The sequence below is a fragment of the Oncorhynchus gorbuscha genome, linkage group LG20 (assembly GCF_021184085.1).
Source record: "Oncorhynchus gorbuscha isolate QuinsamMale2020 ecotype Even-year linkage group LG20, OgorEven_v1.0, whole genome shotgun sequence".
NCBI lineage: Eukaryota > Metazoa > Chordata > Actinopteri > Salmoniformes > Salmonidae > Oncorhynchus > Oncorhynchus gorbuscha.
This window is the reverse complement of record NC_060192.1, coordinates 31,161,820-31,279,726: the sequence shown is the minus strand read 5'-3', so window position 1 is coordinate 31,279,726 and position 117,907 is coordinate 31,161,820. Positions and strand designations below refer to the sequence as shown.

General features: G+C 44.2%; 5 protein-coding genes across 8 annotated transcripts; 2 read left to right on the top strand and 3 right to left on the bottom strand.

The window, feature by feature from the left end:
- Positions 1-1,609: 1,609 nt before the first annotated feature.
- Positions 1,610-22,584, bottom strand: LOC124006650 (arf-GAP with Rho-GAP domain, ANK repeat and PH domain-containing protein 1-like). Of its 3 annotated transcripts, none has more exons than XM_046316696.1 (24): positions 22,416-22,584; positions 15,911-16,037; positions 15,770-15,813; positions 14,235-15,291; positions 13,956-14,054; positions 12,559-12,690; positions 12,345-12,405; positions 12,090-12,210; positions 11,830-11,990; positions 11,600-11,706; positions 11,174-11,373; positions 11,011-11,096; positions 9,368-9,550; positions 8,238-8,412; positions 7,896-7,964; positions 7,677-7,800; positions 7,452-7,551; positions 7,069-7,264; positions 6,904-6,949; positions 6,590-6,765; positions 6,250-6,459; positions 2,381-2,486; positions 2,138-2,285; positions 1,610-2,029 (listed from the first exon to the last, which is right to left on the bottom strand). In XM_046316696.1, the coding sequence occupies exons 2-24, from the start codon at positions 16,012-16,014 to the stop codon at positions 1,976-1,978; spliced, it is 3,759 nt and encodes a 1,252-aa protein (XP_046172652.1). In that variant the 5' UTR covers positions 16,015-16,037; positions 22,416-22,584; the 3' UTR covers positions 1,610-1,975. The 3 variants fall into 3 exon arrangements, with proteins under 3 accessions (XP_046172652.1, XP_046172654.1, XP_046172653.1); XM_046316698.1 differs by having other exon boundaries at positions 13,956-14,015; XM_046316697.1 differs by having other exon boundaries at positions 15,911-16,014.
- A 255-nt stretch (positions 22,585-22,839) lies between these two features.
- oatx (organic anion transporter X) lies at positions 22,840-28,928 on the bottom strand. The gene is made up of 10 exons (XM_046317734.1): positions 28,229-28,928; positions 27,692-27,795; positions 26,854-27,008; positions 26,193-26,361; positions 25,914-26,037; positions 25,564-25,679; positions 25,260-25,474; positions 25,014-25,122; positions 23,676-23,882; positions 22,840-23,599 (listed from the first exon to the last, which is right to left on the bottom strand). Exons 1-10 carry the CDS (start codon positions 28,646-28,648, stop codon positions 23,482-23,484), a joined length of 1,737 nt encoding a protein of 578 aa, XP_046173690.1. The 5' UTR covers positions 28,649-28,928; the 3' UTR covers positions 22,840-23,481.
- Positions 28,929-30,700: 1,772 nt separating this feature from the next.
- LOC124007319 (reticulon-3-like) lies at positions 30,701-39,864 on the bottom strand. Of its 2 annotated transcripts, XM_046317803.1 has the most exons (8): positions 39,545-39,864; positions 34,350-34,557; positions 34,065-34,203; positions 33,312-33,381; positions 32,180-32,226; positions 32,039-32,097; positions 31,878-31,958; positions 30,701-31,795 (listed from the first exon to the last, which is right to left on the bottom strand). In XM_046317803.1, the coding sequence occupies exons 1-7, from the start codon at positions 39,621-39,623 to the stop codon at positions 31,895-31,897; spliced, it is 666 nt and encodes a 221-aa protein (XP_046173759.1). In that variant the 5' UTR covers positions 39,624-39,864; the 3' UTR covers positions 30,701-31,795; positions 31,878-31,894. The 2 variants fall into 2 exon arrangements, with proteins under 2 accessions (XP_046173759.1, XP_046173760.1); XM_046317804.1 differs by lacking the exon at positions 31,878-31,958 and having other exon boundaries at positions 39,545-39,862.
- Positions 39,865-40,265: 401 nt separating this feature from the next.
- LOC124006750 (mitogen-activated protein kinase kinase kinase kinase 2-like) lies at positions 40,266-70,144 on the top strand. Its single transcript, XM_046316876.1, has 32 exons — positions 40,266-40,652; positions 42,596-42,653; positions 43,175-43,265; positions 43,889-43,953; positions 44,226-44,281; positions 45,507-45,554; positions 45,763-45,805; positions 45,942-46,014; positions 46,104-46,235; positions 46,405-46,467; positions 46,585-46,666; positions 46,821-46,931; positions 47,076-47,154; positions 49,258-49,316; positions 49,429-49,475; positions 49,574-49,612; positions 50,963-50,996; positions 51,088-51,301; positions 51,481-51,587; positions 51,688-51,729; positions 60,112-60,196; positions 60,290-60,369; positions 60,463-60,523; positions 60,606-60,726; positions 61,355-61,413; positions 61,532-61,635; positions 67,968-68,142; positions 68,284-68,352; positions 68,512-68,598; positions 68,767-68,837; positions 68,941-68,996; positions 69,113-70,144. Exons 1-32 carry the CDS (start codon positions 40,560-40,562, stop codon positions 69,198-69,200), a joined length of 2,592 nt encoding a protein of 863 aa, XP_046172832.1. The 5' UTR covers positions 40,266-40,559; the 3' UTR covers positions 69,201-70,144.
- Positions 70,145-70,304: 160 nt separating this feature from the next.
- On the top strand, positions 70,305-92,917 carry LOC124006751 (serine/threonine-protein kinase 26-like). Its single transcript, XM_046316878.1, has 11 exons — positions 70,305-70,771; positions 73,057-73,287; positions 88,088-88,144; positions 88,227-88,335; positions 89,554-89,711; positions 90,051-90,236; positions 90,333-90,481; positions 90,631-90,727; positions 90,809-90,871; positions 90,962-91,095; positions 91,265-92,917. Exons 1-11 carry the CDS (start codon positions 70,721-70,723, stop codon positions 91,278-91,280), a joined length of 1,251 nt encoding a protein of 416 aa, XP_046172834.1. The 5' UTR covers positions 70,305-70,720; the 3' UTR covers positions 91,281-92,917.
- Positions 92,918-117,907: the final 24,990 nt, after the last annotated feature.

Genomic DNA, 117,907 nt, shown 5'->3' with positions numbered 1-117,907 from the left:
GTTCATGTCTACCATAAACTGCCTCCCAAGTCGTTTTAAAGAATTATGCCCAACCGGCCTCACAACCGTATGGCGTCGTGTGGGCGAGCAGTTTGCTAATGTCAACTTAGTGAACCCCAGTGCCCCATGGTGGAGGTGGGGTAATGGTACGGGCAGGCATAAGCTACGGATAACAAACACAACGGCATTTTATCGATGGCAATTTGAAAGCAGAAATACCTTGACGAGATCCATTGTCGTGCCATTCAACCGCCACCATCACCTCATGTTTAGAATAGAATAAAACTGACATTTTTATTTGGCATCACCTTCCATTAAAATAATCACATACATTCTCACATCATACACATTTAAACCAGTCAGTCCATCATGTTGCAAACACTAACAACATTGAGGACATTAATACATTCACTCAAATGACCACTGTACTTATAGATAAGTACATATTCCGATACCTTTAATTTTATATTTAGTAGTCCAACAGCACGAGGAAGTTTGCATGTTTGAACATGTTCTTCTTGGCCATGGGCATTCTGAAGAGCCGGCCAGAGGGAAGCCTCTTGAACTGAGGGTGGGAGGGGTCGCCACCTGAGGGTGTAGAGGGGGGCGGGGTCGCCACCTGAGGGTGTAGAGGGTGGGAGGGGTCACCACCTGAGGGTGTAGAGGGTGGGAGGGGTCGCCACCTGAGGGTGTAGAGGGTGGGAGGGGTCACCACCTGAGGGTGTAGAGGGTGGGAGCGGTCGCCACCTGAGGGTGTAGAGGGTGGGAGGGGTCGCCAACGACAGCCAGTGTCTTCTGTTTGGTTGCCTTGTGGAATATAATGCTCAAGTGTGCCTGTGGTCGACCAATGACTTTGCTGACTGCGTACTATTCTGGTCAGTTTGCTTTTACTCCACATACTCAGATTACCAAACTGTCATATTGAACGTGAGGATGCTCTCCACAAAGCTGCTGTACACCCTCTCCAGAACATCCTGGCTGACCCCAAATCCCTTTAATTTCCTGATTAAGAACAGGTGTTGGCTTGCTTAAAAAAAAAATACAGTCTGCATTCTCTGTAAAACTCAGCTTGTTATCAGCATAATAATGCAGGCACCATGTCACAAGGATCTGTACACAATTCCTGGAAGCTGAAAATGTCCCAGTTCTACCATGGCCTACATACTCACCAGACATGTCACACATTGAGAATGTTTTGGATGCTCTGGTTCGACGTGTACGACAGCCTTTTTTCATTATCCAGCAACTTTGCACAACCATTGAAGAGGAGTGGGACAACATTCCACAGGGCACAATCAACAGCCTGATCAACTCTATGCAAAGGAGATGTGTTGCGCTACATGAGGCAAATGGTGGTCACTAGATACTGACTGGTTTTCTGATCCACTCCTCTACCTTTATTTTAAGGTATCTGATCAACAGATGCATGTCTGTATTCCCAGGCATGTGAAATCCATAGATCAGGGCCTAATGAATTCATTTCAATTGACTGATTTACTTTGAAATCGTTGCATGTTGCGTTTATATTTTTGGTCAGTATATTTAGGCTTGCCATAACTGAGGGGATGAATACTTATTGACTCAAGACATTTCAGCATTAAATGTTTTACACATTTTTTTTTTAAATGTCAAAGGACAACAAATCTCAATTCAATCCATTTTAAATTCTGGCTGCAACAACTAAATGTGGAAAAAGTCCAAAAGGTGTGAAAACTTTCTGAAGGCACTAACATACCATTTGAGCTTGGTTTGTTATTATTTTACCATCACCTAAATTACAATAATCCCCAAATGAATATAATCCCCAAATGAATATAGCAGAAAAAATACATTTAATCCAGTCCATGGCCTAAATGTGTAGTTCAAAGAGGTTGTGAAAACTACACTATGTAACTAGGGGCACTATGTAACCAAATATATCTTTCCCATAGAAGCTTTCTTTGACAGCCAAAGCCAAATATATACATGTGTTTTTCTATAATTTTGTTATGAGTTCTTCACTCTCCATGTCAGACTCTTGTTCTTTACCCTGTAGAATACAATACATGGTGTTAGGCATAAAAGGTTAGTCTCATACACTGTCCACTGCTTCATATGTTCCATGACCCAACAGAAGAGATGACGTTTAGTGTCTTACCAGGAAGATGAGTGTGTGGTGTATGATGAGTTCTCTGGTGAGGCGCACCATGTTTGTGTTCATGGCCAGCTCCTGGAACAGTGTTGGGACAAACACCAGCGCCAGGTTCTGAGCTGTCATACGGTTCTCTACACTGTACAGCTGAACTCTAGAAAGAGGTTGGCAACGATGAGCATTAGTCATGCAGGATCATTTTGTTGCCCTGTTAAAATCTTACAATCATTGATCATGTGTTGTTCTTACATGTAGAAGTGTCCACACAGGGCGTTGAGTGTGATTCTGTTGTCAGGGGGCAGCTTCTTCAGGAGTCTGCGGTAGGTGGCCAGTCTAAGGTTCTCTTCTGTGTGGGCTATGGTGACACAGGCAATGAATGAGAACCCCATTACTCAAAGTACAGCTTGTATTGAAAAACTTGTTAATCTAGATCAGCGCTACAATACTATTTGAGAAGATCCGGTCACACAAATTTCCTAGGTGGCAAAGATCTGGATAGATATTGTAAAATCGACATAGTAACAAACCCCTACCTCGTGACCCCAAACTGTTCACACCCCTCTTGTTAGCGGAGAGAAAATAGTTCAGTTTAGAAGCTAATTTCCTGAAATTCGACACGTTTTGCCATGTCTTATGTTGCGTGTTCATACGTCTGAGTGACTCAAACATTACCTCAAAATGTAATTTTAAAAAACTTGGCATGTAATCTGGACATGATAACTACAAGGCTTTCCGGACACGATAACTACAAGGCTTTCTGGCCACGATAACTACAATGCTTTCTGGACATGATAACTACAAGGCTTTCTGGACATGATAACTACAAGGCTTTCTGGACACGATAACTACAAGGCTTTCTGGACATGATAACTAAAAGGCTTTCTGGACACGATAACTAAAAGGCTTTCTGGACACGATAACTAAAAGGCTTTCTGGACACAATAACAACAAGGCTTAGAAAGCTAGTTCAATAACCTAAACTATGTTAGCTGACATGGGATAGTTGATCAACTGGACATTTCTGACAGGTTATGAATAGCTGTCAGTGACTGACATAAGAAGAGAAACTTCCAATGCAGTAGAACATTTTTAAATATCTCAACAGTAAGTTGAAAGCCTGACTGAGTTTCATATACGAAATATGCCCATACCACAGGAGGTTGGTTGCACCTTAATTGGGAGGACGGTATCGTGGTAATGGCTGGAGCGGAAATGAGTGGAATGGTAACAAATACATCAAACACACGGTTTCAATGGATGCCATTTCAATTGAGCCGTTCCACCCATTATTATGAGCCGTCCTCCCCTCAGCAGCCTCCACTGGTCCATAGTGACCCTAAACTGTGCCATTGGTTGTGTTCGTGAGCATCAAAGCCGAGATGTATCATGGGTAAATTGTGACCAACTGACTGATATACAAATAACATTGAGTAATTATTTGTGACGCAAGTTGATTTGTAGAACAGTCATTCTCGACTCGCCTTTAAATTCGGCTGCAATGTTGACACTGACTTCCATTCTTGCATCCTTCTCTCCTCGCCATTTTTTCAAAACCCATTTAATGATAAGGTCTCTATTTTTAGAAGAGACAAAATTCACAAATTCTACAGCACAACGGCAGAGTCATGTCTTAAGTGTAAAACTAACAATGACTCAATAATCCATGCTTTCTGGAAATGCTATAAAGTCAAAGAATTATGGGCGGAGCTAGAAAGTTGTCTGTCAGAAATATTACAATGTAAACATACATTTAATCCGTCTGTCTGCATATTTCAAGACATGTCAAATGGGGGTGTGGTGAGATACCCAACGGGCTGGACAATTCTCTTCTCATCACTCATCTTGAAAACATGTATACTAAAAACATGGAAATTAATTAATCCTCCATCATTAACAGAATGGAAAAATCTATTGATTTATTATTGAAATAGTATGGGTTAATGTACCCAGAGGAGAACAGAAGCTAGCTGTCCTCCGGCTACACCATGGTGCTAACCTACAGAGTGCTGTTGAGGCTACTGTAGACCATCATTGCAAAAGTGTGTTTTAATAAATTATTTGATGACTTGAAAATATTTAGTATAGTTGTATCTAAAAAGGATAACTTTTTAAATGTTTCACTATTTTTATTATTATGAAATTCACTGGAGGAGGACGGTCCTCCCTTTCCTCCACTGGTGGCAAACAATAATGAAGGCACTAGGGATGGGGGTGTGAACATGTGGGTCTGGGCAGGTGAGATGTAGTCATTGTTTGTGTACGTCTGTAAGTTGTTCAGATGTACAGTTGAAGTCGGAAGTTTACATACACTTAGGTTGGAGTCATTAAAACTCGTTTTTCAACCACTCCACAAATTTCGTGTTAATAAACTATAGTTTTGGCAAGTCGGTTAGGACATCAACTTTGTGCATGACACAAGTCATTTTTCCAACAATTGTTTACAGACAGATTATTTCACTTATAATTCACGGTATCACAATTCCAGTGGGTCAGAAGTTTACATACACTAAGTTGACTGCCTTTAAACAGCTTGGAAAATTCCAGAAAATGATGTCATGACTTTAGAAGCTTCTGATAGGCTAATTGACATCATTTGAGTCAATTGGAGGTGTACCTGTGTATGTATTTCAAGGCCTACCTTCAAACTCAGTGCCTCTTTGCTTGACATCATGGGGGAATCAAAAGAAATCAGCCAAGACCTCAGAAAACAAATTGTAGACCTACACAAGTCTGGTTCATCCTTGGGAGCAATTTCCACATTCATCTGTACAAACAATAGTACGCAAGTATAAACACCATGGGACCACGCAGCCATCATACCTCTCAGGAAGAAGACGTGTTCTGTCTCCTAGAGATGAACGTACTTTGGTGCGAAAAGTGCAAATCAATCCCAGAACAGCAGCAAAGGACCTTGTGAAGACGCTGGAGGAAACAGGTACAAAAGTATCTATATCCACAGTAAAATGAGTCCTACATCGACATATCCTGAAAGGCCGCTCAGCAAGAAAGAAGCCACTGCTCCAAAACCGCCATAAAAAAGACAGACTATGGTTTGCAATTGCACATGGGGACAAAGATTGTACTTTTTGGAGAAATGTCCTCTGGTCTGATGAAACAAAAATAGAACTGTTTGGCCATAATGACCATCGTTGTGTTTAGAGGAAAAAGGGGGAGGCTTGCAAGCCGAAGAACACCATCCCAACTGTGAAGCATGGGGGTGGCAGAATCATGTTGTGGGGGTGCTTTGCTGCAGGAGGGACTGGTGCACTTCACAAAATAGATGGCATCACGAGGGAGGAAAATTATGTGGATATATTGAAGCAACATCTCAAGACATCTGTCAGGAAGTTAAAGCTTGGTCACAAATGGATCTTCCAAATGGACAATTACCCCAAGCATACTTCCAAAGTTGTGGCAAAATGGCTTAAGGACAACAAAGTCAAGGTATTGGAGTGGCCATCACAAAGCCCTGCCCTCAATCCTATCTAAGATTGGTGGGCAGAACTGAAAAAGCGTGTGTGAGCATGGAGGCCTACAAACCTGACTCAGTTACACCAGCTCTGTCAGGAGGAATGGGCCAAATTTCACCCAACGTATTGTGGGAAGCTTGTTGAAGGCGACCTGAAGCGTTTGACCCAAGCTAAACAATGTAAAAGGCAATTCTACCAAATACTAATTGAGTATGTAAACTTCTGACCAACTGGGAATGTGATGAAAGAAATGAAAGCTGAAATAAATAATTCTCTCTACTATTATTCTGACATTTCACATTCTTAAAATAAAGTGGTGATCCTAACTGACCTTAAGACAGGGAATTCGTACTAGGTTTGAATGTTAGGAATTGTAAAAAGCTGAGTTTAAATGTATTTGGCTAAGGTGTATGTAAACATCTGACTTCAACTGTATATATATATATATATATATGTTTGTAAAAAATAAAAAATAAAAAATTGAAGAATATAAATATTATACAACATACAAAATATGAATGAGAAGGTCAGAGGGGAGGGAATTCTGACCTCATCCAATGGGTTTTGAGAAGAGGGCGAGAAGAGAGGACACGAGGAATCAAGGAAATACATTCTCTCTGGGGTTGTTTAAGATGCAAAGGACAGTACCTGCAGCCTTGACCCACAGTTCCCTTTGTGTCTGAGGGATGAGCACCACCTGCTGGCGGACATACTGCTTCAGGGCCCCTGCAGCGTCCAGGAGACCCTGTTCATCTTTCTCCAGAGGGGCAGTTTTAGGTGATCTGCTGAGGGCTTCTACCAGACTGCTGACCTTAGTGGCCAAGCCACAGCGCCGGTACAGCCCATCCACCTTCAGGCCTGGGAGGGAGACAGAAGAGGAGCAGAGCAGATTAACCAGTTGTGAGAATTCATGTTCCTGCCGGAAACTGGTTATCCAGATCACTACAATACTTGTTCCAGTCTCAAATGGCTTGTAGCCGACACTCACCATATTGTGTGATGTGTGAGATACACCTCTCAATGGCAGGGGGCACATTGCCAATGGCATTGGGTGGCAGCTCGTACAGTGATGGGCGCTGCTTCCTCTTTGTGGTCACTGCTCGTTTCAGTAGGCTGTGCCAGGACTGACAGCTGTGGTCTCGTTCAAACTGCATGGACATGGTTCTAGCAGGAAGAAGAGATAGATGCATTGGAGACCATCCTTTGATTGACAGATGCTGAAATACGTTTGGGAACCATTGCTATGACATCAAGTACAATGGATTGCAACTTGTTATAACAAAGTGTTCCTGTGGTGCTGACCTCTCTCCAGTGACCAGCTCTATGGTGTTCTCAGAGGAATCTATCTCTGTGGGCAGAAAAGAACACCGTCCATATTACCTTATCATGATACTTATGCTCCTCTACACAAGGCATGTAGAGAAAAATCATGTTGTGTAAACATGCAGACAATGAGGTGTGACTCACTGTATTGAGTCTCAGGGTTGAGTGTTAGCCTCTCTCTGTGGCGCTGCTGGTCAGTAGGATAGACGAGGACCTGACCTCCACGGAGCACTGCCCAGACCTCAGTGTGCTGCAGGCCTCCTCCCTCCCTCAGAGACACCCGGGACACAGCAAACACCCCGTCCAGCTCCTCCTCATCTATGGGCTCGGGCAACACCACCTGGTAGGGGGAGAACATATGGTTCGTTTTAACACACATTATTATATCTATCCGTGTTATCTGTAGGCCTACTCTCTGCTCAGGAAAGTTGACACAAAGGTCTCTATTATCATCCAGCGTATGGAACACTGTACCTACAGTCCTTAATACTCCCAGATTGATAAACACACAGCTGTTATTGTATTACCCTGAGAATATGAAGCAGGTGATTCAGTAGACCCTCTTCAGTGTCGGCATTGCACACCAACTCGTCCGTCAGAGTCACCATTTCAAACTCATGAGTCGATCTGTGGGGGAGGAGGAAATCAACAAATCCCCCTTATATATCTTATAAACCGTATTAAAACATATAAAATCTTAAAAATGGATATGAAATGTCTCCCACGATGTTCACGTCATAAGGTTGCAGTACCCGTTGGAGCTGTGGAAAATGGAGATGACCTCCCTCAGGTCCAGAACATCACAGGCTGCAGAGTCGTTCTCCTGGGAGAACAGGAAGCGGTCCTCCTCCAACTTCCCATGGAGCTCCTCCTCTCCTGCACACACAGTTTTTGCACCCTTTAAGAAGTCGCCTTTTATATCAAACGATAGGCTTTTAGGCTATTGTGATATGCCCATAGTATATGGGTACCTGCAGCAGAAGGAGGGTCAGAGGTGCCCAGCAGAGGCCCTGTGACCTGATGAACATAGGCAGGGGCATCTGTAAAAGAGAAAAACAAACATATTTGAAAGCATGATGAACAAGACAGACATTTTGAAGTACTGACTGATATCATGAAAGTGACACGTTGAGACTAAGCAAAGACAAAAAAACAACAGCAGTGCTGTGGATCTTAGGCTGCAATTACACAGTCAGACAAATTCAGATATTTTTTCACAAATTCCGACCAATCAGATCAGATATTTTGGATCTTAGAGCCTGGACCTCTGAAGTCAGTATCTGTGGATCTTAGAGGACCCCTGATATTAGTACCTGTATATTCGTTGTGTCTAAGCAGCTCCGTCTGCATGGCCTGTCCAGCCCGCTCTGCCAGGGAGATGGGCGTGGGGCACTGAGAGTCCCCTGAGTGGCACAGGACCCGGGCCCCTGAGCACAGCAATGACATGGTCTCTGGGACATTAGGGCCACACACCACCTCACACAGCCTCTGGAGGATGTCATAACAACCAATAACATATCATTCAGCACAGTCTGTCCTGTACAGACTCTGGGAGGTTTATGTGTATTTTCCTATCTTTGAGGATTGATAGGAATCAGAATAGGATGCATACATGTAATAACACAAGTTAGGAAGGCATCTGAACAAAAACCAGATGAACTACACTGTCCTCTGCTGGTTGAGAGCAGCAGTATAGTCTGAGAAAGGGGCTGAAGCTGGGGTTGGGGCTGGGATTTGGGCTGAGGCTGGGTTTGGGGCTGAAACCGGGGTTGGGGCTGGGATTTGGTCTGAGGCTGGGTTTGGGGCTGGAATTTGGGCTGAGGCTGGGTTTGGGGCTGAAACCGGGGTTGGGGCTGAGGCTGGGTTTGGGGCTGGGATTTGGGCTGAGGCTGGGTTTGGGGCTGAGACTGGGGTTGGGGCTGAGGCTGGGTTTGGGGCTGGGATTTGGGCGGGGGTTGGGGCTGGGGCTGGGGTTGGGGCTGGGATTTGGGTTGGGGCTGAGACTGGTTTGGGGCTGAGGCTGGGGCAGGGGATGAGACCTGGGGTTGGGGCTGAGGTTGGGGCTGTGGTTGGGGCAGGGGCTGAGGTTGGAGCTGAGACCTGGGGTTGGGGCTGAGGTTGGAGCTGAGACTGAGACTGGGGCTGGGACAGACCTGGGGTTGGGGCTGAGACTGGGGTTGGGGTTGGGGCTGAGACCTGGGGTTGGGGTTGGGGCTGAGACTGGGAGTGGGGCTGGGGCAGGGGCTGAGACTGGGAGTGGGGCTGAGACCTGGGGTTGGGGCTGGGACTGAGACCTGGGGTTGGGAGTGGGGTTGGGGCTGTGGTTAGGACTGGGGTTGGGGCTGTGGTTAGGACTGGGGTTGGGGCTGTGGTTAGGACTGGAGTTGGGGCTGTGGTTAGGACTGGGGTTGGGGCTGTGGTTAGGGCTGGGGCGTTGGCTGACCTGGTTGAGCAGTCGTTGGCTGGAGGCTAGAGGATGGGTGAATCTGTATCGGCCCTTGGTGTACTTGGCCCTGATGAAGTCCCCCCTCTGATCCACAGAGGAGTCTGGCAGGATCTGCTCTGCACCCGGCACATTGTGACCCCATACATCATTGGCTGCTTTGTTCCCATAATAGACAAATAGCTATGGAGGAAAGAGAACACAGTTATTAGCAGTGCCTATTTTCACATTACTTCTGTATTTGGTTATACATACAAGTATTCAGACACGTTCCCTTTTACAACATTTTGTTATGTTACAGCCTTATTCTAAAATTGATTAAATATGTTTTCCCCTCATTACACACACTCATTATACACAATACCCCATAATGACAAAGCAAAAAAATCATAATAATAAATTGTTGAAAAGTTAATAAAATTCCAAATAGATTTATATTATTTACATAAGTATTCAGACCTTTTGCTATGAGACTTGAAATTGAGGTCAGGTGCCTGTCCACCTGTGGTAAATTCAACTGATTTGACATGATTTGGAAAGGCACACACCTGTCTTTATAAGGTCATACAGTTGACAGTGCATGTCAGAGCAAAAACCAAGGCATGAAGTCGAAAAAATTGTCCGTAGAGCTCCGAGACAGGATTGTGTCGAGGCACATATCTAGGGAAAGGTACCAACAAATGTATGCAGCATTGAAGGACCCCAATAACACAGTGGCCTCAATCATTATTAAATGGAAGAAGTTTGGTACCACCAAGACTCTTCCTAGATCTGGCAGCCTGCCCAAACTGAGCAACTGGGGGAGAAGGGTCTTGGTCAGGCAAGTGACCAAGAACCCGATGGTCACTGACAGAGCTCCAGAGTTAATTTGTGGAGATAGGAGAAACCTCCAGTAGGACCATCTCTGCAGCACTCCACCAATCAGGCCTTAATGGTAGAGTGGCCAGACGAAAGCCATTCCTCAGTAAAAGGCACATGACAGCCCGCTTGGAGTTTACCAAAAGGCACCTAATTGACTCTCAGACCATGAAAAATAAGATTCTCTGGTCTGATGAAACCAAGATTGAAGTCTTTGCCCTGAATGCGTGACGTCTGGAGGAAACCTGGCACCCTCCCTACGGTGAAGCATGGTGGTGGCAGCATCATGCTGTGGGGATGTTTTTCAACGGCAGGAACTGGGACACTAGTCAGGATCAAGGGAAAGATGAACGGAGCAAAGTACAGAGAGATCCTTGGTGAAAACCTGCTCCAGAGCGCTCAGGACCTCAAACTGGGGCGAAGGTTCACCTTCCAGCAGGACAACGACCCTAAGCACACAGCCAAGACAACACAGAAGTGGCTTTGGGACAAGTCTCTGAATGCCCTTGAGTGGCCCAGCCAGAGCCCGGACTTAAACCCAATCAAACATCTCTGGAAGACGAGGCTGTAATTGCTGCCAAAGGTGCTTCAACAAAGTACTGAGTAAAAGGTCTGAATTCTTATGTAAATGTGATACTTGCAAAAATGTTAAAAAACAAACGTTTTTGCTTTGTCATTATGGGGTATTGTGTGTAGATATATAAAGAATAAGGCTGCAACATAACAAAATGTGGAAAACTCAAGGGGTCTAAATAGTTTCTGCAGCACTGTTACAGGGAAGGTACCAGAATCAAAGGTTCAGTCCACACTTTACTGTCCAACTTCAGGCTTCTCACTTTGGAGACATGGATGCCCAAAGAGCGATGCTGACCTTAGAGAAACAAAAGGGACATAGGTCATATAGAGCAGTGTGTACACATCCTGAGTATCACCACAGTCCCAGCTCACCTGCACAGGCCTCACAGACGACCACCAGCAGGTTAACTGAGGCCCACTCGGGGTTGGCACTGCCACAGTCGGCACACACTTTGTTCCATGGGCTGGCCCAGAGTCGGTGGGCCACCTCGCTGCATGACAGGGCACTGAGGATCACCTGGTTCAGACTCCCCAGCCACACCGCCAGCTCCCTCGATGAGTCTGTGGAGAAACTAGAAATACAAAGACTGTGTTTCTCAGTAGTAAAGCAAGGCGCTCACATACACGGGCCAGATACTGGGATAATCTGATAGAAGAGCAATTGTGTAATAACACAAGTTAGGAAGGGATCCTAACAAAATACAGATGAACTACACTGTCCTCTGCTGGTTGAGAGCAGCACTGTGGGCTGGGGCTGATCAGACAGAGACAGTGAGAGAGAAAGAGACGGACACTCACTTGAAGGTTTTGTACGGTGTGATGAGGCTGAAGTTATGACGGCCAGTCTGCTTCACTGACGCCACGTTCATGGACACATAGGTCAGCCCAACCCCCAACTGGAAATCCTGCACGGCACAAATAACATGAACTGAATGACACAAAATACAGTCAAGATGTCCTCCCGAACTGTCATAACAATAACTATCATATAATGATGGAGCTCAGCAGAGCCCTGTTCCCTTCCTCACCTCTTTGTTGTTGTAGATCCATAGGTTGTGTCCACAGATGGCCGCGTACACTCTGTTGCTGCGAGGGTCCTTCATGGTCAGGGCTCCATGCTGCTCCGGAGGGGCTGGGGGGTCCCATCCACGAGAGGCCAGGAGGGACGTCACCCAGCCCTCCTGCACCGCTGGGACCGGGGAGAGGGGTGGAGAGATGCTCAGGCACAGGGCAAAGCACAAATACAGTAGGAACCAGAAAGAGGAGTTCAAATCCATCAGCAGCTCACCTTTGTTGTGCGCCATGAACTCAAAGTGCTTCTTGCAGAAGTAAAGGGAGAAGCGTCCTTTGTCCTGCTTGCAGACGTTGGTGATGCTTGACACATGGAACACTAGGTCTGTGAACTTGTCCTGCGGCCCAGAAAAAGAGGGGATAGTGTAAGATACTGGCATAGCCTGGGAGAGACAATAATGATATAACAACGTTATGCCTTAGTTATAGTCAAAAGAAAGGGTCATTTAGACCATGCTAGTGGTTCACTCACTGTGCGTTTCTTCCAAAATGATACCAACGGTCCATCCAGGGTGGCCCACAGAACATTGTGCCTTCAGGAACCAAAAGTATCTCAATTTTCAAATACATAGAAATTAGGCAATGACATTTGGAAAATAATCTGAAATGTCATATCAGAGAATGTGATTTCAGTAAGATGTTGTTGAATAGCAACAGTACATATATCCCACAGTGGCCCACATTACCTGCGGCCCTTCCATACATCCAGCCAGCTGGATCGGGACACCACATTCTCCCTACGAGAGGACTCTGCTGCCTGGGTAGCACCAGCGCTCACTGCTACCTGTTTTCTCCTGCTGACACGGATGGTGGCCGCACTGTGGACAAAGAGAGAAGAAGTTATCTCAAAGAAACATGACAAATATTTAATTAACTGGCAGCTATCTTGAACAAATATGCTATACATTTAATACAGACCCACTGCTTGTACAGTGTCTCATGGGTAAATTACAAGACACCTATTGCATAACATGTCTTGCACGGAGCACTGCTACACAGGTGAAAACAATCGTATTGGGGAGGAAGTAGGAAGTATAGGCATGTGTAATACAGTGATCTGAATAGGTAAACAAAGGGGCTTGTAGAGTTCACAGGTGATTAGACAAACAAGTATATCACGCTCAAAATCAAATAGCGACCGTTTCATGTTTGATCCGGCAACACATTTTTACATTTACATTACAGTCATTTAGCAGACGCTCTTATCCAGAGAGACTTACAGTAAGTGTGAGCATTACATTCACATACTGGTCCCACTGTGGGAATCAAACACACAACCCTGCCGTTTGTTGGGGAATAATCAGAATTAGTTTGTAAGATGTTTTATATTCATCATATGTTTTGTAAGTTACTTCTCATCAGAATGTTATTGTATAATACTGTGGCGGGGTTTGCAGTCATCTGTTCTATGTCAAGACTAAGTTGCTTGGGCCGGAGAGAGGGGAGAGGTCAAGCGTGTATCTCTTGGCTCCACAATGTCTGTGTGCCAGTCAGTGTGTCTCTGTGATCTTGTCAAGATAGGATGGATTTGATATATGCCTGTTGATATGGAGGATGTGTTTATGGTTCTGGGTTTGAGAAGAGAGCATAGTTTAGGAGACAAAGCTGAACGATGTATTGTGTCTATGCTGTCTGACTATGTGTGTTCTTTGCTATTAAAGGATCTCAGCTGCAATGTGGAAGGGACTCAGAGAATTCACTGATAGACACTGAATTGTTCTGAGAGTCACAGGGTTGTGATAGAGCTCATATAATTAAAGATGGACTTTGATAACTAACTCTGACTTGTGTGTGGTTTGCTCTCATGATTAGGTAAATAGAGGAAATTTCCATGACACGTTGCAACTGCCACGCTCTGCCAAGTGAGCCACACCCGAAATGACCACTTCAATTGGTTTTAAATTCTATCACACCCTTAAAACCATGTAATAATATTGAAAACCCATTGAAATTGTATCAATATTGGTAAGTGGCTATGTTAAAATCTCAGTTGATTAGGTATCATTTTACTCTAATTGAATTCCCCATGAAGGCCATCTGTTAACTTCCTGTCTGTCTGCTGTGACGGAGTGCTGTGACGTACCGTGGGATCTTCTGTTTGAGAGGTCTGGTCTGCATAGACTCCTTTTCCACAGGTTTCCCGCTGGGGACAACACCAATACAAACATGCCCTGATGCCACACTGGAAGAGGTATAGAAGAATGACAAAGCCATTCAACATTTCTACCACCAATTTGTTTCGTGTGACCTGTAGCTTGTTACATGTAGTTACACACATTGATATACATTTTATTCCCTGCCTTTAGCCATGGCCTATACTGTTTTGTGGCCTATTCTTTTGCACCTCTTATTTGATACTCACTTGTTCATGTGGGATGGGTTCTTTATTTCTTCAGTAACGGCATCAGATTCGGATTCAGATCCAGATCCAGGGCATTTTTCCCAGTCAGCTACGTTAGTGATGTAGGGGTCAGTATCCACAGCCGGACTGATGTAGGTGTCAGTATCCGCAGCCGGACTGACGTAGGGGTCAGTATCCACAGCCGGACTGACGTAGGGGTCAGTATCCGCAGCCGGACTGACGTAGGGGTCAGTATCCGCAGCCGGACTGACGTAGGGGTCAGTATCCGCAGCCGGACTGATGTAGGGGTCAGTATCCGCAGCCGGACTGACGTAGGGGTCAGTATCCACAGCCGGACTGATGTAGGGGTCAGTATCCGCAGCCGGACTGATGTAGGGGTCAGTATCCACAGCCGGACTGACGTAGGGGTCAGTATCCGCAGCCGGACTGACGTAGGGGTCAGTATCCGCAGCCGGACTGACGTAGGGGTCAGTATCCGCAGCCGGACTGATGTAGGGGTCAGTATCCACAGCCGGACTGATGTAGGGGTCAGTATCCACAGCCGGCCTGACGTAGGGGTCAGTATCCACAGCCGGCCTGATGTAGGGGTCAGTATCCACAGCCGGACTGATGTAGGGGTCAGTATCCACAGCCGGCCTGATGTAGGGGTCAGTATCCACAGCCGGACTGATGTAGGGGTCAGTATCCACAGCCGGCCTGATGTAGGGGTCAGTATCCACAGCCGGCCTGATGTAGGGGTCAGTATCCACAGCCGGACTGACGTAGGGGTCAGTATCCACAGCCGGACTGATGTAGGGGTCAGTATCCACAGCCGGACTGACGTAGGGGTCAGTATCCACAGCCGGACTGTGTGGAGAGAAGGACAACCAGACAGATGGACAGAGTCCATTACTGTCCAGTACTGGGTAAGATGGAGTCACTCCAGAATCAGATCTGAAGAGAAGGAAGTTACACTGGCTTGGATTCTGCTCCGCTGGGCTGGTAATGGCAGGCTTATTTAGGATAACGGCAGGGTTGTCTTCCTTTTCTGCCAGCAAATCATTTGCGGGTGGAATACCTGTGAACCCAAGATAAAATGGTGAACAGTAAAATATGCTGTGTTGTTTGGTGACAAATGAAAGCAGGAAGTATTTCAGAAGTCTGTCACTGAATCACAAGCGTTTGTGTTTAGGAGTAAAAACCAGTTTTCTTGTGTTGCTATTGTGACAGTACACTGCAGCTATGTTTGGCTGTAGGGGTGCTTTACTGGAAGTTAGGACTCAAGCTCGGTATCACATAGAATGCACTTCCTTGACCTCATTGACCTTAAGTAACGCTTTAATGAATGTCACGGAATAAATCTTGTTTAGCATGATAAAATATTGTTAATTGGTGAGATGATGAAAGGTAAGCTGTTTCGCTGGCACACTGTCTTGAGCCAATCAAATATGGCCTGTCATTACACAAGTACAGTCATAGTTCTAACAAAACTCATCTGATCCCTATCTTTATTATTGTAAAATATGTAACTTATCATGATGAGCACAAGGGCCTACCTCTGCTATGAATTCCTGTGTCAGGTGTATCGTGTATCAAATCCCTTGAAGACAAGTGTAAAAACAAAGAATTAGAAAACAATCCACAAGAACGTATCAGGTGTTTGGTAAAACAAGTGGACATCACGAAGGATCACTCACCGATCAGAAGAGAGCTGGATCTGTGGGCTCCCTCCAGCCCGCTTGTAGCGAGTCCGTGGTTTAGGTACTGGCACAGGCATGTCTGGACCGAGGGGGGCAGACATCTATTTCACAGTAGGATATATTACTGTAGGTCACAAACACATGTCTGAAATTACTTTTTTTCCCCCAGATATGTAGATTTGATAGTTACTCAACTAAAAGTGAAAGTCAGACAGTAAAATACTACTTGAGTTAAAGTATATGGTATTAAATATACTTAAGTATCAAAAGTAAAAAATAATTTAAAATGACTTATATTAAGCAAAGAAGACGGCACCATTTGCCTTGTTATAAAAATGTCCGATGTCCGGATAGCCAGGGGCACATTCCAACACTCAGACATTATTTATAAAAGATGCATTGTGTTTAGTGAGTCCGCCAGATCAGAGGCAGTATGAATGATCACGTGTTCTCTTGATAAGTGAGTGACTTTGAAAATGTTCCTGTCCTGCTAAGCATTCAAAATATAATGAGTACTTTGGGTGTAAGGGGAAATGTACGGAGTAAAAAGTGCAATATTTGATTTAGAAACGTAGTGAATTAAAGTAAAAGTTGTCAAACATATAAAGAGTGAAGTACAGATACTCCAAGAAATGACTTAACTTATTTTTACTTAAGTACTTTACACCACTGATACCCCATGACAAAGTGAAAACAGGTTTAGAAAATTTTGCAAATGTATATACCTTATTTACATAAGTATTCACACTCTTTGCTATGGGACTCAAAATTAAGCTCGGGAACATCGTGTTTCCATTGATCATCCTTGAGATGTTTCTACAACTTGATTGGAGTCCACCTGTGGTAAATTAAATTGATTGGACATGATTTGGGAAGGCACACACACCTGTCTATAAGGTCCCACATTTGACACTGCATATCAGAGCAAAAACCAAGCCACGAGGTCGAAGGAATTATCCGTAGAGCTCCGAGACAGGAGTGTGTCGAGGCACAGATCTGGGGAAGGGTACTAAAAATGTTCTGCAGCATTGAAGGTCCCCAGTGGCCTTCATCATTATTAAATGGAATAAGTTTGGAACCACCAAGACTCTTCCTAGAACTGGCCGCCCGGCCAAACTGAGCAATCGGGGGAGAAGGGCCTTGGCCAGGGAGGCGACCAAGAACCCAATGGTCACTCTGACAGAGCTCCAGAGTTCGTCTGTGGGGATGGGAGAACCTTCCAGAAATATAACCATGTATGCAGCACTCCACCAATTAGGCCTTTATGGTAGAGTGGCCAGACTGAAGCCACTCCTCAGTAAAAGGCACATGACAGCCCGCTTACAGTTTGCCAAAAGACACCTAAAGACTCTCTCTTTCTGTACAGCACTTTGAGATATCAGCTGATGTACGAAGGGCTATATAAATACATTTGATTTGATTTGATTTGATTCATACCATCAGAAACAAGATTCTCTTGTCCATTTAAACTAAGATTGAAATCTTTGGCCTACGGTGAAGCAGAATCATGCTGAATCATGCTATGGGGATGTTTTTCAGAGGAAGGGACTGGGAGACTAGTCAGGATCAAGGGAAATATGAACTTAGCAAAGTACAGAGAGAACCTTGATGAATACCTGCTCCAGAGTGCTCAGGATCTCAGACTGGGGCAACGGTTCCCTTCCAACTGTACAACGACCATTAGCACACAGCCAAAACAACGCAGGAGTGGCTTCGGGTCAAGTCTCTGAATATCTCTGAACTAGTGCCAAGACTTCAACCCGATCGAACATCTTTGGAGAGACCGGAAAATAGCTGTGCAGCGACGCTCCCCATATAACCTGACAGAGCTTTAGAGGATCTGCAGAGAAGAATGGGAGAAACTCCCCAAATACAAGTGTGCCAAGCTTGTAGTGTCATACCCAAGAACACTTGAGGCTGTAATCGCTGCTAAAGGTGCTTCAACAAAGTACTGAGTAAAGGGTCCGAATACTTATGTAAATATGATATCAGTTATTTTTTGTAATCCTGTTTTTGCTTTGTCATTAAGGAGTATTGTGTGCAGATTGACAAGGGATTTAAAAATATATATATTTTAGAATAAGACTAACTTAAAAAGTGAAAAAAGTAAAGGGGTCTGAATACTTTCCGAATGCCCTGTACATGACCCTCATTAGTTTATATACACTACATGACCCTCGTTAGTTTATATACACTACATGACCCTCGTTAGTTTATATACACTACATGACCCTCGTTAGTTTATATACACTACATGACCCTCGTTAGTTTATATACACTACATGACCCTCGTTAGTTTATATACACTACATGACCCTCGTTAGTTTATATACACTACATGACCCTCGTTAGTTTATATACACTACATGACCCTCGTTAGTTTATATACACTACATGACCCTCGTTAGTTTATATACACTACATGACCCTCGTTAGTTTATATACACTACATGACCCTCGTTAGTTTATATACACTACATGACCCTCGTTAGTTTATATACACTACATGACCCTCGTTAGTTTATATACACTACATGACCCTCGTTAGTTTATATACACTACATGACCCTCGTTAGTTTATATACACTACATGACCCTCGTTAGTTTATATACACTACATGACCCTCGTGAGTTTATATACACTACATGACCCTCGTTAGTTTATATACACTACATGACCCTCGTTAGTTTATACTACATGACTACATGACCCTCGTTAGTTTATATACACTACATGACCCTCATGTTAGTTTATATACACTACATGTTTATATACACTACATGACCCTCATTAGTTTATATACACTACATGACCTCGTTAGTTTATATACACTACATGAGTTTATATACACTACATGACCCTCGTTAGTTTATATACACTACATGACCCTCGTTAGTTTATATACACTACATGACCCTCGTTAGTTTATATACACTACATGACCCTCGTTAGTTTATATACACTACATGACCCTCGTTAGTTTATATACACTACATGACCCTCGTTAGTTTATATACACTACATGACCCTCGTTAGTTTATATACACTACATGACCCTCGTTAGTTTATATACACTACATGACCCTCGTTAGTTTATATACACTACATGACCCTCGTTAGTTTATATACACTACATGACCCTCGTTAGTTTATATACACTACATGACCCTCATTAGTTTATATACACTACATGACCCTCGTTAGTTTATATATACTACATGACCCTCGTTAGTTTATATACACTACATGACCCTCGTTAGTTTATATACACTACATGACCCTCGTTCATTTATATACACTACATGACCCTCATGAGTTTATATACACTACATGACCCTCGTTAGTTTATATACACTACATGACCCTCGTTAGTTTATATACACTACATGACCCTCGTTCATTTATATACACTACATGACCCTCATTAGTTTATATACACTACATGACCCTCATTAGTTTATATACACTACATGACCCTCGTTAGTTTATATACACTACATGACCCTCGTTCGTTTATATACACTACATGACCCTCATTAGTTTATATACACTACATGACCCTCATTAGTTTATATACACTACATGACCCTCATTAGTTTATATACACTACATGACCCTCATTAGTTTATATACACTACATGACCCTCATTAGTTTATATACACTACATGACCCTCATTAGTTTATATACACTACATGACCCTCATTAGTTTATATACACTACATGACCCTCATTAGTTTATATACACTACATGACCACTCATGACCCTCATTAGTTTATATACACTACATGACCCTCGTTAGTTTATATACACTACATGACCCTCGTTAGTTTATATACACTACATGACCCTCGTTAGTTTATATACACTACATGACCCTCGTTAGTTTATATACACTACATGACCCTAGTTTATATACACTACATGACCCATCATTAGTTTATATACACTACATGACCCTCGTTAGTTTATATACATGACTACATGACCCTCGTTAGTTTATATACACTACATGACCCTCGTGACCCTCGTTAGTTTATATACACTACATGACCCTCATTAGTTCATTTATATACACTACATGACCCTCATGAGTTTATATACACTACATGACCCTCGTTAGTTTATATACACTACATGACCCTCGTTAGTTTATATACACTACATGACCCTCGTTCATTTATATACACTACATGACCCTCATTAGTTTATATACACTACATGACCCTCGTTAGTTTATATACACTACATGACCCTCGTTCATTTATATACACTACATGACCCTCATGAGTTTATATACACTACATGACCCTCATTAGTTTATATACACTACATGACCCTCGTTAGTTTATATACACTACATGACCCTCTACATGACCTTCATTAGTTTATATACACTACATGACCCTCATTAGTTTATATACACTACATGACCCTCATGAGTTTATATACACTACATGACCCTACACTACATGACCTTCATTAGTTTATATACACTACATGACCTTCATTAGTTTATATACACTACATGACCCTCATTAGTTTATATACACTACATGACCCTCATTAGTTTATATACACTACATGACCCTCATTAGTTTATATACACTACATGACCCTCGTTCGTTTATATACACTACATGACCCTCGTTCGTTTATATACACTACATGACCCTCATTAGTTTATATACACTACATCGTTTATATACACTACATGACCCTCATTAGTTTATATACACTACATGACCCTCATTAGTTTATATACACTACATGACCCTCGTTCGTTTATATACACTACATGACCCTCATTCGTTTATATACACTACATGACCAAAAGTATATGGGCACCTACTCGTCGAACATCTCATTCCAAAGTCATGGACATTAATATGGAGTTGATCCCCCTTTGCTGCTATAACAGCCTCCACTCTTCTGCTTTCCACTAGATGTTGGAACATTGCTACGTGGACTTGCTTCCATTCAGCCACAAGAGCATTAGTGAGTTCGGGCACTGATGTTGGGCGATTAGGCCTGGCTCGCAGTCAGCTTTACCATTCAACCCAAAGGTGTTTGATGGAGTTGAAGTAAGGGCTTTGTGCAGGCCAGTCAAGGTCTTCCACACAGATCTCAACAAACCATTTCTGTATTGACCTCGCTTTGTGCACAGGGGTATTGTCATGCTGAAACAGGGAAGGGCCTTCCTCAAACTGTTGCCACAAAGTTGGATGCACAGAATCGTCTAGAATGTCATTTTATGCTGTAGCTTTAAGATTTCCTTTCACTGTGACTAAGGGGCCTAGCCCGAACCATGAAAAACAGCCCCCGACCATTATTCCTTCTCCACCAAACTTTACAATTGGCACTATGCATTGGGGCAGGTAGCGTTCTCCTGGCATCCTCCTAACCCAGATTCGTCATCAGACTGCCAGATGGTGAAGCCTGATTGATCACTCCAGAGAACGCTTTCCACTGCTCCAGAGTCCAATAGCGATGAGCTTTACACCATTCCAGCAGACACTTGGCATTGCGATTGGTGATCTTAGGCTTGTGTGCTGCTGCTCGGCCATGGAAACCCATTTCACGAAGCTCCTGAGGAACAGGTATTTTGCTGACATTGCTTTCAGAGGTTGTTTGGAACTCGGTAGTGAGTATTGAGGACAGGCGATTTTACGCACTTCAGCGGTCCCGCTCTGTGCGCTTGTGTGGCCTATCACTTATAGGCTGAGTTGTTGCTCCTGGATGTTTCCACTGCTCAATAACAGGACTTACAGTTGACCAGGTCAGCTTTAGCAGGGCAGAAATTTGATGAACTGACTTGTTGGAAAGGTGGCATCCTATGATGGTACCACATTGAAAGTCACTGAGCTCTTCAGTAAGGCCATTCTACTGTTAATGTTTGTCTATGGAGATTGCATGGCTGTGTGCTCGATTGTATACACCTTTCAGCAACGGCTGTGGCTGTAATAGCCAAATCCACTCATTTGAAGGTGCATGATTCCTAAATGTTACAGCAACTATTATCACCTCCTTATTACTTTTAATAATGTCTTGGATTGACTTTTAGGCCTACCGAGACAGATTCTGGAGGTCATTTTTATTGCCTTTTTCTACTCAAAGCTTATAGGTAGGCTATAGTTGCTGTTGATTTTAACATTTCACATGGCCTACAAAAACTTTGCTTTCCAGTTTTGTAAATACATTAAAGTATTGTTATGATTATTTGATGGGGGAAAACTGTGTGAATATGAGTTAATAGTTCGTGTTGGAAATGTTGCTCTCAACTACAGTCGTTTAAAGCTTATAAGCTCTGATCAGTTACGGGTACATTCATGCTGTTCTGTTCAAAGGTGACAAACACCGTAGGCTACGGCACTTGTTTCGAGCACGTGACATAACTAGGACTGACGGCGAAGGCTAGATTTCTGTGTAACTCAACCGTGTTTAGAAAATCCTAAATTAAATGTTACATAAATGATTTGGTAGGCGTAATTAAAATCTTACCTTATCGTTACTCTTCTGTTCTTGTTAAAATGCGATGTTCCGTTCAAAAGAGATCTGTAAAGGTTATACCCTGCTGATACTGAAGAGGTTTGTGGTGGCTGTTTAGCTTTCTGTCGACGACGACCGTGTGTAGCCTATGCGGGTCAAATCTGTACAGCGCGGTCACACCTGTATTACCTGTTCAGCGGCTGAGCTAGGTCAGCTGCTGGGCAGGGCTACTAAACGACTATTAGCACATAGATAACATCAAAGTTCAATCATTGTAACTTATTCATGAGTCAATAAATATCTCAATTAACCATACTTATTTAGCATGTTCAGTGCGCACGCAAACAGACACACACGAACACATGAATTGAATATGGAATATTGTCCTTTGGGGACTACTGGCTTCTACCTTCTAAGAACTGCACAAAACAAAATGTCAAGGAAACAACTGCTAAACCACACAGGACTACTGTTTATTTTTTATTAAGCTACAATACCGTCCCTAGACAGCCAACACATTTCAAGTTCTAAATCTTGTTCTATAATGACCAATCAAAAATTGTTCCACAATGTTGCAAATGTCATAAAAACAATCACCATAAACTGCATGTTGAAGTCATAAAATGTCATGTAAAAGTGTCTAATTTATTATCCATCTACATTTTGAATAAACAATGTAGGTAACAAAAAAAAACACATACAGTGAATATACAAGTGAAGGTTTCCAAGTGTTTTGGTTACAATTGAGACAAACTGTAAAATGATATGAGATAGGCAGCAGTTGTCAACAGGATCACTGTTGATCATTTCAACCTTGTGCCAAAGAAACCATACATCAATCAGACAAACACAAATTGAACATTGATGGCTTAGCAAAGAAACACCAGTATCTCCTGCATACCACAATCAACTTTTCGGTTCTAATCTGTTTCCATTTTGGTTTCAATTAAATAATATTGTTCTCTAAACAGTTGCATGCATCTGTCTTTAATTTGCTACCCAGCGTATACAGTTTGCTAGCGTTTGCTGACAGTAAAATTATACCACCTCTTTTACATTATTCTGATCAGATTGTTTCTCACAGAGCATTTAGTCCCGTGATTTCCCCATCCCCCTCAACGGCTCCCTTCTTCATCTCCCGAAGAGCCACTGCCTCCTTTTTAGCCGGTTCCTCTGCACCCAGATTCTTTTTAGCCCTGGAAGGAATTTTCATCATATTTCAAAACATGTCAGATGTAAATGATATGCAGAGTCACAGCCTCACAACCTTACCATTTCTCCTCCACATCCTCGATGGTGTCAGGAAGAGGGATGTTGAGGGTTTCAGGGAGGAAGAAGGCGATGATGCCAGCCACCACAGCAGCACCTCCATAGATCATACTGGGCAGAGCGGGCAGCATCTCTTCCAGGATCAGCACAGCAGGCGCTGCCATGGAGCCCACCCTGGCCATGGTGGAGGTAAATCCCATTCCTGTCTGTCTGCAGGGGGAGGTGGAGGAGGTGGAGGAGAGAGGAAGAGGAGGACAGAGGGGGAGGAGGATGTGGAGAAGTAGGGAAATTGCAAATTAAACACAGATATGCATCATTTACCTAAGTTTTCACACTAATACATGTTAGAATCACATTTGGCAGCGATTACAGCTGTGAGTCTTTCTGGGTAAGTCTCTAAGAGCTGTGAGTCTTTCTGGGTAAGTCTCTAAGAGCTGTGATTCTTTCTGGGTGAGTCTCTAAGAGCTTTGCATACCTGGATTGTGCAACATTTGCCCATTTTTGTTATTTTTGAAATGATTTAAGCTCTGTCAAGTTGGTTGTTGATCATTGCTAGACAACCATTTTCAGGTCTTGCCATAGATTTTCAAGTCTATTTAAGTCAAAATTGTAACTCGACCACTCAGGAACATTCACTGTTTTCTTGGTAAGCAACTCCAGTGTAGATGTGGCCTTGTGTTTTAGGTTATTGTCCCGCTGAAAGGTGAATTCATCTCCTTGTGTCTAGTGGAAAGCAGACTGATCAATGTTTTCCTCTAGGATTTTGCCTGTACTTTTGGTGTTGCAGACAGGATGTATGTTTTGGAATATTTGTATTCTGTTCAGGCTTCCTTCTTTTCACTCTGTCATTTAGGTTAGTATTGTGGAGTAACTACAATGTTGTTGATCCATCCTCAGTCTTCTCCTATCACAGCCATTAAACTCTGTAACTGTTTTAAAGTCACCATTGGCCTCATGGTGAAATCCCTGAGCGATTTCCTTTCTCTCTGCAGAGTTAGGAAGGACGCCTGTATCTTTGTAGTGACTGGGTATATTAATACACCATCCAAAGTGTATTTAATAACTTCATCATGCTCAAAGGGATATTTCATGTCTGCCTTGAATATCCCTTAATGAAGTGGTACCTGATGACGGTGTTGTCTAATGAAGTGGTACCTGATGACGGTGTTGTCTAATGAAGTGGTACCTGATGAAGGTGTTGTCTAATGAAGTGGTACCTGATGACGGTGTTGTCTAATGAAGTGGTACCTGATGACGGTGTTGTCTAATGAAGTGGTACCTGATGACGGTGTTGTCTAATGAAGTGGTACCTGATGAAGGTGTTGTCTAATGAAGTGGTACCTGATGACGGTGGGGTAAAGCTCTCCAGTAAACAGATAAATACAGGTGAAGGATGCAGAGGTGAAGGCCTTCCCCAGACAAGCCAGAGTAGTCCTAATAGACTGCATGTCTGTGTTGGGATCAAAGGGGTTGTCATTGCCAATCCTTGTCAATAACTGTTCTCAATTAGATTATCAAAGACAAGACCAATGGCATTTAATTAGACGAGAGCACAGTAGCCAACACAAAGTTGTGTGACCATCTAACCTGTGGGGACGAAGATGTTGGTGAATATCATCAAGGCAGACATGAGGAGACATGTTCCCTGAGTGATCCTCCGACCCAGAAAGGTAAGACTCCCCAGAGCCACCAGCTTGGCGGGGAAGTCCACCAGCCCAAAGATGACCTGGATCAGGTAGATGTTCACCCCAAACTTCTGCAGGTCCATTGCTAGGCCGTAGTAGGCAAAACTGGTAGAGAACCTGTAGGGTGAGAGGTCAATCAGATCACTGGAAGTTTTTTTTAGATAAGAATAGGCACAAAGGTAACTGGAATGACAAATGAACCTTACCAAACAACCATAAGACAGAGAGATATTCTTCTCATCACTGTGGTGCGTATCAAGTCGTATGCTGTGTGGGTGGTCTTACTCGACTGGACCTCTTTGTGCATGTGACATTCCAGAACCTGTAATTACACACATGCACATGCACATGCACAAACATGCACACACATGCACACACACATAGCCACACACACACACATAGCCACATGCACACATGCACACATGCCCAAACAGACACACACAGACAGACACACAAGCAGGTCATAATCCTTCTCTGATCTCCAAGATCACCTCACCCTTCCAGGAACCTCTCAATATGCCTGTATCCTTCGTTGTACCCCAGCCAGCTCTCTCACCTCCAGGGTGATCTTCTCTACCATCTCAGGTTTGTGGTTGATCCTGGCCACACGGTGGATGTGTTTCAGGGCCTCGTCAGACCTGCGATTTAGCACTAGCCAACGGGCAGACTCAGAGTACCACCTTGGGACCAGTTAGGAAAACACAAGAGACATTGTCTCTGGAAACCTTTCAAAGACTGCCATTCACCCATCAATCAAAAGGTAAGACATCCTGAATTGTTCATTCATGATATGGATAAGTACCTGTATAGTGGTGCAGTAAAATGGTACGCTCACCAGCTATAGAGGAAGAAGAGGAAGAAGGGAGCGCAGACAGCCATCTGCAGCTTGCGCCAGTCCCTGAGGCTGTGGGCGATGCCCGCCAGGACCATCTGGCCGAAGGTGAAGAAGAAGGACGAGAGGGTGCCCACTAGAGTGCGGGACATGGTGGGAATCCACTCCACCTCTGTGGACAGAAGTCTGTTATGACTCTGTTGTCTTGCGACAGGCAGTAGGTGGAAATGGGAACTCTCCCATGTAAAATCATCTGATTCATCTGAACTGGATTTCCCCAGGGTTTTCATTCCCGGACCCACCTCTGGCAAAAGGTAATCAATTTCCCCCTTGAAAGACTTAAAAAGACGGTAACAATTTCCTTATGCTTAAAAGAGTAACAATGTCCTTATGCTGCAAGACCTGATAGTGTGCCAACTTTCACACATCACACAAAAAAAAGAGTAGAACATCTAAGTAGCAGGTAGGCTAGCGGTTAAGAGCATTGGGACAGTAACCGAAAGGTCGCTGGTTTGAATGGTGAAAAATCTGCCAATGTGCCCTTGAGCAAGTCACTTAACCATAATTACTCCTGTAAGTCGCTCGGGATAAGAGCATCTGCTACATTACTCAAATGTAAGTCTCTAGATGTATGGGCTATAGGTGGGGTTGTAGGGAGACTCACTGAGAGAGACTGTGTTGAGGATCACCCCAGATACTGCCATGCCTGTCATGAAGCGGAAGATACAGTAGGTCATGAAGGAAGGTGAGAAGGCTGTACAGGTGCCCAGCGTGGCTAGCTGAAAATAGGACCAGATCAACAAGGCCTTTCGCCCAAATCTAGAGGGGAAAACAAATAGGGGAAACCACAGCAACACTTGCTCAAAAGTCACAAGAACATAATGCATTGTTGTTGTTGGTGGTAACTAAGCACCAAAAATACAAGCCCTACCAAATCATTGAGGAGGGAATGTTCCCTACTGTGTAGTAAATTACATGGACACACAGGTGTGCACAAATGCGCGCACGCACACACACACAGGGAAAACTTTGCTTCTGTGAAATTACTAAAAGTTCTAAGTGTGTCAAAATAAATAAGATAAAAGTCTGATATGTGGCAAATGTTAATCTTGTACTTTCAACCAGCTGGGCTCTATTCTGTCCAAGCACAAAGAAGATCAGGGTTCAAGACAACATTTGTTTTTTTCTGTTAAAGAGTCAATGATGTCCTAGCAATGGATACAGTAGGCTACATCTTAATTATTAATGTCAGACATCTATTTACAGTACTGATTTAGCTCTAGGTTACCTATTCATAAAGTACACCTGTATCCATTTGTATCACATTGACCACAATCCTTCATCGGGTAAATGCAGTTCCTCTGTACAACCTCTACAACGATAACGTGATGTTATATAGGACAATATGATGATTGAATTGTTGAATTCCTTTGCCGTGATGAAAATGTTGAACACAAATGACGCTATAAGGTATTCCGTGTCTGTGACAGGACGCCGCTCACCTGTCTGACAGCCCTCCAAATATGACAGCCCCTGCCAGGACCCCACCCATATAAATAGTCTGGCTCATCTGTTTCATAGGACGGAGGGTACAGACCAGGTCCCACTGGAAAACAAGATCACAAACCTTTTCTTATAGGCAGGATTGTAATATCACATTCTTTGCCTTGGCATTCAGCAACGTCATAAGGGCCACTGTTAGTGAATTATTAGACCTATTGAATGATACTAATACTAATATACACGTTTATTCATAAATCATGGATCATGATGTGTGTCGCGGGAGAAGCACATGTACTTCTATTATTTTATATTATTACACCTACTAATTTCTGTGGTCCTTCTGTAGCTCAGTTGGTAGAGCATGGCGCTTGTAACGCCAGGGTAATGGGTTCGATCCCCGGGACCACCCATACGTAGAATGTATGCACACATGACTGTAAGTCGCTTTGGATAAAAGCGTCTGCTAAATGGCATATATTATTATTATTATATTATAACCCAGTACTTAAAAAATGCACATGGACAGCTCCACTTACCTCTGAGACAACAGTGGACAGAAATTCTGATTTGTCATAGGTCCAGCCATCCAGACATATCTCTGTCTCAAACTCTGAAAAGTTAGCCTGATGTCCAATGACGCTTACGTTGCTTTCAAGAAGATGCCACTGCGCCTCGACATACCTCGTACACTTGGACAATTTGGTCCCGCTGGCATCCATCGGGATAAAGGCGCGAAGGAGCTCTCTGTCATCCACTTCTGATTGAGAGATGTTTTGACTACTGGCAATAGAAGTCCTATTGGGTATGGTACAGTGATGTCCAGGCATACCAGCTGTGAAATTATTCAACAGATTCTGGCTTGCCATCAGTAGACCAGGGATAGATAACAAGGTAACATGGATCCATTGGAAACGTCCGAACCCGCCAACGTCATTCAAGAGGTCCGCAAAACCCATATCGGTGAGTCTGAGAGGAACAGTAGGCAAGTGTTAGTAGTCTTTAAACTGCTGTAGCAAAGTCTAACTACAAGGCTTGCAAAAGAAAAAAAAAGTTATTCGAACAGTTACTGGGAAATTATTGAGTGCCGTTATTGTCCTATAAAACAACTCCAAAGGGCCAAGTGGTTCTGATGTGGTGGCCACCGCCTTCAAATCCGCTGCTCAGCGCAGTAGTTAATTTTATACCTCTGAAGTTTCACCTGCTACTCCTGCACACGTTTTACAACACTTACGGGAGCATCACAATTCTTAACTGAGGTGTTAATGGTTGTTAGACAGCAGATCGAGGTCAGTTGTATTCCTTGAGGTTAACGTGACTGCATGAGATTCTGTGAATTTGCATGTGTCCCAAAAAGCCTATAGGTCTATAGAAACAGTGTGACATAGACGTGAATAATAACGGTAATGTTGAATAACATTATTATCCCCATATTGGAGTTCTAACCGAGACTCTCCTTCAAAACTAATGAATGTAATCGGGTTACAGAAAAGCAAAGCAAAAAAAAAAGCTACAAAAAAAAACACAAAAGCAAAGCCTTTATAATGGAATTTCACAGCAAGGGCTTGTAATGACATGCAAGGGCTCAGAGAGAAACTCATTGACATAATAATCCAGCTATGCCACTCAAAGGCGTTGTTTTAGCATGTTACGTGTTCAATTCAGCCCTAGTTCATCTCAAATGAGCCTATTGGGGATCTTGGTGTAACATTAAGATGACGGATTCCTCAGATTCAGGCATCGAGTTCATAGAGAGGTTTTAGAATATGTACACACAGGCATCATATACTGTATCTTCCTTTGAGATATCCAAGGGGGCCAACCCATGCTACAGACCCACTGCTTGTGTACATAGACGGCTATAAAGTGGCACCCAAGTGCACATAAACAAAGGACGCCCTTGAGCAAGGTACTTAACCCTAATTACTCCGGGGTCGCCGCTATAATGGCAGACCCTGGCCGTGACCTCACTCTCCAAGTGGTTCTCATGGAGAGTTGGGATATGGAAAAAAATACATTTCCAATTCACACATGTATTAGTACACACTTGCACGTGTGTGAAATAGTATAAGCACCCACCAAATTAACCTTTTTTGTTGTTGCATTAACTAGCCAATCAAATATTAACAGGGGTCCTGTGACTGTTAGAAGCTCAAAGGGCTGAGGAATCATTGACAGCATGAGAAGACACTACTCTGTGGCCTATAGCTACATCTGGATCCTTCCCTCTCTCCTATTGTCTATTGGCCAATTATGAGTTATATCTCCACCATCACTGATTGACCCCCTCATCCAGGGTCAGATTACCCATCAGGCACATGCCCAGGGCCCCCCCACTGATGGGATGTAAAGAACCTGGCATAAACTATGGCAAAATATGTAGAATGTCATGAAATTCGCTTTAAAATTGAATTATTGTTTTTAGCCACAAGGAAAAATTTGGAATTATATCCAGCAGATCTTTCATTACAACAAAAATAAGACTTGGCTGATGAGTCACTCCCTGGTTATACATGGCCTGTGTGTACCGCAAAATGGATGTCATGGTTTAAAATATTACACTCACTGTCAGTACGAAAGACACATTACATTCTGTGACATGAGCACATTCATTTGATATTAGGTGGTAATGTCTCGTCGTTGGCTTGGAGGAACGGTACAGTCCGTACTAGTTTCTTTCCCCTAGCTCCTAACATTACTACGTTAATGTACTCAACTGAAATATCTTGATACAGTATGTGCAAGCCAGATGGCACTATATCCTCCATGTTACTTAGCAGAGTAATGTAGTGCCATCGTCATACTCCTTAAACCCATCTTCTCAGGGTTGAGTCATGGAAAAATGCTTTGGGATTTTTTCAATAAGAGGCAAATAGGTATCCTACTTATACAAGCAACCTTTTATCTAATCCTATTGCATCATGTGTGATCCTTTACACCGATACGCTAATTCTGTTGGTTTTACCAGCTCACAAACTGACAAAACAGGATAAATGAGCCGTGACAGCTTGTTGCGACGGTTTCTTTCATTTTTATTTCAAGTTTGAGGACTTGCTTGCAAAATACTCAGTGCAGATAGCAAACAAGTGTCTTTAGGATGAACTGAGATGCTGAAAAGGTTGAGTGCCCCCTCCAAACAAAGACATTACGTCAAAACAATTAATTTTTCCCCCCCCCCATCAGACATCATTGCACACATGATAGAACAGCAGAGGGTCACTTTCTTTATTACCACGACTCAGAATGCTTCTCTGCCCAGTTTAAAAATCCATAACAGAAACACCTGGGGCACCAGTGGTGCAGTCTCACCTAATCTGGATCCCAGCTTTGAGTTCTTTCATAAAAAAAAAAAATCTTATGCCAATTCACAAACCACACCAACAAATTACTTTTCCCTCAAAAAACAAACCAGATTAGTGTACAAACATTTGCTAAAAACAAAAACCATTCTGTATCCTTGAAATAATTAAAAGTTCCGATTTAAACCCCCCCTGGCTCAATCAGGAATCATCTGTTAAAGCCCCAATCAGTAGTTGAAACCAAGCGCTTTCCACAGTTTCGTTAAACAGATGAGATATGGAGTTGGAGAAATGCATCCACATCGCCGTCTATGACTTTGACAGTGGTTACAAGTACAAACCATCCATGATATCAAAATGATAGTTCTACCAATGCTTTGAGGCTAACGTGTTAGTTTCCATTTACTTTGTTTACAAACATTGGAGTAAAACAAGTTTATATTTCAGGTTCTGATGGGGTACGACAACTAAGCTCACGAGGCATTTATACATTATATTCTTCAATAATTAATGGGTGCATATCATTCATTTATAAGTCACAAAATGGATGTAACAACTACATATTGAGTTATTCAGAATGTGTCCGACTCCAACAACAAATACAAGCATTGCACCCTATGCAAGTTAGTTACGGTACATTGAATAATGAGCGATGACTTGGCCACAGGTTTGACGCTGGGAATGCATTTGAAAGGGTAGGACTGAAGTTGCAGAATTAGGGAGGGAGAGCGCAGTTGTTGAATAGGGGTCATGGACAATCACTCTGCTTTGGTACGCTTCAGTGCCCCTGGAAGTTTATCTTGAAGCCTGAAAAGGGGAAATCATTCTGTACTTCACACATGTATATACACTGCGTTGAAATACAGCTACATTAGAGGTCACACTTCACCTGGGAAGACAAATCCTTTAGGAGGGTTTAACCAAGAAGAAGCTACTGATGCGGTGTGGTCCTGTATGCCATGTAGAAATTCTATTACCAAAAAAACAGAACATGGTGTTGTGATTTCACCTCATCTACATATTGATGGTTAGAAAGAGATGTGCCCTTACTTTGCAAGTGTGACTTCAACTCTGGTGCGAATCAGTTCAATGTATTTATCAATCTGGGTCTGAAAGAGAACAAATTGTTAACCAACACAGGTTCATAACAAACATTAGTAATTGTATGTAAAAACAAACTTTCATTCTTACTTTATTTTTGTCATAAACCGGAGGCGTGCTGAATAAGATGACATCAGCTGTCAATGAGAAACAGAGTGGATTCTGGTTAGGCACATTTGTATCGCTGGAGGTTTCCAGATAGCATGGGACACCTCTAACATGCTATTTCAATAAAGCTACAGTAATCATTGAATACTATGGACCTGTTAAAATAATATATTACTGTACCTCTCAAGGCTATTTAAACCATGTCTACTGTACATCATTCAGAGCCTGTCCCCTCCCATCTTTAGAGTAAATATAAGTCTGATTGCTCCCCACAATTATGTAGGCAGAAGTACTGATCTGTACAATACAAGAACATAGACCAGGGATGGGCAACTTGGATGGGGTGCCCAAAAAAAATCTGAACTCACGAGGGGCCAGTGTTGTTCGGGGGTCTGAGTACCCACATGTGGATACGCCCCCACATTGCGAGTGAAACATTTTAGGAACCCCCCCTCTTGACAGCAGAGAGAAATGTTTGAGTTAACTTTGTGCAATTCTACACATTCTCTCATGGGGTGAAGAGAAAATGTTGCCATTTTAAAGCAAGTTTCCTACAAGTCTACATATTTTGCCATAGGGCAGAGACAAACGATTGCAGTTTTTAAATATGATACCGGAGACTGACGAACAAAATCAAATGGGGGGGGCAGACAGTAATTAGACCATTATGACAAGTTTAGATAGCTGACCGCTAGAATAATTTACCAATCTAAAAAATGTTTAGCTGACAATGGGCTAATTGAGTGACTATCAGTGACTGACAAGAGAAACACCGCAGGTGCACACTCACATTTCCACCTTGTGTATTCTACTATTCTAACTTGCAACAGTAGGTTGAAACCCAGACGGAGTAAATAATAAAAACGGTAAGTTAATTTTTTGTTGATTAATCTGAGGGCAGCCAGTTGCCCATCCCTGACACAGGACGACCTACAGAGCCCCACTAGTTATTAACAAACATGACATGTAATGAGAAGTCTAGGTTCCCAGAGGATCGAAGAAGAAAAGAAGCATGTGCGCATTAATAGAACATCAAGTGTCTACGTAACCGGGTGCAGAACACTTATTTGTGAGCATTAGACAAATGAAAAACTGGACAGTGTGTGATTCTTACCCAGTATGAGGATTGTGATACCATTGAAGACAGCTCCCACATATGTCATCAGCCACATAAAACCAGCCAGCTGCAACAGAGGGACCAGAACATTTCAGAAACCTACCACACCTTATGGATAAATGTCATGACAAGAATAAGGACCACATTTTCCTTGGCCACTATCGATCAATTTAACTATGATCTTCTTATTCAAACATTGACTGTTTGATATGAGCGTCCCACAATGTTTAGCCTCTATAGTAACTTACTGTTGGAAAAACACACTAGCTGTAATCCACTCCTTCCTTCATCTGATAAACTCTTAATCCCTCATTTGAACATCTGCCAGGCATTTCTTTCTCTGCCACCACATGACAACTTTTCAGGCTTTCTTAGTCGGGCGTAACAATACTATATAAGAGACCGACTTCAGTGTTGTGAAAAAATAGTTTAAAAAACCTCTCCAAAGACAACTGACCACAGTTAAAATAGACCAACAGCTCAAAATACTACTTTTTAATTGTACAATTCTAAGCACCGTAAGTCAATTTTCCATCCAGTCAACATAAACCCTAATTTTGTCCCAAGAGCATTACCCTTCAGCCGAGTAGATGAAACTGGTGAGACTCACAAAACTACTCCCCTTGCTATACATGCCTGACAGAAGACTCTACATCAAGCACTTCTAGAATGAATCCTTTAGATCCAATTGAAGACCATAGCTTTGGAAATCTCCAAGGCGGCAGTAGCTTATAGCCTAATGAACATTACCTTCAGTGAGTCCACCAGGTCCTCCACCAGCAGCAAGTGTTTGATCTGTTTAACGGCTCGGTTCACATAGGTCAGAAACACATCCACATATTTACGGAAAGTCTCCGGCTGAACAGTTAGGTCCTGCTCCATCAGACCCCTGTGGGAGAAAACGCATCAGTCATCACCTAACAATCAAATTAGACAATGACTCCAAGGGGTCAAGTTCAATACAAGTAGACTCTGTTCTAATAATACATCCTTGTTTCCCCATTTTCCAACATATCCCAAGTTGAGCGGTCATACTTGAAGGGGTGGCCCTCTCCAGACTTCTGCACTGCCTGAATGACAGACTTGTAGATGCGGAAGGTGATTGTGACACAGAGCAGGGCAAGCAGCAGGTAGGACAACACACTGATGATGCTGAAGATAGCCAGGGACAGAAGGACCAGCAGGGACATGCCAAAGGCCACCGCAGACTTCTTGGGGTCCCGCCAGTACACCAGCTCCATCACTGGATGAGGAACGAACAGGATGGAACAGGGGAGAGAGAGTTCATTCTCAAGCCAAACCTAACGGTCAGGTGATCAGATGTCCTTTATAAATCATAATACTGAAGGAAGGTTGATGAGAAACCTGACAGCATAAAGTTCCCAATTTCCCTCATATGTTCTCAGGTATGACCATAACGCCACTGTCAACATGCAGTTCATTCTAGTTGAATGACTCGTGGCTGAGAGGATTATCCATGTTACAACACACAGATCTCAGACAGAGCCAAATCTAAAAGGCATTTTCTCAGGGTTCAAAATAATGGAATGGAAAACATGGTCAACTCCTTTTCTCCTTGAGGAACTGGAACAATTGACAGTGCGCCATTATTTGGTCACGTCATGTTAGTCTAATTCTCCATAGCACCAGGGCATCAGTCCACAATCAACAACATTCTCAAATTCACATTAAGAAAATAAACACCTTGTCCCACCATTGGTGTGTTTCCACTAGGGTTGCAAAGGGTCAGAAACTCTGGAAAAATTCATCCCTGGAATTTCTGAACTGACGCTTAAATTCATCAAACAAGTTCACGTATAACAGTGAAGCATTGTGGGATACACAAGGCAATTCTAGGTCAAGTGGCCTAATTGTTTAGTTAAACTATCCCCAATTCTATGGAATTACAACCCTCTGCATGCAGTGCATTCTTCCATCACATGTACAGCTGATTCTCAAGATCTTGCACACTAATGAGATGCTATTGAGCCCACACTACTACACTGTCTGAGCCAAGGACTACATGCTTTCTGTTAAGTTTTGATTACAATACTGGGTGGGGTGAATATATTTTATTTGACTAACATGATTTTTGTTAACTAGAATAATAGTAGCATACAGCAAAGTTTGTTTAAATCAATTCTAATTTGTTAACAATTCCTGCAAGTTAGTTTGTTACAATGTGGGTTTTAGCCCATAAGTTTCATTTGAAAACATTTCTTACAAAAGGAGTTGTTTAATCTAACTGCTTAACTATTTATCTATTCATGGAATGTCAAATTTACAAAAATGTAATCTATGTATAACAATGCAAGGTTCATTTAATTGTAAAATAAGATAATATTCAAAAATATTAGCTTTGAATGCCTGAAACCTATTCTCTTGTTGTAGTTAAAGTTATTTTGCAACTGACATGCAGGCATGACAGTTATCATGAAAAAAATAAAAATATTTTCAATAGGCACAGGGTAGCTAGCTTAAGTTTGGTACCTAGCTAGCAACAATACAACTAGCCTGAAAACAATGACCAGTAGAAACTGCAGTAATCTTCATTATTCTTAGCAATGATTTAGGAATCCTTGTGAGTAAGTATTAGCTAGGTAGACACTTGTTGTTGACCTATTGAAATTGAACTCCAGTTCATGAAGCTAACATTATAGGCAGCTAGCTTCATCTGGCTAGCGAGGCTCAACTGGATAGGGTTTACGTTGTGAAGCTAGCCACAATAAGGATTAGGCACAAGTGGAAGTTGCCATTTGCCTTCAAAATAAAAGGATGTCTTTGAGAGTGATACAGAAGGTTACAATCGGTGGACTCATGCCATATTTAGACTAATGTTAAATCAAGGTTGGAATGCGAAGCAATAAAATGGGGTATCAGTCTACTCGGTGACACCCACAGAACACAATTGTTCAGAGTTTACACAAATATTAGCGTTGTAGCTCTTATCGCGGGACTGACTGTGTGAAGTCACCTCCCCAGTAAGCCTATTGTGTGTATTGACATTCAAATTGCACTGTATAGCTTTACCTAAGGATTGGGAATCAATGAAATGGGGTATATTTTTTCCCCAACATCCTCTGAGTTAGACTCCAAAACATCCAGCCAGTATTGTTTTTCCTTGGGAATAGTGTTCAATACACAGGTTGACAATAAATGTGGCTCAATTCAGTTGTTTCAAAGTCCCGCAATAAGAGCTACAACACTAATCTTCTCTGGGTGTCATTGATCCACAATCCATAGGTAAGGCTGTACAGTGAAATAAGTATGTCCCCAATGCAATTCTAAAGTATAATACATCCAGTGTGGTTGCAATAGATTTGTCAAATTAGCAACATTGTCTTTTGCTGGTTTTACATAACATTCCAACCTCATTTAACATGACCTATTCAATTATGGCATAATTCTACTATTTGTATTCATTTGCATCACTGACAATGGCATACTTTTATTTTGAAGGCTAACTGCAAAGTCCACTATTGTGGCTGATCCTTATTGTGGCTAGCTTCACATAGATGGGTCCGAACACCATTAATCAAATAAGAACTGTCTAATAAATTAGGGTAATTTTTTTATGACACCTAGCTATAGCTACTGAAACCGATGTCATTTTGCAATGTTTTTGGGGAAGACATTGTTTGCATCCATGAGCTAGCTAGCTTTTTTATGACCAGTACTGTAGGTTCACAAGACAACTTTACCAGCATCATAGCATCAGTACTGATGACTTGTGACATATGACATACGAGTGATAATTGAATAAAAACGCAAAACATTAATGAACGCGTTAAATTGTGTGACGTGCAGTCATATTCAGGTCCTGATTTGCCAAAGTGTTATTTGATACGCAAAGACCCAAACGGCATTCCATAGTATGAGAAATCGTGGTTGAGAATGAAACGACTGAACAAAACAGCACAGCAAGTAAGTGAAATAAATAAGTTTTGACTATGTTTTACTGATAATGGGGACATGCATAAATGACAACAAAATAACTTGTTGGTCAGTGTGGTGTGTGTAACCTTTAACTAGGCCAGTCAGTTAAGAACAAATTCTAATTTACAATGGACGGCCTACCCCGGCCAAACCTGGGCCGCCCTATGGGACTCCCAGTCACAGCCAGATGTGATAGAGCCTGGATTCTGAAGCATGAGTTGATGGCTTAGCGTTTATTTCCGGACTGCAACACTGTATGACTTCTACCCCCACAGCACTCTCTCTCCATTGATTGGTAGGTTACACTATATTTACACTATCCTTCAAATACTGAGCAACACATTTACCATTTGTCTCCGTACTCCATAAGTGGTGAAACACTCAAAATGTGATAATCTTTGTTCAAATGTATACGCATGAAACATACATTATGGAACACATGCCCCACACTCAGTCATAGTTAGTTGAAATCAAAAGCTGGCCTTCTTTATTGTAAGGCACATTGTGCACATTTTGCCAAGCTGTTTTTAGCTTCTGAAGCAGCCAAATTGACTTTTACAATAGCTGGCTAGGCTAGTCAAACTGTAACATGGGAGAGACGATATGGACATGCCTGGTGCCCAGAATGATGACTAGCAAGAGTGGAGGAGAATGAATTCGGTTCAGTTCAGTCAGTCCTCTTGATGACCCCTTCACGGGTAGTTAGTTATACCTGTGCCTAGAAACTTCAGAGTGAATTTGAAACGTGTCTGCCGAAATTGGGACTGTACAGAATCATTCATTTTGTACAAGAATAATAGTTTAAGATAGACGTTAATCCCGTAGTTGTGATTTTCACCGAATGTACCACAAAAAGTGCTTTAGCCGTCATCCTGGCCTGATATTGGCAACACCATCTTAGCTACTTCCCTCTCCTTAATGCGGAGCGAAGGACACTGTGCCGCATCTGTTGCAGCGCATACTCTCCCCATTGAGCAGTGGACATCCAGATGGTTACTACCAATATTACAAGTTATCTCGTATAGGCTGCCATCTTACTAAAAAATAAAATCAAGTGGGATGGAACAAATTTGAGATTGTGACCAATACTACAAGGCATTTCTCCGTAGCCCATCAAAATAAACATCACTTACTTTTACAAGTAACTAGTGCCATGCTGCTGCCAGTAGCCAGCATTTCTAGCTGGAAGTGCTGATCAGAACTACTGACTGAACCGAATCCATTCGTCGCCACACTTCGCCGCATGACATACGCCATCCATTTGGGCACCAGGCCTGTCCATATAGCCTCTCCCCTGTAACACTGGCTAGCTTTCAATAAATTGGCTGAACGGTCAAGAGTTACCTCTACATACGATCAAGACAAGTCACATTGCATGCTGCATATTTCAGGTGCACTCGAGCTGATCAGAGGAGAGGCATAGAGGCCTCTATCTTATTTCAGTCATAAGCTCGGGTTTTACATTGCGATAAAAGCAGGACATTGGCCACCTTCATGACGAGGGGTATGTACAGGAGTTCTGATTGCGTCCAAGTCTAGGAGTTCAGTAAATTTGCCTGGAGTTATACAGTGTTGAAATGTACTAATGAGAAAAATGTGCAGGAATTGAAGGTGCCAAAAATAATGTCATAAGGTTTTACCGTATACACAGAATAAACATTACGTTTCTTGGCTCACCACTTGACGAAACCACTGAGCTGACAAGGTTGGTTTGATAAATTAAAGAATAGGGATGGAAACCATGCCTTCCTTGGTCCAATCCTTGTCAGGGTGATGAGAACCATTTTAAAAGCCTTCAAATAGGGCCATGTGCTCGCGGTCGTTGCTACCCGGGATCCTTGGTATGTCCCTAAACGGACAATACCGTAGATACATAACATTGGTCAGAGACCAACTGGGTGAACAAACGAACTATTGTGGGCTACGGAGCTACTCAAAAATACAAAAGGCTTTCTCTGGTCTTCGGCCTTTGCGAGCTACCAAATTACCCAACCAATTGATTTATGGTATGGGCAATTCGCAACACTGTTAACCAACAGAGGGACTGTAACGTTACCTATAATATAATAAACCAATAACTAGCTAACGTTAGTCAACATGAGTCCTGTTCAACATGTGATCAAATCGCCAATTCTCTGGGGCACCGTTAGCATTCACACACGCATAACCCCCCCCACGCCATCAATTGTTTGAACATGAATAGCATACGAGTGTGGTTTTGCTGAGCTCGAGCTAATTACGGTCAAAATGTTTGCATTCAAAATAAAACAATTCAAAAAATAATAATTTCCTACCGGAATAGGTGGATTCTTTTGTCGATGAAGCGTTCAGAGAGGACGAGATCTGGCCAGACTGTGTCATCGGATCTGCCATTTTTGTGATGATTTCTACCCAGACAACGAGACAATCAAAATAAACGTAAAATCGAAGTGCGTAGTTAGCTAATATGTTCTGTTCCAAATTCTTTTCAATTTTTAATAGATGACTGACGCTAAATTGACTCCTCAAGCCCGTTTGACGCCTCGAAAAATGATGTTTCGGAGCACAACGATGGACGTGCCTTCACCACGAAGGGGGTGCTTGGCTTTAAAGGTGTGGTCTCAATATGGTCTAGTCAGTATCATTACCTTATACCGCATATTTATACAGTGGCTTACTTATGCTACTCTTTTATAAATAATTGTTTAAAAAATCCTGAGTTCATTTTTCCTATATCCATAAAATAACCTTAATAATCACCCAGTCAATCAACCAATCATCTCAAGAACCCCGGGGGTCTCCCAAGTTTATTCACAGGGATTACTATCTACCCATTTACATTTACATTTAAGTCATTTAGCAGACGCTCTTATCCAGAGCGACTTACCCCTTTGTGTGTGTGTGTGTGTGTGTGTGTGTGTGTGTGTGTGTGTGTGTGTGTGTGTGTGTGTGTGTTGCGTGCGCGTGCGAGTGCGAGAGGGGATTATTATCACAAATATTTTTACTGAAATAGAAGGAAAATATAAAATATAATTTAAACAATAACAGAAATGGGGACCAATTACTATTTTTTGACAAGGCTTTGTGTCACTGAAAAACCCAGAATGTAGATTCTGTTTTCCATTCAGGGGCAACAACAATGCCTTATTATTTACAAAAATGTCATGGCACTGGTAGGCTGCCGTTCTCTGAGCATCACAAGGCTGTATAGCTGCCATTTTTATTTCAGCTTTTGCTTCTGATGGTTTGTTGCAGAGGAAGTGCAGACATCTGGATAGGAATCATATAATTAGTGGCTAGAAAGCACTAGTCGAGACATACAGTGCTGCGATGGATGCAATTGGTGTTTCCTACTCGAACCCATTGGAGGACTACGAGATGATTCACCGGATCGGTAGTGGTACATACGGAGACGTATTTAAGGTAGGCCTTTTTGAAATAAACCATGCTCTGATATGTTGCAGTCCTTTAGTGAAAATGATGTCTCCTTCAAACAGGATTTGTATCCCCCCACCCCCCCGATTTCTAAGATTGGTTTGATATGGCTTTATTGGTAAACCTGAGCAGACCCACCTGTTTGATTAAATGGTTATTCACATCCCTAGTCGGTTCCATGTTGACGGGTTGCAGTCAACGTTTTAAAAACAGAATGTGATGGTTTTATTAATCAAGAGTGATATAAATTGTTTTGTGATTTTAAATTTTTTATATATTTTTTCTGATATAATGTTGCCAGAAGTGGTATTTCACCATCCATTCTGTCATTAATTTGTGCATGGAGGCAGGCTGCATGGTCTCTCTCCATAACTGTATTGAATGTTTGGTTGACATGTGCACAGAGTTTAACATCAGAATGGCTGATGTCAGAACAAGGCTCATTGAAATGCTGAAAAACCCCTTTCTCTTGGTCTACCTGGTCATTTGTTGAAAAAGGTCCAGCACACTAAATTAGGAAATGCACTCCACTGTTAAATATTACAATATGGTTAGCTGAGATGGTGACTAGAAGGGAGCAGTTGGTAACAGGAAACTAACAATGAGTTGAGAAAGGAAGAAGTGTCATCTTTGAGAAACTCACTGTACACATGAAGCCAGTACCTTGACCGATTGCATAATATTTGGAATGGCCAGCAAATATAGTATTTTCACTGCAGCTTCACTGTCATAGCACCTGACACCCAAGACACCCTTGTAAAAGTATTGGAGAGAGTTCTGTAATGAATGTACTTTTTCTAATTGAAAAAATAAAATGAGTAGATCATTAAATTAGGGAACGATTGGTCGCCTAGGTCCTGTTTGGTAAGTGATGTTGATCAGACATTTGCAATAATAGGCGAGGTAAAAGTTCTGCTGCAATATGATACATGCCTTACATCTCCGGAAATCTTTTACTACAGAAACAAAACAGGAAGTGAGTACCGTTCCGTAACAGATGTCTTTTTTTCAAAGGTAGCAGTTCTTCTATTGGTGACACGAGCCTCATTGTTCCCTGGTGGCCGTTTGCTGCTTTGCTTGGTAACAGAAGCATGGTGTCTGTATGATCTGTAGACCAGTGGAAGCTGCATAGGAGAGGACGGTGTATAATAATGTCTGAATGAAGCTAATGGAATGGCATCATGATCTGTAGACCAGTGGAAGCTGCATAGGAGAGGACAGCGTATAATAATGTCTGAATGAAGCTAATGGAATGGCATCATGATCTGTAGACCAGTGGAAGCTGCATAGGAGAGGACAGCGTATAATAATGTCTGAATGAAGCTAATGGAATGGCATCATGATCTGTAGACCAGTGGAAGCTGCATAGGAGAGGACAGCGTATAATAATGTCTGAATGAAGCTAATGGAATGGCATCATGATCTGTAGACCAGTGGAAGCTGCATAGGAGAGGACGGTGTATAATAATGTCTGAATGAAGCTAATGGAATGGCATCATGATCTGTAGACCAGTGGAAGCTGCATAGGAGAGGACGGTGTATAATAACGGCTGGAACAGAGCGAATGAAATGGCATCAAACACATAGAAACCATGTGTTTGATACCATTCCACCTATTCCGCTCCAGCCATTACCACAAGCCCGTCCTCCCCAATTAAAGTGCCACCAACCTCCTGTGCTGTAGCCATACAGTGAGGGTGTTCTTTCCTTTATCACCCAGGTTTTCTCAGAAAAAGAAAGTGTGAGCACAAGGCCTACAAATAGGATAATATATCTGGAAATATTTGAACTAGTGATGTGTGGTAGGCTACTATTCCTTTTCCCATTGTAGAACTGAGATGCTGTGACACTCATGACTTCAAAGGTCATGTCACTACCTATAACGTTCACAGCAAGAAGTGAAACCACAATGTACTTTGTCTTCTCTATAGGCACGAAACATCAAGACATCCGTGATCTCTGCAATCAAAGTTGTAAAACTAGATCCTGGTAGGATATTTATCCCAAATGTGATTGTGTTTATCTTAAAGGCCCAGTGATTCTCCTGTGTTTAATATATATTTACACACTATGAGTTTGGAATAATAGTGCGAAATTGTGAAATTTATGATTATGCCCTTTTATAGAGTTGTTTGAAAGGACTGCCTGAAATTTCTGCCTGTTTTGATGGGATTGAGTTTTGGCCTGCCTGGTGACATCACCAGTTAATACTCCAACAAGAAAGAGGGCTCCAAACCCATCTGCCAATAACAGCTAGTTTTCAGTTTTCCCTTCCCCACTCAGACCATTCCCAGACAGTTCTAGCTAAATTCTTGCTTGAAAAATGATCTTTGATAAGAAGCTATTTTTGGTTATTGTTTTTCAATTAAAATGGTCAAAAATCACAGTAAGGTACTTAATTGTTACCCAGATATGATATGGTATTGAGATAAAAAAATATTTGCATTGGACCTTTAATTAGATTGTGGTGAAGTCGTGATATTCCAGTCTTTTCTCATCTCTCTCTTCAGGTGATGACATCTTATCTATCCAGCAGGAGATTACCATGATTAAAGAATGCACTCACAAGAACATTGTGGCCTATTTCGGCAGCTACCTCAGGTTTGGTCTGCAATCAAACATTACGTTGAAACTTGATATGAAATGCAATGAGGTATTCCATTTAATAGTGGTGGGAAAAGTACCCAGTTGTCATACCTAAAAGGTACTGTACCTTTATTAGAAAATGACTCAATTAAAAGTGAAAGTCACCCAGTAAAATACTACTTGAGTAAAAGTCTAAACGTATTTGGTTTTAAATATACTTAAGTATCAAAAGTAAAAGTATAAATAATTTCAAATTCCTTATATTAATCAAACTATGCGGTTTATTTATCGATAGCCAGGGGCACACTCAAACACTCAGACATAATTTACAAACAAAGCATTTGTGTTTAGTGAGTCTGCCAAATCAGAGGCAGTAAGGATGACCAGGGTTGTTCTCTTGATAAGTGTGTGAATTGGACCATTTTTCTGTCCTGCTAATCATTCAAAATGTAAAATGTACTTTTGGGTGTCAGGGAAAATGAATGGAGTAAAACGTACATTATTATCTTTATGAATGTAGTGAAGTAAAAGTTGTAAAACAAAATACCCCAAAAAACTACTTAAGTAGTACTTTAAAGTATTTTTACTTAAGTACTCTACACCACTGTCCTTTAACGGCATGCCTCTTCCTTTGATAGAAATAACAAGCTGTGGATTTGCATGGAGTACTGCGGAGGAGGTTCCCTGCAGGACATTTATCATGGTAGTTAATACATGGCTCTGGTGTATATTGATCAATGGCATCATCCAGTGTTCAAGTAAAGATTCAACCAGGAAAATATATACCCCCCAAAATATGTGGGATTGGAAATGATGCAGACAATTACATTTATGGAATCCACAATCAATCTGCAATATTAAAGCTGATCTATCCCTTAAAAAAAAGATCAAATAAATGATATCAGTTACTACTGTGTACATCATTCATTTGTTTAAATGATGGCCCTGACATACTTCATTTTTATGTTTCCATAGTTACTGGCCCCCTGAATGAGAGGCAGATTGCATATGTGTGCAGGGAAACGCTACAGGTAAGCATGAAATTATATGCAGCTTTATTCATTGGCTGAGGCGTTCAACCATTTTTTACTGTGAAACTTTCTTTTTGGATGTAACATTATTCACATTATAAATTCATAAACATCATGCTTGACTGTTGCTCTGGGGTACAGTGCCACACTCTAAAAAAATAAAGGTGCAAGTTGGAACCAAATAAGGTTCTTGAGAGCAATGCCATAGGGCATGGGTATTCAACTTTGACCCTACGAGGTCCGGAGCCTGCTGGTTTTCTGTTTTACCTGATAATTAATTGCACCCACCTGGTGTCCCAGGACTAAATCAGTCCCCGATTAGAGGCGAACAGTAAAAAAAAAAGCATTGGAACTGTCTTTGAGGTACAGAGTTGAGTTTGAGGGCCATAGGGTAACATTTACATTTAAGTCATTTAGCAGACGCTCTTATCCAGAGCAATTTTTAGGGTCTCTGAAGAACCATTCAAAAATCCAAACCAGAAATGTGTATGGCCTTCCAGGACTGGAATAGCCCTGCTGTAGTGTTTTAAGCCTTATTTGCATATTTCTCAGTGCCTTTTGAATGAATTTGAGTTACCAGTACCACCCATGACTGTGTTTGCTACTGAGAGCGACATGGTTGTTGCATTCATTCATTTACAGTCATGTGGCCTTCACAAAGTGACAAAACAATACATATTTCATAAGGACTTATTTTAAGGGCCTCTTAAATGACATTAAGCTGGCTTGCAAAGTGATGTGTAATTCCTATTGGAATCCAGCCTGAGTGGGGATATCCAACATTTGGAACTTTTATTCACATGCAACCTGCATTCAGAATGACTACCAGGGTTGAGAAGATTAAGGTATGAGACGACCTTAAACATCTTAACTGGAACACTAACTGATGCAATAAGTCCAAGTAACAGATTGGAATAGTATGTGTTATATTTGAGTAGCATGAGATTCAATTAATCAATCAATGTGCATGCAAAAACATAGATATTAAAACAAACAATTCTAAAAACCAACCTGCAATCGAGCATGCTGGGAAATAGATTAATTATGGGCATGGTTTTGGTTAAACTCTGGTTATTAACACTGAATGTATTTTACACCAGTGAGTGGTACTACCCCCCCCCCTTTAAATCAATGGTTCTTTATCAGGCAAGAATTCTCCATTTATCCCCATTTAAGAACATTCATTTTTTTCAGTGTGGTGTTATTGGGTTTTCTGTGTTTATAGGGCTTGCATCACTTACATGAGACTGGGAAAATGCATAGAGACATAAAGGTAATGTATTGTTTACTCTACCCCTCATCTGAATTGAATCATTTTGGTCTGGCGTGTTGGAACTACTCCTTCATACTTACTGAAATCTAATATTTAAGTGTGTGTGTGTGTGTGTGTGTGTGTGTGTGTGTGTAATTGGAGCTGTGGGCGGTCCTCATGAGAGAGCATGAGACGGTGCACTCATTGTGTCACTGTGGGTTTTTCACAGGGAGCAAACGTTCTTCTGACGGAGCGAGGAGATGTCAAACTGGGTCAGTGACTGTCAACCACCCTCACACTGTCACTCACTCTCACACATCCTCTCTGCCTCTCCCATAGAAGCACTCAAAAACAGATCTACTAAAATACTTTTTTTCCAACTCTCTCACGGCATCTTTTTTTCCCCAGCGGATTTTGGCGTTGCAGCTGAGATCAACGCCTCCGTTGCCAAGAGGAAGTCATTCATAGGCACGCCTTACTGGTGAGTGATCTAAGTTCGTCCATGGTACCAAAACAAGGCCATTGATCATGGTTTAGCATAGTTATCCACGGGCAGCTGTGCCCTTCTAGGATGGCACCCGAGGTGGCAGCAGTGGAGAAGAAAGGCGGGTACAACCAGCTATGTGACATCTGGGCAGTGGGCATCACTGCTATCGAGCTGGCAGAGCTTCAGCCTCCCATGTTTGACCTGCACCCCATGAGGTGAGGGCACCGTTGCTGGGATGTCACCTCTCATTATTATCAGTATACAGATTAAATCTAGTTTCATCTATCCAGTCATATTAACAGATCAGATTTTGATCATTAACACTGCGTCATGTTTCATCAACAGGTTAAGTACATACGATTTTTTTTTGTTCTTTTTTCCCAGGGCCTTGATGATGATGTCAAAGAGCAGCTTCCAGCCACCCAAACTAAAGGACAAGACCAAATGGTTTAAGTTACTTTATAGTTAAAAAGTCATATGAGCTCCAGAACTGAAAGTATATACTGTATGTTACTGTGAGTGTCTAGGAGCCCATGTGGTAATGACCAATATCTATCTGTTTAGGTCTGCAGACTTTCACAGCTTTGTGAAAATATCCCTCACCAAGAACCCTCGCAAGAGGCCCAGTTCGGAGAAACTGTTACAGGTACTACCTCAGAGATCCATCCTTTTAGAGGAGCGCAACAAAATAGCATCAACGTTAATAAAAAAACTGGTGAATTCATGTCCCTAGTGGAAAAACTGTTCTGTAGTCCTTCGGGTGACAGACACTCCCCACATTATCTACGTTTTCTCTTCAGCACCCCTTTGTGAGTCAGCTGCTGACCAGGACTCTGGCCATTGAACTGCTGGACATGGCCAGCAACCCTGTTCTGCAAACCACACACACTATGGATGAGAGTGATCTTGACGTGAGCATGTCCCCCTATCCTACTCTTTCCTGAAATGTATGCTTGGGCTCAACAATATATGATGTGGATTACTATACTACTAAGATGAATATGTCACTAATGATCTGTATGTGCTGTGTATGTTGTCGTTGTGTGTTTTTGCAGACATGCAGTGCATTCCCTGATCAGATCCATTCCTTAGCGAAACACCTGCCGGTCCAAAGGACTCAGTCTGAGGAGCAGTGTGAGTAACTACAGATGTAGGATCTTAATTTGATCACCCTGTTCCAGAAACATGGAGTGTATTTGAGGTTCATAAAGGTTTATGAAGTTTGTAATTTGCACTTAGAAATTTCAGAATTGATTTTCCCTCATGAAAAATGTATCAACCTCTACAAACATGTATATTTAATTATATTCCACATAATAACTAACATCCTGTTGCTGCAGGATTTTTTTTCCTGAAGTAGCAAACTCACCTACTCAAATTAAGATACGGCCTCTGTATAGCCTCTCAGATCCTTGCCCTCTAAGCACAGCTCCTCAAGGACTCTGTTACTGATGAGCCATTGTTATGGCCAATGTAGCATTACATTACAGCACCCAGGGGCAAGCAGCCAAGGTCAGTAGGACACGAGGGGATAGTCACTGGTATCTATTCACAGAAAATGAAAGAGAGTAGTGTGAGAACAAGTGTGTTTTTGTTTACTGGTATCATTGTCATAACAAAAATATATGATTATGATGATGATAATGATGATTATCAACTACAGAGTTTATTTCATAAACTCAGCAAAAATAGAAACGTCCTCTCACTGTCAACTGTTTATTTTCAGCAAACTTAACATTTGTAAATATTTGTATGAACATAACAAGATTCAACAACAGAGACATAAACTGAACAAGTTCCACAGACATGTGACTAACAGAAATGGAATAATGTGTTTCTGAACAAAGGGGGGTCAAAACCAAAAGTAACAGGCAAGTATCTGGTGTGGCCACCAGCTGCATTAAGTACTGCAATGCATCTCCTCCTAATGGACTGCACCAGATTTGCCAGTTCTTGCTGGGAGATGTTCCACCAAGGCACCTGCAAGTTCCCAGTCATTTCTGGGGGGGAATGGCCCTAGCCCTCACCCTCTGATCCAACAGGTCCCAGACTTGGTCAATGGGATTGAGATCCAGGCACTTCGCTGGCCATGGCAGAATACTGGAATTCCTGTCTTGCAGTAAATCACGCACAGAACGAGCAGTATGGTTGGTGCTGGAGGGTCATGTCATTGTCATGCTGGAGGGTCATGTCAGGATGAGCCTGCAGGAAAGGTACCACATGAGGGAGGGGGATGTCTTCCCTGTAACGCACAGCGTTGAGATTGCCTGCAATGACAACAAGCTCAGTCTGATGATGCTGTGACACACTGCGCCAGACCATGACGGATCCTCCACCTCCAAATCGATCCCGCTCCAGAGTACAGGTCTCAGTGTAACGCTCATTCCTTTGAAGATAAATGCGAATCTGACCATCACCCCTGGTGAGACAGAACCGCGACTCGTCAGCGAAGAGCACTTTTTGCCAGTCCTGTCTGGTCCAGCAACGGTGGGTTTGTGCCCATAGGCGGTTTGTTGCCGGTGATGTCTGGTGAGGACCTGCCTTACAACAGGGCTACAAGCCCTCAGTCCAGCCTCTCAGCCTATTGCGAACAGTCTGAGCACTGATGGAGGGATTGTGCGTTCCTGGTGTAACTCGGGCAGTTGTTGTTGCCATCCTGTACCTGTCCCACAGGTGTGATGTTCGGGTGTACCAATCTTGTGCAGGTGTTACACGTGGTCTGCTACTGCGAGGACGATCAGCTGGACGATCAGCTGTCCGTCCTATCTCCCTGTAGCGCTGTCTTATATGCGTCTCACAGTACAGACATTGCAGTTTATTGCCCTGGCCACATCTGCAGTCCTCATGCATTCTTGCAGCATGCCTAAGGCACATTCACGCAGATGAGCAGGGACCCTGGGCATCTTTCTTTTGGTGTTTTTCATTGTCAGTAGAAAGGCCTCTTAGTGTCCTAAATTTTCATAACTGTGACTTAAATTGCCTACCGTCTGGAAGCTGTTAGTGTCTTAACGACCGTTCCACAGGTGCATGTTCATTAATTGTTATTGGTTCATTGAACAAGCATGAGAACAGTGTTTAAACCCTTTACAATGAAGATCTGTGAAGTCATTTGGATTTTTCAGAATTATGTTTGAAAGGCAGGGTCCTGAAAAAGGCACGTTTCTTTTATTATTATGTTTTGCTGAGTTTATTTAAAGGTGTTATTGTGGATCATAATTGTATATGTGCGTTTTCCAGTTGATCTGCTGAAATTTGGGCCTCCCATGAGGAAGGAGACTGAGCTCTCTCCTGACCTGGTGAGGATTATCTATGTCTAACCTCTATGTTCCACAAACAGCATGTTGAACATAGAAAAACAATTTATTTATTTGTCAAATTGTCAGTGCATGAACATATTTTCCCCAACAGGGATCATATGACGAATGGAGCATTACAGGAGATGAGGAGAACTCACCGTAAGCTATTTTTTCTCACACTTCCTATGTGACATCAGCCGTAATAAATCACGAATGAAAGCAACAATAACTGAATCTACTCTACATTTGAGGTGCAGAAGTCTACTGGAGTGTGTTGAGGAAGCGTTACTTGAAAGGTGAGGCTATAAGACATTCCATAGACATCTCTTTTATAGCACTTACCTACCTACTGTATTGTGTCTGGAAGGTAAAACAACCTTACCTACCTACTGTATTGTGTCCGGAAGGTAAAACAACCTTACCTACCTACTGTGTTGTGTCTGGAAGGTAAAACAACCTTACCTACCTACTGTGTTGTATCTGGAAGGTAAAACAACCTTACCTACCTACTGTGTTGTGTCTGGAAGGTAAAACAACCTTACCTACCTACTGTATTGTGTCCGGAAGGTAAAACAACCTTACCTACCTACTGTGTTGTGTCTGGAAGGTAAAACAACCTTACCTACCTACTGTGTTGTGTCTGGAAGGTAAAGCAACCTTACCTACCTACTGTGTTGTGTCTGGAAGGTAAAACAACCTTACCTACCTACTGTGTTGTGTCTGGAAGGTAAAACAACCTTACCTACCTACTGTGTTGTGTCTGGAAGGTAAAACAACCTTACCTACCTACTGTGTTGTGTCTGGAAGGTAAAACAACCTTACCTACCTACTGTGTTGTGTCTGGAAGGTAAAACAACCTTACCTACCTACTGTGTTGTGTCTGGAAGGTAAAACAACCTTACCTACCTACTGTGTTGTGTCTGGAAGGTAAAACAACCTTACCTACCTACTGTATTGTGTCTGGAAGGTAAAACAACCTTACCTACCTACTGTATTGTGTCTGGAAGGCAATAACAACCTTACCTACCTACTGTATTGTGTCTGGAAGGCAATAACAACCTTACCTACCTACTGTATTGTGTCTGGAAGGCAATAACAACCTTACCTACCTACTGTGTTGTGTCTGGAAGGTAAAACAACCTTACCTACCTACTGTATTGTGTCTGGAAGGCAATAACAACCTTACCTACCTACTGTATTGTGTCTGGAAGGCAATAACAACCTTACCTACCTACTGTGTTGTGTCTGGAAGGTAAAACAACCTTACCTACCTACTGTGTTGTGTCTGGAAGGTAAAACAACCTTACCTACCTACTGTGTTGTGTCTGGAAGGTAAAACAACCTTACCTACCTACTGTGTTGTGTCTGGAAGGTAGAACAACCTTACCTACCTACTGTGTTGTGTCTGGAAGGTAAAACAACCTTACCTACCTACTGTATTGTGTCTGGAAGGCAATAACAACCTTACCTACCTACTGTATTGTGTCTGGAAGGCAATAACACACCGAAGGAAAAAAAGAACAAAATATAATTTCCATTACAAACAAACAAACATACCAAGTAAAACAATACTGCACATTCACACCACTAGACATTTTTAATTCCCATAACATAGTATATTTGTGTCTGTTTGATATTCCTTGCAGGAGGTTAACCATAAAGAGAGCGCCCTCTGCTGAGGTGAGAGAGAACTACAGACTATCATCAGCCTCTCAGGCACTCAACAATGTTTTTTTGGAACCACACCAGTGTCTGTGTTCATCTGTTGCAGCACTCTCCTGAAGATGAGGACATGGATAAAAGTGGTACCGTGAAGCGGAGTGGGGTCCTCAGCCCTGACTTAAGGCATACCATCTCCCCATCCACTGACTCGACTCCTCCCACTGTTACACCTCCAGTCGCAGACTCCGCCCTGGCTGAACCCTCTCTCTTCAACTCCACTATCTTCTCAGACCTCTCACTTTCCTCCAACTGCTCGTTTGAAGGTACAGCACCGCACACGACACACCCAGGAACGCTAAAACAATCTATGACATCATCGCGTAACAAGTAGTGAAATCAACTGCTTGTCATGTATACTATCTGCATGACCAATTTAAGAACTGTCTCAAACCCATAATCCTGAGACGCAATGCCGCACTGATGGGTCTGTGTGTTCCTGCAGAGGGCAGTGAGTCAAAGGGACGTTGGCCCGGAGAGACATCCTACATGGCCCTGGGGCCCCCACTGTCTCCAGAATGGAGCACACTGAGGAGGAGAACTGAGGACTCGGTGAGACACCATCAACAAGTCACTGACAGCACTTTTCAATTCATATTTTGTGCACACATGATGACAGATGATGTATTGTGGAATTTTGGTTTTTCTTCAGAGAGGTGATTGTCATGGACTTCCACCCACGCCCAAAGTCCATGTAAGTCAAGATGTCTTGATATACATCCACCAAAAAAAGAAAATACGTGTTTAGTTTTAATGTCATGTGCAAAAGTACAGTGAAACGCCTTTCTTGCAAACTCAGAACCCCCAAGTGCAATAATCAATAACAATTTAATACTAGGAAAAAACACGAGACATAAGAACACAATAAGTAAGTAAGCATATTATATACAGGCTCAGTTCCATATTTACAATGTGGAGGGATACTGGACCTAATATTGTGTTCAATATGTTTTTTGTAGTGATTCATATGATGATGTAAAGAATATTAGCTGGTATGTAATGAGGAGCAACTAGATGTTGCACTTGATGCATTTATAAAATTGCTTATTCCAGTTACTAATAAACACGTACCCATTAAGACAATAACTAAAAATGGTTAAATCTCCTTTTTTTATTTTTTATTTTTTTATTTCACCTTTATTTAACCAGGTAGGCTAGTTGAGAACAAGTTCTCATTTGCAACTGCGATCTGGCCAAGATAAAGCACAGCAGTTCGACACATACAACAACAGAGTAAAACATGGAATTAACAAAACATCCATCCAATAATACTGTAGAAAAAAAATTAACAAAAAGTCTATATACAGTGAGTGCAAATGAGGTAATAAATAGGCCATGGTGGCGAAGTAATTACAATATAGCAATAAACACTGGAATAGTAGATGTGCAGAATATGAATGTGCAATTAGAGATACTGGGGTGCAAAGGAAGATAAATAAATATAGTATGGGGATGAGCTAGATAGATGGGCTATTTACAGATGGGCTATGTACAGGTGCAGTGATCTGTGAGCTGCTCTGACAGCTGGTGCTTAAAGCTAGTAAGGGAGATATGAGTTTCCAGCTTCAGTGATTTTTGCAGTTCGTTCCAGTCATTGGCAGCAGAGAATCACCAGCAGCAAGAGCAGTTTCATCATTGATGCATACAGAGAAAAGAGTCGGCCTGAGAATTAAACCCTGTGGCACCACCAGAGAGACTGCCAGAGGTCCGGACAACAGGCCCTCCGATTTGACACACTGAACTCTATCAGAGAAGTAGTTGGTAAACCAGGCGAGACAATCATTTGAGAAACCAAGGCTGTCGAGTCTGCCAATAAGAATGTGGTGATTGACCGTGTCGAAAGCCTTGGCCAGATCAATGAATACGGCTGCACATTACATTTACATTTAAGTCATTTAGCAGACGCTCTTATCCAGAGCGACTTACAAATTGGTGCATTCACCTTATGACATCCAGTGGAACAGTCACTTTACAATAGTGCATCTAAATCTTAAAGGGGGGGGGGGGGTGAGAGAGATTACTTATCCTATCCTAGGTATTCCTTAAAGAGGTGGGGTTTCAGGTGTCTCCGGAAGGTGGTGATTGACTCCGCTGTCCTGGCGTCGTGAGGGAGTTTGTTCCACCATTGGGGGGGCCAGAGCAGCGAACAGTTTTGACTGGGCTGAGCGGGAGCTGTACTTCCTCAGTGGTAAGGAGGCGAGCAGGCCAGAGGTGGATGAATGCAGTGCCCTTGTTTGGGTGTAGGGCCTGATCAGAGCCTGGAGGTACTGCACAGTAATGTCTCTTATCGATTATGATATCGTTTTGGACCTTGAGCGTGGCTGAGGTGCACCCATAACCAGCTCTGAAACCAGATTGCATAGCGGAGAAGGTACGGTGGGATTCGAAATGGTCGTTAATATGTTTGTTAACTTGGCTCTCGAAGACCTTAAAGACAGGGTAGGATAGATATGGGTTTGTAGCAGTTTGGGTCTAGAGTGTCACCCCCTTTGAAGAGGGGTGTCACGAACCGGTTCAAAGCCCGTAACAAAAGGGAGACAACGTGGAGATAAGGAGTAACAAATTATATATATTTAATAAATAAGTAACTAAGTATAATATACAATGGTGTGTGTAATCAGTAATCAGTAGTGTAAGTGAGTGTTTTGCAGGCATGAAGGTGATAATGCAGGGTGTTGAAAGATGCTAACGCAAACAACCAAAAAACCACCAAGAAACACAACAAAATCTATAAAGGTGTCTGCATGGAGAGAGTCTCCTCCATGAATGTGGAAGAGGTCTATTTATCCTGGGACAAACCTGGCCCAGGTGTTTCACATGTAGCTGACGACCCTCCCAACTCCGCCCACCGGCATCCTAATAAGGAAACAAGAACAAAGAGAGAATACGGCAGACAGAGTGGGAGGGTCGTCACAGTGGGATGACCTCGGCAGCTTTCCAATCTTTGGGAATCTCAAGCGGTACGAAAGAGAGGTTGAATAGGCTAGTAATAGGGGTTGCAACAATTTCGGCAGATAATTTTATAAGAGGGTCTAGATTGTCTAGCCCGGCTTATTTGTAGGGGTCCAGATTTTGCAGCTCTTTCAGAACATCAGCTATCTGGATTTGGGTGAAGGAGATATGGTGGAGGCTTGGGCAGGTTAGGGGTAGCCAGGTGGAAAGCATGGCCAACCGTAGAGAAATGCTTATTGAAATTCTCAATTATAGTCGATTTATCGGTGGAAACAGTGTTTCCTAGCCTCAGAGCAGTGGGCAGCTGGGAGGAGGTGCTCTTATTCTCCATGGACTTTACAGTGTCCCAGAACTTTTTTGTTTGTACTACAGGATGCACATTTCTGTTTGCCTTAGGAAAGCTAACTGCCTGTGTATATTTGTTCCTAACTTCCCTGAAAAGTTGCATATCACGGGGGCTGTTCGATGCTAATGCAGAACGCCACAGGATGTTTTTGTGCTGGTCAAGGGCAGACAGGTCTGGAGTGAACCAAGGACAATCTATTCCTAGTTCTAATTTTTTTTTTGAATGGAGCATGCTTATTTAAGATGGTGACGAAGGAACTTTTAAAGAAATAACCAGGCATCCTCTACTGACGGGATGAGGTCAATGTCATTCCAGGATAATCCGGCCAGGTCGAATAGAAAGGCCTGCTCGCAGAAGTGTTTTAGGGAGCGTTTGACAGTGATGAGGGGTGGTCGTTTGATCGCAGACCTATTACGGATGCAGGCAATGAGGCAGTGATCGCTGAGATCTTGATTGAAAACAGCAGATGTGTATTTGGAGGGCGAGTTAGTTAGGATGATATCTATGAGGGTGCCTGTGTTTATGGATTTGGGTTGTACCTGGTAGGTTCATTGATAATTTGTGTGAGATTGAGGGCATCAAGCTTAGATTGTAGGTTGGCTGTGGTGTTAAGCATGTCCCAGTTTAGGTCACCTAACAGCACAAGCTCTGAAGGTAGATGGGGGGGCAATCAATTCACATATAGTGTCGAGGGCACAGCTGGGGGCTGAGGGTAGCAAGTGGCCACGGTGAGAGACTTGTTTCTGGAAAGGTGAATTTTTAGAAGTAGAAGCTCAAATTGTTTGGGTACAGACCTGGATAGTAGGACAGAACTCTGCAGGCTATCTTTGCAGTAGATTGCAACACCGCCCCCTTTGGCAGTTCTATCTTGGCGGAAAATGTTATAGTTTGGGATGGAGATTTCAGGGTTTTTGGTGGTTTTCCTAAGCCAGGATTCAGACATGGCTAAGACACCCGGGTTGGCAGAGTGCTAAAGGAGTGAGTAAAACAAACTTAGGGAGGAGGCTTCTAATGTCAACATGCATGAAACCAAGGCTTTTACTGTTACACAAGTCAACAAATGAGAGCACCTGGGGAGTGGGAGTGGAGCTAGGCACTGCAGGACCCGGATTAACCTCTACATCACCAGAGGAACAGAGGAGAAGTAGGATAAGGGTAAGATAAGCAATCTTAGGGATGACATGCCAGCAAAAAGCCCTAACACTACACGTCCAAGTATATCTGACCAAATTATGAAAGACAAGAATTGTACTTTGAATTAAAGTCAATGTGGAAGAGGTGAAGAAATGATTGTCTATCAACATTGACAAGCCACTGGGGTCTTGACAATCTGGATTGAAAATTACTGAGGATAATAGTGGATGATATTGCCACTCCTATTTGCCACATCTTCAATTTAAAGCCTGATAGAAAGTGTCTGCCATCAGGCCCCGGGGAAGCTAAAGTCAGTCTGGTACCCTTGAATAGTAAAACCTCCTTTTACTGGCTCAAGTAACTGACCAATCAGCCTGTTACCAACCCTTAGTAAACTTCTGGAAAAATTTGTTTGACCAGATACAATGCTATTTCACAGTAAACAAATTGACAACAGACTTTCAGCACGCATATAAAGGACACTGAACAAGCACAGCACTTACACAAATTACTGATGATTGGCTGAGAGAAATTTATGATAAAATGATTGTGGGGGCTGTCTTGTTAGACTCCAGTGTAGCTTTTGACATTAGTGATCATAGTCTGCTGCTGGAAAACCGTGTGTGTTATGGCTTTACACCCCCTGCTATAATGTGTATAAAGAGTTACTTGTCTAACCGAACACAGCGGGTGTTCTTTAATGGAAGCCTCTCAAACATAATCCAGGTAGAAGCAGGAATTCCCCAGGGTAGGAACCTTGCTTTTTACTAACAACATGCCACTGGCTTTGAGTAAGGTCAGTGTGTCTATGTATGCGGATGACTCAACACTATACATGTCAGCTACTACAGCGACTGAAATGACTGCAACACCTAACAAAGAGCTGCAGTTAGTTTAGGAATGGGTAGCAAGGAATAAGTTAGTCCTAAATATTTCCAAAACTGAAATCATTGTATTTGGGACAAATCATTCGCTAAACCTCAACTACATTTCGTAATGAGTAATGTGGAAATTGAGGAAGTTGAGGTGACTAACTGCTTGGAGTTACTCTGGATTGTAAACTGTCATGGTCAAAACATATTGATACAACAGTAGCTAAAATGGAGAGAAGTATATCAATAATAAATCGATGCGCTGCCTTTTTTAACAACACTATCAACAAGGCAGGTCCTACAGGCCCTAGTTTTGTAACACCTGGACTACTGTTCAGTCATGTGGTCAGGTGCCACAAAGAAGGACTTGGGAAAATTGCAGTTGACTCAGAACAGGGCAGAACGGCTGGCCCTTAAAAGTACACAGAGAGCTAACATTAATGATATGCATGTCAATCTCTCATGGCTCAAAGTGGAAGAGGGATTGCATCATCATTACTTGTTTTCGTAAGAGGTGTTGACAAGCTGAAGGTACCGAGCTGTCTGTTTAAACTAATAGCACACAGCTCAGAGACCCATGCATACCCCACAAGACATTTCACCAGAGGTCTCTTCACAGTCCCCAAGTCCAGAACAGACTATGGGAGGTGCACAATACTACATAGAGCCATGACTACATGGAACTCTCCACATCAGGTAACAGCAGTAGAATCATATTTAAAAATCATGTAGAAATACAGCTTACAGAACAGCAGGGACTGTGAAGTAACACAGAGGCACAGACGCATGCATACACACATAACATACGCACTATGCACACACGTATACCTAGATTTTGTGTTGTAGATATGTGGTAGTGGAGTATGGACCTGAGGGCACATACTTAGTGTGTTGTGAATAACTGCCTTAATTCTGCCGGAACCCAGGAAGAGTAGCTGAATGGGGATCCATAATAAATACATATATATACACTGCTCACTTAAACAACACAATGTAACTCCAAGTCAAGCACACTTCTGTGAAATCAAACTGTCCAGTTAGGAAGCAACACTGATTACATTTCAATTTCACATGCTGTTGTGCAAATGGAATAGACAACAGTTGGAAATTATAGGCAATTAGCAAGACACCCCCAATAAAGGAGTGGTTCTGCAGGTGATAACCACAGACCACTTCTATTCCTATGCTTCCTGGCTGATATTTTGCTCACTTTTGAATGCTGGTGGTGCTTTCACTCTAGTGGTAGCATGAGACGGAGTCTACAACCCACAGAAATGGCTCAGGTAGTGCAGCTCATCCATGATGGCACATCAATGTGAGCTGTGGCAAGAAGGTTTGCTGTGTCTGTCAGCGTAATGTCCAGAGCATGGAGGCGCTACCAGGAGACAGGCCAGTACATCAGGAGATGTGGAGGAGGCCGTAGGAGGGCAACAACCCAGCAGCAGGACCGCTACCTCCGCCTTTGTGCAAGGAGGAGCAGGAGGAGCACTGCCAGAGCCCTGCAAAATGACCTCCAGCAGGCCACAAATGTGCATGTGTCTGCTCAAACGGTCAGAAACCGACTCCATGAGGGTGGTATGAGGGCCCGACGTCCACAGGTGGGGGTTGTGCTTACAGCCCAACACCGTGCAGGACGTTTGGCATTTGCCAGAGAACACCAAGATTGGCAAATTGGCCACTGGCGCCCTGTGCTCTTCACAGATGAAAGCAGGTTCACACTGAGCACATGTGACAGACGTGGAGAACGTTCTGCCTGCAACATCCTCCAACATGACCGTTTTGGCTGTGGGTCAGTCGTGGTGTGGGGTGGCATCTCTTTGGGGAGCCGCACAGCCCTCCATGTGCTTGCCAGAGGTAGCCTGACTGCCATTAGGTACCGAGATGAGATCCTCAGACCCCTTGTGAGTTCATATTCTGGTGCGGTTGGCCCTGGGTTCCTACTAATGCAAGACAATGCTAGACCTCATGTGGCTGGAGTGTGTCAGCAGTTCCTGCAAGAGGAAGACATTGATGCTATGGACTGGCCAGCCCGTTCCCCAGACCTGAATCCAATTGAGCACATCTGGGACATCATGTCTCGCTCCATCCACCAACGCCACGTTGCACCACAGACTGTCCAGGAGTTGGCAGATGCTTTAGTCCAGGTCTGGGAGGAGATCCCTCAGGAGACCATCCGCCACCTCATCAGGAGCATGCCAGGCGTTGTAGGGAGGTCATACAGGCACATGGAGGCCACACACACTACTGAGCCTCATTTTGACTTGTTTTAAGGACATTACATCAAAGTTGGATCAGCCTGTAGTGTGGTTTTCCACTTTCATTTTGAGTGTGACTCCAAATCCAGACCTCCATGGGTTGATAAATTTGATTTCCATTACATAGTTGAATGTGCTGACAATAAAATCACACAAAAATTATCAAAGAAAAAAAGTATTTAATAAGAATATTTCATTCATTCAGATCTAGAATGTGTTATTTTAGTGTTCCCTTTATTTTTTTGAGCAGTGTGTATGTATATATATATGGGGTAAGGGGACTAGGTAACAGGATATAAGATAAACAGAGTAGCAGCAGCTTGCGTCTGGGTGGGTGTTTAAAGTCAGTATAAATGTCTGTGCTTATTATGTGTTTGTGTGTGTGTTGGAGTGACAGTGTGTGAGTGTGTAGGTCCCTGTGAGTGTGCATAGAGACAGTCTGTGTAGCTATGTATCAGTCTTATTGCTTGAGGATAGAAGTTGTTCAAGAGCCTGTTGGTGTCAGACTTGATGCACTGGTACCGCCTGCCATGCGGAAAGCAGAGAGAATAGTCTATGGCTTAGGTGGTTGGAATCTTTAACAATATTCCTGGTGAACAGGCAGTAAAGGAGGGGACTAAGCACACAACCCTGTGGGGCCCCTGTGTTGAGGGTCAACGTGGCGGAGGTGATGTTGCCTACCGTCACCACCTATGGTCGGCCCATCAGGAAGTCGATGATCCAGTTGCAGAGGGAGGTTGTTCAGACCCAAAGTCCTAAGCTTGGTGACGAGCTTGGAGGTGACAGTGGGGTTTTATAACGCTGAGCTGTAGTCAATGAACAGCATTCTCACATAGGTTTTCCTCTTGTTTAGGTGGGTGAGGGCAATGTGGAGAGCAATTGAGATTGCATCGCCTATGGATCTGTTGGGGCAGTATGCAAATTGAGTGGATCTAGGGTGTCTGGGATGGTGGAGTTAATGTGTGCCATAACCAGCCTCTCAAAGCACTTCATGACCACAGAAGTGAGTGCCACAGGGCGGTGGTCATTGTGGCAGGAAGTCTTAGAGTTCTTGAGGACAGGAATGATGGTGGTCATCTTAAAACATGTGGTGATTACAGACTGGGACAAGGAGAGGTTGAAAATGAATATGAATATGCCTGCCAGCTGTTCTGCGCATGCTCTGAGAACGCGCCCTGCTATACCTGATTTAAAGACCTTTCTCACATCGGCATTGGAGAGCGAGATCACCCAATCCTCTGGGTCGGTGACGGCCCTCACACCCAGCACAATGTTGTTGTTGTCAAAGCGTGCATAAAATGCATTGAGTTCGTCTGGTAGAGTGTCATTGTTGGGCAGATCACAGTTGGGTCTTCCTTTGTATTCCGTAATAGACTGTATCCCCTACCACATTCGGCGTGTGTAGTATGATTTCACCTTACTACTATATTGCCTTTTTCTTGTTTGATAACTCTGCGGAGGTCATAGCGGGTCTGAAATTATGTACAGTGCATATTGACCCACACAATCTTTTCCAGATGGGAGCCTGTTTTTCCAAGGTGTTTAATGGCTGTCCATTGAAGATTCACTGTGCTGTCACATGGGTCCTGCCAAAGACTAAAGGTACGCACAGGTTATAAAGACAAACAATAGGTAAATGGAGCTTCTGTCAAACCAGTCAGATCTCAGGGATAATGTCTGACTTTCCTCCCTCAGATCAACACCTCATCCTGGGGACGGAGGAGGGCATCTACACCCTGAACCTCAACGAGCTCCATGAGGACACCATGGAGAAGGTAGCTACCATCAATTGGCTTAACACAAAAAGCAGTGTTGCACTACCTGTCATTTTTTTGTTTTAATGTATTATTATGTATATATTTTTACAGTTATTACCCCAGAGGTGCAGCTGGCTGTATGTCATGAACAACGTGCTAATGTCTATCTCAGGTAGGGCCCTCCGTGTCTCCACCACACCCTAATACTTCTGTTCTATCTAGATGTGTGTGTTGACTGTCTTTGTGCTCCGTAGGGAAATCATCCCAGCTGTGCTCGCAGAGGCTGACTACCCTGTTTGACCGTAGACATCTGCAGAAGAGGCAGGGCCACCTGTACATCAACGCCCACCGCCTCACTGAGAGGATCAACTCAAGGTAGGGACACCCCACCACTGATCAGAAGGAGGCTGTAGTGAAAATACCAATGGTTTATATATATACACTAGATAACTAATAGGGGGCGCTGTGTTGAAGCCACTGACTCCATCTTGGCATTCTCCCAATGTTCACAAAAATACTTTGGACACTATAGAAATCCATTTATCAATGTCTACATTTGTGTTTGCCACGTGTATTCCATTACAGACACTTTAATGCATACCTTTAAATTATATTTTGTGAGCTAAACATACAAATAGAAAATGAAAAATATATACAAACATTTTCCTTCGTGTAGTAAAAAAAAATATATATATATGTATATGTAACTGCCCCCACTACAACAATAACATACTAAATGCATGGAATTTGGACCTTGAAACATTTAATTGGAATACAGTAGAATTTCATTCATTCCTATGGAGGACTGCTCCTACTGGGAAGTGCCAATATAGCCAACAGGGGGCTTCAAAGCCTCTCAATGGCCAATACATAGCATCAGCAATCCAGGGTTTCTATATATCATTGGAAAATACCAGAGCACTGATACTAACATGAGAGGAACGGAAATCATCCTGGAAATTGTACCCAAACAAATGTCATGTTAATGTGTTCTCTGTTTTAGAAAGTTTTCTGTGTCTGGGAAGATATCAGACACCAAAGGCTGTCGACGCTGCAGTGTTGGTAAGAAACATGTTATTTTAGTCTAAAATGGAGGTGTACTGGACAGTATCTATGACTAAGATGACATCTCTCTCTCCCTTTCTTTCTGTCTCCCTTCTGCCTTATCAATGCTTCTCAGTGCATAACCCGTACACTGACAGCACATTTTTGTGTGCTGTTGTACCAACTGGCCTTGTCCTACTTCTATGGTATGAGCCTCTTCAGAAGTTCATGCAACTCAAGGTGTGTGATCCCAATGCACATATATACAATTCTAGCATAGCTTTTTTTTAAATATATACAGTGCCTTGCGAAAGTATTCGGCCCCCTTGAACTTTGCGAACTTTTGACACATTTCAGGCTTCAAACATAAAGATATAAAACTGTATTTTTTTGTGAAGAATCAACAACAAGTGGGACACAATCATGATGTGGAACGACATTTATTGGATATTTCACTTTTTTAACAAATCAAAAACTGAAAAATTGGGCGTGCAAAATTATTCAGCCCCTTTACTTTCAGTGCAGCAAACTCTCTCCAGAAGTTCAGTGAGGATCTCTGAATGATCCAATGTTGACCTAAATGACTAATGATGATAAATACAATCCACCTGTGTGTAATCAAGTCTCCGTATAAATGCACCTGCACTGTGATAGTCTCAGAGGTCCGTTAAAAGCGCAGAGAGCATCATGAAGAACAAGAAACACACCAGGCAGGTCCGAGATACTGTTGTGAAGAAGTTTAAAGCCGGATTTGGATACAAAAAGATTTCCCAAGCTTTAAACAGCCCAAGGAGCACTGTGCAAGCAATAATATTGAATTGGAAGGAGTATCAGACCACTGCAAATCTACCAAGACCTGGCCGTCCCTCTAAACTTTCAGCTCATACAAGGAGAAGACTGATCAGAGATGCAGCCAAGAGGCCCATGATCACTCTGGATGAACTGTAGAGATCTACAGCTGAGGTGGGAGACTCTGTCCATAGGACAACAATCAGTCGTATATTGCACAAATCTGGCCTTTATGGAAGAGTGGCAAGAAGAAAGCCATTTCTTAAAGATATCCATAAAAAGTGTTGTTTAAAGTTTGCCACAAGCCACCTGGGAGACACACCTACCATGAGGAAGAAGGTGCTCTGGTCAGATGAAACCAAAATTGAACTTTTTGGCAACAATGCAAAACTTTATGTTTGGCGTAAAAGCAACACAGCTCATCACCCTGAACACACCATCCCCACTGTCAAACATGGTGGTGGCAGCATCATGGTTTGGGCCTGCTTTTCTTCAGCAGGGACAGGGAAGATGGTTCAAATTGATGGGAAGATGGATGGAGCCAAATACAGGACCATTCTGGAAGAAAACCTGATTGAGTCTGCAAAAGACCTGAGACTGGGATGGAGATTTGTCTTCCAACAAGACAATGATCCAAACAATAAAGCAAAATCTACAATGGAATGGTTAAAAAATAAACATATCCAGGTGTTAGAATGGCCAAGTCAAAGTCCAGACCTGAATCTGTGGAAAGAACTGTAAACTGCTGTTCACAAATGCTCTCCATCCAACCTCACTGAGCTCGAGCTGTTTTGCAAGGAGGAATGGGAAAAAAATTCAGTCTCTCGATGTGCAAAACTGATAGAGACATACCCCAAGCGACTTACAGCTGTAATCGCAGCAAAAGGTGGCGCTACAAAGTATTAACTTAAGGGGGCTGAATAATTTTGCACTCCCAATTTTTCAGTTTTTGCTTTGTTAAATATCCAATAAATGTCGTTCCACTTCATGATTGTGTCCCACTTGTTGTTGATTCTTCACAAAAAAATACAGTTTTATATCTTTATGTTTGAAGCCTGAAATGTGGCAAAAGTTTGCAAAGTTCAAGGGGGCCGAATACTTTCGCAAGGCACTGTGTGTGTGTGTATATATATATATATATATATATAGTACCAGTCAAAAGTTGACACACCTACACATTCCAGGGTTTTTCTTTATTTTACTATTTTCTATATTTCTATAACACATATGGAATCATGTAGTAACCAAAAAAGTGTTACTAAAATCAAAACATTTTTTTATATTTGAAATTCTTAGAAGTATCCACCCTTTGCCTTGATAACAGCTTTCACACTCTCTTGGCATTCTCTCAAGCAGCTTCATGAGTTAGTCACCTGGAATGCATTTCAATTAACAGGTGTGCCTGTTTAAAAGTTAATTTGTGGAATTTCTTTCCTTAATGCAAATCAGTTTTGTTATGGCAAGGTAGGAGTGGCATACAGAAGATAGCCCTATTTGGTCAAATACCAAGTCCATATTATGGCCAGAACAGCTCAAATAAGCAAAGAGAAACGACAGTCCATCATTACTTTAAGACATGAAGGTCAGTCAATCAGGAACATTTCAAGAACTTTAAAAGTTTCTTCAAGTGCAGTCGCAAAAACCATCAATCGCTATGATGAAACTGGCTCTCATGAGGACCGCCACAGGAAGGGAAGACCCAGAGTTACCTCTGCTGCAGAGGATAAGTTCATTAGAGTTACCAGCCTCAGAAATTGTAGCCCAAATAAATGCTTCACAGGGTTCAAGTAACAGAAACACATCTCAACGGCAACTGTTCAGAGGAGAATATGTGAATCAGGCCTTCATCAAATCTAATCAAATGTATTTATTTAGCCCTTCGTACATCAGCTGATATCTCAAAGTGCTGTACAGAAACCCAGCCTAAAACTCCAAACAGCAAGACATGCAGGTGTAGAAGCACGGTTGAATTGCTCCAAAGAAACCACTACTACAGGAAACCAATAAAAAGAAGAGACTTGCTTGGGCTAAGAAACACGAGCAATGTATATTAGACCAGTGGGAATCTGTCCCTTGGCTACCACAGCATTCTGCAGCAATACGCCATCCCATCTGGTTTGCACTTAGTGGGAGTTTCATTTGTTTTTCAACAATAACCCAACACACATCCAGGTTTTGTAACGGCTATTTGACCAAGAATGAGAGTGATGGAGTGCTGCATCAGATGACATGGCCTCCACAATAACCCAACCTCAACCCAATTGAGATGGTTTGGGATGAGTTGGACCGCAGAGTGAAGGAAAAGCAGCCAACAAGTGCTCAGCATATGTGGGAACTCCTTGAAGCATGTTGGAAAAGCAATCCAGGTGAAGCTGGTTGAGGGAACGCCAAGAGTGTTGTCGTGTCTTTACTATCATTAAATGTAAAGACTGTTATTTTATCAAATCAATTCTTAATGTAATTATCATTATTATGTGATGAAACTAATCATGTAAACTTGAATTAACTAGGAAGTCGGGGCACCACTGGAAAATGTTTGTTGTCTCTATTTCCCAAATCGACTCTTCATATATTTTCATATCTAATTGAGTACAGTCTTCTTTTAATGATGGTTAGTCTTTACCCTTCCATTAGTCTCATTCCAAACGTCGTAAAATTCTTGGTTTTCTGCACGAACCCAAGCTTAAATTATGAATCAGCGATATACAAATCCGCTTTAATTATTTATTTACTAACTAATGAAATCACAGAAATACATGAAAACACACACAATTAGTTCATACATTGGGTTGCTACATGATACAATGAAAAAGTCCCTAGTGGGCTAAGCTGATATGACAGCTTGGTAGACAAAAAGAAAGGGGTTGGACTGAGAAAGCAGAAAAGACAAATGGATTCACTACACACAGACTATAATTATATTCATTGAAATGCTAATCCTTTGTACATGAGCTCATTCGAGAATAATTGCAATGTACAGTTGAAGTCGGAAGTTTATATTTACATTTACATTGAAGTCATTTAGCAGACGCTCTTATCCAGAGCTATATACACTTTATAAACTAGTTTTTCAACCACTCCACAAATTTCTTGTTAACAAACTATAGTTTTGGCAAGTCGGTTAGGACATCTACTGCGTGCATGACACATTTCATTTTTCCAACAATTATTTACAGTCAGATTATTCCACTTATAGTTCACGGTATCACAATTCCAGTGGGTCAGAAGTCTACATACACTAAGTTGACTGCCTTTTTAAACAGCTTGTAAAATTCCAGAAAATGATGTCATGGCTTTAGAAGCTTCTGATAGGCTAATTGACATCATTTCAGTCAATTGGAGGTGTACCTGTGGATGTATTTCAAGGCCTACCTTCAAACTCAGTGCCTCCTTGCTTGACATCATGGGAATTATTTTTTTTTAATCAGCCAAAGACCTCAGAAAACAAATTGTAGACCTCCACAAATCTGGTTCATCCTTGGGAGCAATTTCCAAATGCCTGAAGGTACCACATTCATCTGTACAAACAATAGTACGCAAGTATAAACACCATGGGACCATGCAGCCATCATACCGCTCAGGATGGAGACGCGTTCTGTCTCCTAGAGATGAACGTACTTTGGTGCGAAAAGTGAAAATCAATCCCAGAACAACAGTAAAGGACCTTGTGAAGATGCTGGAGGAAACAGGTACAAAAGTATCTATATCCACAGTAAAATGAGTCCTATGTTGACATAACCTGAAAGCCCACTTCAGCAAGGAAGAAGCCACTGCTCCAAAACTGCCATTAAAAAAGCCCCTACTACGCTTTGCAACTGCACATGGGGACAAAGATCGTACTTTTTGGAGAAATGTCTTCTGGTCTGATAAAACAAAAATAGAACTCATTGGCAGTAACAACCCTCGTTATGTTTTGAGGAAAAAGGGGAAGGCTTGCAAGCCGATGAACACCATCTCAACCATGAAGCACGGGGGTGTTAGCATCATGTTGTGGGGGTGCTTTGCTGCAGGAGGGACTGGTGCACTTCACAAAATAGATGGCATCAAGAGGGATGAAAATATGTGGATATATTGACGCAACATCTCAAGACATCAGTCAGGAAGTTAAAGCTTGGTTGCAAATGGGTCTTCCAAATGGACAATGACCCCAAACAAAGCCCCGACCTTAATCCTATAGAAAATGTGTGGGCAGAACTGAAAAAGCATGTGTGAGCAAGGAGGCTTACATACCTGTCTCAGTTACACCAACTCTGTCAGGAGGAATGGGCCAAAATTCACCCAACTTATTGTGGGAAGCTTGTGGAAGGCTACCTGAGACGTTTGACCCAAGTTAAACAATTTAAAGACAATGCTACCAAATACTAATTGAGTGTATGTAAACTTCAGACCCACTGGGAATGTGATGAAAGCTAAAATCATTCTCTGCTATTATACTGACATTTCACTTTCTTAAAATAAAGTAGTGATCCTAACTGACCTAAAATTGAATTTTTACTTGGATTAAATATCAGGAATTGTGAAACTGAGTTTAAATGTTTTTGGCTAAGGTGTATGTAAACTTCCGACTTCAAATGTATATATATATTTGCGCCCATATGTCGTTGTTGTCTTCTCTGTTGGAATCCTCGGTCATCCTGTAGAGTCTCTGGTTAACTTTCATTGAAGTCAGTCTTTTGTGTTTGTAGGTGGTTAGGATGGATTCTTCAGAGTACCATTCGGAAATGTTCTCATAGAGTATATACTTCAGCGGTTGTCGGTAATCTTGTTCTAGGTTTCTGTAATTTCTAGCTGCAGACCAGTAAATATTCATCTAAGATTTGCTCTTAGTCTGTGGGGATTGATGGTCTCATAGTTTAACCATTTCCAGACGTGTAGCCAATACTCCACGTGATATAGTCTTGTCCTTTGGTAGAGTTGTAGTTTAAACCACTTCACACACCAGCGTCACCCGGCATGTTTTGGTCTTAACCATTCAAGGCGTCCAGCTTACTGTGGGTCTCTTTGGCATGAAATGTACATTTCGCCACAGGTGGTTTTATACATTTCATTAGAAAAGGGCGGTTCCATGATGCCAGATGTAATGGCTGGCCTAACGGGGGCGTGGCCATTGACAAGTTCAACTTTACATGGAAGAAAATTCTCTCATTTTCAAGGTTAATATCACTTTACATAGTTTCATGTTTAATCACATGTTTCACAATATTTAGATCTAAACCTGACAGCTGGGACACTTTAGGAGATACCGTCATGTGTGTTTCTTGTCCTTCATGAGATCACCAAATGAAACACACTCATCGTAACTGTCCCTTAAGCATCCACAGACCATTCTCAAAAGTAGAAATATTGTTTTAATTCTCCCATTTTGGGGATTTAGGAGTTTAGCCAAGTGAAGTCCTTTGTTCTCTCCGTGCTCTCTCCCTCTCTACTGCATGGCAGTTTCTACCCGATATTTATGACCTGAGGTACTAAATCTGGTTTGGAGAGAGATTGAGGGAGGGAGAGCGGGGGGAGCCACGATCTACACCCAAAAAGGGCCACGTCATGACCGTGTGTAAACCTTTCATCAAGGCAAAGGGTGGTTTACACTTTTTTTTGGTTACTACATGATTCTATTTGTTTTTTCAAAGTTTTGATGTCTTCACTATTATTCTATAATGTAGAAATAAGTAAAAATAAAGAAAAACCCTTAAATGAGTAGGGGTGTCCAAACTATTGACTGCTACTGTATATAGAAAAGCAAAGAATTCTGACGATGTCCTCCCGCTCTCTCTTTCCCCTCTCAGTACATAGCTGTGAGTCTCCCAGAAACCCTCCCCATCTTTGAGCTGCTTGTCCTGGAGACTGATGAGCTGCCACAGGTGTGTGTAGGTGTGAGTAGGCTACAGACCCCTGTCAAGACCTGTGAGCGGGTCCACTTTGACATCATCCACCTGAATGACACACCAAGAGCCCAGTCAGGTACTGTAGATGGAATCGATGTCATTATTATTATGATAATCACCCTCCATCACTAATTGGATATTTTAATGTAGTTTTAATCTAGACAAACACCAGCAGAGTGTACAAGCTGTGATGCTATTGTTTGTGATGTTTTCACAGATAGTCGATCTATGAAGGTGATGCAGGTAACCCAGCTGGACAGAGACACAGTCCTGATCGGTCTGGAGAGTGAGTTCATCTTCTTTTTTTTCAATAGTCTTCTTTCAGTATCATTTGGTCAGGAACATTGGATGTGCTAGTGGTCTATTCAGAGCGATAAAGACTCTTGAATGAAAGAAAAAAAAGCAATGATTGAATTGTGACCTTTTCTCCATTGTACCTTTGCAGATACTGTGAACATTGTGAACCTGGATGGCAGCCCAAGCAAAGGGATGACCTCAACGTTGACCTTTGACTTTTCCATTGAGACTCTCGGTAAGGGAATAGATGTGTTCTGATTTCTAATAATTTAGCTTGGTGTCTGGATTGGAGCAGAGGAGGCTGCTGAGGGAGGGGGGGGGGCTCCTTTCCAGCCATTACTATGAGCCGTCCTCCCCTCAGCAGCCTCAACTGTATAGGAGGTGAATAAATTGTTCTTTGCAGTATGTTTGCAGGACAGCGTTCTGGCTTTCTGGAAGCATGGGCTTAAAGGTAGAAGCCTACATAGTGATGAGGTAAGGCAAAACAAGTTTTTCATGCCAGGCCAGCTTTTCGGTGTTGTCAGACTCTCCTATTGAGAATAAAATGCTGTTGTGACATCTGTGATGTTTTTCATAGGTTACACAAGAGATCACGGATGAAAGTCGAATATTCAGAGTCTTGGGAACCTCAAGGCATGTCTCTTTAATTATAGGAATTTGATAGCAATTTGATAACAAAACATTTCTGTCAAATCATTGAAGCAAAATAAAAAATGTGTTGCACATTAACATATGCTTTCATTCCTCAGGGACATTATCTTGCAGAGTACTCCCACGGACAATCCATCAGCCTTAAGCAACTTGTACATCCTGACAGGTCATGAGAGTAGCTATTGAAGAAATCAGAGAATGGAGGACCTTCTGTCTCGAGGAAGTACACAGCAGTCTCCTGCTACTCCTAAAAGGACAAGCGCCAAGTCAATAAGAATGGAACAAGGAGCAAAGCTGCTTACAATGGCGAGTTGTTTGCGGAAGAGACACTGCAGGAACTGTCTGAGCTGTGATTGGAGTGGGTATCCTCAGGCTTTCTTCACATCCATGTGCCAAATGGACCTGTAAATATCAGTGGTTCTTAACATTACCATTGGTCTAGGCTACATAAAGATCTTGGCAAGGATTTAAAACCACACTTGTGTGCATTCATCTGACTGGTTCTGACTGGGAGAGTCCCCTCCCCAACTTTATCTCAAGACTGTCTAAGTCTGCAGTAACCCAGTACCAGTCTGGACAATACTTCCCATAGGGCTGTGGTGTCTGTACTGAAGGGAAGAAAAGTAGAGGTCACAGTGTCCATGGTGTGAGGTGGAAAGCAATGGTATCATGTAGTAGCAGCTCTGTGTGTAGGCTACCTGAGAAGAAGTTCTATGCAGTGAAAAACACTTATTCACCATGGGTTGATGCATAGGAGGCTGCTGAGTGAAGAATGGCTCATAATAGTGGCCGGAACGGAGCAAATGAAGGGCATTAAACACCTGGAAACCATGTGTTTGATGTATTTGATACCATTCTACTGATTCAGCTCCAGTCATTACCACAAGCCCGTTTTCCCAGATTAAGGTTCCACCAACCTCCTGTGGCTGATAGAGAATAAATATGGAAAACATAAGTGACAGCAATTGTTTTTTCAGTGTTATAATTAGCGGGATCAAAGGTCAACAAGATGTGATTTATAGAGGCCTATTAAATTTGTTGTGCTGTGAAGCTGGCTGCTATACTCGAAATAAAAACTGACCAGATGGATATTTGGTTCCCTGTCAAGCAGAAACAAATCATTCATATCCATATTTTTCTTATTTTATGTCCATATATTTAAATATAGTCAATTGTTTTGTCCAGTAGAAAGAGAAGTTGTAGAAGAGAGTTATTTTGACAACCCCAAAAAAGGTGACAGAAACAGTGACGCATGTGTCTCTGTACATTCAGTATTCGGCTCCACCCAACTGCTGATAACTTCAGCCAGCCACATCAACGCAGGTCTGACAAGTCGTCGACTGCTCTGCCTTCGGGAGTGCGTTTGTACTCGCTAAATCCACAGATGAATAGCCTGTCGTAACATCTAAGACATTGCTTTACAACTATTAATGATATATTTTTAACATATAGATCGATTATTATCATGGAACGAAATTAGTCGCCTGTTGTTTTGAAGTAGCTAGCTACGACGACTTAATAGCAGCTAGCTCGCTAGCTGAGTCAAGATACTGGTAACTAGCTCCTATCTGAGGTTACGTTGTTTTTCCAAAGGAAAAAAAGGTTGCTACGTCTAACTAGCGAATAACAAAAAGAAAACTACGTTAACTAGCTAGTCTAGCTAGCTAAAACTATTTATTTAATAGGTTGGCTTTCTGTTCCTTTGGATGCGGAAGATGGCCCAGTCACCGGGTGCGGTGCAAGTGCCTGGGATGCAGGTAAGTGGAGGCCTCCAACTTTTTCGACAACGAAACCATTTAGCTAGCTTGCTAGCTGTGAAGCTAGTTAGCAAACGTTAGCTAACTTTCAAGGCGTTGCTAGTTAGATGGTGTGTAACTTTAGAACTAACGTTACATTTTGTAACTAGCTGTCTCAGTGGTTGGATTGCTAGATTGTTTTTGAGGGGCTTTATGATACTAACAAATCAACGTCGGCTTGCTACCTTTTTATTAGCACTCATGACCGCAGGTATTCAACGACAGTTCAGTGGAAGGAATGACAAATGTCTGACATTGTGTAACAGGTGAGCTAAATGACCTAACGTTAGTCCACGCGAGCTAAGCTATCTGCTTGCCTTGTTTACTATCTAGCTAACGTTAGTTGTCTGGAGAAGAAGCACCAGAGGTCTTTAGCTATATATTTTGAGGGTGGCGATGGTCATCTTAGCAATCAAGGAAAGGTTAGTTGGCTAATTGGTAGGTGACGTTTCATAAAGGCACAGGTGTTCACATCTGGTCGCCTGAAATTATATTTTGTGTATCCCTTGCCTTGGCAAATTTAGCTATACATGTCATTGTTTAGGCGGCCATAAGGTCACCGTTCCCTAGATTTGTGACTTGAAATCGGCCTAAGCCACTAGCTACAACTGCTGCTTTCCATTTACAGCCTGTAATCTGACATGGGTGAGAACCCTTCAGTGCAATAACGTTAACGCGATATTATTGGGGCCCGTCTGTCATTGATGTGAACACCAGAGGGAAGATTGCTCCATGAGAACGTGTGTGTGGAGCTATAAGACTACAGTTGAAACTGGAGCAGCAACACGACCAGGTGGGACAGGGAAGGCCAGGTAGTCCTGAGGCATGGCCCTAGGGCTCAGGTTCTCTGGGAGGGGAGAGAGATTGGAGAATTAGAGGGAGCATATTAAAATTCACACAGGAGCCCAGATAAGACAGGAGAAATTCACCAGATAGGACAGACTGACCCTAAACCCCCTGCACATAGACTATTGCAGTATATATACTGGAGGCTGAGACAGGGGTCAGGGCACACTGTTGGCCCTGTGACGATAATCCCGGACAGGGCCAACCAGGCAGGATATAACCCTGCCAACTTTGCCAAAGCACAGCCCCCACACCAGCAAATTAATTAATATCAAACTGTCTCTCTCCAGGGAGATCAGCATCTTCTCTCTCCCTTATGATTTCCTGTTGTTTTCTTATGTAGCCTGGTCATTAGGCCTACCTGGAGTCCAAAGTCTAACGCTAAATCAGGCTGCAAGCCTTAATGTCTTGTGAAACTGGTATGATACTGCCAACTATGACCAGTAGCATTGGTCATGTTGAAGTGTTGTTCTGTAAGCTTGTAGAGGGTGTGGCCTGAGATGAAGTATTCCTTACCCTCTTGTCATCACTCTGGCTTCCTGTGGGTAACTCCTGAGGTGGAGCTAGGCTAGTTGTCAACAGTGCAGGAATATTGAAACGACCCATTAGGACTGTTTGAACACATGTGTATGTTAGGCTAAATGTTTAGTATGCTGCATATTCTCTCCACAATGTGCATAGGGGCCTATTCTCTTCAGCTTTTAGTTTTGAATATAAAAAAGTTCCATGCGTGAGACAAGGGGGCAGGCAGGATACAGCCTCCTATCGCTGCTCTGGCCCTCTGTGACGCCATGAGCCGGGCTCTGCTCACCCAGACACTGGTGCCATTCTAGGTAGTGCTGGAGCCCCACACATCCAAAGGTGTTGAAAGACAAGGAAGTCCTCTAGCCCTGCCTCTGTGCCATGCAGTGCTATTAATAGTTAGGGCAGGGCGAGATCAGGGCTGATGCCTCTGATTTCTTCCACTCTCTATACACCACTCTCTATCCCTTCTGGAACTGGAACCTCATTCTTCCTGTGTCAGGTGAGGCAGAGGGGTCATGATGATATCAAAACACGTCTGCTTCCCAGTGGCAGCACTCTCAACTTTGCTGAATTTGAAATGTCCCACATTTGGAGCGAGGAAAGTTTTTATAATAAGCTTAACAGAGAAGAAAGTGTGTCATTTATTTGGATCCTCCAGCTTCCTTTTGCAAACATGCTTGTGGATAATTAGGGATGGGCTACATTGCAGCAACAGTGCAGATTTATATGGATTTTCCTAATTGGGTGTTTGTTTTTATTAAATAGTTGATCATCAGTTTTATGCAATGGCCTATCAATAATGTATTTATTTTTTACCTGATCCAACAGTATAAACTAGCTACATAACTTGTATGTCTTCGTCTCTCGACCTTCAGAACAGCCGGACGGACCCTGAGGAGCTGTTCACCAAGCTGGAGCGTATTGGGAAGGGCTCCTTTGGCGAGGTTTTCAAGGGCATCGACAACCGCACCCAGAAAGTGGTGGCCATCAAGACCATAGACCTGGAAGAAGCTGAGGATGAGATGGAGGACATCCAGCAGGAGATCACCGTGCTCAGCCAGTGTGACAGCCCCTACGTCACCAAGTACTACGGCTCCTACCTCAAGGTAACACACACTGCTTACTAGGAATTGATTGACAAATGCCTGAACACAAGCATCTAACAAAGCGTAGGCCCCACACTCTAGCATACAGCTTGCTGTTGCTTGGTGGAATGTTACCTCATACTTGGAGATCTCGGGCAATATTACACTCACAGCTGGGAGTGTAAATCAGCTACAATTCAACAGGAGATGTTAATGCCTGTTCCTTCAAAATTATAATGGATCAGTCTGTACCTTAGAAATACAGTGTCACTTATCAGAAGGACCCTCTTTTACTATTTTACAATACGTGTATTTCTAGAAGAGGCAGATGTGACTTACCCCTGGTTAAATACACCAGGGCCTTGAAATGTTACAATAACTCAGTGGAGGCTTTCATAATATTTTTTTATATAAAACTATTCTAAATATATTGTCACCAAATAACTGTTTTAAAACACTGTTGTACAATGGTCTACCGTATCCTCAACAGCACTCTGTAGGGTAGCGCAATGGTGTATCTGGACGACAGCTATTTTACATCCTCCTCTGGGTACATAGACTTCAATATAAAACCTAGGAGGCTCATGGTTCTCATCCCCTTCCATAGACTTACACATGAATTATGACAACTTCCGGTGAACGTCCTCCAACCTATCAGAGCTCTTTCAGCATGAACTGACATGTTGTCCATCCAATCAAAGGATCAGAGAATGGATCTAGTACTGAAAGCATAAGCTCCACCTAGCTACTGTAGCACTGCAGTGCATAACATGTGGTGAGTAGTACACTCAGAGAGCGGGACAATAGTTGAACCGTTAACAAATTACTTCAATTGAGGAGCAGCAGGAGTTTCATTTTCACACTTTGCTAGCTAATGCAGCTAATTTAGCCTATACAACAACCTGACTCAGAGGAATGATATTTGTTAGCTAGCTGGCTGATGTTATCCAACACCAACTCTTCAAAATCCTTAAGTCCATGGAAGCTTTCGGATTTATAAATGTATTGCCACCAGGGCCCGCCTATGTAACTGCTTGTTGTACACTACGGCGTGATTGTACACATGGATTGGAGCTTATGCGGTTGTCGATGCCCTTGGAACACCTCGCCAAAGGAGCCCTTCCTTTACTAATTTGTTAGTTCTAGTAGCTATTTTGACTATGACGGTGACAATGTAGGCTGTGTAGCGGTTATGGTATGAAGGTTTGGCGCTTAGATGTTTGTTCGCCTGGTCACAGACAGCTGTTGTGCAAAGGAAAAATGTGAGAGAAGAGCAGGTAGATGTGACAATGTTTGTATAACTGCTATGAAAGTGAACTTTGGGTGTATTCAACCAAATCTGTTGTAAAACATTTCTTGAATGGAATGAAATTGGATTGGATTTACCTGAATTTGTCCAAAATGAACTTGTTTGGACTAATGATTACATCCTAGATCTGCTAAATGCAGGCAAGAGTGTGCAAGGTGGTATTGAATGTGTCAATGTCTGTCACCTTGATTACTCCAATTTGTGTCTCGGGCCTATTTTTATAAACATTCATTTGTAGGCTAGGTTGTAGCACCCTCGTGTGTGTGTGTGTATAGGTAGGCAGGCCTGGCATTTCGTGTTTTTTTTTATTTTTTTATTTTTTTAGGGACAAGGGGATTTGGCCTTCTGGAGGTGCCCATCTGCTAGGGCATCTAGGCCATTAACCTCTCTGGTACAAGTGGGATGCTAGCGTCCCACCTCGACAACAGCCAGTGAAATTGCAGGGCGCCAAATTCAAAACAACAGATCCCATAATTAAAATTCCTCAAACATACAAGTACTGTACACCATTTTATAGATAAACTTCTTGTAAATCCAACCACAGTGTCCGATTTCAAAAAGGCTTTTCTGCGAAAGCACACCGTGCGATTATGTTAGGTCAGCACCTAGTCACAGCCATTTTCCAGCCAAGGAGAGGGCTCACAAGTCAGAAAGAGCAATGAAATTAACCACTAACCTTTGATCTTCATCAGATGGCACTCATAGGACTTCATGTTACACAATACATGTATGTTTTGTTCGATAAAGTTAATATTTATATCCAAAAATATAGGGCTCACAAGTCAGAAATAGCATTAAAATTAATCACTTAGCTTTGATCTTCATCTGGTGGCACTCCCAGGTCTCCATGTTAGACAAATGTTTGTTTTGTTCGATAATGTCCCTCTTTATGACCAAAAACCTCCCTTTTGTTTGCACGTTTTGTCCAGTAATCCGAATGCTCAAGGCGCGTGCACAAAGTTTTATTTTATTTTATGTACAATAAAAGTTAGTAGAAATATGCCAAACGATGTTTAAAATCAATTCTCCGGTTGTTTTTGTCATAAATAATAATATTTCAACCGGACAAAAGCTTCGTCAATAGAAAAAAGAAAGGCACGTTCCCGATCAGGCGCATGGCTGATGTCTGGAAATTTCCACTGGCCCCTGATTGCAAGTACTGTATCTCCCTCATTTTCAGAGTAAAAGCCTGAAACGGTGCCTAAAGACTGGCCACATGTAGAAGAAGCTATAGAGCTCGTGAACTGGGTCCTAAGTCTTTGTATGGTGGACAGGCTTTCAATTGAAAAACAGCCTCTCAAAATAATAGTACTTTCTAGTTGGATTTTCCTCGGGTTTTCGCCTGCCATATCAGTTCTGTTATACTCAGACATTATTTTAAGTTTTGTAAACTTTAGTGTTTTTTATCCAAATACTAATTATCTGCAAATCCAATCTTCTGGGCCTGAGTAGCAGGCAGTTTAATTTGGGCATGCTTTTCATCCAGAACTTTGAATTCTGCCCCCTACCCTAGTGAAGTTAACAAAAATAGCCAATTAATTTGATTTGACAAACAGTAGTTATTCTGTTAAGAAAAGCATATGTAAATGTGCATGAATAATTAGCCTACATGTTGAAGTGTAGGTGATAGCCTGTGTTGGCTACAGCCTGTCAGGTCCAGACCGATGCTTCCGTGAAGGAGGCACCAGAAAATGGAGCCAGACTTTAAGGAGACTTTTAATTACATACAGTGCATTCGGAAAGTATTCAGATTCCTTCACTTTTTCCACATTTGTTCCATTACTCTTATTCTAAAATGGATGAAATGTTTCCCTTTATCTATCTACACACAATTCCCCATAATGACAAAGCGAAAACAGGTTTTTAGAAATGTTTGCAAATATATAAATCAAATTTATTTATATAGCCCTTTCTACATCAGCTGATATCTCAAAGTGCTGTACAGAAACCCAGCCTAAAACCCCAAACAGCAAGCAATGCAGGTGTAGAAGCAAATAAAAAAACTTGACTTGAAATTGAGTTCCGGTGCATCCTTTTTCCATTGATCATCCTTGAGATGTTTCTACAGCTTGATTGGAGTCCGCCTGTGGTAATTTCAATTGATTGGAGAGTCATGCGCCTGTTTATATAAGTTCCCAACGTTGACCGTGCATGTCAGAGGAATAACCAAGCCATGAGGTCGAAGGAATTGTCCGTAGAGCTCAGAGACAGGATTGTGTCAAGGCACAGATCTGAGGAAGGGTACCAAAAAATGTCTGCAGCATTGCAGGTCCCCAAGAACACAGTGGCCTCCATCATTCTTAAAAGGAAGAAGTTTGAAACCACTAAGGCTCGTTCTAGAACTGGCTGCCTGGCCAAACTGAGCAATCTGGGGAGAGAAGGGCCTTGGTCAGGGAGGTGACCAAGAACCCGATGGTCACTCTGGAGTTCCTCTGGAGTTCCTCTGGAGTTCCTCTGGAGTTCCTCTGGAGTTCCTCTGGAGTTCCTCTGGAGTTCCTCTGGTTGTCCTTCTGGAAGGTTCTCCCATTTCTGCAGCACTCCACCAATTAGGCCTTTATGGTAGTGGCCAGACGGAAGCCACTCCTCAGTAAAAGGCACACGAGTTGGAGTTTGTCAAAAGGCACCTAAAGACTCAGACCCAGAGAAACAAGAGTCTCTGGTCTGATGAAACCAAGATTGAACTGCATCAGCCTTTAAAAAAAAATATATATGTATATTTTGTTATGTACAGTGGTTGTATTAAATAGGGATCTATCACATCCCACAACTGTCCCAAGCTGATCAGTAGAACCTTTTTTTTTTTTTGTACTGTGCGGGATAGTAGATTGACACAGGCTAGCTTTTTGCTGTTCTTTACTCATCTTGTTAGTTGAGTCATGGGACAGTTTTTCTAACATCTTCAATATGCGTATCGTAAATCCAGAAGGACACGTGCCTTTGCATCCCTATTGTCTAGCTTCGCTTGTCGCCTGCTTTGGCTTCGCTTGTCGCCTGCTTTGGCTTCGCTTGTCGCCCGCTTTGGCTTCGCTTGTCGCCCGCTTTGGCTTCGCTTGTCGCCCGCTTTGGCTTCGCTTGTCGCCCGCTTTGGCTTCGCTTGTCGCCCGCTTTGGCTTCGCTTGTCGCCCGCTTTGGCTTCGCTTGTCGCCCGCTTTGGCTTCGCTTGTCGCCCGCTTTGGCTTCGCTTGTCGCCCGCGCCCGCTTTGGCTTCGCTTGTCGCCCGCTTTGGCTTTTCGCTTGTCGCCCGCTTTGGCTTCGCTTGTCGCCCGCTTTGGCTTCGCTTGTCGCCCGCTTTGGCTTCGCTTGTCGCCCGCTTTGGCTTCGCTTGTCGCCCGCGCTTTTGTCGCCCGCTTTGGCGCTTGTCGCCCGCTTTGGCTTCGCTTGTCGCCCGCTTTGGCTTCGCTTGTCGCCCGCTTTGGCTTCGCTTGTCGCCCGCTTTGGCTTCGCTTGTCGCCCGCTTCGGAGTTGCAATGCCTGTGAGAAGTATTAAGTACTCAATCACGTGACTGGCATTGGCTAATAAGTGAGATATCTAAGAGAGCCATGTGAGTGGTACTTCGGAGCACAGCGATTGGCAGTGGGGAGAAGAGAATTATAATTATTATATTCAGCCCTGGGGCATAACAGCCACTTTTTGATATTCTTTTGAGGGCATTACGGTGATGTCGGGGAAATTCGATACTCATGTAATACCCTGAACTTATCAATGTTATATTGAGCTGGGTGTATTGAAAATGAATGACAGTCATCCAACATACTGTAGTAGAAGGCCATGCTCATCAAAAAGTAAATTGTCCTCCCTAATCTTAAACAACACAGACCGCCACACCTGTATTTCTAGAAGAGGGAGATGTGACTCACCCCTGGTTAAATACACCAGGGCCTTGAAATGTTACAATACCTGTATTTCTAGGAGAGAGAGATGTGACTCACCCCGGTGTGTTTCATTCTATAGCTAGAGGACTCATGATATCTCCAGGAGTGATACGTATCTGTTGTTCAGTACTGGGTTTTTTTCTAGCTAGGGCCATTTACTTTAAGTGCTGCCTGTCTTCCCAGTAGCCTACTCTGTGTGTGAACTGTTGACTGCTCATGAATAGCAGATTGTTGACAAATGAATCAAGATCAAGGGGCAGGGCAATTTGTGACTTATTTTGGTAATCAGTGGCTGTATTGGAGGGGTGGTGGTTTCTTCTCCTCTACTTCAGTCTACCCTGGTTTCTCAGCGGTAGCTGTAAGCGCCAGACGTGTCAGTGGTGGTCTCATCTGCAAAGCTAAGATGGATCTGCCGAGTAGTTTGAGGAAGGAACGCGAGGAAGGCGCTACACCACTCGCTCACTTGACTATCTTAGCTAGTTATTTTCTGATCTCATTTTGCTCTTTTGCAGCTGTGTGTTTTCTATACCATTTCACTTCTCTCCCTGTCGGCTTTACAGACGCTCCCCACCCCTTGACTGTAAACCTTCTAATTTAGTGTACTCTGCACACAACCCATGTGGAATAAAGGGTCTCTGGCAGCGTTTGGAACTGCCGATCTGCGCTAAAGAACACAGAGTTCATCTCGGGCTACACTGCCCTTCGGTCCATTGACTTTTCTGGCCCTGATGGGAGACATGGATCACCCCAGAGAACACTGCTGCTCTCCATCTGACTGTTTTATCTCACAGTCCGAGAGCATCTGGTTGTTGCGGTGGTGGTACATGGCTACTCATTTCTCCCTCTCACCTGTCCATCTCCTCATTTGAATTCCATACTGCCACTGTAACTTGTCCACTCAAGATTAACATTGTTGTCTCACCCACCAGGTAAGCTTGACACCTTGATGAGCTAATTTCTTGACAACAGTTCCCCGCTCTTTTTACTTAGCGACTTCAACCTCCCGACGTCTGCCTTCGACTAATTTATTTTTGACCTCCCCCTTTCCCAATCACCTCCAAATCACAAGGCAGGCAATACGCTAGAGGTTGTTCGCCTACTAATCTCACTGCAACCCCCCTCCAGATATTTGATCCCTACTTTGTTTCCTTTTCAGTCTCCTTTTCCTCCAACTCTAACCACTCAACCCTACCCAGATGGTCATCCGCCGTCGCAATCTACTTTCTCCTCTTATGTCCTATCATCTCTCCCTTCTGCTAAATCCTAATTTCCTTCCTGTCTCCTCATTCTGCCTCTTCAACCCTACTCTCCTCCTTTTCCACATCCTATCACTCGCACTGTCCCCTTTCCTCCCAGCCAGCTCGGGACTGTGGCAGAATGACTCATTGCAAGCTTAAAGAACAGGACTGCAGGCAGCTGAGTGAAAACGGAGGGAAACAAAACTTTTTGTAAGCCGATCATCCTTTCACACCTTTCTACCTTTTCTTCCTCTGTATCAGCTTGTGAAACTACTTTCTATCAATCTAAATGTCAAGCTTCTGCATCTAACCCTAGGAAATTCTGTTCCACCTTCTCCCTCCCTCTGCGGACGACTTTGTCAACCACTTTTAAAAAGTTGATGACATCCGCTCTTCATTCACCCTGTTTGAATATTTTCTATTACCACCAAGATCTGCACTGGTCCCACTCTCACACAGAACTACTCTACACCTTGACCTCTTTCTCCCCTCGCTCTCCAGATTAATTATTGCGTCTAGTGAGGTCTGCAGCCCGACAACCTGCCCGCTCGATCCCCTCCTGCCTTCTCCAGACCATCTCAGGAGACCTTTTCCCATTCCTCATTAACTCATCCCTGACCACTGGCTGCATCCCCTCGCTCCCTTCCGGAAACCAACTCTACTCATCTGACGTCAAAAACTATAGACCTGTATCTCATTTTCTTTCCTGATTTAATCGTCATCGCTCTCAGAATGAGCTTCTTGACCTTAACCAGTCAGGCTTCAAGATGGGTCATTCAACACAGATGGCTCTTCTCTGTGTCACAGAGGCTCTCCGCACCAATGCTGACTCTCTCCTCTGTTCTCATCCTCCTAGATGGAGTCGCTTCCTTTGACACCGTGAACCATCAGATCCTCAGCTCCACTCTCTCAGGGCTGGTTGTCTCAGGCATTACACACTCTTGGATTGCATCCTACCTGACAGGCTGCTTCCATGTGGAGAGGATCTGTTTCTGCACCATGTACTCTCACTACTGGTGTTCCCCCAGGGCTCAGTTCTTGGCCATCTTCTCTCTATACACCAAGTTACTCGGTTCCATCATATCCTCACATGGTCTCTCCTATCATTGTTGTGCCGATGACAGTCAACCACTCCCACCCCACCCACCTAACTGACAGGCATTGCTGCGTGCCTGGCATATATCTCCGCTTGGATGTAGGCCAACCACAAGCTTAATCTCGACAAGACAGACCTGCTCTTGTTGTTCCTCGGCCATGAAATGCTTGCGTTCAGTCTGCATGCTCAATGCTGCACATGCAACAATGTTGGTGAAAACTATCCTGTTTTTGCTTAATATAAATCCACTAATTACACTTAATTTTTTATTTTTACATCTGCTATTTTTTATTTTCTTAGCAAGTTGGGCCTAAATCTTGTTAGCCAGCTAACTAGCGATTAGCATTAGAAGCTATCTACCTAATAAAGGTACTGAGTCAGAGCAAAAGTAATTAGCTATAATACCAGTGATGGTGTAGACTTAAATCAGCAAATCAGTTAGTGTTGCACAATCTTCTAAATCTGAAGAATACGCAAAGAATGAATATCTTAGCTACATGAAGTAGCTAAGAGAACATTCAATGTAGCCAAAGATTATAGGGTCCAAACTATTTTCTAAATTGTAGAATGTTAGTGAAGACATCAAAACTATGAAATATTGCATGGAATCATGTAGTAACCACAAAAGTGTTAAACAAATCAAAATATTTGCGATTCTTCAAAGTAGCCACCCTTTGCCTTGACAGCTTTGCGCACTCTTGGCATTCTCTCAACCAGCTTCAGGAGGTAGTCACCTGGAATGCATATTAATTAACAGGTGTGCCTTAAGTTAATTTGTTGAATCTTGAATTTGTTCTTTCCTTAACGCGTTTGAGCCAATCAGTTGTTGTGACATGGTAGTGGTGGTATACAGAAGAGCCCTATTTGGTAAAAGACCAAGTCCATATTATGGCAAGAACAGCTCAAATAAGTAAAGGGAAATTAAAGTACATCAGTACTTTAAGACATGGTCAGTCAAACTGGAAAATTTCAAGAACTTTGAACATTTCTACAGGTGCAGTCGCAAAAACCAAGTTTTATGATGAAACTGGCTCTCATGAGGACCACCAGAGTTACCAGAGGACCACCAGACCCAGAGTTACCTCTGCTGCAGAGGATACGTTCATTCAGTTACCAGACTCAGAAATTGTAGCCCAAATAAATGCTTGAGTTCAAGTAACAGACAAATCTCAACATCAACTGTTCAGTGGAGACTGCGTGAATCAGGCCTTCATGGTCAAATTTCTGCAAAGAAACCACTACTAAAGGACACCAATAAGAAGACTTGCTTGGGCCAAGAAACATGAGCAATGGACTGGTGGAAATCTGTCCTCCAACTGCTGTCTTTGTGAGACGCGGAGTAGGTGAACGGATGATCTCTGCATGTGTGGTTCCTACTGCAGCATGAAGGTGGTGTTGGGGGTGCTTTGTTGGTGACCCTGTCAGTGATTTATTTAGAATTGAAGGCACACTTAACCATCATGGCTACCACAGCATTCTGCAGCGATACGCCATCACATCTGGTTTGCGCTTAGCAGGGCTATCATCTTTTTTCCCAACAGGACAATGACCCAAAACACACTTTCAGGCTGTGGAAGGGCTATTTGACCAAAGAGTGATTGTGTGCTGCATCAGATGACTTGGCCTCCACAATCACCCGACCTCAACCTTATTGAGATGGTTTTGGATGAGTGAAGGAAAAGCCAAGTGAAGGAGAAGCAACCAACAAGTGCTTGTGTGAACTCCTTCAAGACTGTTGGAAAAGCATTCCAGGTGAAGCTGATTGAGAGAATGCAGAGTGTGCAAAGCAGTCAAGGCAAAGGGTGTTTACTTTGAAGAATCTCAAAGATAAAAAATATTTCGATTTAACACTTTTTTGTTTTGGTTACTACATTATTCCATGTGTTATTTCATAGTTTTGACGTCTTCACTATTATTCTACAATGTAGAAAATAGTAATAAAATAAAGTCCAAACTTGATTGGTACTGTTTATACGGACACTGGTGCAAAACATATGGGGTTAAATGTATGTCAAAATAAACTAATGTTTCCTGATCTTTCAGATTTAGGACAGACACTTCAGAACAAACTTCCTTTTTGGGAGGGGGTTTTATCAGTTCCATGGCAGGGACTCTGTGTATCTGGGCTTCTGTAGAGGGCATTGGTGTGGTTGCCACAGGTTTTTTTTTCTTCTATTTGCATGTAAAATAATCAGAATAAATAATAACATCCCCCAAACCACTAATTCCTATGATTAATGGTGTTAAATAACACTGAATCAATCCAATTTATTTATGAATTCCTTCTTACATCAGCTGATATAAAAGTGCTGTAAAAAACCCAGTCTAAAACCCCAAACAGCAAGCAATAAAGGTGTAGAAGCACACTGGCTAGGAAAAACTCCCTAGAAAGGCCAAAGCCTGGTTCCTCTAGGTTTCTTCCTAGGTTATGTGGGGTGGCCAGTCCTCTTATGGCTGTGCTGGGTGGAGATTATAACAGAACATGGCCAAGATGTTCAAATGTTCATAGATGACGAGCAGGGTCAAATAATAATAATCATCATAGTGGTTGTCGAGGGTGCAACCGGTCAGCATCTCAAGAGTAAATGTCGGTTGGCTTTTCATAGCCGATCATTCAGAGACACTCTACCGCTCCTGCTGTCTCTAGAGAGTTGAAAACAGGTGTGGTGAACAGGTCAGGGTTTCAAAGCCAAGGCAGAACAGTTTGAAACAGAACCAGCAGTATGACCAGGTGGACTGGGGACAGCAATTAGTCATCAGGCCAGGTAGTCCTGAGGTGTGGTCTTAGGGTTCATGTCCTCCAAGAGAGAGCGAGACAGAGCGAGCATACTTAAATTTACACAGGACACCGGATAAGACAGGAGAAATACTCCAGATATAACCGACTGACCCTAGTCCCTCGACACAAACTACTGCAGCATAAATACTGGAGGCTGAGACCGGAGGGGTCGGGAGACACTGTGGCCCTGTCCGACGGTACCCACGGACAGGGCCAAACAGGCAGTATATAACTCCACCCACTTTGCCAAAGTACAACCCCTTGAGGGATATCTTCAACCACCAACTTACTATCCTGAGACATGGCTGAGTATAGCCCACGAAGATCTCCTCCCCCACGGCACAACCCAAGGGGGGGCGCCAACCCGGACAGGAAGATCACGTCAGTGACTCAACCCACAAGTGACGCACCCCTCCTAGGGATGGCATGGAAGAGCACCAATAAGCCAGTGACTCAGCCCTTGGAATAGGGTTAGAGGCAGAGAATCTCAGTGGCGAGAGGGGAACCGGCCAGGCAGAGACCGCAAGGGTGGTTCGTTGCTCCAGTTTCTTTCCATTCACCTTCACACCCCTGGGCCAGACTCAATCATAGGATCTACTGAAGAGATGAGTCTTCAATAAAGACTTAAATTGTTATGGCTGCTATCCCACTTACGGGATAAGTGTCATCAACAACCGCTAAATAGCATAGCGTTACATTCAATAAATATTACTAAAAATATTTATATTCATGAAATCACAAGTGCAACATAGGAGAACACAGCTTAGCCTTTTGTTAATCCACCTGTCGTGTCAGATTTTGAAATTATGCTTTACGGCGAAAGCAATCCAAGCTTTTTTGTAGGTTTATCGATCGCTCAACAAAACATTAAGTACACTTAGCATCAAGTAGCTCGGTCACAAATCAGAAAAGCAATCAAATTAATCGTTTACCTTTGATCTTCGGTTGTTTTCACTCACGAGACTCCCAGTTACACAACAAATGTTCCTTTTGTTTCATAAAGATTATTTTTATATCCAATGTACCTCAGTTTGTTTGGAATGTTATGTTCAGAAATCCACATGAAAGAGCGGTCACGACAATGCAGACAAATTCCAAATAGTTTCCATAATGTCCACAAACATGTCCAACTATTTTTTAATCAATCCTCAGGTTGTTTTTAAAATATATAATTGATAATATATCGACTGCAAATGTCTTCAACAGTAGGAGAGGGAAAAGCCATACCTATCCAAACTCTGTTGTGTGAGCAAAACTCATGTGACCACTTGACACGATGTTCTTTGTGGCTCATTTTTCAAAATAAAAGCCTAAAACTGTCTGAAGACTGACACCTTGAGGAAGCGATAGGAAAAGGAATCTGATTAATATCCCTTTAAATCCAGCAAAGGGAGGCTATGGAACATGGAGTTTTCAAAATAGAAGCCACTTCCTGTTTTGATTTTCCTCAGGGTTTCGCCTGCAATATCAGTTCTGTTATACTCGCAGACAATATTTTGACAGTTTTGGAAACTTTAGTGTTTTCTATCCAATACTAATAATAATATGCATATATTAGCAACTGACACTGAGGAGCTGGCCGTTTACAATGGGCACCTTTTCATCCAAGCTACTCAATACTGCCCCTGCAGCCATAAAAAGTTAAGGGTCGAGACAGAGTCTGCGTCTCTCACATGGATAGGCAGACCATTCCATAAAAATTTAGCTATATAGGAGAAAGCCCTGCCTCCAGCTGTTTGCTTAGAAATTCTAGGGACAGTAAGGGGCCTGCGTCTTGTGACCGTAGCGTACGTGTAGGTATGTACCGCAGGACCAAATTGGAAAGATGGGTAGGAGCAAGCCGATGTAATGCTTTGTAGGTTAGCAGTAAAACCTTGAAATCAGCCCTTGCCTTGACAGGAAGCCAGTGTAGAGGCTAGCACTGGAGTAATATGATCCAATTTTGGGGTTCTAGTCAAGATTCTAGCAGCTGTGTTTAGTACTAACTGAAGATTATTTAGTGGTTTATCCTGGTAGCTGGAAAGTAGAGAATTGCATTAGTCTGACCTAGAAGTGACAAAAGAAAGCATGGGTGCATTTTTCTGCAGCATTTTTTGACATTTCTGATTTTTGCTGTTACGTAGATGGAAAAAAGTGGTCCTTGATACAGTCTTGATTTGTTCGTCAAAAGAGCGATCAGGGTCCAGAGTAACGCAGAGGTCCTTCAGTTTTATTTGAGACGACTGTACAACCATCAAGATTCATTGTCAGATTCAGCAGATATGCTTGTTTCTTGGGAACTAATACAAGCATCTGTTTTGTCTTAGTTTAAAAGTAGAACATTTGCAGCCTTCCTCTTCCTTATGTCTGAAACACAGGCTTCCAGGGAGGGAAATTTTGGAGCTTCACCATGTTTCATCGAAATATACAGCTGTGTGTCATCTGCATAGCAGTGCAAGTTAACATTATGTTTTCGAATGACATCCCCAAGGGGTAAAATATATAATGAAAACAAAAGTGGTCCTAAACCGGGAACCTCGAGGAACACTGAAATTTACAGTTGATTTGTCAGAGGACAAACCATTCAGAGACAAGCTGATATCTTTCTGACAGATAAGATCTAAACCAGGCCATATCTTATCTTTGTAGACCAATTTGGGTTTCCAATCTCTCCAAAAGAATGTGGTGATCGATGGTATCACTAAGGTCTAGGAGCACGAGGACAGATGCAGAGCCTCGGTCTGATGCCATTAAAAGGTCATTTACCACATTCACAAGTGCAGTCTCAGTGCTATGATGGGGTCTAAAACCAGACTGAAGCATTTCGTATACATTGTCTTCAGAAAGGCAGTGAGTTGCTGCGCAACAGCCTTTTCTAACATTTTTGAGAGTAATGGGGGATTCAATATAGGCCAATAGTTTTTATATTTTCTGGGTCAAGGTTTGGCTTTTTCAAGAGCGGCTTTATTACTGCCACTTTTAGTGTATAGGGAGCCGTTTGTGTTCAACATAGGAGGGCCAAGCACAGGAAGCAGCTCTTTCAGTAGTTTAGTCGGAATAAGGTCCAGTATGCAGCTTGAAGGTTTAGAGGCAATGATTATTTTCATCGTTGTGTCAAGAGATATAGTACTAAAACACTTGAGTGTCTCTCTTGATCCTAGGTCCTGGCAGAGTTGTGCAGACTCAGGACAACTGAGCTTTGGAGGAATACGCAGATTTAAAGAGGAGTCCGTAATTTGCTTTCTGATTATCTTTTCGTCAAAGTAGTACATTTATTTATCACTGCTGAAGTGAAAGCATCCTCTCTTGGGGAATGATGCTTTTTAGTAGCTTTGCGACAGTATCAAAAATACATTTTGGATTGTTCTTATTTTCCTCAATTAAGTTGGAAAAATAAGATGATCGAGCAGCAGTGAGGGCTCTTCGATAGTACCGTGCAGTATCTTTCCAATCTAGTCGGAAGACTTCTAGTTTGGTGAAATATTTTATTATAGCAAAGTTGGTAGCAACATTAAAAATCTGTTGCAGCTCAAGTCGACTACGAAACCCGCAATGCTTTCTCTGGGCTGACTGGCTAGGTAACGTAGCTACACACAATACCATGGTTAACATCAGCATGTGAATTAGCTAGCTAGACAAACTGCACTAGTAATTTAGGAGTCATCTCAAAGTTCAACTTTCAGTTTGTGTCTGCCCAGAGCTTCATGTGTATATACAGTCATTGGCCCAGAGCCAGTGCAGAGTATGTTGCTATGGCAACTACATCCCTTTTCCCACGTTTCCCATACACACAGGGCTCATTGAGACATGGTATTTGGAAGGAGAAACTGAGTTGAATAATTGGGCACATCTCAACAAAATGTATTTTGTCAGGTCGTAAACAGGTGGATGTGTTCTAGACAGTGCCCATACCATCTAAGTTATTGGCTAATAGGGCGATCTGAAGTGAAGATAATTGTTTTAAACGTTATGAAATGTAATATTGGATACAACACTATGCCCAGTGATGAGAATATGGTTATGGCACATTCCTATACAATTTCCTGATTTTTCAGACTGATCACTTAGCGGCAGGTAGCCTAGTGGGTAGAGCGTTGGACTAGTAACCGAAAGGTTGCAAGATCGATACCCCGAGCTGACAAGGTTCAAATCTGTCGGCACTTAACCCACTGTTCCTAGGCCGTCAATTGAAAATAAGAATTTGTTTTCTTAATGCCTAGTTAAATAAAAAAAATATCATGGTCATTTTTATTTCACCCACTGATAGGCTTTCACCAAATTGACAAGTTTCATGATTTTTATTTCTGTGGGTGGTTTGTCCCTTTAAATCATTTTATGTTTATTGAATAGAGAGGTGGAGGTGGCGTGGGCTGGATTCAAACCCACGCTGCAGCGGTACATTGTGTACCAGAGGCTACTGCCTAGACCTCTACACCATCCTAAGCCACGTTGTTCCATGCAGAATGTCTTACATGTTTACAGCCATGTGTATCCCCTAGAAGAGGTTGATATTAGAATGTCTAATGAGTCTCTCTCTCTCTGTACAGGGCAGTAAACTATGGATCATTATGGAGTACCTTGGTGGTGGCTCAGCTCTGGACCTGGTAAGAGATACAATATGTCAACATGAACAATGTCTGTTGGTGGATTTGTCTACTGGGTGTGTTCACTGTGTTTTGTGTGTAGCTGCGAGCAGGGCCCTTTGATGAGTTCCAGATTGCCACCATGCTGAAGGAGATCTTGAAGGGCCTGGACTACCTCCACTCCGAGAGGAAGATCCACAGAGATATCAAAGGTGCGTGTCGTCACGTCCAGCATGTAGGATATCTCGGACAGAGGCGAGCTGCAGTAGTACAGGGTTAAAGCTGCCATGTCCGTTTTCCATATTTAAACATCAGACATTACTTAACCTGTCTAGGACTGTCGCTTGTGGAACCCCCCGCAACAGCCAGTGAAAGTGCAGGGCGCCAAATTCAAAACAAAAATCTCATAATTAAAATTCCTCAAGCATACAAGCATTTTACACCATTTTAAAGATAAAATTCTCGTTAATCCAGCCAAAGTGTCTAATTTCAAAAAGGATTTACAGCGAAACCACCACAAATGTCCATCAGTTATGTCCAAATATCTTCTTTTGTTAGGGCGTTTGGTATACAAATCCAAAAGCACGTTCAGGTCGCGCCGAACGAGAAGTTCCTTTACAGCCTGTAGAAACATGCCAAACTAAGTATGGAATAAATCTTTAGGATGTTTTTAACATAACTTCATTAATGTTCCAACCGGACAATTCCTTCGTCTGTACAAATGAAGTGGAACGTAGCTACCTTTCACGTGAGCGCGCCAGACCGAGGCTGTGGCTCTCTGCCAGACCACTCACTCAAAGAGCTTTTATGAACCCCTCGTTTAGAGTAGAATCCTCAAAGGTTCTAAATACTGTTGAAAACCAGTGGAAGCCTTGAAGTGAAACATAACTAATATCACCCTGTATCTTCAATGGGGGCTGAGTTGAAAAACTACAAACCTTAGATTTCCCACTTCCTGGTTGGATTTTTTTCCCAGGTTTTCGCCTGCTATATGAGATCTGTTATACTCAGACATCATTCAAACAGTTTTAGAAACTTCAGTGTTTTCTATTCAATACTAACAATAATATGCATATATTAGCATCTGGGACAGAGTAGGAGGCAGTTCACTCTGGGCACGCTATTCATCCAAAAGTGAAAAAGCTGCCCCCTAGCCCCAACAGGTTTAAAACAATTAACATGTCCCCCCCGCCCTTCCATCAGACATCATTGCACAATACAACAGCAGAATGTCCAAATAGTTTTTTTTACCACGATTCAGAATCGAACTGCCCAGTTCAAAAACCCATAAGATGCACCTGTGGTGACCAGTGGTGCAGTTTCACCTAATCCTGGATCTCAGCTTTAATATATCAGGTTCTCTCACCTTTTGTGTGTTGTGTATTAATGTCAGTAATTTCTGTTGACATCATGACTCTTTGCTTTGGTAGCGGCCAACGTTCTTCTGTCAGAGTGTGGAGAGGTGAAACTGGCAGACTTTGGCGTGGCGGGCCAGCTGACAGACACCCAGATCAAGCGGGAGACATTTGTGGGAACACCCTTCTGGATGGCCCCCGAGGTCATCCAACAGTCTGCCTACGACCACAAGGTTACCAGCTTTCTGTTCTCTCTTTAGTTTCTTCCTAAATGGTGTCCTACAGATATAAGTGATTCATACAGACATCGACTTGTAGATATAACGCAGATGTAAGCTCATAAAGGAATGATAATGCACTAAGCTAACTATTGGTTATACTATTAGGGGAAATAGATTGGGGTCATCGTGAGGGGCTGGAACTGTTTATCCAGGGGACTAGAGAAGAATGGGCTTGTGTTTAGTGGAAGACACTTAAATTGAACTCTTTACTTTTCTACAACATAATGATGTTGCCCAAATACTGCAATCTTACTCCCACATAATGACTACCTAACACACACTCTCCTCCAGGCTGATATCTGGTCTCTGGGCATCACTGCTATTGAGCTGGCCAAGGGTGAGCCTCCCAACTCAGACATGCACCCTATGCGGGTCCTCTTCCTCATACCAAAGAACACCCCACCCACACTCAGCGGAGATTTCTCCAAGACCTTCAAAGACTTTATAGACTCCTGCCTCAACAAAGACCCTTCATTTGTAAGTAAAATGCCCCAGCTCCCGCCCCATTTTGCGTTGAGTTGTTGTTCTTGGTAAGCCTGCCTTTAATTGTGGTCTGATTATCCCTCTGTATAGAGGCCAACAGCTAAGGAGCTTCTGAAGCACAAGTTCATAGTGAAGAATGCCAAGAGGACGTCCTACCTCACTGAGCTGATAGACCGGTTGAAACGCTGGAAGGCCGAGGGACACAGTGATGGAGACTCCAGCTCTGATGACTCTGACTCGTGAGTAGAGAAGGCTCTAAACAATGTATCACTAACTGACAGTTGGTAGAAATGTGATCGAAGACCCTGTCTGAACTAGAATAAAATTCAACCTGTAGATGATCCTTCCTGCTGTCTGTCTGTGTGTGTCTCTGTCGGTATGTTTCCAGGGAGTCCAGTAACAAGGAGAACAACTCCTCCCAGCCAGGCTGGTCCTTTACTACAGTTCGCAAGAAGAAAGACCCTAAGAAGGTTTCCAATGGAACGGTGAGTTTGCCTCTGTGGGAGGAGTATGAGGAGAATGTTGTGTGTCTATAATGTTTACCTCTGCTCACCATTTGATGACAGGACCAAGACCTCCTGAAGAAATCTACCAGCTTGACCACGCTGATTGCCCCAGTATTCACTGAGGTAGGGAAGGGTGAACTCTACATCCACACTCTTTTGTAAGTTGTAACGATGAGTAAATCCTCTATTGTTGTCTGTTTCCACCCCTCCTAGTTGAAGCTGCAGCGCAGGGATGGAGAGATGAAGGGAGTGATGGAGGACTTGGAGAAAAGCATCCACCTGGCTGAGGACATCTGCCCCGGAGTCACAGACAAGATGGTCAACCGCATCGTCGACAAGTTCCAGAGGTGAGTTAGGGGACGGGGGGCCTGTTTAGGGGACGGGGGGGCTGTTTAGGGGATGGCCATTGTAGAATAGTGCCATAGACTAGGAGTGGTTGGAAGCTGTGGAGATGACATGTTATAACTTGGAGCAGTTGGCCTTCAACTGTGTTCTTCCTGTGGACTTTCCCATCAGATTGTCTGTCAGTTAGTGGCATGTGGAGGGCAGGTTTAGACGCTTGATGAGGACCACGCCTCCAGAGTGCATCATCAGCCTCTATGCCTTTTCCCATCATCCCCCATTCCTTTTCCCATCATCCCCCATGCCTCTCCTCTGATCAGCTCCCCCAGGACCAATGGATGCAGGGAAAGAGGGAGGACTCCTGCTGTGCACACTCACTGATCTTATAACCAAAAGGATATTTTTTAAATGTATATTTGTTGAAATATGTTTTGTTATTCTATTTTATTTAATCCCTTTAAAAGTAGGCTCAAGCTAGTGCCCAAAGCAGAGCCTGTTACTGTTATGGTAGTCAATAGTATTTTAGTTTTGTAATATTTTCAGTCTGAGACAACAACTAAAAACTCTAAGGTTGCAACATCAATCTTCTGCTGAGTATAAGACATAGCTACTTAAAGATATTTCAATTTTTGAATTAATTTTTTTACTGCTACTAAAAATGTTTAAGTAGCTATATTTTAGATGTTCAGTGTACTGCACTTGTTTCTGATGTCTAGCTTACCATCTTCATGTCACTTGTAGCATTTAGAAACCTGCTGTTTGGAGAACTGCATATCTAGTCAAACCACAGGAGTTCAGTACCTCTCTGCTGAGGGCAAGCCATGGTTGAGGAAAGACTCATACCAGTGAATGTCCATAGAAACAAAACTTCTGTTTGTGACCATTTGGAAACGGGTCACTTGTTTGGGCATTGGGGAAAGATTGTATAGGAAATGGGTGGAGGACTTTGCTGCGCAAAAATGTATCACACCCTCTCATTCCAAAAGATACAAATCATATCTATCTTATGGGATCTTAGCTCTGTAAGGGGCAATCCTATTGGAACCTTCGGAGATCTGCTTCTGAAGGAAATATGCACTGCACACACTTTGAAGGGGGTGGAGCTTTTTCTAAATATACTTGCTAGTTATTTCCCTGTTTCAGACTAGATCTCAAGGGAGACGGGGTACTTTTCTGTCTTAAAGACAATATACTCTCCCTCTACCAAAAAAATACTTGAGTGCTCAAGTAAAATGGCAATGTCGGTATTGTGGACGTGTAATGTTTGAAACATTGGTATGAGTCCTTGAGTACTCTCTCTACTGGGGAGTCGTGTATCTTTGAACAAATCCCAAATAAAGACTTTATTGTGAATTTTATCAGCCAAGCTCAAATGCATACAAAAGGGTGCCATCTTTGGTGTGGTGATGACACTGCCCCTTTTAGAGGAAGTATGCCAACTTAACATCCAACAGTGCCTAAAACTTAAGACTTGCAGTGATATTCTCTATTTAAACTTAAGAATTGCAGTGATATTCTCTATTTAATTGTGGTCATGTATCATCAAATGCATTAAATGGTAATAATACATTTTGCCAGAGTGTTTCAAGTTTTTAAAAGCAATAAGGTATTTGATCATTGCATATTTTTATATTTCCTCAAATGACATTCAGATGGCAAAACTACAATTTATTTTGTTTTGTTTATATTTCTGTATCTGAACTTTATAATGGAAACCGTGTTGACTTAGCTTTACAGGAAGCTGTCAAATGTACATATTGGATAGTCTTTGCTTCAATCGTTATTCATTTTGGTTTGGTCTTGAAAAATAAATATTTAAATTATGAATTCCTGTGTTTTATTGATGTAATACCCTTGTTAAAACCAAGTATTAATTGTATTTGTTATAATTGGTTTTAGATTTAAAAGGTGATTGAATTGCTTCTGAAATGTAATGCATTTCTTTTGAATAAATATTTCTTTAATGTACATGTGAATAGGTTGGTTTAAGTTTTGACCAATAAGGTAGTTTGTTAACCAGGTCAACTCTCCCATTGGCCCCAGCATAACAGGAGGCCTGGGAAAGAGAAGTTGAAGAAAGATGGAGACATCAATCTTGGTGGAAAAACTATGAAAATAGAACAAAACCCATATCTACTGAGTTTCTAAGGGAAATACTGATTTTATTGTATAGGAGTGTATTATTTTGTTAGACTTCTCTGACTCTTCTGTATACATCAATGGTGTCGCTCTTGATGCTGGTGATTCTCTGATCCACCTCTATGCAGACGACACCATTCTGTATACTTCTGGCCCTTTGGACACTGTTAACAACCCTCCAGACAAGAGTCAATGCCATTACAACTCTCCTTCTGTGGCCTCCAACTGCTCTTAAATACGGGTAAAACCAAATGCATGCTCTTCAACCGATCGCTGCCTGCACCTGCCCGCCTGTCCAGCATCACTACTCTGGACGGTTCTGACTTAATATGTGGACAACTACAAATACCTAGGTGTCTGGTTAGACTGTAAACTCTCCTTCCAGACTCACATCAAACATCTCCAATCCAAAGTTAAATCTGGAATTGGCTTCCTATTTCGCAACAAAGCATCCTTCACTCATGCTGCCGAACACCCTTGGAAAACTGACCATCCTACCGATCCTCCACTTCGGTGATGTCATTTACAAAATAGTCTCAAATACCCTACTCAATAAATTGATGCAGTCTATCAGTGCCATCCGTTTTGTCACAAGCCCTATATACTACCCACCACTGCGACCTCTATGCTCTTGTTGGCTGGCCCCCGCTTCATGTCCATTGCCAAACCCACTGGTTCCAGGTCAGCTACAAGACCCTGCTAGGTAAAGTCCCCCCTTATCTCAGCTCGCTGGTCACCATAGCAGCCAGCACCCACCTGTAGCACGCGCTCCAGTAGGTATATCTCTGGTCACCCCCAAAACCAATTCTTTGGCCGCCTCTCCTTCCAGTTCTCTGCCGTCAATGGCTGGAACGAACTACAAAAATCTCAAACTAGAAACATTTACCTCCCTCACTAGCTTTCAGCACCAGCTATCAGAGCAGATTACTGCACTTGTACATATCCCATCTATAATTTAGCCCAAACAACTACCGCTTCCCCTACTGTATTTATTTATTTTGCTCCTTTGCACCCCATTATTTCTACTTCGCACATTCTTCCACTGCAAATCTACCATTCCAGGGTTTTAATTGCTATATTGTATTTACTTCGCCACCATGGCCTTTATTTTGCCTTTACCTCCCTTATCTCACCTCATTTGCTCACATATGTAGACTTATTTTTCTACTGTATTATTGACTATGTTTTTTACTCCATGTGTAACAATGTTGTGTCGAACTGCTTTGCTTTATTTTGGCCTGGTCGCAGTTGTAAATGAGAACTTGTTCTCAACTTGCCTACCTGGTTAAATAAAGGTGAAATAAATAAATAGAGACTGAAGCTACCGTCTCACATCGTGGAGGTGTTTGACAGCTCGAGGTTAGCCTAGCATCGCTGGAGACTTGGACTGTGGAAGATTAACGACTTTGTTTCCATTGGATATCTGTTGCTGCTAAGGAGTACTGTCTGCCTTGATAGCTGTGGACACCTGCACGGAACTGCTTTACTTCGCCGAGGAAATATCTACAAGTAATATAACCACAACGGTGGGGTGCTTGTCGTTTTTATTTTTAGCTCCAACTTGCGCCAACGGGTAAGCAAGCTTGCCAGTAATTTGGACGTGGGTTGTGAGATCATTGGTGTTTCTTATTTGTATTTATTTTGATGTGGTACATGTACTATGTTTGTTTACAATAGGGATTCTTATTGGACATGTCCTCCCCTAATATCCCATGCTGTTGCATCAGCGTCTTTGACATTCAACAGCTAGGGCGGACAAGTCTAGTATTCACGTTTGTATCTGTAGTCAGTACACTTTATCTGTGCAGCTAAATAATTCACAAAAATAAGTCCTTGTTTCTTCCACAATCCTTGCAGTTTTTGGAACCAACGTCAGAATGCAGAAACTCCATCAGGAATTATTCCAACAATTTAATTCCCTAAAAGACTGTCAGTGAAGTTAGACCTGTACAGTAGCCCATAGGGATACAACAAATTGGCTAGGGTTACCAAGGGGGTTGTTCCAGTTAGATACTGATGCTCTGATTGGCTCATGGCCGCTTTGTAGATGCAATGCCTTCAGGGTCACTTCCCCTAGGAGGAGGATGAGGAGTCTTCCTCATCCAGCTGCAGACTACCAGGTGAAATACACATCTGAGCCAAGGCGCCGGAGCGCACCAGATTCCCCAGGCCTGGACAGTAGTATGGAAACAATGTTAGTTACCGAGGCGGAACTCTCCACTCTCTGTCCTGCTCACTGCCCCCAGCGCACATAAGGAGGTGGGCTACTCATCCATGGAGGACCAGGGAAAAGGGAGGTGTGTGCAGGCGCGCATTGTGATAGGTGGGGTTAGTGACCTAAAGGGTGGAGGACCTTCATATCAGACTGGCTCCAGGGGCGCATGGGCAAGCCTGTCTTGTTGCTAGAGTCATCACTGAAGTGGGCTGCCATCTCTTCTCTGTCAAACTCCCTCCGACCAGACAGAGTGGCAGCATACAGCCCCGGAGCAATGGCCAGGCCTGGAAGCAGCGGAGGCCCGTTGTAGCAATGGCGCCGGTGCCTCAGACAGGGAGTCGATGAGGACGGGTTGGAGAAACTGGAAGAGTGGATGAAGTCGTCCAGGAGGGTGACATGGAGAGCGGGCCGGGCGGCATAGCAAGACAGAGGGAGTGGGGCTGGAGAGTGGTCCAAGGAGAAAGAGAAGCAGCCGGACATGTCGGCCTGGTCAGAGGGCCTTGACTGGGTGCACCTCCAGGCAGGGGTAAAGCAGAACCAGCTGTTGTGTGTTGGCTATAAGTTGGCCCCTCAGCCACATTGCTGCTGCGGATGAAGCTCTGTCTGGGCCGGAGTTATATATATATTTTAACTAGGCATGTCAGTTAAGAACTAATTCTTATTTACAATGACGGCCTACCAAAAGGCAAAAGGCCTCCTGCGGGGATGGGGGCTGGAATTAAAAATAAATTAAATTAAAATATAGGACAAAACACATCACGACAGGAGACACAACACAACACTACATAAAGAGAGACCTCTTGGGCACAGACAGCACAAAGGGCAAGAAGGTAGAGACAACAATATATCCTGCAAAGCAGCCACAACTGTAAGTAGAGAGTCCATGATTGAATCTTTGAATAAAGAGATTGAGATAGAACTGTCCAGTTTGAGTGTTTGTTGCAGCTCGTTCCAGTCGCTCGCTGCAGCGAACTGAAAAGACAAGCGACCCAGGGATGTGTTTGCTTTGGGGACCTTGAACAGAATGTGACTGGCAGAACGGGTGGAGGATGAGGGCTGCAGTAGATATCTCAGATAGGGAGGAGTGAGGCCTTAGAGGGTTTTATAAATAAGCATCAACTAATTGGTCTTGTGACGGGTATACAGAGATGACCAGTTTACAGAAGAGTATAGAATGCAGTGATGTGTCCTATAAGGAGCATTAATGGCAAATCTGATGGCCGAATGGTAACGATCATCTAGCCGCTCGAGAGCACCCTTACCTGTTGATCTATAAATTATGTCTCCGTTATCTAGCATGGGTAGGATGGTCATCTGAATCAGGGTTAGTTTGGCAGCAGGGGTGAAAGAGGAGCGATTACGATAGAGGAAACCAAGTCTTGATTTAACTTTAGCCTGTAGCTTTGATATGTGCTGAGTGAAGGACAGTGTACCATCTAGCCACACTCCCAAGTACTTGTATGAGGTGACTACCTCAAGCTCTAAACCCTCAGAGGTAGTAATCACAGCTGTTGGAGAGGGGCATTCTTCTTACCAAACCACATGACCTTTGTTTTGGAGGTGTTCAGAACAAGGTTAAGGGCAGAGAAAGCTTGTTGGACACTAAGAAAGCTTTGTTGTAGAGCCTTTAACACAAAATCCAGGGAGGGGCCAGCTGAGTGTAAGGATGTATCATCTAAGAGAGCTTTCATCTGAGAGAGCTTCCTACTGCCACAGCTATGTTGTTGATGAAAATTGAGACAGGCAGTGGCTGAGACAGCAGATGTTCTGCTTTTATCCTGCACTTTGAGAGGTGTAGTTAGCAAACCAGGCCAAAGACCCCTCAGATACACCAATACTCTTTATACCGGCCCACAAGAATGGAATGGTCTACCGTATCAAAAGCTTTGGCCAAGTCAATAAAAATAGCAGGACAACATTGCTTCGATCAAGGGCAATGGTGACATCATTGAAGACCTTTAAGGTTGCAGTGACACATCCATAACCTGAGCGGAAACCAGAGAGAATATTATAGACATCAAGAAAGCCAGTCAGTTGATTATTTACAAGTTTTACAAACACGTTGGATGAACAGGGCAGAAATACCCCTATAACAGTTAGGATTGGCTTGATCTCCCCCTTAAATAAAGGATGAACCGTGGCTGCTTTCCAAGCAATGGGAACCTCCCCAGATAGAAGAGACAGGTTAAAAAGGTTGGAGATAGGCTTGGCGATGATTTGGGCAGCAACCTTAAAAGATAAAGGGTCTAAACCATCTGACCCAGATGGTTTTTTGGGGTCAAGTTTCAGGAGCTCCTTTAGCACCTCGGACTTAGTGACTGCCTGCAGGGAGAAACCTTGTAGCTGGGCAGGGGAAAAAAGGGAGGAGCATCTGGGCTAGTTGCATTAGAAGGGGTGGGAGATGAGGAAATGTTGGACGGGCAAGTTAGCATGGCTGAGTCAAATAGGAATCCTGACTTAATGAAATAGTGATTAAAAAGCTCAGCCATGTGCTTCTTGTCAGTAACAACCACATTATCAACTTTAAGTGACATGGGCAGCTGGGAGGAGGAGGGTTTATTCTCCAGGTCTTTAACCGTTTTCCAGAACAGAGAGAGAACTGCTCCTTAAAGTAACTAACTTTGGCCTTCCGGATAGCCTGAGTGCACTTATTTCTTATTTGCCTGAACGAAAGCCAGTCATCCTGAGTATGTGTGTGCCGAGCCTTTCGCCAAATGCTATTCTTGAGGTGGAGTAACTCTGCAAGATCACGGTTGAACCAGGGGCTGAACCTGTTTTTAATTATAATTTTCTTCATGGGAGCGTGTTTTAACAAATCACTGAAAATATCAAAAAAGAAGGTCCAAGCGTCTTCGACAGAGCTGATTGTCTACCAATTTACAGAGGCCAGGTCATGAAGGAAGGCTTGCTCATTAAAGGTGTTTAGTAAGTATCTGTGACAAATCAGGATAGGTTGTTTCACTGAGCAGCCATTACGAACACAGACTGTAAAACAGGGATCACTAAGGTCATTACAGAACACACCAGACGGATACCTATCAGGATTATTAGTGAGGATAACATCGAGGAGAGTAGCCTGTTTTGGGTGTTTGGAGTCATACCTTGTGGGATTGGTAGTAATCTGAGAAAGATTTAGGGAGTCCCATTTGCTTTAGGACTTGGTCAGGTGGTTTAAGCATGTCCCAGTTCAGGTCACCTAGCAGGACAAATTCAGACTTAGTGTAAGGGACCAGGAGAGAGCTTGGGGCAGGTAGGGTACAGACCGGTGCTGATGGAGGACGATAAGACCCAGCAACAATCAACAAAGAGCTATTTGAAAGTGTAATGCTTAAAACCAGCAAATCAAATTGTTTGGGGACAGACTTGGTGGAGACAACCGAGTACTGAAGGTGATCCTTGGTAAAGAGTGCCACTCCCCCACCTTTGGAAGATCTGTCTTGCCGAAAAAGGTTATAACCAGAAAGGTTAACATTAGTTTTCAAAACATTATTTCTTAACCATGTCTCAGTAATGACCAACACATCTGGATTGGAGCTGTGAACCCACACTTTCAATTGACCCACATGGGCCCCTGTAGCACTGTGGGCCCTTGCTTGGCCCCAGAGGAGGAGGTGTGCCCATCCGCATCATGGGGAAAGAGGTCTGTTCATACACCTGGGAAACACGTGTTACTGTAGGGCTCCCGTATGTCTGGCATGCAGTGTCAACAATGATTTGTCAGAAGAAGATTGTATTGGCAAGATGGATAATGACATTCAGAAGTGTAGTACACTGTAGTACAAGTAGTAGTACGCAGTGTAGTACAAGTAGTAGTACGCAGTGTAGTACAAGTAGTAGTACGCAGTGTAGTACAAGTAGTAGTACGCAGTGTAGTACACTGTCAAAGTGCTGTTTGCTTGATGCTACATATAATCATAAATGATTCCTCTGGCTGCAGAGTACAAGACATATGATGCAGGCCAATAGAAGAGAATGGAGGTAGCGAGAAGTACAACGACTTCAAAGAACATCCAGCCTCAGCAAGAACAGGAGTCCATTTAACTGATTTAAATGTACCTTAAGAGGCAAAGGAATGCCTCTTGAACAGGACTGGCACTGTGTTTAAACTGTTTAAAGGGGTTTAAAACCGTAGAAACTGAACTGTCTGACACCTGGTTGTGCAGACATCGTTCATCTCCTTGTATGCCTTAGGATATGTGGTCATACTGCAACCTTACCTCATACTACAAACTTGCGTTTTCAAAACAAACTGACCAAAAAAATGCAGAAGTGAGCCATTGGAATCGGCTCACAGGAAATCTCCTATTGTACTTGTGCATCTACAGGTTTGGCTGTGAGCATGGTTCCTAACAGAAGGTACCTGTTTGGAGACATCAGTGAGGACGGCGACCTGCGCTGCCTGTTGTCATAGTGGGCTGTGTACAACTTCCTGGAACGTAGATGTTTAAAAGGGTTTCGTTATTGATTTGTTTAACCATATTCAAGCAATGTAAAGATTTATTTCACAGTAGATCTAAGAATTGATTAAGAATTGTTTTTCTGCACTAAAAAGCATTTTCAGTGGAGATTCTCCATTCAGCTTGCCTTTCAGTCCAGGACTAGGCTTACTCTGTGTTTGGGGAAACCGCACCAATAAGTGTTGTCACATTTCAAAAGGCAGGTTCTTCCTCTCCTGACACAGTCGCAACAGTTGTGTCTGGGTCCAACCACTAGAGAGAGGGGTAGCACAGTGTTATCAAACTGAGTAAACGGTCAAATCTTTGTACAGATCCCTCTTGACAAATGAGTGAATTACTCCGTACCTATGTATGTAGTGCTGACCTGTGTCTAATACCTTTACTGTAGAGGAGGGTCTTGTGTCAGGACTTGGGCTCCTCAGAGAGATGGAAGAAGGCATGGCTCTTTACCCACGTCTTCCAGAAGGCCTTACACCCATCAAGGCTGGCCAGGGCTAGCTCTACTGTGTCCTTACATGAGGGTTGGCCAGGGTTCGCTCTACTGTGTCCTTACATGAGGGCTGGCCAGGGCTAGCTCTACTGTGTCCTTACACCCATCAAGGCTGGCCAGGGCTAGCTCTACTTTGTCCTTACATGAGGGCTGGCCAGGGTTCGCTCTACTGTGTCCTTACATGAGGGCTGGCCAGGGCTAGCTCTACTGTGTCCTTACATGAGGGCTGGCCAGGGCTAGCTCTACGGTGTCCTTACATGAGGGCTGGCCAGGGCTAGCTCTACGGTGTCCTTACATGAGGGCTGGCCAGGGCTAGCTCTACGGTGTCCTTACATGAGGGCTGGCCAGGGCTAGCTCTACTGTGTCCTTACATGAGGGCTGGCCAGGGCTAGCTCTACTGTGTCCTTACATGAGGGCTGGCCAGGGCTAGCTCTACTGTGTCCTTACATGAGGGCTGGCCAGGGCTAGCTCTACGGTGTCCTTACATGATGATAGCCCTATTTGGTAAAAGACCAAGTCCACAAGACGATAGCCCTATTTGGTAAAAGACCAAGTCCACAAGATGATAGCCCTATTTGGTAAAAGACCAAGTCCACAAGACGATAGCCCTATTTGGTAAAAGACCAAGTCCACAAGACGATAGCCCTATTTGGTAAAAGACCAAGTCCACAAGACGATAGCCCTATTTGGTAAAAGACCAAGTCCACAAGATGATAGCCCTATTTGGTAAAAGACCAAGTCCACAAGACGATAGCCCTATTTGGTAAAAGACCAAGTCCACAAGACTATAGCCCTATTTGGTAAAAGACCAAGTCCACAAGACGATAGCCCTATTTGGTAAAAGACCAAGTCCACAAGACGATAGCCCTATTTGGTAAAATACCAAGTCCATATTATGGCCAGAACAGCTCTACTCTGTACTTACATGAGGGCTGGCCAGGGCTAGCTCTACGGTGTCCTTACATGATGATAGCTCTATTTGGTAAAAGACCAAGTCCATATTATGGCCAGAACAGCTCTACTGTGTCCTTACATGAGGGCTGGCCAGGGCTAGCTCTACGGTGTCCTTACATGACGATAGCTCTATTTGGTAAAAGACCAAGTCCACAAGATGATAGCCCTATTTGGTAAAAGACCAAGTCCACAAGACGATAGCCCTATTTGGTAAAAGACCAAGTCCACAAGACGATAGCCCTATTTGGTAAAAGACCAAGTCCACAAGACGATAGCCCTATTTGGTAAAAGACCAAGTCCACAAGATGATAGCCCTATTTGGTAAAAGACCAAGTCCACAAGACGATAGCCCTATTTGGTAAAAGACCAAGTCCACAAGATGATAGCCCTATTTGGTAAAAGACCAAGTCCACAAGACGATAGCCCTATTTGGTAAAAGACCAAGTCTACAAGATGATAGCCCTATTTGGTAAAAGACCAAGTCCATATTATGGCCAGAACAGCTCAAGTAAGCAAAGAGAAACGACAGTCCATCATCACTTTATGACATGAAGGTCAGTCAATTTCAAGAACTTTAAAAGTTTCTTCAAGTGCAGTCGCAAAAATCATCAAGCACTATGATGAAACTGAGGACCGCATGAGGACCACCACAGGAAGGTTCCCACTGTGAAGCATGGAGGAGATGTGATGGGGTGGGGTGCTTTGCTGGTGACACTCAGTGATTTATTTAGAATTTAAGACACACTTAACCATCATGGCTACCACAGCAATGATCATTCTGGCTGGAGTTCAGTTCAGCTCATGTCCACACATTGATACAAAATAGCAGAACTGCTCAAATGTTCAAAGTCCGGCCCCTCTTACAAACACTTTGTCAAGGAGATTATAAAAGTATATTTGTGTTGTGTCAAAATATGACTGAATAACTTAAATGTAAGTTGGATGGAATCATGGAAACTTTTTGGACTCCCCTCAAGCTATTCAACAAAATGTGTTACCAACCTTTTTCTCTTCTGTGGATTTCATCATCTCCTCAATGATACATCCTCACTATAGTCCAAGTAACATATTGTAAAAGCCACTGTGAAGAGGGGTCCTTTCTATCCTTGGATGACTGTTGAAACGGGTGGCACACGTTAAACGTGTTTGTGCAAACACACACACACACACACACACACACACACACACACACACACACACACACACACACACACACACACACACACACACACACACACACACACACACACACACACACACACACACACACACACACACACACACACACACACACACACACACACACACACACACACACACACACACGGTGTGATTGCTGAGGCATGCAAGGTCAGGTGGTCACTATGGTAAAATCATGGGCATCTATTTTGAAAAATAAAGAAACAGTACTGTGGACTGCCACTAGATGTCACCAAGTGCATGCAACATGACTGCCAGCTTCACTTATGCTAGTGAGCTGGAAAGGTCTATCATCTCTTCAATACAAAGTTTTATTGGAAAGTAGCATATAACCTGTTGTATTTTCCATTGGCAGAATGGCCAAGGATGTTTTAATATTTCAAATGAATTCATTCACTTGATCGAACCATATCGGTCAATATAAATAAGATAGTTAAGAATAAGCCATTGAAAGATAATTCATTACTTACTGTACAGGGCTTTTATCTAGTAATTTCACTGATTTCAGTGTTCAGTAATGGCCATATTTGCAACAAGTTTACAATGTTTGAATTACTAGGGAACTCTTATACTGAAGTCAACTGAAAAGGATGCCTGAAGTAAATGAGATAATCTCTGGAGAAATCTACAGAAAAACCTGGACTGTAACAAGCATCTACTGTGCATATACGAGCTCATTCTCTGCAGTCAGCGAATCTGACCCCCACAGATGGTGCGAAATCTGCCCCGCTAGATGAGTCAAATCTGCCCCGCTAAGTGAGTCAAATCTGCCCCGTTAGGTGAGTGAAATCTGCCCCGCTATGTGAGTCAAATCTGCCCTGCTAGGTGAGTCAAATCTGCCCCGCTAGGTGAGTCAAATCTGCCCCGCTAGGTGAGTCAAATCTGCCCCGCTAAGTGAGTCAAATCTGCCCCACTAGGTGAGTCAAATCTGCCCCGCTAGGTGAGTCAAATCTGCTCCGCTAGGTGAGTCAAATCTGCCCCGCTAAGTGAGTGAAATCTGCCCCGCTATGTGAGTCAAATCTGCCCCGCTAAGTGAGTCAAATCTGCCCCGTTAGGTGAGTCAAATCTGCCCCGCTAGGTGAGTCAAATCTGCCCCGCTAGGTGAGTCAAATCTGCCCCGCTAGGTGAGTCAAATCTGCCCCGCTAGCTGAGTCAAATCTGCCCCGCTAGCTGAGTCAAATCTGCCCCGCTAGCTGAGTCAAATCTGCCCCGCTAGCTGAGTGAAATCTGCCCCGCTAGCTGAGTGAAATCTGCCCCGCTAGGTGAGTCAAATCTGCCCCGCTAGGTGAGTCAAATCTGCCCCACTAAGTGAGTCAAATCTGCCCCGCTAGGTGAGTCAATTCTGCCCCGCTAGGAGAGTGAAATTTGCCCCGCTAGGTGAGTGAAATCTGCCACGCTAGGTGAGTGAAATCTGCCACGCTAGGTGAGTGAAATCTGCCCCGCTAGGTGAGTCAAATCTGCCCCGCTAGGTGAGTCAAATCTGCCCCGCTAAGTGAGTCAAATCTGCCCCGTTAGAAGAGTGAATTCTGCCCCGCTAGGTGAGTGAAATCTGCCCCGCTAGGTGAGTCAAATCTGCCCCGCTAGGTGAGTCAAATCTGCCCCGCTAGGTGAGTCAAATCTGCCCCGCTAGGTGAGTCAAATCTGCCCCGCTAGGTGAGTCAAATCTGCCCCGCTAAGTGAGTCAAAACCGCCCCGTTAGGTGAGTCAAATCTGCCCCGCTAGGTGAGTCAATTCTGCCCCGTTAGGTGAGTGAAATCTGCCCCGCTAAGTGAGTCAAATCTGCCCCACTAGGTGAGTCAAATCTGCCCCGCTAGGTGAGTCAAATCTGCCCCGCTAGATGACTCAAATCTGCCCCGTTAGGTGAGTCAAATCTGCCCCGCTAGGTGAGTCAAATCTGCCCCGCTAAGTGAGTCAAATCTGCCCCACTAGGTGAGTCAAATCTGCCCCGCTAGGTGAGTCAAATCTGCTCCGCTAGGTGAGTCAAATCTGCCCCGCTAAGTGAGTGAAATCTGCCCCGCTATGTGAGTCAAATCTGCCCCGCTAAGTGAGTCAAATCTGCCCCGTTAGGTGAGTCAAATCTGCCCCGCTAGGTGAGTCAAATCTGCCCCGCTAGGTGAGTCAAATCTGCCCCGCTAGGTGAGTCAAATCTGCCCCGCTAGCTGAGTCAAATCTGCCCCGCTAGCTGAGTCAAATCTGCCCCGCTAGCTGAGTCAAATCTGCCCCGCTAGCTGAGTGAAATCTGCCCCGCTAGCTGAGTGAAATCTGCCCCGCTAGGTGAGTCAAATCTGCCCCGCTAGGTGAGTCAAATCTGCCCCACTAAGTGAGTCAAATCTGCCCCGCTAGGTGAGTCAATTCTGCCCCGCTAGGAGAGTGAAATTTGCCCCGCTAGGTGAGTGAAATCTGCCACGCTAGGTGAGTGAAATCTGCCACGCTAGGTGAGTGAAATCTGCCCCGCTAGGTGAGTCAAATCTGCCCCGCTAGGTGAGTCAAATCTGCCCCGCTAAGTGAGTCAAATCTGCCCCGTTAGAAGAGTGAATAATGCCCCGCTAGGTGAGTGAAATCTGCCCCGCTAGGTGAGTCAAATCTGCCCCGCTAGGTGAGTCAAATCTGCCCCGCTAGGTGAGTCAAATCTGCCCCGCTAGGTGAGTCAAATCTGCCCCGCTAGGTGAGTCAAATCTGCCCCGCTAAGTGAGTCAAAACCGCCCCGTTAGGTGAGTCAAATCTGCCCCGCTAGGTGAGTCAATTCTGCCCCGTTAGGTGAGTGAAATCTGCCCCGCTAAGTGAGTCAAATCTGCCCCACTAGGTGAGTCAAATCTGCCCCGCTAGGTGAGTCAAATCTGCCCCGCTAGATGACTCAAATCTGCCCCGTTAGGTGAGTGAAATCTGCCCCGCTAAGTGAGTCAAATCTGCCCCGTTAGGTGAGTGAATTCTGCCCCGCTAGGTGAGTGAAATCTACCCCGCTAGGTGAGTCAAATCTGCCCCGCTAGGTGAGTCAAATCTGCCCCGCTAGGTGAGTCAAATCTGCCCCGCTAGGTGAGTCAAATCTGCCCCGCTAGGGGAGTCAAATCTGCCCCGCTAGGAGAGTGAAATCTGCCCCGCTAGGTGAGTCAAATCTACCCCGCTAAGTGAGTCAAATCTGCCCCACTAGGTGAGTCAAATCTGCCCCGCTAGGTGAGTGAAATCTGCCCCGCTAGATGACTCAAATCTGCCCCGTTAGGTGAGTGAAATCTGCCCCGCTAAGTGAGTCAAATCTGCCCCGTTAGGTGAGTGAAATCTGCTCCGCTAAGTGAGTCAAATCTGCCCTGCTAGGTGAGTGAAATCTGCCCCGCTAGGTGAGTCAAATCTGCCCCGTTAGGTGAGTGAAATCTGCCCCGCTAAGTGAGTCAAATCTGCCCCGTTAGGTGAGTGAATTCTGCCCCGCTAGGTGAGTGAAATCTGCCCCGCTAGGTGAGTCAAATCTGCCCCGCTAGGTGAGTCAAATCTGCCCCGCTAGGTGAGTCAAATCTGCCCCGCTAGGTGAGTCAAATCTGCCCCGCTAGGTGAGTCAAATCTGCCCCGCTAGGAGAGTGAAATCTGCCCCGCTAGGTGAGTCAAATCTGCCCCGCTAGGTGAGTCAATTCTGCCCCACTAAGTGAGTCAAATCTGCCCCGCTAGGTGAGTCAATTCTGCCCCGCTAGGAGAGTGAAATCTGCCCCGCTAGGTGAGTCAAATCTGCCCTGCTAAGTGAGTCAAATCTGCCCCGCTACGTGAGTGAAATCTGCTCCGCTAGGTGAGTCCAAATCTGCCCTGCTAGGTGAGTCAAATCTGCCCCGCTAGGTGAGTCAAATCTGCCCCGCTAAGTGAGTCAAATCTGCCCCGTTAGGTGAGTCAAATCTGCCCCGCTAGGTGAGTCAAATCTGCCCCGCTAAGTGAGTCAAATCTGCCCCGTTAGAAGAGTGAATTATGCCCCGCTAGGTGAGTGAAATCTGCCCCACTAGGTGAGTGAAATCTGCCCAGCTAGGTGAGTGAAATCTGCCCCGCTAAGTGAGTCAAATCTGCCCCGCTAGGTGAGTCAAATCTGCCCCGCTAGGTGAGTCAAATCCGCCCGCTAGGTGAGTCAAATCTGCCCCGCTAGGTGAGTCAAATCTACCCCGCTAAGTGAGTCAAAACCACCCCGTTAGGTGAGTCAAATCTGCCCCGCTAGGTGAGTCAAATCTGCCCCGCTAGGTGAGTCAAATCTGCCCCGCTAAGTGAGTCAAAACCGCCCCGTTAGGTGAGTTAAATCTGCCCCGCCAGGTGAGTCAAATCTGCCCCGCTAGGTGAGTCAAATCTGCCCCGCTAAGTGAGTGAAATCTGCCCCGCTAAATGAGTCAAATCTGCCCCACTAGGTGAGTCAAATCTGCCCCGCTAAGTGAGTCAAATCTGCCCCGCTAGATGACTCAAATCTGCCCCGTTAGGTGAGTGAAATCTGCCCCGCTAAGTGAGTCAAATCTGCCCCGTTAGGTGAGTGAAATCTGCCCCGCTAAGTGAGTCAAATCTGCCCCGTTAGGTGAGTCAAATCTGCCCCGCTAAGTGAGTCAAAACCGCCCCGTTAGGTGAGTCAAATCTACCCCGCTAGGTGAGTCAAATCTGCCCCGCTAGGTGAGTGAAATTTGCCCCGCTAGGTGAGTCAAATCTGCCCCGTTAGGTGAGTGAATTCTGCCCCGCTAGGTGAGTCAAATCTGCCCCGCTAGGTGAGTCAAATCTGCCCCGCTAAGTGAGTCAAATCTGCCCCGCTAGGTGAGTCAAATCTGCCCCGCTAAGTGAGTCAAATCTGCCTCGTTAGGTGAGTGAAATCTGCCCCGCTAAGTGAGTCAAATCTGCCCCACTAGGTGAGTCAAATCTGCCCCGCTAGGTGAGTCAAATCTGCCCCTCTAAGTGAGTCAAATCTGCCCCATTAGGTGAGTGAAATCTGCCCCGCTAGGTGAGTCAAATCTGCCCCGCTAAGTGAGTCAAATCTGCCCCGTTAGGTGATTCAAATCTGCCCCGCTAGGTGAGTCAAATCTGCCCCGCTAGGTGAGTCAAATCTGCCCCGCTAGGTGAGTCAAATCTGCCCCGCTAGGTGAGTCAAATCTGTCAAATCCCCGCTAGGTGAGTCAAATCTGCCCCGCTAGGTGAGTCAAATCTGCCCCGCTAGGTGAGTCAAATCTCTAGGTGAGTCAAATCCCGCTAGATGAGTCAAATCTGCCCCGCTAGGTGAGTCAAATCTGCTAGGTGAGTCAAATCTGCCCCGCTAGGTGAGTCAAATCTGCCCCGCTAGGTGAGTGAAATCTGCCCCGCTAGGTGAGTCAAATCTGCCCCGCTAGGAGAGTGAAATCTGCCCCGCTAGGAGAGTGAAATCTGCCCCGCTAGGCGAGTCAAATCTGCCCCGCTAAGTGAGTCAAATCTGCCCCGTTAGGTGAGTCAAATCTGCCCCGATAGGTGAGTCAAATCTGCCCCGCTAGGTGAGTCAAATCTGCCCCGCTAGGTGAGTCAAATCTGCCCCGCTAGGTGAGTCAAATCTGCCCCGCTAGGTGAGTAAATTCTGCCCCGCTAGCTGAGTGAAATCTGCCCCGCTAGGTGAGTCAAATCTGCCCCGCTAGGTGAGTCAATTCTGCCCCACTAAGTGAGTCAAATCTGCCCCGTTAGGTGAGTCAATTCTGCCCCGCTAGGAGAGTGAAATCTGCCCCGCTAGGTGAGTGAAATCTGCCCCGCTAAGTGAGTCAAATCTGCCGCGCTAGGTGAGTCAATTCTGCCCCGTTAGGTGAGTCCAAATCTGCCCCGTTAGGTGAGTCCAAATCTGCCCTGCTAGATGAGTCAAATCTGCCCGCTAAGTGAGTCAAATCTGCCCCGTTAGATGAGTCAAATCTGCCCCGCTAGGTGAGTCAAATCTGCCCCGCTAGGTGAGTCAAATCTGCCCCGCTAAGTGAGTCAAATCTGCCCCGATAGATGAGTCAAATCTGCCCCGCTAGGTGAGTCAAATCTTCCCCGCTAGGTGAGTGAAATCTGCCCCGCTAGGTGAGTGAAATCTGCCCCGCTAGGTGAGTCCAAATCTGCCCCGCTAGGTGAGTGAAATCTGCCCCGCTAGGTGAGTCAAATCTGCCCCGATAAGTGAGTCAAATCTGCCCCACTAGGTGAGTCAAATCTGCCCCGCTAAGTGAGTCAAATCTGCCCCGTTAGGTGAGTCAAATCTGCCCCGCTAGGTGAGTGAAATCTGCCCCGCTAGGTGAGTGAAATCTGCCCCCGCTAGCTGAGTCAAATCTGCCCTGCTAGGTGAGTCAATTCTGCCCCGTTAGGTGAGTCCAAATCTGCCCCGCTAGGTGAGTCAAATCTGCCCCGCTAAGTGAGTCAAAACCGCCCCGTTAGGTGAGTCCAAATCTGCCCCGCTAGGTGAGTCAAATCTGCCCCGCTAAGTGAGTCAAATCTGCCCCGCTACGTGAGTCCAAATCTGCCCCGCTAGGTGATCAAATCTGCCCCGCTAAGTGAGTCAAATTTGCCCCGCTAAGTGAGTCAAATCTGCCCCGCTAGCTGAGTCAAATCTGCCCCGCTAAGTGAGTCAAAACTGCCCTGTTAGGTGAGTCAAATCTGCCCCACTAGGTGAGTCAAATCTGCCCCGCTAGGTGAGTCAAATCTGCCCCGCTAGGTGAGTGAAATTTGACCCGCTAGGTGAGTCAAATTTGCCCCGCTAGGTGAGTCAAATCTGCCCCGCTAGGTGAGTCAAATTGGCCCCGTTAGGTGAGTGAAATCTGCCCCGCTAAGTGAGTCAAATCTGTCCCACTAGGTGAGTCAAATCTGCCCCGCTAGGTGAGTCAAATCTGCTCCGCTAGGTGAGTCAAATCTGCCCCGCTAGATGAGTCAAATCTGCCCCATTAGGTGAGTGAAATCTGCCCCGCTAGGTGAGTCAAATCTGCCCCGCTAGGTGAGTCAAATCTGCCCCGCTAAGTGAGTCAAATCTGCCCCGTTAGGTGAGTGAAATCTGCCCCGCTAGGTGAGTGAAATCTGCTCCGCTATGTGAGTCAAATCTGCCCCGTTAGGTGAGTGAATTCTGCCCCGCTAGGTGAGTGAAATCTGCCCCGCTAGGTGAGTTAAATCTGCCCCGCTAGGTGAGTCAAATCTGCCCCGCTAGGTGAGTCAAATCTGCCCCGCTAGGTGAGTCAAATCTGCCCCGCTAGGTGAGTCAAATCTGCCGTGCTAAGTGAGTCAAATCTGCCCCGCTAGGTGAGTCAAATCTGCCCCGCTAAGTGAGTCGAATCTGCCCCGTTAAGTGAGTGAAATCTGCCCCGCTAAGTGAGTCAAATCTGCCCCACTAGGTGAGTCAAATCTGCCCCGCTAGGTGAGTCAAATCTGCCCCGTTAGGTGAGTGAAATCTGCCCCGCTAAGTGAGTCAAATCTGCCATGCTAGGTGAGTCAAATCTGCCCCTCTAGGTGAGTCAAATCTGCCCCGTTAGGTGAGTCAAATCTGCCCCGCTAGGTGAGTGAAATCTGCCCCGCTAGGTGAGTCAAATCTGCCCCGCTAGGTGAGTCAAATCTGCCCCGCTAGATGAGTCAAATCTGCCCCGCTAGGTGAGTCAAATCTGCCCCGCTAGGTGAGTCAAATCTGCCCCGCTAGGTGAGTGAAATCTGCCCCGCTAGGTGAGTCAAATCTGCCCCGCTAGGAGAGTGAAATCTGCCCCGCTAGGAGAGTGAAATCTGCCCCGCTAGGCGAGTCAAATCTGCCCCGCTAAGTGAGTCAAATCTGCCCCGCTAGGTGAGTCAATTCTGCCCCGCTAGGTGAGTGAAATCTGCCCTGCTAAGTGAGTCAAATCTGCCCCGTTAGGTGAGTCAAATCTGCCCCGATAGGTGAGTCAAATCTGCCCCGCTAGGTGAGTCAAATCTGCCCCGCTAGGTGAGTCAAATCTGCCCCGCTAGGTGAGTCAAATCTGCCCCGCTAGGTGAGTAAATTCTGCCCCGCTAGCTGAGTGAAATCTGCCCCGCTAGGTGAGTCAAATCTGCCCCTAGGTGAGTCAATTCTGCCCTAGGTGAGTCAATTCTGCCCCACTAAGTGAGTCAAATCTGCCCCGTTAGGTGAGTCAATTCTGCCCCGCTAGGAGAGTGAAATCTGCCCCGCTAGGTGAGTGAAATCTGCCCCGCTAGGTGAGTCAAATCTGCCGCTAGGTGAGTCAATTCTGCCCCGTTAGGTGAGTCCAAATCTGCCCCGTTAGGTGAGTCCAAATCTGCCCTGCTAGATGAGTCAAATCTGCCCCGCTAAGTGAGTCAAATCTGCCCCGTTAGATGAGTCAAATCTGCCCCGCTAGGTGAGTCAAATCTGCCCCGCTAGGTGAGTCAAATCTGCCCCGCTAAGTGAGTCAAATCTGCCCCGATAGATGAGTCAAATCTGCCCCGCTAGGTGAGTCAAATCTTCCCCGCTAGGTGAGTGAAATCTGCCCCGCTAGGTGAGTGAAATCTGCCCCGCTAGGTGAGTCCAAATCTGCCCCGCTAGGTGAGTGAAATCTGCCCCGCTAGGTGAGTCAAATCTGCCCCGATAAGTGAGTCAAATCTGCCCCACTAGGTGAGTCAAATCTGCCCCGCTAAGTGAGTCAAATCTGCCCCGTTAGGTGAGTCAAATCTGCCCCGCTAGGTGAGTGAAATCTGCCCCGCTAGGTGAGTGAAATCTGCCCCCGCTAGCTGAGTCAAATCTGCCCTGCTAGGTGAGTCAATTCTGCCCCGTTAGGTGAGTCCAAATCTGCCCCGCTAGGTGAGTCAAATCTGCCCCGCTAAGTGAGTCAAAACCGCCCCGTTAGGTGAGTCCAAATCTGCCCCGCTAGGTGAGTCAAATCTGCCCCGCTAAGTGAGTCAAATCTGCCCCGCTAGGAGAGTGAAATCTGCCCCGCTAGGCGAGTCAAATCTGCCCCGCTAAGTGAGTCAAATCTGCCCCGCTAGGTGAGTCAATTCTGCCCCGCTAGGTGAGTGAAATCTGCCCTGCTAAGTGAGTCAAATCTGCCCCGTTAGGTGAGTCAAATCTGCCCCGATAGGTGAGTCAAATCTGCCCCGCTAGGTGAGTCAAATCTGCCCCGCTAGGTGAGTCAAATCTGCCCCGCTAGGTGAGTCAAATCTGCCCCGCTAGGTGAGTAAATTCTGCCCCGCTAGCTGAGTGAAATCTGCCCCGCTAGGTGAGTCAAATCTGCCCCGCTAGGTGAGTCAATTCTGCCCCACTAAGTGAGTCAAATCTGCCCCGTTAGGTGAGTCAATTCTGCCCCGCTAGGAGAGTGAAATCTGCCCCGCTAGGTGAGTGAAATCTGCCCCGCTAAGTGAGTCAAATCTGCCGCGCTAGGTGAGTCAATTCTGCCCCGTTAGGTGAGTCCAAATCTGCCCCGTTAGGTGAGTCCAAATCTGCCCTGCTAGATGAGTCAAATCTGCCCCGCTAAGTGAGTCAAATCTGCCCCGTTAGATGAGTCAAATCTGCCCCGCTAGGTGAGTCAAATCTGCCCCGCTAGGTGAGTCAAATCTGCCCCGCTAAGTGAGTCAAATCTGCCCCGATAGATGAGTCAAATCTGCCCCGCTAGGTGAGTCAAATCTTCCCCGCTAGGTGAGTGAAATCTGCCCCGCTAGGTGAGTGAAATCTGCCCCGCTAGGTGAGTCCAAATCTGCCCCGCTAGGTGAGTGAAATCTGCCCCGCTAGGTGAGTCAAATCTGCCCCGATAAGTGAGTCAAATCTGCCCCACTAGGTGAGTCAAATCTGCCCCGCTAAGTGAGTCAAATCTGCCCCGTTAGGTGAGTCAAATCTGCCCCGCTAGGTGAGTGAAATCTGCCCCGCTAGGTGAGTGAAATCTGCCCCCGCTAGCTGAGTCAAATCTGCCCTGCTAGGTGAGTCAATTCTGCCCCGTTAGGTGAGTCCAAATCTGCCCCGCTAGGTGAGTCAAATCTGCCCCGCTAAGTGAGTCAAAACCGCCCCGTTAGGTGAGTCCAAATCTGCCCCGCTAGGTGAGTCAAATCTGCCCCGCTAAGTGAGTCAAATCTGCCCCGCTACGTGAGTCCAAATCTGCCCCGCTAGGTGATCAAATCTGCCCCGCTAAGTGAGTCAAATTTGCCCCGCTAAGTGAGTCAAATCTGCCCCGCTAGCTGAGTCAAATCTGCCCCGCTAAGTGAGTCAAAACTGCCCTGTTAGGTGAGTCAAATCTGCCCCACTAGGTGAGTCAAATCTGCCCCGCTAGGTGAGTCAAATCTGCCCCGCTAGGTGAGTGAAATTTGACCCGCTAGGTGAGTCAAATTTGCCCCGCTAGGTGAGTCAAATCTGCCCCGCTAGGTGAGTCAAATCGGCCCCGTTAGGTGAGTGAAATCTGCCCCGCTAAGTGAGTCAAATCTGTCCCACTAGGTGAGTCAAATCTGCCCCGCTAGGTGAGTCAAATCTGCCCCGCTAGGTGAGTCAAATCTGCCCCGCTAGATGAGTCAAATCTGCCCCATTAGGTGAGTGAAATCTGCCCCGCTAGGTGAGTCAAATCTGCCCCGCTAGGTGAGTCAAATCTGCCCCGCTAAGTGAGTCAAATCTGCCCCGTTAGGTGAGTGAAATCTGCCCCGCTAGGTGAGTGAAATCTGCTCCGCTATGTGAGTCAAATCTGCCCCGTTAGGTGAGTGAATTCTGCCCCGCTAGGTGAGTGAAATCTGCCCCGCTAGGTGAGTTAAATCTGCCCCGCTAGGTGAGTCAAATCTGCCCCGCTAGGTGAGTCAAATCTGCCCCGCTAGGTGAGTCAAATCTGCCCCGCTAGGTGAGTCAAATCTGCCGTGCTAAGTGAGTCAAATCTGCCCCGCTAGGTGAGTCAAATCTGCCCCGCTAAGTGAGTCGAATCTGCCCCGTTAAGTGAGTGAAATCTGCCCCGCTAAGTGAGTCAAATCTGCCCCACTAGGTGAGTCAAATCTGCCCCGCTAGGTGAGTCAAATCTGCCCCGTTAGGTGAGTGAAATCTGCCCCGCTAAGTGAGTCAAATCTGCCACGCTAGGTGAGTCAAATCTGCCCCTCTAGGTGAGTCAAATCTGCCCCGTTAGGTGAGTCAAATCTGCCCCGCTAGGTGAGTGAAATCTGCCCCGCTAGGTGAGTAAAATCTGCCCCGCTAGGTGAGTTAAATCTGCCCCGCTAGGTGAGTGAAATCTGCCCCGCTAGGTGAGTCAAATCTGCCCCGCTAGGTGAGTCAAATCTGCCCTGCTAGGTGAGTCAATTCTGCCCCGTTAGGTGAGTCCAAATCTGCCCCGCTAGGTGAGTCAAATCTGCCCCGTTAAGTGAGTCAAAACCGCCCCGTTAGGTGAGTCCAAATCTGCCCCGCTAGGTGAGTCAAATCTGCCCCGCTAAGTGAGTCAAATCTGCTCCGCTAGGTGAGTCCAAATCTGCCCCGCTAGGTGATCAAATCTGCCCCGCTAAGTGAGTCAAATCTGCCCCGCTAGGTGAGTCAAATCTGCCGCGCTAAGTGAGTCAAATCTGCCCCACTAGGTGAGTCAAATCTGCCCCGCTAAGTGAGTCAAATCTGCCCCGTTAGGTGAGTCAAATCTGCCCCGCTAGGTGAGTCAAATCTGCCCCGTTAGGTGAGTCAAATCTGCCCCGCTAGGTGAGTGAAATCTGCCCCGCTAGGTGAGTAAAATCTGCCCCGCTAGGTGAGTTAAATCTGCCCCGCTAGGTTAAATCTGCCCCGCTAGGTGAGTGAAATCTGCCCCGCTAGGTGAGTCAAATCTGCCCCGCTAGGTGAGTCAAATCTGCCCTGCTAGGTGAGTCAATTCTGCCCCGTTAGGTGAGTCCAAATCTGCCCCGCTAGGTGAGTCAAATCTGCCCCGTTAAGTGAGTCAAAACCGCCCCGTTGAGGTCAAAGTCCAAATCTGCCCCACTAGGTGAGTCAAATCTGCCCCGCTAAGTGAGTCAAATCTGCTCCGCTAGGTGAGTCCAAATCTGCCCCGCTAGGTGATCAAATCTGCCCCGCTAAGTGAGTCAAATCTGCCCCGCTAGGTGAGTCAAATCTGCCTAGGTGAGTCAAATCGCTAAGTGAGTCAAATCTGCCCCGCTAGGTGAGTCAAATCTGCCCCGCTAAGTGAGTCAAATCTGCCCCGTTAGGTGAGTCAAATCTGCCCCGCTAGGTGAGTCAAATCTGCCCCGTTAGGTGAGTGAAATCTGCCCCGCTAAGTGAGTCAAATCTGCCACGCTAGGTGAGTCAAATCTGCCCCGCTAGGTGAGTCAAATCTGCCGCGCTAGGTGAGTCAATTCTGCCCCGTTAGGTGAGTCCAAATCTGCCCCGTTAGGTGAGTCCAAATCTGCCCTGCTAGATGAGTCAAATCTGCCCCGCTAAGTGAGTCAAATCTGCCCCGTTAGATGAGTCAAATCTGCCCCGCTAGGTGAGTCAAATCTGCCCCGCTAGGTGAGTCAAATCTGCCCCGCTAAGTGAGTCAAATCTGCCCCGATAGATGAGTCAAATCTGCCCCGCTAGGTGAGTCAAATCTTCCCCGCTAGGTGAGTGAAATCTGCCCCGCTAGGTGAGTGAAATCTGCCCCGCTAGGTGAGTCCAAATCTGCCCCGCTAGGTGAGTGAAATCTGCCCCGCTAGGTGAGTCAAATCTGCCCCGATAAGTGAGTCAAATCTGCCCCACTAGGTGAGTCAAATCTGCCCCGCTAAGTGAGTCAAATCTGCCCCGTTAGGTGAGTCAAATCTGCCCCGCTAGGTGAGTGAAATCTGCCCCGCTAGGTGAGTGAAATCTGCCCCGCTAGCTGAGTCAAATCTGCCCTGCTAGGTGAGTCAATTCTGCCCCGTTAGGTGAGTCCAAATCTGCCCGCTAGGTGAGTCAAATCTGCCCCGCTAAGTGAGTCAAATCTGCCCCGTTAGGTGAGTCCAAATCTGCCCGCTAGGTGAGTCAAATCTGCCCCGCTAGGTGAGTCCAAATCTGCCCCGCTAGGTGAGTCAAATCTGCCCCGCTAGGTGAGTAAGTGAGTCAAATCTGCCCCGCTAGGTGAGTCAAATCTGCCCCGCTAGGTGAGTCAAATCTGCCCCGCTAAGTGAGTCAAATCTGCCCCGCTATCTGCCCCGTAGGTGAGTCAAATCTGCCCCGCTAGGTGAGTCAAATCTGCCCCGCTAGGTGAGTAGGTGAGTCAAAACTGCCCCGTTAGGTGAGTCAAATCTGCCCCACTAGGTGAGTCAAATCTGCCCCGCTAGGTGAGTCAAATCTGCCCCGCTAGGTGAGTCAAATCTGCCCCGCTAAGTGAGTCAAATCTGCCCCGTTAGGTGAGTCAAATCTGCCCCGCTAGGTGAGTGAAATCTGCCCCGCTATAGGTGAGTCAAATCTGCCCCGTTAGGTGAGTGAAATCTGCCCCGCTGAGGTGAGTGAAATCTGCCCCGCTAGGTGAGTCAAATCTGCCCTAGCTAGGTGAGTCAAATCTGCCCCGCTAGGTGAGTCAAATCTGCCCCGCTAGGTGAGTCAAATCTGCCCCGCTAGGTGAGTCAAATCTGCCCCGCTAGGTGAGTCAAATCTGAGTAGGTGAAATCTGCCCCGCTAGGTGAGTCAAATCTGCCCCGCTAGGTGAGTCAAATCTGCCCCGCTAGGTGAGTCAAATCTGCCCCGCTAAGTGAGTCAAATCTGCCCCACTAGGTGAGTCAAATCTGCCCCGCTAGGTGAGTCAAATCTGCCCTAGGTGAGTCAAATCTGCCCCGTTAGGTGAGTGAAATCTGCCCCGCTAGGTGAGTCAAATCTGCCAAATCGCTAGGTGAGTCAAATCTGCCCCTCTAGGTGAGTCAAATCTGCCCCGTTAGGTGAGTCAAATCTGCCCCGCTAGGTGAGTGAAATCTGCCCCGCTAGTCAAATCTGCCCCGCTAGGTGAGTTAAATCTCTGCCCCGCTAGGTGAGTGAAATCTGCCCCGCTAGGTGAGTCAAATCTGCCCCGCTGAGTCAAATCTGCCCGCTAGGTGAGTCAATTCTGCCCCGTTAGGTGAGTCCAAATCTGCCCCGCTAGGTGAGTCAAATCTGCCCCGCTAGTTCAAAGTGAGTCAAATCTGCCCCGTTAGGTGAGTCAAATCTGCCCCGCTAGGTGAGTCAAATCTGCCCCGCTAAGTGAGTCAAATCTGCCCGCTAGGTGAGTCAAATCTGTCCAAATCTGCCCCGCTAGGTGAGGTGAGTGTCAAATCTGCCCCGCTAGGTGAGTCAAATCTGCCCCGCTAGGTGAGTGTGAGTCAAATCTGCCCCGCTAAGTGAGTCAAATCTGCCCCGTTAGGTGAGTCAAATCTGCCCCGCTAGGTGAGTCAAATCTGCCCCGTTAGGTGAGTGAAATCTGCCCCGCTAGGTGAGTCAAATCTGCCACGCTAGGTGAGTCAAATCTGCCCCGCTAGGTGAGTCAAATCTGCCCCGCTAGGTGAGTCAAATCTGCCCCGCTAGGTGAGTCAAATCTGCCCCGCTAAGTGAGTCAAATCTGCCCCACTAGTTGAGTCAAATCTGCCCAGCTAGGTGAGTCAAATCTGCCCCGCTAGGTGAGTGAAATCTGCCCCGCTAGGTGAGTGAAATCTGCCCCGCTAGGTGAGTCAAATCTGCCCCGCTAGGAGAGTGAAATCTGCCCCGCTAGGTGAGTCAAATCTGCCCCGCTAAGTGAGTCAAATCTGCCCCGCTAGTGAGTCAAATCTGCCCCGCTAGGTGAGTCAAATCTGTCAAATCTGCCCCGCTAGGTGAGTCAAATCTGCTAGGTGAGTCAAACTAGGTGAGTCAAATCTGCCCCCGCTAGGTGAGTCAAATCTGCCCCGCTAGGTGAGTGAAATCTGCCCCGCTAAGTGAGTCAAATCTGCCCCGCTAGGTGAGTCAAATCTGCCCCGCTAGGTGAGTCAAATCTGCCCCGCTAGGTGAGTCAAATCTGCCCCGTTAGGTGAGTCAAATCTGCCCCGCTAGGTGAGTCAAATCTGCCCCGCTAGGTGAGTCAAATCTGCCCCGCTAGGTGAGTGAAATCTGCCCCGCTAGGTGAGTCAAAATCTGCCCCGCTAGGTGAGTCAAATCTGCCCCGCTAGGTGAGTCAAATCTGCCCCGCTAGGTGAGTCAAATCTGCCCCGCTAGGTGAGTCAAATCTGCCCGTTAGGTGAGTCAAATCTGTGAGTCAAATCTGCCCCGCTAGGTGAGTCAAATCTGCCCCGCTAGGTGAGTCAAATCTGCCCCGCTAGGTGAGTCAAATCTGCCCCGCTAGGTGAGTCAAATCTGCCCCGCTAGGTGAGTCAAATCTGCCCCGCTAGGTGAGTCAAATCTGTCAAATCTGCCCCGCTAGGTGAGTCAAATCCCCGCTAGTGAGTCAAATCTGCCCCGCTAGGTGAGTCAAATCTGCCCCGCTAGGTGAGTGAGTCAAATCTAGGTGAGTCAAATCTGCCCCGCTAGGTGAGTCTAGGTGAGTCAA

Excerpts from the sequence above, each read along its gene's own strand:
- oatx (XM_046317734.1), bottom strand. The coding sequence starts at position 28,648 with ATGGGTTTTGCGGACCTCTTGAATGACGTTGGCGGGTTCGGACGTTTC. Across the intron at positions 27,009-27,691 it reads TTTGGAGGGCTGTCAGACAG|ATTTGGGCGAAAGGCCTTGT; the intron begins GTGAGCGGCGTC and ends TTTCCCCTCTAG. Across the intron at positions 25,123-25,259 it reads CAACATCTTCGTCCCCACAG|ACATGCAGTCTATTAGGACT; the intron begins GTTAGATGGTCA and ends ATCCCAACACAG.
- LOC124006650 (XM_046316696.1), bottom strand. The coding sequence starts at position 16,014 with ATGTCTGCCCCCCTCGGTCCAGACATGCCTGTGCCAGTACCTAAACCA. Across the intron at positions 15,814-15,910 it reads ATCCAGCTCTCTTCTGATCG|GGATTTGATACACGATACAC; the intron begins GTGAGTGATCCT and ends CTTGTCTTCAAG. Across the intron at positions 11,097-11,173 it reads CGTCTGTGAGGCCTGTGCAG|GTCAGCATCGCTCTTTGGGC; the intron begins GTGAGCTGGGAC and ends TGTTTCTCTAAG.
- LOC124006751 (XM_046316878.1), top strand. The coding sequence starts at position 70,721 with ATGCGGAAGATGGCCCAGTCACCGGGTGCGGTGCAAGTGCCTGGGATG. Across the intron at positions 70,772-73,056 it reads TGCAAGTGCCTGGGATGCAG|AACAGCCGGACGGACCCTGA; the intron begins GTAAGTGGAGGC and ends CTCGACCTTCAG. Across the intron at positions 73,288-88,087 it reads ACTACGGCTCCTACCTCAAG|GGCAGTAAACTATGGATCAT; the intron begins GTAACACACACT and ends CTCTCTGTACAG.
- LOC124006750 (XM_046316876.1), top strand. The coding sequence starts at position 40,560 with ATGGATGCAATTGGTGTTTCCTACTCGAACCCATTGGAGGACTACGAG. Across the intron at positions 46,667-46,820 it reads GTTCGGAGAAACTGTTACAG|CACCCCTTTGTGAGTCAGCT; the intron begins GTACTACCTCAG and ends TTTTCTCTTCAG. Across the intron at positions 49,613-50,962 it reads GAGGAAGCGTTACTTGAAAG|GAGGTTAACCATAAAGAGAG; the intron begins GTGAGGCTATAA and ends TATTCCTTGCAG.
- LOC124007319 (XM_046317803.1), bottom strand. The coding sequence starts at position 39,623 with ATGGCAGATCCGATGACACAGTCTGGCCAGATCTCGTCCTCTCTGAAC. Across the intron at positions 33,382-34,064 it reads ACCTGGTGGACTCACTGAAG|CTGGCTGGTTTTATGTGGCT; the intron begins GTAATGTTCATT and ends CCTCTGTTGCAG. Across the intron at positions 31,959-32,038 it reads GTTGAAGTCACACTTGCAAA|AATTTCTACATGGCATACAG; the intron begins GTAAGGGCACAT and ends TTTTGGTAATAG.